Genomic DNA, 116,770 nt, shown 5'->3' with positions numbered 1-116,770 from the left:
TCAAACCCAGGTCCTTGCACATTGTAACATGTGTGCTCAACCAGATGCACTACCACCGGTCCCACCCAGATGGACTCCTATGCTTCTTGCTGATGTAATCTTTCTGTGGAATTACTTTGTTATAAACCTATAAGAAGGTGGACTGTTCTTTGTTAAGGCACACACTTCTTTGTCTCCTTCAGACAGAGGGGTGTTTACCACGCTGGCCTTTCTTAGAATAAACTTAAATCTTAATGTTTTTCCTTGTTTGAGTAACTTTGTTTGAGTTAGCTTGGGTAGAGAGTTCAGTCTCAAGGAGCAGTGGAGAGTGTTCCCGAAGTAAGGTATGCACTTCACTTGTGGAGATACCTCCTGGTCTGTGTTATTATTTTCATTATTATTTTTTTTACAGCTGTCTGAATGTGGCAGAGTGTTTTTTTAACTATATTCCTCTAATGAGTGTTTATATTGGTCAAGTAAAGCTACTGTGGCTGTCCACACTGCCATGTCTTATATATACAAGTACACTGGTAGGACTTTCCAGAAATGAGACTCACTATCATAACAAAGGTGAAACACGTTTGCCACTTAGAAAGCTATCACTCGTTAAGTGCACGTGGTGCAAAGTACAAGGACCAGTGTTAAGGATCTCAGTTCGAGCCCCCACCTGCAGGGGAGTCACTTCACAAGTGGTGAAGCAGGTCTACAGGTGTCTACCTTTCTCTCCCCCCTCTGTCTTCCCCTCCTCTCTCCATTTCTTTCTGTCCTAACAATGACAACACCAATAACAACAACAATAACTACAATAACAATAAAAAATAAAGGCAACAAAAGTGAAAATAAATAAAATAAATATATATATTTATATAAAAAAGAAGACTATCACTCAGTCATTGCATCTGGTCAAATGGCATTTTGTCCATCACTGAGAAGCATGAGTGCTCATCCCTGTAGTATAATCAGAAGATCTATTCGCACCAATTTGACAGGTACAAATCATACCCTTTCCTTTAAATTTTCATTTTGATTGTGAATGGAGTTGGCCAGGTTTTGCACGGCTAGTAGGCATTTGCGGTCCTGTTTCTGTGATCTCTCTAGTCAACACTGTTATATCCATTTTTCTCATTGATCTCTTTATATGCCTCAAAATTAGTCTGTTATCTCATCAGAAGAATTCCAAAAAGGTTTTGCCAACTTTGGGATGGGGTCTTGGTATTTCTTCCAATCAGAAGGGATTCTGTTTTCCTTTCTTTCTTTCTTTCTTTCTTCCTTTCTTTCTTTATTATTGGATAGAGACAGAAAGAAATTGAGAGGGGAGGGGTGAGAGGGAGGGAAAGAGAGAGACACCTGTAGCCCTGCTTCACCACTTGTGATGCTTTCTCCATGCAGGTAGGGACCAGGGGCTTGAGCCTGCATCCTTGCGCACTATGATGTGTACACTTAACCAGGTGTGCCACTGCCTGCCCCCCCCCACACTTCTTTTATTCTTTGTTAAGGTAAAAAAACTAAGTCATTGGGGAGATGAATGAGTGGCAGAGTGCACTACTTGCACGTGCTAAGTGCCAGGTTTGATTCCCAGCATTACATATGCCAGAGGACTGCTGTCGTCTCTCCTCCCCAGCAGCACCTTGCATTAAAATAAACACCTTTTTTAAAAAGAAAGCACAATCATCACAACCCTACTTCAGGTGGTAAAAAGAGACATTAATAAGTAAGGTGATGTGAAAATGAATCCAGGAAGACCCTGTTTAAATGATGGTGGGCAGCTGCAAAAGAGTCTGAGACACTCACAACTGGCAAACTGCAGGCCCAGTGTGCCTCCATCAAAAGGAAGAGACTTGGTTTCTCTGGTGGCAAAGAAAGCAAAAATGCTATGACAGAAATGAGACACAGTTTCACAGGACTCATCAATACATTGGCATCACCAAAGGAAAGAATTAGTAAGCTTGAGGATATGTTCATAGAAGTTTGCCCAACAGAAGTGAAAAGACCAAATAATGAGAAAACATACAAGAATATCTGGGAACTTTGAGAATTTAAAGACGTGACAAAGGAGTCACTGACAAACTAAGAGGAAGAGGGGGAGAGTGGCACAGAGGAAATACCAGAAATAATATGGTTAGGGACTTTCCACAGGGGCTGGGCAGTGGTGGATATGGCAGAGTGCATATGTTACTACAAGCATGTACCTAAGTCCAAGTCCCTGGCCTCTATCTACAGTTTCACTGGTGGTGGAGCAGTGATGCAGATGCCTCTTTCTCTCCTTCTCTACCTCCCCTTTCCCTCACAATTTGCCTCTGTGGAAAAGAAGAATAAGGAGGAGGAGGAAGATGAAGAGGAGGAGAAGAAGGAGAAGAAAGAAAAAAAGAGAGAAAAAGAAGAAAAGGGGGAAATGGCCACAAGGAGCTGTGGATTCATTATATAGTTGCTGCTGAGGTCCAGAAATAACCCTGGGGGCAATCAAAATAAATAACTTACCACAATTGATGGAAAGCAATACATCACAGATTCAAGAAGCTCAAAGAGCATCAAGGAGGAAAAACACAAATGAAAGAAAGCAACTGGGGATGGGTGGTGGTGCATCTGGTTGAGCACACACATAACAGTGCACAGGGACCCAGGTTCTAGCCCCGGGGCCCCACCTGCAGCGGGGAAAGCTTTGTGAGTGGTGAAGCAGGGCTGCAGGTATCTCTCTGTCTCTCCCTCTCTATCATCCCCATTGCCTCTCGATTACTGGCTGTGTCTATCCAATAAATAAATGAAGATAATAAAAAAATTTAAAAAGAAAACAAAAGAAAAAAATTTTTAATGCAACCTAGGCATATTCAAAGCATAGGAAATTAAAAACAAAAAGGACATATCTTGAAGATATCCAGAGGGAAAAAAAGAGTAGCAAGAATGGTAATTATGGTGAGTTGCACCTCAGAAGCTATGCAAGTGAAAGAAGGGAAGTACAATGCTTAAAGTGTTAAAAGGGAAAGTCCTGATGCAAAAATTCTATAGCCAGGTGACCTATTTTTCAAAAGCCACCTTGATACATTAAAATGGCAAATAAGTTCCGTTTTCCCATTATTTATTTCAACTTTTAAAACACCTTAACATGCTTAGGAATTGAGGTTCACATAGTAAATGCTCTCCATCAGGTCCAGAAGAAAATTTTCACACACACACACACACACACATATTTTTTTTCATGTGATAATAAGGCAATGACAAAACAAAATGACATAAATAGAAGCAAGAGAGCTGGAGGGAAATGTGATACCTTCAAGCATATAACAGAAAAGGAGGAAAGTATGACTGCCCATGATCCAATTTTCATCTCCAAAACTAAAAGAAACTAAAAACTAAAATTAAGATTATAAACCTAAATTCAACTCAAAACAATGGGTCTAAAACAAAACAAAACCCAAACCAAACAAGGTAGACACCAGAATGTGAAAAAGAAGAGCCACGAACTGTGTGTTTACGTTTGGGGGCGGGAGGGAGCGTCACTGGACCCAGGGGAGGGCGGTCTGTGGGGACAGAAGGTCATGTACCCAGAGGAGGGGTGCTGTGTGGGTGCTGACGGGCATGGGACCCCAGGGGAGGGAATGCTACCCCCCTCCCTCAGTCTGGAAGGCAACTGGGGACCCCCCCACACACACACACACACTGGGCCCTGGGCTGATGACCCTCCAGACCCCGCAGCCCTGCACTGCTCGACGCCGTGTTGCACCCACACAGTCTGGAACCTTCCCACGCACCCAGTACCTGCCGTGGCAGCGAGCCCTTTGGAGCCTTGCCTCCTCCCCGACCCCAGCTGCCCAGACCCTCAGATGCTTCCATATCGCACACACCCGCCTCCCCCCCAATCTTCTGGAACCTTCCGTGTCCCTGAGCGGCTGTCTCCACACCCGGTGCAGCACACCTGCACGCGTCTCCGCTGAGCACACAGACCTTCGGGAGGCTTCCTACGAGACGGGCCCTCTGAGGAGGCGCCGGAAGATCCGGCTGTGAGGTGGCGGCGGGGCCCAGCCTGCCGGAAGCTGCGCAGGGGCTGCCGGGAAGAGCCGCATGGCGCCCCCATCTGAGTCGCAACCCCATTGACCTCAGATCTGAGTAACCCCAGGGGCACCCCTCCGTCAGCTCGGAGGTGCTAACACCAGAGAAAATCCTTCCCCATCTCAGAGACCCCCCCCAACTCTGGAGGTGGGGCACCACTCCCTCAGTTCAGACAGCTTGTCCCGGGTCACCCCTTCCCCGGCTGAGCACCCTTTGCTGGGAGACCCCCACCTTCCTCACTGCTCTGGGTTCAGCTAAGTCTCTCCTCCATCTTAGAGATGAGGGTGGGAGAAGCCAGGAAAGACTAATTTTGAGTGACTGTGACAGAGAAGTAAGTCACGGACCATAAACACTTTTAAAAAAAAAAGTATTTATTTATTCATTTATTAATTTTGACCCATCTTGAACAGAGCGAGAAGGCATTGTGTTAAGTGAGCTAAGTCAGAAAGATAAAGATGAGTATAGGATGATTCCACTCATCAACAGAAGTTGAAAAAGAAGAACAGAAAGGGAAACTGAAAGCAGGATTTGACTAAATTGAGAGTAGGGCACCAAAGTAAAAACCCTGTGGTGAGGGGGAGGGGGGTGTTGGTGGGTGGGACGGGACAGTCTTTTGGTGATGGGAATGGTGTTTATATATACGCCTATTAAAGTGTCATATAAATCACTATTTAATTAATATGAGAGGAGAAAAATTTATTTTATGTCTCAAACTTTTTAAAACACAGACTGAGTCTTTTTTTTTAATACATAGGCTGAGTCTTTGATATGTTGACTCTCTTAAAAGCCTAGACCAGGGAGAACAGAAGCAACCAGTGGCACAGCTATATACAAATAATGTCAAAGGACATAAATTATGGTGATGTTGGGTATTATACAACAAATCCTAACAAAGGTATTTTTCAAAGTTAACCCAATTACCAAATAATGTGATGATAACAATAACTATCCATTGTCTTCTTAACCCTAAGACAGCAGGAACCTCACATTTCCACTATAGAGTCTATATTTCCCCCAGTCCTGGAACCTTAGGGTGGAGCCCACTTTCCTGCATGCTTCTCTCAATTCATACCAAATAATATTGCATCTGCCAACCGCAACCATATCAACGCAAGGAGTGCCACCTCAACATGCTTCACCTCAGACTGTGTCCAGAGACTTCAGGTGTGGAATGACAACCTTTCAGCTTCATTACTCGGGTGAGACCTTTCCTTTCATAGTACTTTCTAATTCCATTCCAGGTGTTTCACTTCCTAACAAAGTCCCAGAATCTAGATACAGATCAGTTTCCCTGAGACAGAGCATATGCTCACACGTATCCATAGATAGGGCAAAATACATGCCTGAAAGCAGAAGTACATGAGAATCTGTAGTGAGTACCCCCCAACACTCCATCTGCACTTATTCCAGCCTTTAGGTCCATAATTGTTCAACAATTTGTTTGGCTTTGTATGTTAACTCTCTTTTCAGCCACCAGGTTCCAGATGCCAGCATGATGCCGACCAGACTTCCTTGGACTGGTGAGCCCACCAATATGTCCTGGAGCTCCGCTTCCCCAGAGACTCACCCTACTAGGGACAGAGAGAGGCAGACTGGGAGTATGGACCGACCAGTCAATGTCCATATTCAGTGGGGAAGCAATTACAGAAGCCAGACCTTCTGCAACCCACAAGGACCCTGGGTCCATACTCCCAGAGGGATAGAGAATGGGAAAGCTATCAGGGGAGGGGATGGGATATGGAGATTGGGTGGTGGAAATTGTGTGGAGTTGTGCCCCTCCTATCCTACGATTTTGTCAATGTCTCCTTTCTTAAACTAAAAAAAAAAAAAAAAAGTATTTATTTATTCCCTAGGGGGCCAGGTGGTGGCACACTTGGTTAACTGCGCACATTACAGTCCACAAGGATCCAGGTTCAAGCCCCTGGTCCCACCTGCAGCGGGAAATCTTCATGAGTGGTGAAGCAGGGTTGCAGGTGTCTGTTTCTCGCCCTCTCTATCTTCTCCTCTCAATTTCTCTCTATATATACAATATTCAATAAAACATTAAAAAATTATTTATTCCCTTTTGTTGCCCTTGTTGTTTTATTGTAGTTATTATTGTTGTTGTTATTGGATAGGACAGAGAGAAATGGAGAGAGGAGGGGAAGACAGAGGGGGAGAGAAAGACAAACACCTGCAGACCTGCTTCACAGCTTGTGAAGCAACTCCCCTACAGGATATATATATATATATATGATTAAACAGTGAGAGATAGAAAGTGAAATGGGGAAAACGGAAGATTGGGAATAAGAGGGGAAGACAGAACAGCTGCGGATGGCGGGAGGCCTCCACTCGCGAGTCCCTATAAGCTGAGAGGGAACCGCCCCATCTGTGGCGACTTCCTCTTCCACTTTGCCATATCCTTGACTCCTCTCAGCTGGTTCCTGCTCTTTTGCTTCTATCCAATCATCTTGTACTAGGAATCCTGAACGCCACGCCCCCCTTTGCAAAGCCAATAAATAGCCTGAGCCAACTTCCTTCAACCTGCAGGTGTAGTAAAACATACTCCTTGCACTCCATGTGGTTCTCAGAATATTTTTTTGGCCCAAATGAGAAAAAGACGCATTAGCAACACTACTCCAGGGCTCTTGAGGCCTCTCCTCCTGCACTAAAATTCAACTATAGTCTCAAGACTCTACTGGTGTGTGTGTGTGGGTGCCCATGCATGTGCATATGTATTTGTGACAAAAGATTACAAATGTGCAAATGTTTATGAAAATACAAAGGACTAGGAATATAAATACAGAGGAACTAAGGCAACCTTGTGCAAGAAGTGAAAAAAGAAAAGAACTGGCATTCTTACACGAGATTATTTCTAAAAATTTTAGCAGTATTATTTCTATGATTTTATTAATACAGTGTGGAGTTGCTGCTATGACCCTAAACAGAACACAGAAAATAGAAATGAACTCAGGAAAGTACAAAAAATACAGTGAGGTGTTTGGGGGCAATGTTGATCCTTACTGTGCTGTAGGGAAAACACTTCGATACTATTTAGGGATGAATAAGTAAAATATATATATATATATATATATATATATATATATATATATTAACACTGGAAAATAAATCACTGTGTGTCATTTTTCTTCATGGAAATACTAAAAAACTAAACATTTTTATTAGTGATTTAATATTTATTTACAAAAATACAAGATAACAGAGGTACAACTCTGCACCATTCCCACCACCAGAGTTCTGAATCCCCACTCCCTACATTATAAGCTACAATAGCTCTCTTAAGATTGTAGACATAGGTTAACTGTTATTTCTATAACTATGTCTATATTTGCTCAATTTTTTAAAGTCCCATCTTCTCTTCCTTTCCAAGCTACACATACATCTATTACTGTATCCAAATGTCCCTCTCTTTTTCCTCTTCTCTCTCCAGGTCCTGCTGGAGTTGGAGTTCAGAGCCTTCCCCTATTACTTCTCCCCCACTGGCAGTATGGATCACATTTTTTAAATATTTATTTTTCCCTTTTGTTGCCCTAGTTTTTTGTTGTTGTTGTTGCAGTTATTATTGTTGTTATTGATGTCGTCATTGTTAGATAGGACAGAAAGAAATGGAGAGAGGAGGGGAAGACAGAGAGTGGGAGAGAAAGATAGACACCTGCTTCAGCACCTGTGAAACGACTCCTCAGCAGTTGGGGAGCTGGGGGCTCGAACCGGGATCCTTGAGCCGGTCCTTGCGCTTTGCACCACATACGCTTAACCCGCTGCGCTACCACCTGACTCCCAGATCAAAATTCTTATTTATTTCTTTATTGAGGAATTAATGTTTTACATTTGAAAGTAAATGCAATAGTTTGTACATGCATAACATTTCCCAGTTTTCCACATAACAATACAACCACCACTATGTCCTCTGTCATCTTTTTTGGACTTGTATACTCCCCCCACCCACCCCAGAAGTCTTACTTTGGTACAATATGCCAATTCCAGTTCAGGTTCTACTTGTGTTTTCTATTCTGATCTTGTTTTTCAACTTCTCCCTGAGAATGAGATCATCCCATATTCATCCTTCTGTTTCTGACTTATTTCACTTAACATGAATTTTTCAAGGTCCATCCAAGGTCAGGTGAAAATGGTGAAGTCACCATTTTTAATAGCTGAATAATATTCAATTGTGTATATACTTGCTCAGCCACTCATCTGTTGTTAGATACCTGGATTGCTTCCAGGTTTTGGCTATTACAAATTTTGCTGCTAAGAACATATGTGTACACAGATCTTTTTGGATGGGTGTGTTGGGTTCCTTAGGATATATCCCCAGAAGAGGAATTGCAGGATTATAGGGTAGGTCCATTTCTAGCCTCCAGATCAGAATTCTTTATGGGGTACAGAAAGTGGAAGTTCTGGCTTCTGTAATTGCTTTTCTGCTGGATATGGGTGTTGATTGGTTGATTCATACCCCCATCCTGTGGTTTCAGGTCATAGTGGTGAGGTCATCTGCCCAGTGAAGTCAGAATGGAATCATGATAATGTCTGCAACTTGGTGGCTGAAAGGCAGTATGATATAAAGTGGGACAAAACGATTAGTGAACAGGAAACAAAAAGTAGGAACAGAGCAGATGAGAATAAAGATCTTAGGGTGGAAAGAAGCTAGGAAGTCCGTTTTAGGCATGTTCTTAGGGGCCCATGACTATCATAGTTTTGGCTTTAGTCTGATAGCTAACATGAAGTTGGACAAAAATATTGTCTGAGAAGATAGTGTCAGAATAGAGAAAAGGACTAAAAAGCTGGATTAGGCCAGAGGGTAGCTCCAAATTTGAAAAAAAAAAAAAGTCTATGAATAAAATTAACTGTTTACCCAACACTAAAGATTTTTTTAATTAGTTTATGCTGTGGTTGAGAATGACTTATGCATGAACTTGACTGTTGAGCACTTCTTTATTTTTTTTATTTGTTATTGGATAGAGACAGAGAGAAACTGAGAGAGAAGGGGGAGATAGAGAGGAAGAGAGACAGAGAGACACCTGCAGACCTGCTTCACCACCTGTGAAGTGACTCCCCTGCAGATGGGGAGCCGGGGGCTCAAATCAGGTCCTAACCAGTACTTACTTGATCTTTGAGCCATGTGCTCTTAACCTCCTGCGCTACTGCCCGAGTCCCCTGACTGCTGAGCACTTCTATGGTCCAAATTTTCATTCTGAGAGAGACAGATGCCAATCCATCCATGAAGTCCTAATCTCTTTGTGACATTGTGGGCAGGGTGATGCATGAACCCCCCCAAAATTACTAAGAATGACATATATTATGTGTCTGACTGAGACCCTAAAGGTTTCCCTACAGAATGTCTACCCACTAAAGGAGGGTAACAAATAATGGAGCTCCCCTTCAGGGCCTTTTTATAGTAAGTTTCATAATACATCAAGATCTTCCTGGGCGGAAACCAGCTTGGGCAGGTGATAGGAAGATCTACCTGCGAACAAGCCCTGGCCCTCTCAACTTACATCGAAAATGGATTCCAGAAGAATTTAAAGACGGGTGCTGTCTTTGTTGATCTCACAGCAGCCTATGACACGGTCTGGCACCGTGGTCTCCTAGTCAAGATCTCAAGATGCCTGCCTCCATGGGTGGCCAACACTATATCGTTTCTTCTCCAAAACAGAAGATTCCGGGTGCATCTGGGTGACAAGTCTAGCAGATGGAGACGTGTCTCAAGTGGCCTCCCCCAGGGCTCTGTTCTGGCTCCTACGCTATTTAATATTTACATCAATGACCTCCCAGAAACTTCTTCAAGGAAGTTCATCTACGCCGATGACATCTGCTGTGCAACTCAGGCATCCAAGTTCGACATCCTCGAGGAAACACTCACGAAAGACATGTCTCTGATATCTGATTACTGTAAAAAATGGTGACTAATCCCTAGCACTGCAAAAACGGTATCATCTGTTTTCCATCTACACCATGCCTCGGCCTCGAGTGAGCTTAGTGTGCAGCTTGGCGGTACGAGAATCTGGCATGAAGCCCAGCCAGTCTATCTTGGCGTTACTCTCGATCGCACTCTGTCATTTCACAAACATCTCATAAAAACTGCAGCAAAGGTGGGCGTGAGGAATAACATCATTGCAAGACTGGCCAGCTCCTCATGGGGCGCGAGCGCTTCCACACTACGATCATCATCTCTGGCATTATGCTGTTCCACTGCAGAATACTGTGCCCCAGTATAGTTCCGTAGCCCCATGTCCACTTGGTCGATTCCAAATTATATTCCTCCATGAGGATCATTTCTGGAACCATCCGTTCCACCCCGGTTCCATGGCTGCCAGTTCTCAGCAACATCGCCCTGCCAGATATTCGCCGGGATGCGGCATCATCTAAGTTCATTTCCCACGTCTACACTCGACCGGACCTGCCAATATACGCGGATATCTTCGCCCACCCTGTCCAACGCTTCACGTCTCATCACCCAATCTGGTCCCCTACGCCTACACTGAACTTCTCTGTTCCAGTCTCTTGGAAACAGAGTTGGCAGTCAGCTGAGGTAAAGAACAAACACCTCATCACAGACCCCTGCAAGCGTCAACCCGGCTTTGACCTAGCACGTTATGATTGGGCCCTCCTCAATCGCTATCGAACAGGCCATGGCCGGTGCGCCGCTATGTTCCATCGCTGGGGAGCCAGAGACGACCCGAATTGCCCCTGCAGCTACAGACAGACTATGGCCCACATAGTCAACGACTGCCACCTCTCCAGATTCAAAGGAGGTCTCGAAACTTTACATCAGGCTCAACCTGACGCTGTTGACTGGCTACGGAAGAAAGGCAAACGCTAGAAGAAGAAGATAATACATCAAGAATTCCAGGTTATATATAGCTGTGCTACCAGTTGCTTCTGTTCTACCTGGTCTAGACTTTTGAGAGTCAGCATCGTCAAAGACTCAGCCTATGTATCAAAAAGACTCAGTCTGTGTTTTAAAAATTTCGAGACAATGAGTGCCACCCCAGCATGCTTCACTTCAGCCTGTGACCAGAGACTTCAGGTGTGGAATGACAACCCTCCAGCCTCATCACTCAGGTGAGACCTTTCCTTTCATAGTATTCTCTAATTTCATTCCAGGTGGTCCACTTCCTAATAAAGTCCCCAAACCTAGACATAGACCAGGTCCCCTGAGATAGACCATATGTTCACATGTGTCCATAAACCAGGGCAAAATATATACGTGAAAGCAGAAGTACACTAGAGTTTGCAGTGAGTACCCCCCTAACACTTCCTCTCCACTATTCCAACCATTGGGTCCATGTTTGCTCAACAATTTGTTTGGCTTTGTATGTTAACTCTCTTTTCATCCACCAGGTTCTGGATGCAAGCATGATGCCGACCAGACTTACCTGGACTGACCACCCCACCAATGTGTCCTGGAACCTCGCTTCCCCAGAGATGCATCCTACTAGGGACAGAGAGAGGCAGACTGGGAGTATGGATCGACCAGTCAATACCCATGTTCAGCGGGGAAGCAATTCCAGAAGCCAGACCTCCCACCTTCTGCACCCCACAAGGACCCTGAGTCCATACTCCCAGAGTGATAGAGAATGGGAAAGCTATCAGGGGAGGGGATGGGGTATGGAGATTGGGTGGTGGGAATTGTGTGGAGTTCTACCCCTCCTATCCTAAGGTTTTGTTAATTTCTCCTTTCTTAAATTAATTAATTAATTAAAAATTTAAAAAGAAATTTAAAAAATTCCATGTTCAAAGTGGCTGATTAAGCAGAAAGCAGAAAGGCATACATGGGTAATCAGCTTTAGGATATGTGAAGTCATAACTGAGTTTAGATATTTTCAATTTCAACTGAACATCAAAGGGACCACCTGCCCCAGTAAATTACTGCGTCTCCTTTAACATAATCAGAAGTTAGCTTTTTTAGGCGCTATTATTCTGTATTGGATACTTTAGCTATCTACTTCGATTTAAATCTGAGGCGCTTACAGGTAACTTTACTGGGCACAGAGTCCTCTAGGTGCTGGGTTAGGTATAAAGCAGAAATTAAGACCAAGTTCACAAAACAGCTAGCTGGAATGTCCTGCTACAACTATAGTCATCAGTGCAGGACACTGCACCATTCTACATGGTCTCTCTTTCTCTCTATCGCCCAGACGACCTCCACACAGAGAGAAGGCCGTAAGAATTGCAACACTGAATGATCCCAGCTCCATGGGTGCAGTACACCCCCCCATGCCTGGCAGAGCAATGGCCTGACCTTGCAGAACCTTCCATGCCACCAGTCTAGGACAGGTGCACACCTTCGAGGTCGGCCCACAGTGACCCATCCTGTGATGAACTCGGACCTTATGGAACCTTCCACGGGCTTCTCCCAGGGCACCCAGAACTCCTGGAATGGTTTTGCCACCTTGCTGTCTATAGCACAGGCAGGATTTGGGGTGCCTTTTTTGGGAGAGCTGACAGGGAGCGCTTCTGTGACCAGGAAGGCAGCCCCAAACTTCTGGAAGCTCAGCAGAGACTGCTGGAAGGACACAGGCGACAAGTCCAAAGTCGCCAGTCACCGAGGATCCTGTAGACATGAAGGTTTTACCCTGGCAGCCTCCTGTCTCAGAGAACAGCCCCGCGGGACCCCTCCCCAAGGTTGAGGCCAAACCCCTTATAAATCCCTCTCCCTCCTCAGAGACACCAGCCTTGGGACTCATCGTGCTCCAGCTCAGAGACGCCTGAGACCCCAGCTAACGTCTCCCCACCCCCAGGCACTTTAGGGGCCAGGCACAAGGCACCCTCCTGCAGAGCAGAGTGCAGGGGCGCCTTTCCAGGCTCTGCGCCACCAGGTCTGGGAGCCCCTGCCTGGCCCTTGTGCTGCCAACACCTCCCAGGCCCGAGGCCCACCGAGGGGGGGTGCGCATGCGCGGAGAAGGGGGCTTGCCTGGAGGGGTGATGACATCAGAGGGCGCAGCCTCAGAAGCGCCGGTGGGCGGAGCCGCCTGCTGGGCGACCCGCAGCTGCCCCTTGACGCCCCGAAGGCCGCAGGCCCGCAGCAGGGCGGCTTCCACGAGGTGGTGTCTCCCGGAGGGGACCCCAGAATGGCCCTCTGCCTCCGGCCTCGGGGTGGGGGTGGGGGACAGGAAGGCTCCAGAAAGTGCGCTCGCAGTGGAGGGAGTCAGGGAAGCTCGGAGAAGCGACTGTGTCACTTGGGGCGTCCAAGATGGCTCCTTCCCTCATATTGTGGGGGGCGGGCGGGGGGGAGGTTCCAGAAGCTTGTGCTGTTCATGGAGGAGAATCCAGGGCGTTGCCCTCCTAGAGAATCCGGGGAAGTTGCCAGAACGCTGGGCCCTGAGTGGAGGGAAAGTCGGGGGGTGGGGGGGCCAGAAAGCCCAGCTGCTAGTGGGGGGAGAGCAGGAGGCCCCCGAAAGCCGAGGCTCTGGGAAAGGGGTGGTCAGGGAAGGCTCCAGATGGAAGTGACCGCGATGGAAGGGAAATCACGGAAGTGTCTAGAAGCCAACGTCGTCCGTGCAGGGGAAGTCAGGACAGGTTGCATAATAGTATTAGTGGAAGAGAAGCCAGGGAGGGCCAGAAAGTTGTGACCTTAGTAGAGGACAAATCAGGGAGGGCCCAGAAGGTGATGTCCCGGGAGTAGAGGAGGACAGGAAGATCTCAGAAGGTTATGTTGTTAGTGGAGGAAAGTCGGGCAAGGTCCAGAGGGTTGTGTCCTTTGTGTAGGGAAAATCAGGGAAGGCTCCAGAAGGTGGTGTCCTTAGTGGTGGGGACGGCAAGGGAAGGATCCCGAAGGTTGTGTGTCTCATCCAAGGGGAAGCCAGCATGGTCTTTGGCCTTTGGCCTGGCTGTGTGATCCGGGGGAAGGGGGCTGAGAAAGGTCCTGAAGGTTGTGACCTAGTGGAGAGGAAGTAGGGAAGGTGCTAGAAGGGAGTGTGTCTCACCAACAGGGGACATGGGGTGGTTCCTCACCTCGTGTGTTGGGGGTGGGTCGGGTGGGAAGGTTCCAGAAGCTTGTACCCTTAAAGGAGGGGAAATGAGACAAGGTTTCAGAGTGTTGTGTCCTTAGTGGAAGGGAAGTCATGACAGGCTCTGGAAGGCTGTGTGTCTATGGGGGGGAAGCTAGAATATTTCCTCACCCCATGTAATGAAGGGCACAGAATATTCCAGAGTTGTGTGTCTTATGGAAGAGAAGCTAGGATGGTTCCTTGTCCCATGTGTTGAGGGAGTTGGGAAGGTTCCAGAAGTTTGTTCCCCTAGTGTTTATAGTGTTTTTTGTGTCATCTGTTGGAGTGGGGAGAAGGGAAGTTTTCAGAAGATGGTGCCTCTGTTGCAGGGGACACCAAAAAAGCCACCAATCAGTTTAGTATCTCGTGGAAGACGGAGCTTCTTGGTCTGTATGTTGGGGGTGGGGGTGTGGGATAAGGTCTAGGGGAAGGGAAATCAGGAAAGATTCCAGAAGTTGGTGCACCTCCTGGAGAATAGGTAGGGAAGTTTTCTGAAGGTTTGGGCAGCTTACACTAATGTCTCAGAGAAGTTTCCCAAAGCTTATGTGTGTCATGGACAATGGGGTGGGAGCAGGTAGGAGTCCAGAACAGCTGATACCTCATGGTGGGGGAATTGTACAGGTCTGTGTGTCCTGGTGGGTGTGTGGGTAGGATAGAAGGTTCCAAATATAGTGGGTGCACCATGGATGAGCTCAGCCTCAGAGCAGTGTTATAGGGTTTGGAGGTCAATTTTGCAGGCAGATTCTCAGTCATGGCTCTAGCAATGATTCCAGAAAAGCCATGGAAGATTCTAGAAGGTTATGTCCTTATTGGAGGGCAAGTCTTGGGAGGTTCCAGAAGGTTGTGTCCTTAGTGGAGGGGAATTCAGGAAAGGCTCCAGAAGGTTTGCCCTTAGTGGAGGCACACCAGGGAAGGTTCCAGATGGGGCAAGATTCTAGGTTGATTCCTTGGAGAAGAGAAGTCAGGCAAGGTTCCAGAATGTTATGCCATTAGTGGAGGGGAAGTGCAGGAAAGTTCCAGAAGATTGTGTGTCTAGTGGAGGGGGAAGCTTGCATGTTTCCTTGCCTCATATAATGGTGAGCACAGGATATTCCATAGGGTTGTGTATCTGACAGAAGGGGAAGCTAGGGGTGGTTCCTTGACTTATGTGCTAGGGTGATTGAGAAAGTTCCAGAAAGCTGTGCTTCTAGTGGAAAAGAAAGTTGGATGCTTCTTTGCCGCATGAGTTGGAGTGAGGAGCAGGGAAGTTTCCAGAAGACTGTGCCTCTGTTGGAGGGGAAGTCAAGGCAGGCACTGAAAGGTTGTGAATGCATGGAGGAAGAAGCAGCAGTAGCTCCTTGTCCTGTGTGCTGGGGTTGTGTAAGGTGGGGGTTAGCAGATGGCAAGTCAGGGAAGATTCCAGAAGTGTGTAGGGTTGTAGGGTGGGCCCATGGGTCTGTGAATGTCTATCCTCCAGTAGCATTCCTCCCACCAACTCCCTTGAATTCCCTTTCATGTCACTCCTTTTCTGCCCAGAAGCCCCTCATCTCTGGGGTTCTGTAATCTCCTTGTACCACTGTCCATTTGTTCCTTAAGGTTCTGTGGTCTCCTACTCCCACTTCATGGTCTCCTCTGGGGACTGTGCCCTCCCACACCCATGTAGCAACCTTTCCCTTGGGGTCCCATGATCCCCTTCTTAGTACCCTTCAAGTTGCCTGGTATTCTTGATCCAGACAGCACTCTCTGCTAGGGTCTGGCTCCCTCCTACAACCACATACTCTACTAGATATACAAAAGTTGTCATATCCAGAGTTAGTGGTGTCTAACTTATGACAACAGAAGGAAGCTCTTCATCACAGTTTGGCCATGGGTCAGGTCCTATATGATGAAGTAATCAGTAAAAGTCATATCCATTAAAGGAGAAATGTAGGCTTTCATAGAATAGAAGTTATGGTAAATAACACTGAAATTGTTGTACAATAGGATTTCTGTGATCACATTGGATTTCCTGGATATTGTTTAGTCACTAGTTTGGCAAGTGGAGGCTTTTAGATCTAAAAGATGTATAGAGTGTGGTGGGCATACCTCTTTGTTGAATGCAACCAAGGTAACAAACCTGAGAAGAACGTGAGTTCTTTGCAGCCTTTTTTCCCCCCTCATCTGTCACCTTCCTGTTTCTAGTGTATCTGGTTCTTGCCCTTTCAGCTTTCACCTGCTTTTCTATTTAGTTTGTTTCTGGTCAAGGATGGTGAATTTCGGTTTTAGGTTGTTTATCTTCTCAGAAGTTCATCTAAGAACAAGAATCCTTTTAAAATGGGAAGTTAGGGTCACCTAAATGGGAAAGTTGGATTGGTACCTTGTGTGGTCATGCTAGTGGAGTTAGAGGTATTCTTTGAGTTGATGTTTTAGGACATAATCATCAGGCTGCAGGTCATAATGCTTGGATTTATCTTTTAGGGACACATTGTGGTTGGACTCTCATACCAATTTAGAATTATGGGTAAATGTGTTCGTAAATATCTGGCAATAACAGAAAACACCAACTTGGAAGAGTTCTGGTTTATAATTTTCTTTACTTAAGTGCAAAGACCTTTCATTAATTTTTTTTTCAAAAAAATCCCGTTGATAGTTCCAAGATACAAAGATACTGTTTTTCATTGTTCCAATATTTTTACTTAGAATTATGTCAAAACAATTATTGCAGACATAATTCTAACATTAAGGTTCAAGTGCAACAACAATTCACACATGACAGTTCTTTTTGGACCTAAATCCAAGTATATGACTTTGAAAAGTAATCTTAATTCTATTATTTTTAGTACACTAATTAAAAACCCAAGGATGAGTATAGGATAATCTCACTTATAGATGAAGTTGTGAATTAAGGGCAATAGGGGAAACACAAAGCAGAACTTGGACTGGGTTTGAGGTATTGCAACAAAGTAAAGGACTCTAGACAGGCAGAGGGTTCTGGTCTTGGTGCATAATGTTGGAAGAGGACCTAGAAGGAGGGTGAGAGTGTTTTGCCAAAAACTGAGAAATTTTATACATGTACCAACAACTGTATTTACTATTGGATATAAACCATTAATCCCCCCAATTAAAAAAAATAAAAACCCGAAGTGACATCTTTTAAAAAAATAAATACAGCACTTATAATATTTTAGCAGCATAGTTTTAAATATCTCTCACTGTAACTGCTACCAAAGTTCCAGCACAGTTGCTCTAGAGAACCCTCCTCCTGCCCTCCTCCTCCCATCTTAGGTCTCAAAGTCTAAGAGTCAATTTTATTATTACTGCTTTTAATGCAAGTTTATGTGCTTTAAGTATTTTCACATATTAGTGGAACCATCTTTGGCTTCTTATTTCACTTAGCAAAGTCACACCCAGATCCATCCATTTTGACTAAAGTGGCACAATGCTATCTTATTAAATGGCAGAACAGAGGCATCACTGACTTTGCAGCCTTCAGCTTATTTACTCAGTCATCAGTTAATGGGTATTTTAGGTTGATCACATGCATTGGCTATTGTGACCAGTGAAGTTAGGAACATAGGTATGAACATAATATCCTTTTGAATTAGAGCTTCCATGCATGTCCTTTGGATATATGCCTAGGAATGCCATTCAGAATCATAAGGCATTTTACATTTTTAAAAACAATTTCCCCAGACTGTCTACTGTAGGAGATGTACCAATTTCTGTTCCAACCAGTAGTACCAGAGGTTCTTTTTCTCCACATCCTCAAAAACACTTGTTTCCAAGCATTTTGATATATGCCATTATCACCATTTTAGGTGATATCTCAACACTTTAGTGTGTGTATCCCTAGTAGTAATAGATGCTGAGTGGCATTTTACCCCCACATGTCTGTGGGCCATATTCTTTGTCCTGATCTATTGTCTACACTTTTACCAGCTTGCTTATTTTGTTGTTGTTGTTATTGAGTTACATGATTGGTTTATGCATTTTAGATATCAACCTCTAGTCAGAAATGTGATGTGAAAATGCCTTCTTGCATGTCCTAGACCTTTTTGTGGTTGCTTTCTTCAATGTAAAAGTTTTCTTTTAAATTTGATGGTCTCATTTGTTTATTCTTGCTGCCCCCTGCTGGTGTGGTTGAATCTACATGTTCATCTTTATGTAGTTCATCTGTTTTTTTCTATATATTTTGTGATATCTAATATTCAAGTTTTGAAAATATGTTTTCAGCCATATTTTTGTGTAAGGGGTTAAATGATGCCATAGCCTTATTTCTTTTTTATGTTTTTTATATTTATTTATTCCCTTTGTTGCCCTTGTTGTTTTATTATTGTAGTTATTATTGTTGTCATTATTGTTGGATAGGACAGAGAGAAATGGAGAGAGGAGGGGAAAACGGAGAGGGAGAGAGAAAGATAGACACCTGCAGACCTACTTCACCACCTGTGAAGCGACTCCCCTGCAGGTGGGGAGCCGGGAGCTCCAACTGGGATCCTTAAGCCGGTCCTTGCGCTTTGCCTACACTGAACTTCTCTGTTCCAGTCTCTTGGAAACAGAGTTGGCAGTCAACTGAGGTAAAGAACAAACACCTCATCACAGACCCCTGCAAGCGTCAACCCAGTTTTGACCTACCACGTTATGATTGGGCCCTCCTCAATCGCTATCGAACAGGCCATGGCCGGTGCGCCGCTATGTTCCATCGCTGGGGAGCCAGAGACGACCCGAATTGCCCCTGCGGCTCCAGACAGACTATGACCCACATAGTCAATGACTGCCACCTCTCCAGATTCAAAGGAGGTCTCGAAACTTTACATCAGGCTCAACCTGACGCTGTTGACTGGCTACGGAAGAAGGGCAAACGCTAGAAGAAAAAGAAGTAAGAGTGAACATTTTTCTCATATTTTATATCTTAGGAAAAATTATTTACCTAGTAAGTGAATAGGATGCTAACAGTAGACTTTCATATAATATATAATAAATCTATCCTTTATTATGGAGAAGCATTTTCCTTCTATTCCCAATTTATTATTTTTTCATAAATATATGCTAAGTCTTTTTGAATGTTTTTCAATATCTACTGATATGATCATGGGGTTTTTTTGCTTACTTTCTTATTGATTTGTGGTATATAATAATTTATTTGCATATTTTGAAACTTTTAAAAATATTTTTTGGGACCTTGGGCGAATTCAACTTGGTCCTTAATACACTCTAGAATTCTCTCTCATTTTTTTTTAAATCAGAGCACTGCTCAGCTCTGACCGATGGTGGTACAGGGGATTGAACCTGGGACTTTGGAGCCTCAAGCATGAGAGTCTCTTTGCATACCCATTATGTTATCTACCCTCTGCCCCATTCTGGAATTCTCTTTGCCAAGATGTTGGTGAGAATTTTCCATTAATATCTATTAGAAATATTGGTCTCCAGAAGGCTCTGAACTCCAGTTCCATCAGAACCCATAACTTCTTTCTCTTCTTTTTTTCTTAAATTTATATTTATTTATTATTAGACTGAGACAGAGAGAACTTGAGAGGAGGATAGTGGAGATAGAGCGGGAGAAAGAGACACCTGCAGCCCTGCCCCCCCCCCCCACAGATGGGGACCAGGGGCTTGAACCTGGGTCATTATGCACTATGATGTGTGTACTTAACCAGATTCAATACCACCTGCCCCCCCTCCTTTTTTGTCTCCTCCAACGTATGGAATTCTCACTGGTATACAGTGGAATCTCATTATTGTCTTCATTGTATTTTTTTCTGCTTAGGGGCGTCATGCTTCCTTATGGGTCATCTGGTTCTCTTCATCTGCAGGTTTAAGCCACAGTAAGAAATGGTGCTTCTCTTTGCCTTGCTCCTAGTCTAAGGACTTTCAATGGTGGAAACCCAGGATTTTCAGAATTGAAGTCACAATGAGCTTGCAAAATCACTCAATATAAGTGAGAGAAGATGTAAGTGTCCACCTCCCTCTTGTCCTGGAAGGGATAAGGATTATGAGAGCTGTGGCATCATTAGAAGGGTCTGAGAGCAATACTGATCACCCAGTTCATCAGCTGCTCCCAAAATCAGTGCAGCTGGTGCACACATGGTAGAATAGTGAGCTTCTGTGAGCAAAGGGAGCTTCATGAGATAAGAAGTCTTCCCCCAAGAGCAGCAAACCTAGAGCCTTGACTGGGCACCTGAGTGGCCATTCCTCATTAAGACAAGCAGGAAAAGTTAAATGCAGGGAGATCTGGAGGGTGCAAGCCTTTTTTTATTTTTATTTTTATTTTTTTGTATTTTTGCCTCTAGGGTTATTGCTGGGGCTCAGTGCCTTCACTATGAATCCACTGATCCTGGAAGCCATTTCCCCCCCTTTTGTTGCCCTTGTTGTAGCCTTGTTGTGGTTATTATTGTTGTTGTTGATGTCACTTGTTGGATAGAACAGAGAGAAATCAAAGAAGAAGGGGGAGACAAAGAGGGGAGGAGAGAAAGATAGACACCTGCAGGCCTGCTTCACCACCTGTGAAGCAATACCCCTGTAGGTGGGGAGCTGGGGGCTGACACCGGATCCTTACGACTGCCCTTGCGGTTTGCACCACCTGCGCTTGACCCACTGCGCTACCTCCTGACCCCCAGGTACTAGACTTCTGTGACTATCAGGCCTTCCCTGGAGAGGGTGGTAGAGGAGAGGACTCTCACCCTTGGCCACCTATGGGTGCTTTCTACACCCAGCCTCTGAACCAGGAAAAACTGCTGACAGGACCTGTCTCTGCCCCAAGAACCTGCCCACCCCAGGCTTGTGGGCTGAGCTGTGTAGGACCAGAAAGTCTTTGATGCAGAGCCAAGGGGGCTGCTGCTGGCTGGACAAGGAAGCAGGGGGCTGGGAACTGGGTGAATCTGGACCCTGACACCTTCTATCTCTTCCCTCAGAGACATATAGCCTGAAATGCCACGACTGCTGGGCCATTAACAACTTCAACTGTCCAAATGTTAGAGAATGTCCTTATGACATTAGGCATTGTCTGATAATCTCCATTCGTAAGTATCTGTTTGATTTTCTTCAATTCTGTGACTGAGTTACCCTACCTTAATGTTCAGAGACAGGCAACTCTGACATGGATTTAGCTTTGAAAACACTTACGTTGGTCTTGGCTATTGTGCAATGCTTGAGTTGACAGACACAGATTGAACTCAGGAGTTTTCACTCGGTTCTGTCTCCTGTGCTAGCTGCTGGCTTCCTGGTGATGTATACTTTATGCAAAGTCATCAGGTGATCACCTTAGGAGATGCCTTTCTCTGACATAGAAGAGAAGGAATAGTCTTCAGTGAATTTGAGTAACCACCTCTTTCTGGGATCATCAAGGAGAGATCCCAGAGCCACGAATGCCTAAATAAATTATAATAAGTTTAGAAGAAAGTAAATCATGGTAACAAAGTAAGGCTAAAGGGATGGGGGCATAACTTGTGAATCAGGGTGAGGAATCTAACTAAGCCAGAATTAGAGCTCAGGAGTTGTGGCCAGGTAGCCTTAATGTCTGAGCCATCAGAGAGCCCCAGCCACCCCCACTCTTCCCTACTGCACTAGTGAAGGTAATCCCAGGAGTCACGGGCTGTGCTTGGGATGGTACAACAAGAATTTTTTGGGAAACAAGTTGACATTAATGGGCATCAGTGGTCATATCATAATCCAGCAACCAAGAACTTCACAAAGGAGCCCTGGGAGGAATTGATCCTAGAGAGATGTGCCATTTGCTGAAAATCAGTCCAAGGCCTGAATTATAGAAGCATTGTCCTTGAAGGTCTGTGTTTGCTCTTTGGGACATAAAGGACATACGTTTCTTGCTCTTCATTTTATTTCTAGTGTCCTGAGGCTTTTATGACAGATAATCAACAGGACATTTCACATGTGTGCCTACTAGGCCAGGTGAAAGCCTGAGGTAGAGATGGATGAGGAGGAATTACACACATCTGCACAGTTGTTTCCAGAGTAGCTGGGCTCTTGAGTGGAGTTGGAGGTTCTCTTTCACTCAAGAATTCCAGGCATGAAGTGACATTTGGGATGTAGCAGTTGGGCTTGGAGCTAGTTATGGTGACTCTGAGATGGAACATGCTTACATATTTCAAGCAGAAGGTATAAAATCTTTTACTTTCACCTCTACCTTTGTTTCAGGCTTGAATAGCCATGAACTATTTATTTACAAGAATTGTACTCTCAACTGCACATTTTTATACCCAAGCCAAGTGCTTCCTGAAACCCCCAGAAAACTCTAAATTAATCACTTCTGTTTTGTTTGTCGCTGTGGTTGCATGATCTGCAATGAAGGGGGATTAACAAACTATGAGAGGGACATTGAGTCTGATGAGTCACTTGAGGAGGACACAGAAGGAGCTGGACAATTGGAGTGTACATTTCTCCTGACCCTTGCCTCCATTCTAGTCAGCAGTATGCTTATGTGGGAAGATCTCATTTGAACAGTCTGGTCAGCTACATTCTTCAACACATGTTCTTCTCTCCAAACTTGAAATATTGAGACATTAACTCACACAACCCCACTTGTTGAGTTCTGCATTTGTAGATTATTTTATGAGGATAATAAAGAATGTCTTATTTGTGTTGTTAGCATTCAATGATTACCATTTGGTTTAATGTTTCATTTATTCAATTTCCTTCTTTTCTTTTACTCAGACACTAGTTCACAATATTGCAAAAAAAAATTTTACTCAGACACTGGTTCACAATATTGCAAAAAAAAATTTTTTTTACCACTTGAGCACTGAGAGAATGAATGCTATAACTGAAGCTAAATAGTTACAAAGGTTAATCTAATTCTTAGCTGGAAAAGAGGTCACAGGCATAACTGGAAAACAAGCATCACTGGAGACTCCATCCTACAATTCTCAGTTGAAGGCAGAAGCAGAGAGCATGCTGGATGTTGAGGCGGCACATGGGCTAGCAGGATCTGACATTAGAAACTATATCTAGGAGTTGGGCGGTAGCTCTACAGGTTAAATGCAGGTAGTGCAAACCTCAAGGACCGGCGTAAGGATCCCGGTTCGAGCCCCGGCTCCCCACCTGCAGGGGAGTCGCTTCACAAATGGTGAAGTAGGTCTGCAGGTGTCTTATCTTTCTCTTCCCCTTATCTTTCTCTCCCCCTCTCTGTCTTGCCCTCCTCTCTCCATTTCTCTCTGTCCTATCCAACAATGATGACATCAATAATAACTACAACAGTAAAATAACAAGGGCAACAAAAGGGAATGAATATATATTAAAAAAAGAAAAAAGAAACTATCGAATGTGCTTGTAGGTGTCAGTCAGCCAGGTTCTGTAGCAATGGAGTTCTCACTCAGAATGATCTCTGGCTTCATATATTGTTGTTGCTTTTTGTTTGTTTGTATTAAATATTTATTTATTTCCTTTTGTTGCCCTTGTTATTTAATTGTAGTTGTTGTTGTTATTGATGTCATCATTGTTGGATAGAACAGAGAGAAATGGAGAGACGAGGGGAAGACAGAAAGGAGGATAGAAGAATAGACATCTGCAGACCTGCTTCACAGCTTGTGAAGTGACTCTCCTTCAGGTGGGGAGGTGGAGCTCAAACCAGGATGCTTTCACCTGTCTTTGTGCTTTATGCCACATGCGCTTAACCTGCTGCACTACTTCCCAACTCTCCATATATGGTTATTTTAAGGAATAAACTCCTACAGTGTCAGTGCTTGAAGCTCTGAATTGTGTAGGGAAGGCTGAAAGGCTAGAAATTCAGGTATAAGTTGATTGATGTTGCAGGCTGCGATCTACTTAAGGCAGTGTTCTGTTCAGTCATGCTGGGTGTCTATGTTGCTATCTGCCAAAAATTTCTCTTCAGAGTACCTCAGTCTTGACTCTGGAGGTTTCCCAGTTAATGGAAGAGACGCAACTACATTATAGAGGATGGTGTGCTTTATTCAAAGCCCCGTATTTGAAAAGTTCATCACATCTAAGCAAGTTGTTTAGGGAAACAACTAGAATGTTGTGAGACCAAAACAAAGGGTGGCCACTATTAGGAACAGCACAGGGACTGAAGTCTCTGAATCTAGTTCCATTGGGACCAAGAACTTTTGTGACAAGAATCCTCTGTTGTGCCCCTTCACTGTGAAGGAAAGAAATTTGGGGACACCTTAGGAAGTCAGGTTCTGTTGCCTTGTTTCCATTTCCAGAGAGGGAAACAAATGAATCACATGAAAGTTGTAATAGGCCTGTGTGTGGTTTAGAAAGGAAGTGAAGGGTCTAGGCAATGATGCACCTGGTTAAGCCCATATAGTGCTGTGTGAAAGGATCTGGGCACTCCCCCACCTGTATCCCAGGTCTCGGGTCTCAGGTGCCTGGCTCTGTCTTCTCTGCATGAATGTCACCCTGAGTGAGAGAGGATCTGGTCCCCAGGGAAGTTCAGGGTGTCAGAAGGGTGTCCTTGACTGAGGACCATGACCTGGGCCAGGTCTAAACCCTGCCCCCTGCCTCCTGCAGTCTACCTACAGCCTGCTGATGACCTTATTTGAGCTGGCTAGGAACCCCAAAGTGCAGCAGGCCCTGCGTCAGGAGATCCTGGAATATGAGACTGCGATCTCTGAAAAGCCCCAGAGGATAATCTCAGAGCTGCCCCTGCTGCAGGCAACCCTTAAGGAGATCTTGAGGTAAGTGGGGTTCCCCTCCCTTCATTGTCCCTCATGTCTGGAGGGCAGTGATCAGGGGGGTTTCAGACTGAGCCTGAGGCTGAGAAGCTGCACGGCCCAGGAAAGCATTCCCCACATTTTATGACCATGAGGGGAGAGCAGGGTAGCCCTCTCCTATCCCTACTTCAAAGTCCTGTTCACCAGGTTAGCATGACCTCCTTGGTCCAGGCTCTCAGACTGGCGGAGTTTTTTCAGGAGGTGGAAAGAAGTAGTTTCCCTCCACTAGTTCCCTGGTGCCAGAAGCATGTGGTGGGCCTTGGGGAGTTTCCCTGAGCAGGCATGCCCTGGGTGAGGAGGGGCCCTGCCACTGCTGAGACTGCTGGACGCTCTGTCATAGGCTGTACCCAGTAGGTGTCACTCTGGACAGAGTGTTGACATCAGACGTGGTTCTGCACAACTACCACATTCCAGCTGGGGTGAGTGAGGCCCCACAGCCCCTCCCACAGGTGACCTATGTTTGTACCATTCACCCCAACCTGAAGGGAAGCTCACTCTGCCTCTCTCCACCTGCCTGCCGACACTGGTCATGCTGTCTCTTTATTCCCTGGGTCGAAGTCCTACTACATTTACAAGACCTGAGCGCTATCACCCCCAACACTGGTTGGAAAGGAAGGAGCCCAGCTCCCGGCTATTCAGCTTGATGTTCAGCTTTGGCTTGTGCCAGTGTGTGGGCAGGCACCTGGCCAACACAGAGATCTTGCTCCTGTTCCTACTCCTCCTCCTGCTTTCCCACATATATGTGTCTCCTGGAGTGGGGGTGGGGAAGAGGTGGGAGCAGAGCCATACTTGATGCAGATTGGTCATTGCTTGCGGGTGTGAGTGCCCTGTGGTTGTGCATGTTGGGGCTTGGCCCACCTGATTGGGTACTCTAGTTTTCTCCTTTTCCTGCACCCTGTGATTTGAACTTAGCAAGGAAGGTGGGATCAATTCATCACCTTGGGATGACCCAGTGGTTTGCTAAATGGGTCCTTCTCCTCTGACCTAGTGCTGAAACCTTCCTGTTGGAGAAAATAATGCATATGAATCCTAAAATGGTATTCCACTTCATGTTAATGCCCTCCACCTTCCCTCTCCTGACCTTGAAGGCCATCAGTAATTCACATCCTGCACTGGCAGCCCAGCTAATCAGCGGGTCTTCATTGTGTCCTATAACAACACAGCATCTTCCTTGAACCCCACTTACTGGACCACATTTATGTCTACCAGGCATGTAGATGGTGAAGTAGCCCACTGATCTGGGCTTCCATGGTTATAAAGCAAAACCATGGGAAAAAATTAACCTGAGTCTTGATCACAGTGTAATTCCCAGCTCAATGCCTAGTCCCATCCATGCCTCACAGTTAACTTGTGTCATCTACAGTCTTTGCTGCCCTGTGGCCCACATCTGCTGTGGTCCTTTTTGTTCATCTAAGTCCTGTCCAACCTACTTATTCTCTGTAATGAATCTTTCCTCTGGGAAAGCTGCCTTATATGAATTCTTGTCCCAGATTTGACATCTGAAACACAGCTGTACTGTGACCTGTCCAGTTTTGTTTTTCTTGACAGCAGTATATATTTGTCCCTACTCACTCTCTACTGAGCCTTATTTATTCCTAGTAGGAGCTACAGCCTCTACAGCTTTGTGGCACACTCAGCCAAGGACTTGGATATAGGTCTTTCCAGATGTTTTATGACAGAACTGCTGCAACTAAGGAATAGACTTGGTGAGGGCCAGGAGGTGGCACACCCAGTTAAGTGCACATAGTACTAAGTGTAAGGACCTGTGCAAGGATCCGCGTTTGAGCCTCTGACTCCCCACCTGCTGCAGGGATGCTTCAGGGGCAGCAAAGCAGATCTACAGATGTCTCTGTCTCTCTATATATATATCTCTCTCTTTCTCTCCTTCCCTCCCTCCCTCCCTCCTCTTGCTCTCTCATTTTATCTCTGAACTATCCAATAAAATGGAAAAAATGGTCACCAGGAGCAGTGGATTTATAATGCTGGTACTGCATCCTAGTGATAACCCTACAGGAAAATAAATAAATATTTTTAAAGGAGTAGATTTGGCCATCTGACCAATAATACTCACTTGCAAACCAGAAGAAATGGTGAGCATAGTCTGGTGGTTGCAGGTGACCAACGGGGAGAATCTAGAAGAAGAAGGTACCCTAGCCAAGCACAATCTCATGATCAAATGAAGTCTTTGTTGAAGTGGTGGTTAGTCCCCTAAGAGGTAGGGTTGCTACTATCCTTGTTGATGGAAAATATAAACACCTGAGCATCCCTAAGATTCTGTGGGAGGGTTTAGTGTACCTCACACTTCCTGGCTCATGTGGCACCCCACAAATGATGGCATAGGCAGCAGGTAGTGGACCACTTCACCTTTGTCCTTCCTCCCATCTCCTCCAGTGGGACCAGGCATTTGGTTCACATGAAGTGATAAGGAGGTAAGTGGCCTGCTGCACCTGCTTAGTGGACTCCAACTTTCCCATGTCCTCTGCATCTTTATTTCTACTCTTCACTACTCACAACAGCCAGATTCTGGTCTTTGTCTTCTTGTATCAGCACTGGGGGAGGCAATTTGGAGAATCAGGTAGAAGAGGGATCTCTGATGCTGGACTCTTGGATTACCACATACACACAGACCTCCAGTCCTGTAAGCCTCTGTTTCTTCAAATTCAGGTTTTCCTCTTATATAATGGAATCCTATATATTACTTGTTCCATAGGGCCCTACTGATTGTATAACCAGATGGGTATTTACAAAGTGTCTCATTCATAGAAGCCACAGGGCCCAGGGACATGCTTAGGGAACCAGTTGGGGGAAGCATAGAACTGGTTATTATACATTAAGAGGAAAAAATGAAGTTCCAGGGACTAGAAATTCTTGGCAGATTCCATTATAGACACCAGTATGAGTTAATATACTGTTACCTTAAGTAATTGGAGTCCAGGCTACAGTATTAATCAGATTATACCTGAATTTCTAGGCTTTCAGCCTGCCTTACACAGTTCAGAACTGCCAGCAATGACACTGTGTGAGCTCATACTTCAAAACAATCATCTGTGAAGCCAGGGTCATTCTCAGTGAGAACTCCATTCCTACAGAACCCGCAAGCACGATGGGTACAGTTTCTAATGTCAGGTCCAGTTTACCCGTGCGCCACCTCAACATCCGGCATGCTCTCTGATTCTACCTTCATATAAGAATTGAAAGAATGGAGTCTCCTGTGATGTTTGTGTTCCAATCATACCATGAACCACTATTTCAGCTGAGAATTAGACTATGAGCTAAAAATGTTTTGCTTTGTATCATAATATTCAGTCTCTGATACAGATCCAGGAAGGATGACAGAGGACCTAGTGGGGGTTGTACTGTTAGGTGGAAAAAATGGGAAATGTTATGCATGTACAAACTATTGTATTTACTATCGAATGTAAAACATTAATTCCCCAATAAAAAAATTTTTAAATATTCAGTCTCTGCTTCTTAATGTGATAAGATACTATTTTGTAGTATTGTGAACCAGTGGATGAGGCAAAAATGAAATAATAAATGAAACACAGAAAAAAAAAGGTAAAAATTGAGTACCAACAATTCAAATGCAACATTTAATGTCTAAGAAAATATTTTCTAAATCAGAGACTCAGTAAATTGGGCTACATGGCTCAGTCTGTTTCATAAGTGAGGGGAGGAGAAGAACATGTGTTGAAGAATGTAGCTGACCAGATCCTTCAAACGAGACTTTCCCACATGAGTGTGCTGCTGACTAGAATGGAGGCAAGGGTCAGGAGAAATGTACACTCCAATTGTCCAGCTCCTTCTATGTCCTCCTCAATTGGCTCTTCAGGTATAATGTCCCTCTCATAGTTTGTTAACCCCCCTTCATTGCAGGTCATCCAACCACAGCAACGAATAAAATAGAAATGGTTCATTTTTATTTTTCTGGGGGCTTCAGGAGGCACTTGGCTTGGATATAAAAATGTGCAGTTGAAAGTACAGTTCTTGTAAATAAGTAGTTCACGACTATTCAAGCCTGAAACAAAGGCAGAGGTGAAAGAAAAAGATTTTATAACTTCTGCTTGAAATACGTAAGCATGTTCCACCTCAGAGTCACCATAACTAGCTCCAAGCCAAACTGCTACAGCCCAAATGTCAGTCCATACCTGGAATTCTTGAGTGAAAGAGAACTTCAACTCCCCTCAAGAGCCCAGCTACTCTGGAAACAACTGTGCAGATGTGTGTAATTCCTCCTCATCCAGCTCTACCCTCAGGATTTCCCTGAATAGAACTATGGCACCTTACCTAATAGGCACACATGTGAAATGTCCTATTGATTATCTGTCATAAAAGCCTCAGGACACTAGAAATAAAATAAAGAGCAAGAAATATATGTCCTTTATGTCCCAAAGAGCAAACACAGGCCTTCAAGGACAATGCTTCTATAATTCAGGCCTTGGACTGATTTTCAGCAAATGGCACATCTCTCTAGGATCAATTCCTCCCAGGGCTCTTTTGTGAAGTATTTGGTTGCTGGCTTATGATATGACCACTGATGCCCATTAATGTCAACTTGTTTCCCAAAAACAATTTTTGTTGTACCATCCCAAGCAGAGTCCATGGCTCCTGGGATTACATTCTGTAGGGCAATAAAGAAGAGGGGGCTCTCTGATGGCTCTGACAATAAGGTTCTACAAGATGGTGCCCACAGGCCTTCCCTGAAACTGAACCTAGTGCCAGGGAACATGCTTTCAGGATTAGGACAGTGTGAGCTTTGTGTAGACAAAGGAAAAAAAGAAAAACCACATTGGCCTCTCTGCCCAGAACTACTAAAGGTAGGGTAACTCAGTCACAGAATTGAAGAAAATCAAACAGATACTTACGAATGGAGATTATCAGACAACGCCTAATGTCATAAGGACATTCTCTAACATTTGGACAGTTGAAGTTGTTAATGGCCCAGCAGTCGTGGCATTTCAGGCTATATGTCCCTGAGGGAAGAGATAGAAGGTGTCAGGGTCCAGATTCACCCAGTTCCCAGCCCCCTACTCCCTAGTCCAGCCAGCAGCAGCCCCCTTGGCTCTGCATCAAAGACTTTCTGGTCCTACATAGCTCAGCCCACAAGCCTGGGGTGGGCAGGTTCTTGGGGCAGAGACAGGTCCTGTCAGCAGTTTTTCCTGGTTCAGAGGCTGGGTGTAGAAAGCACCCATAGGTGGCCAAGGGTGAGAGTCCTCTCCTCTACCACCCTCTCCAGGGAAGGCTTTATAGTCACAGAAGTCTAGTACCCTCCAGATCTCCCTGCATTCAACAGTTCCTGCTTGTCTTACTGAGGAATGCCCACAGAGGTGCCCAGTCAAGTCCCTAGGTTTGCTGCTCTTGGGGGAAGCCTTCCTTTCTTTAAATATTTACTTATTCCCTTTTGTTGCCCTTATTGTTTTATTGTTGTAATTATTATTGTTCCTGATGCCATCATTGTTGGATAGGACAGAGAGAAATGGAGAGAGGAGGGGAAGACAGAGAGGGGGAGAGAAAGACAGACACCTGCAGAGCTGCTTCACCACCTGTGAAGTGACTCTCCTGCAGGTGGAGAGCTGGGGGCTCGAACCGGAATGCTTACGTCGGTCCTTGCACATTGCGCCACCTACACTTAACCCACTGTCCTACCGCTCAACTTCCAAGGGAAGCCTTCTTGTCTCATGAAGCTCCCTTTGCTCACAGAAGCTCACTAATCTACCATGTGTGCACCAGCTGCACAGATGTTGGAAGCAGCTGATGAACTGGGTGATCAGAATTGCTCTTAGACCCTTCTAATGATGCCACAGCTCACATGATCCTTATCCCTTCCAGGGCAGCAAGAAAGATGGATACTTACATTTTCTCTCACTTATATTGAGTGACTTTGCAAGTTCATTATAACTTCCATTCTGAAAATCCTGGGTTTGCACCATCAACAGTCCTGAGACTAGGAGCAAGGCAAAGAGAAGCATCATTTCCTACTGTGGCTTAAACCTGCAGGTGAGGAGAATCAGGAGACCTATAAGGAGCCATGATTCCCCTGAGTAGGAGAAATGTGATGAAGAAAACAATGAGATTCCACTGTACACCAGTGAGAGTGCCATACATTAGAGGGGAAAAAAATAACAAACGTTAAAGAGGGTGTGGGGAAAAGGGCCACTTCTGCAGTGCTGGTGAGAGTGTAAGCTGGTCCAACCTTTGTGACAACAGTCTGGAGATTTTGCAGAACACTAGAAAGGAACCTACTTTATCACCCAGCAATTGCTTTCCTGCAGATTTACCAAAAGTAAACAAAAAACAGCTATCAGAAAAAGTGACTCTTGCCCAGTAGGTATGCCCCCCAAACTCTCCACACCCTTTAGATCTAAAAGCCCCCACTTGCCAAACTAGTGACTAAACAATATCCAGGAATTCCAATTGAGCACAGAAATCCTATCGTATAATCAGTTCAGTGTTATTTACCATAACTTCTATTCTATGAAAGCCTACATTTCTCCTCTACTGGACATGACCTTTACCCGTTACTTTATTATATAGGACCGGACTCACGGCCAAACTGTGATGAAGAGCTCCTCTTGTTGTCATGAGTTGGACACCACTAACTCTAGATATGACTAATTTTATATAGCAAGTAGAGTAAGTGGTTGTAGGAGGGAGCCAGACCCTAGCAGAGAGTGCTGTCTGGATCAAGAATACCAGGCAACTTGAAGGGTACTAAGAAGGGGATCATGGGACCCCAAGGGAAAGGTTGCTCATGGGTGTGGGAGGGCACAGTCCCCAGAGGAGACCATGAAGTGGGAGTAGGAGACCACAGAACCTTAGGGAACAAATGGACAGTGGTACAAGGAGATTACAGAACCCCAGAGATGAGGGGCTTCTGGGCAGAAAAGGAGTGACATGAAAGGGAATTCAAGGGAGCTGGTGGGAGGAATGCTACTGGAGGATAGACATTCACAGACCTATGGGCCCACCCTACAACCCTACACACTTCTGGAATCTTCCCTGACTTGCCATCTGCTAACCCCCACCTTACACAACCCAGGCACACAGGACAAGGAGTTACTGCTGCTTCTTCCTCCATGCATTCACAACCTTTCAGTGCCTGCCTTGACTTCCCCTCCAACAGAGGCACAGTCTTCTGGAAACTTCCCTGCTCCTCACTCCAACTCATGCGGCAAAGAAGCATCCAACTTTCTTTTCCACTAGAAGCACAGCTTTCTGGAACCTTCCCACTCACCCCAACACATAAGTCAAGGAACCACCCCTAGCTTCCCCTTCTGTCAGATACACAACTCTATGGAATATCCTGTGCTCACCATTATATGAGGCAAGGAAACATGCAAGCTTCCCCCTCCACTAGACACACAATCTTCTGGAACTTTCCTGCACTTCCCCTCCACTAATGGCATAACATTCTGGAACCTTGCCTGACTTCTCTTCTCCAAGGAATCAACCTAGAATCTTGCCCCATCTGGAACCTTCCCTGGTGTGCCTCCACTAAGGGCAAACCTTCTGGAGCCTTTCCTGAATTCCCCTCCACTAAGGACACAACCTTCTGGAACCTCCCAAGACTTGCCCTCCAATAAGGACATAACCTTCTAGAATCTTCCATGGCTTTTCTGGGATCATTGTTAGAGCCATGGCTGAGAATCTGCCTGCAAAATTGACCTCCAAACCCTACAACACTGCTCTGAGGCTGAGCTCATCCATGGTGCACCCACTATATTTGGAACCTTCTATCCTACCCACACACCCACCAGGACACACAGACCTGTACAATTCCCCCACCATGAGGTATCAGCTGTTCTGGACTCCTACCTGCTCCCACCCCATTGTCCATGACACACATAAGCTTTGGGAAACTTCTCTGAGACATTAGTGTAAGCTGCCCAAACCTTCAGGAAACTTCCCTACCTATTCTCCAGGAGGTGCACCAACTTCTGGAATCTTTCCTGATTTCCCTTCCCCTAGACCTTATCCCACACCCCCACCCCCAACATACAGACCAAGAAGCTCCGTCTTCCACGAGATACTAAACTGATTGGTGGCTCTTTTGGTGTCCCCTGCAACAGAGGCACCATCTTCTGAAAACTTCCCTTCTCCCCACCCCAACACATGACACAAAAAACACTAAACACTAGGGGAACAAACTTCTGGAACCTTCCCAACTCCCTCAACACATGGGACAAGGAACCAGCCTAGCTTCTCTTCCATAAGACACACAACTCTGGAATATTCTGTGCCCTTCATTACATGGGGTGAGGAAATATTCTAGCTTCCCCCCCATAGACACACAGCCTTCCAGAGCCTGTCATGACTTCCCTTCCACTAAGGACACAACACTCTGAAACCTTGTCTCATTTCCCCTCCTTTAAGGGTACAAGCTTCTGGAACCTTCCCACCCGACCCACCCCCAACACACGAGGTGAGGAACCACCCCATGTCCCCTGTTGGTGAGACACACTCCCTTCTAGCACCTTCCCTACTTCCTCTCCACTAGGTCACAACCTTCAGGACCTTTCTCAGCCCCCTTCCCCCGGATCACACAGCCAGGCCAAAGGCCAAAGACCATGCTGGCTTCCCCTTGGATGAGACACACAACCTTCGGGATCCTTCCCTTGCCGTCCCCACCACTAAGGACACCACCTTCTGGAGCCTTCCCTGATTTTCCCTACACAAAGGACACAACCCTCTGGACCTTGCCCGACTTTCCTCCACTAACAACATAACCTTCTGAGATCTTCCTGTCCTCCTCTACTCCCGGGACATCACCTTCTGGGCCCTCCCTGATTTGTCCTCTACTAAGGTCACAACTTTCTGGCCCTCCCTGGCTTCTCTTCCACTAATACTATTATGCAACCTGTCCTGACTTCCCCTGCACGGACGACGTTGGCTTCTAGACACTTCCGTGATTTCCCTTCCATCGCGGTCACTTCCATCTGGAGCCTTCCCTGACCACCCCTTTCCCAGAGCCTCGGCTTTCGGGGGCCTCCTGCTCTCCCCCCACTAGCAGCTGGGCTTTCTGGCCCCCCCACCCCCCGACTTTCCCTCCACTCAGGGCCCAGCGTTCTGGCAACTTCCCCGGATTCTCTAGGAGGGCAACGCCCTGGATTCTCCTCCATGAACAGCACAAGCTTCTGGAACCTCCCCCCCGCCCGCCCCCCACAATATGAGGGAAGGAGCCATCTTGGACGCCCCAAGTGACACAGTCGCTTCTCCGAGCTTCCCTGACTCCCTCCACTGCGAGCGCACTTTCTGGAGCCTTCCTGTCCCCCACCCCCACCCCGAGGCCGGAGGCAGAGGGCCATTCTGGGGTCCCCTCCGGGAGACACCACCTCGTGGAAGCCGCCCTGCTGCGGGCCTGCGGCCTTCGGGGCGTCAAGGGGCAGCTGCGGGTCGCCCAGCAGGCGGCTCCGCCCACCGGCGCTTCTGAGGCTGCGCCCTCTGATGTCATCACCCCTCCAGGCAAGCCCCCTTCTCCGCGCATGCGCACCCCCCCTCGGTGGGCCTCGGGCCTGGGAGGTGTTGGCAGCACAAGGGCCAGGCAGGGGCTCCCAGACCTGGTGGCGCAGAGCCTGGAAAGGCGCCCCTGCACTCTGCTCTGCAGGAGGGTGCCTTGTGCCTGGCCCCTAAAGTGCCTGGGGGTGGGGAGACGTTAGCTGGGGTCTCAGGCGTCTCTGAGCTGGAGCACGATGAGTCCCAAGGCTGGTGTCTCTGAGGAGGGAGAGGGACTTATAAGGGGTTTGGCCTCAACCTTGGGGAGGGGTCCCGCGGGGCTGTTCTCTGAGACAGGAGGCTGCCAGGGTAAAACCTTCATGTCTACAGGATCCTCGAAGGTGTGCACCTGTCCTAGACTGGTGGCATGGAAGGTTCTGCAAGGTCAGGCCATTGCTCTGCCAGGCATGGGGTTGTACTGCACCCATGGAGCTGGGATCATTCAGTGTTGCGGCTCTTGGGACCTTCTCTCTACAGGACACTCTGCTGTGAGAACAGTTACAACGATGACATTCTTTTGCCTTCCTGTGGCTAAAAGGAGCCACAGAGACATAGCCTTTATCTGAGTAGGTGGGGGAGGCCCACAATCCTGCCCTGTGCCCGCATGCTTCTGCTTGGCCAACTTGGGGTGCTCAAGGAAGCAGCATGCTGAGGAGCTAGTCCTTGATTGCTGAGCAGGATAACGGAGAATACAATTCCAGACTGGGCTCTGCCCAGGGTGTGCCATCATGCCCATGACTTGTTGCTGAAACACACCCCAAGGGCGCCGTGCTGAGTGCGCCACTCCCAAACACATTCCCTGGCCCATTCATTCCCCTTGGTGCCTGCTCTGGCTACAGATTTTCTTTTCTTTCTTTCTTTTTTTTTTTCCTATTGACTAAATTGCCTTTATTTTCCTGAATGAGAGTAAATTTATTAATATAAAATAAGTTGGTTTTATAATCCACAATTAATTATCAGTGCAGAGTGATTTATAAGGTTTTCTTGTGATAGTGTTTCCATTATAAATTTAATTCAGATTGGTTCTTTCTTGATTTACCAAGATTTGATAATCACATGCAGAATCCAAACAAATTTGCCACTTAGTTATTATTCACACTAATTTGCGTGGGGCATAATTTTTACAAATTGTCAAAATTCTATAGAAGTCAATTTAAACTTATTCAATAGTCATTATGCTACAATATAATATGAGAAGTCAAATACTGAGTAAAGCAGGTGTCTGTAGCTGTCTGTCTTCTACTTTAAAGTTGTATCAGTGGTGGGAGAGACAGTATAATGATTATACAAACAGGCTTCAGTGTCCCATGTTCAGTCCTCCAGGCAAACCATAAGACAGAGCCGAGCAGTGTTCTGGTAAAAAAAAAAATGGCAGAATAAAAATATAAATGTAAAACTATTGTATGATGTGCTATTAACCTAATTTATTTGGACAATTGCACTGCTCCCAATAGAAATTTAGTTTGGGGGTTGAAACCAGTTTTTCTCGTCATCTGAACCAAGATTTTTAAGAATATATCATTCAATAATACACAAACTGCTTTAGATATTTGCAGTAGAAAGTGAACTTTATAGGGAATTTGGTATTTTAAAATGTTGAAAAGACTACAGAATACATCAAAGACTGAAACTTACTTTTAGAATTATTGCAATAGTTCTGGTTCAGAGAGTAAGAAGACTCTGGTGCTGCCATGACAAGAAACCTTAAAGAAACTAGTGCTAATGGTCACTTTAATAAAGGATTTAGGGTAGGATGCTGCAGGAGTATAAAACCTCGTAACTGCCACAGCAAGCCACCAAATCAAAAGGAAGAATGATGTGGTGTCTTTGTGTTTTCAGAATCTCTTGGGAGATTCTGTAGAACATAAACTGAATACACAACCTTGTAGTGAGAGGAAGGTAAGAAACACAGATCTCAGATGACACTGTGAAGAGCAAAATAATAGATTCAAATAAACACTACTTTCCAAAGGAGTAGTCATTACACAGGGGATGTGGTGTTTACTTGTTGAAAGGCTTAAACTTGTAGGATATTTACCTACTTACTTTAGCACCCCTATTAAAAAGTGAATGACAAATCCATGATTTGTCTTTTTTTTTTTTTAACCTTAAACTACTTTGCTCTTTCCCATAATACCTAGAAATTTTTCATGGCTACAGAGTTTCTATTCACTCCTCCTGGCCCAGCTCTAGTATCCCGCCTCTGTAGAACTGCCTACAGGCCCACTCTTCAGGAGTCCCTATGCTATGCGGGGTGGGGGCACAGGTGGGCTGTCCCAGCTGCAGCCTGCAGGGTGTTGGCACCCATGACGCTCTTGTTTAGTTTGCCACTATCTCATTCCAGGGAAATGCCAGCTGCCTGTGCTCAAGAACAGGGGTCCTGCATCCTGATCCCCTGCTGCCCAAACAGGTCCAACTGGAGCAGCCGGTCCCATGGGAGGGGGTAGGAGGACTGCAGAGCAAGGGAGCCCCTCCTTCCCTACCATCTTCAATTCCCTTTCTGGAATGATCAGAAAAGCTCAAGGAGGGGCCAGCTGGGACACAGCTAGACATGTCCTGTGTGCACACAGAACACCCCGAGTCCCAAGATCGCTGTGCCCTGGAATGGAGCTAGAGCAAACAGCACTGCCCCTGCTACAAGGAAAAAGGGAGATGACCATACTCCAAGACCAGGGCCAAGCCCTGAGATGGATGGCAGGGATAGAAGAGGCCGGACTGGCTACAGGCAGAGAGGCCAGAAGAACTCAGAACACTGACTATCTGCTCAGGAACCTCAAAGTCCCACCAGCCCTTTCTTCCAGCTGCTGCCCAAGCCTTTGGGAGAATCTCACAGTTCTGAGACACAGCTTGTCTTTGCTTCTCCATGCTCTGGTCACATGTCCTAAGACTAGAACAGTTTCCAAACTAGAATCATATCCATGGTTTAATGTGTAGTCAGGGTTAGAGTTCAGTGTGTGACCAGAATCAGGTCTAAGTGTGACCAAGGTCAAGACTTGGTGTGTGACAAAGATCAGATGTCACTGTGTGGCAGGCAGGCTCAGGGCTCAGCCTGGAATCAGGTTAGGGTGCAGGGAAGTCCCTGATGCAGACAGGTGCATGAGCACCCCTTTTCCAGATCCTGCCAGACAGGGGAACTGGTTTCCCATCTGGGTTTCTGCCCCTTATCCCTCAACACAGGGGGGGAAATGGCTGGCAAGTGAGAAGCAGGGAGGGCAGTGGGGAGGAGGGAGGTAGACGGGAACAAGGCTGGCTGTCTGTTCTATGGAGGACGTGGGCTCTTAGTGAGCATCACTCTCACTTCCTGGGGAGTGGGACCAAGTTCTTTGGGCTGGCAGGGCCCCTTCTGGGTACACACACACACTCACACACACACACACTCACACACACACTCACACACACACACTCACACACACACTCACGCACACACACACACACACACTCACACACACACACACACACACACACACACACCATGGAGTGGGGCTACTTGACAGCTGGGATAGAAGGCGAGGAGAACCAGGTCTGAGTTCTGCAAGAGAAAAGTAGGGCACGACGTCAAAGCCTCCCACAATGGCCGCAGCAATCTGCATCTGCAGGGAGGACTCCACTTCCAGGAACTCGAGCAAGTCCTTTCCCGGGAAGCTACAAAATGAGTCAGTTCTGCAGAGCAACCATCTGACCTTTGTTCCTGGCCACTAACTTGGGTCTTGGGGCAACTCACTGCCCAGCAGTCCGGACATGTCAGCATTCTCATGATATTGGTCTGAGCTCCATCTGTGTGCTACTCATCACAGAGTGAACAGCTTTCTCCAGGTGTGCTGAGAATGGAGGTGACGTCTGCGGAGGCATCCAGACCTCACAGTTCATCCCTGTCCTAGTACAGTCCCAGGTAGGGCAAGGCTTGGGATACGGGAATCCAGGGGGCTACTGGGTAATGTCCCACTCACTGCCTAGGCCACAGAAGCTGTATGAGATCAGAGAGGTGGGCAAAATAGAGCAAGTATATAGAGGGCATGGAAAAATGGGCTAGGTGAAATCGAATGAAATAGTGTGGATGGAGTTGAATGGAATCTATATAGTATGAGGAAGGGATAGCATAAGTGAAGTTGTATGGAGCAGAGTGTGTGGGGTGGATAGGGTTGAGTGGAGTAAACTTGTGGATGGAGCAGAATGTCACAGCGGGGTATTGTGAATGGATTTAAATAGAGATTAGGGGTAGATGGAGTGGAATGGACAGAGTAGGTCGAGTGAAGTGGTTGGAGTTATGGAGTAGATTGGATAGGGTAGGTAGGCCACAGTGAATAGAGGGGAGTAGATGGAAGAGAACAGATGAAATGGAGTGGAGAGGATGGTATGGAAGCTGGGATTCCTCAGTTATTGTCCAGACCTTTTATTTATTTGTTTGTTTTATTTTGTTTTTTGCCTCCTGGGTTATTGCTGGGGCTTGGAGACTGCACTATGAATCACTGGTCCTGGTGGCCATTTTTTTCTCCATTTCTTTGGGTAGACAGAAATGAGAGGAAAGGGGAAAATAAAGAGGGAGAGAGAAAGATAGACAGCTGCTGACTTGCTTCACTGCTTTAGAAGTGAACCCCCTGTAGGTGGGAGCCAGGGGGCTTGAACCAGAATCCTGGCATAAGTATGTTCAGCCCTTGTCAATGGCCAGTATTTCACTAATTCCAAGGGATATAATCAGTATTTAGGTTTCTTGTTGGCATTATGGTGTCCCCTAAGTAGGTTCTGACATGGGTGGGCTAATCCTTATCAGTTAGATATCAGGGAAAACAGAAGCCCACACTCAATATAGTAAAGGGAGGGGGGAAGGGAAAACAGACTAGTAACTTCTCAAATAGTGGCCTTTCAGTAAAGTACACCATCGTCTATAATGTAGTTGGGCCTCTTCTACTAACTGGGAAACCTTCAGAGTTCAGAGGTTCTCTGAAGAAGGAATTCTTAGCAAATGTCAACATAGATACCCGGCATGACTGAACAGAATACTGCCTTAAATAGATCTGCAGGCTGCAACATCAATCAACTTATACCTGAATTTCTAGCCTTTCAGCCTGCCCTACACAATTCAGAGCTTCAAGCACTGACCCTGTAGGAGTTCATTCCTTAAAACAACCATATATGAAGCCAGGGATCATTTTGAGTGAGAACTCCATTCCTACAGAACCTGGCTGACTAACACCTACAAGCGCATTGGATACAGTTTCTAATGTCACGTCCTGCTTACCCATGTGCAACCTCAATATCCAGCATGCTCTCTGATTATGCCTTCAATTGAGAATTGTAGGATGGATTCTCCAGTGATGCTTGTTTTCCAATCATACCTGTGACCTCTTTTTCAGCTAAGAATTAGACTAAACTTTGTAACTGTCTTGCTTTGAATTATAGCATTCTTCTCAGTGCTTAAGTGGTAAAAAAAAAAAAATTTTTTTTTACATTATTATGAACCAGTGTCTGAGAAAAGAAAAAGAAAGAAAGAAATTGAATAAATGAAACATTAAACCAAATGGTAATCGTTGAATACTAACAACACAAATAAAACTTTCTTTATTATCCTCATAAAATAATCTACAAATGCAGAACTCAACAAGTGGGGTTGTGTGAGTTAATGTCTCAATATTTCAAGTTTGGAGAGAAGAACATGTGTTGAAGAATGTAGCTGACCAGACTGTTCAAACGAGATCTTCCCACATAAGCATACTGCTGACTAGAATGGAGGCAAGGGTCAGGAGAAATGTACACTCCAATTGTCCAGCTCCTTCTGTGTCCTCCTCAAGTGACTCATCAGATTCAATGTCCCTCTCATAGTTTGTTATCCCTCCTTCATTGCAGGTCATCGAACCACAGCAACGAACAAAATAGAAGTGATTAATTTTGAGTTTTCTTGGGGCTTCAGGAGGTACTTGGCTTGGGTATAAAAATGTGCAGTTGAGAGTACAGTTCTTGTAAATAAGTAGTTCACGACTATTCAAGCCTGAAACAAAGGTAGAGGTGAAAGTAAAAGATTTTATACCTTCTGCTTGAAATATGTAAGCATGTTCCACCTCAGAGTCACCATAACTAGCTTCAAGCCCAACTGCTACATCCTAAATGTCACTTCATGCCTGGAATTCTTGAGTGAAAGAGAACCTCCAACTCCACTCAAGAGCCCAGCTACTCTGGAAACAACTATGCAGATGTGTGTAATTCCTCCTCATCCATCTCTACCTCAGGCTTTCACCTGGCCTAGTAGGCACACATGTGAAATGTCCTGTTGATTATCTGTCATAAAAGCCTCAGGACACTAGAAATAAAATGAAGAGCAAGAAACGTATGTCCTTTATGTCCCAAAGAGCAAACACAGACCTTCAAGGACAATGCTTCTATAATTCAGGCCTTGGACTGATTTTCAGCAAATGGCACATCTCTCTAGGATCAATTCCTCCCAGGGCTCCTTTGTGAAGTTCTTGGTTGCTGGCTTATGACATGACCACTGATGCCCATTAATGTCAACTTGTTTCCCAAAAAATTCTTGTTGTACCATCCCAAGCACAGCCCGTGGCTCCTGGGATTACCTTCACTAGTGCAGTAGGGAAGAGTGGGGGTGGCTGGGGCTCTCTGATGGCTCAGACATTAAGGCTACCTGGCCACAACTCCTGAGCTCTAATTCTGGCTTAGATTCCTCACCCTGATTCACAAGTTATGCCCCCATCCCTTTAGCCTTACTTTGTTACCATGATTTACTTTCTCCTAAACTTATTATAATTTATTTAGGCATTCGTGGCTCTGGGATCTCTCCTTGATGATCCCAGAAAGAGGGGGTTACTCAAATTCACTGAAGACTATTCCTTCTCTTCTATGTCAGAGAAAGGTATCTCCTAAGGTGATCACCTGATGACTTTGCATAAAGTATACATCACCAGGAAGCCAGCAGCTAGCACAGGAGACAGAACTGAGTGAAAACTCCTGAGTTCAATCTCTCTCTGTCAACTCAAGCATTACACAACAACCAAGACCAATGTAAGTATCTGAAAGCTAAATCCATACAACAGAGTTGCCTATGAATGTTATAAAATCTTACACTGTTGTAAAGAATGGTCTATCCTGTGTAATTGGTTATGTTAATGTTATCCCTTCATTATTTACTCTCTGGCTTGATAATCTGTCCATGATTGTAAGTGGCTGCTAAAATCCATTTATAGCTTCAGTATTCATATTATTATAACTCTAGTTCTCTATAATTGATTTATATAATTTGATGCTTCATGACATACTGTGTATGTGTTTATTAATAAGTGTTATGTTTTCTTCTTGTAGTCTCTCACTTGCTTTAAGCTGCCCCTCTTATGTTTCTACTTCACCAATAAAGAACACACAAAATCCTATGTCTGCAACCTTGATCCCAATAAAAGTAGAAAACCAGGTCTCTGTTCACTTTCTTTACCTTAGGCATCACTAAATGCCCTTAGGCATATGTGCCTTTGCACTCTAGGTTCTATAACTAACAAGCCTAATCATTACAAAGTTTACTGGTCATATCAGCAGAAAAGTATCTTACATTCAGAGGAAGAAGCAAATAAAAATGGATTATGGTCACAGTAGGCATTGCACAAAAGGGGCCATGGATAAACAAGGCATTGTCCCTGAAGTGTAGTGGAACATATACCACCTAAGATATACCACAAGAAATGCACACTGACAGTTCTGATTCTAGAGCATGTGACTCTATGAGATGGTGCCCACAGGCCTTCCCTGAAACTGAGCCTAGTGCCAGGGAACATACTTTCAGGATTAGGATAGTGTGAGCTATGTATAGACAAAGGGAAAAAAAAGAAAAACCACATTGGCCTTTAGCCCAGAACTACTAAAGGTAGGGTAACTCAGTCACAGAATTGAAGAAAATCAAACAGATACTTACGAATGGAGATTATCAGACAACGCCTAATGTCATAAGGACATTCTCTAACATTTGGACAGTTGAAGTTGTTAATGGCCCAGCAGTCGTGGCATTTCAGGCTATATGTCCCTGAGAGAAGAGATAGAAGGTGTCAGGGTCCAGATTCACCCAGTTCCCAGCCCCCTGCTTCCTTGTCCAGCCAGCAGCAGCCCCCTTGGCTCTGCATCAAAGACTTTCTGGTCCTACACAGCTCAGCCCACAAGCCTGGGGTGGGCAGGTTCTTGGGGCAGAGACAGGTCCTGTCAGCAGTTTTTCCTGGTTCAGAGGCTGGGTGTAGAAAGCACCCATAGGTGGCCAAGGGTGAGAGTCCTCTCCTCTACCACCCTCTCCAGGGAAGGCCTGATAGTCACAAAAGGTTAGTACCCTCCAGATCTCCCTGCATTCAATGGTTCCTGCTTGTCTTGCAGAGGAACGCCCACAGAGGTGCCCAGTCAGGTTCTAGGTTTGCTGCTCTTGGGGGAAGCCTTCTTGTCTCATGAAGCTCCCGTCACTCGCAGAAGCTCACTATTCTACCATGTGTGCACCAGCTGCACTGATTTTGGGAGCAGCTGATGAACTGGGTGATCAAAACTGCACTTAGACACTTCTAATGATGCCACAGCTCACATGATCCTTATCCAATCCAGGACAGTAAAGACAGATGGACACTTACATCTTCTCTCACTTATGTTGGGTGATTTTGCAAGCTCATTATGACTTCCATTCTGAAAATCTTGGGTTTCTACCATCGACAGTCCTAAGACTAGGAGCAAGGCAAAGAGAAGCATCGTTTCTTATTATGGCTTTAAATCTGCAGGTGAGGAGAACCAGGAGACCTGTAAGGAAGCAGAAAATGTGATGAAGAAAACAATGAGATTCCACTGTACACCAGTGAGAGTGCCATACATTAGAGGCGAAAAAAATAATAAACGTTAAAGAGGGTGTGGGGAAAAGGGCCACTTCTGCAGTGCTGGTGAGAGTGTAAGCTGGTCCAACCTTTGTGACAACAGTCTGGAGATTTTGCAGAACACTAGAAAGGAACCTACTTTATGACCCAGCAATTGCTTTCCTGCAGATTTACCAAAAGTAAACAAAAACAGCTATCAGAAAAAGTGGCTCTTGCCCAGTAGGTATGCCCCCCAAACTTTCCACACCCTTTAGATCTAAAAGCCCCCACTTGCCAAACTAGTGACTAAACAATATCCAGGAATTCCAATTGAGCACAGAAATCGTATCGTATAATCATTTCAGTGTTATTTACCATAACTTCTATTCTATGAAAGCCTACATTTCTCCTCTACTGGACATGACCTTTACCCGTTACTTTATTATATAGGACCGGACCCACGGCCAAACTGTGATGAAGAGCTCCTCTTGTTGTCATGAGTTGGACACCACTAACTCTAGATATGACTAATTTTATATAGCAAGTAGAGTAAGTGGTTGTAGGAGGGAGCCAGACCCTAGCAGAGAGTGCTGACTGGATCAAGAATACCAGGCTACTTGAAGGGTACTAAGAAGGGGATCATGGGACCCCAAGGGAAAGGTTGCTCATGGGTGTGGGAGGGCACAGTCCCCAGAGGAGACCATGAAGTGGGAGTAGGAGACCACAGAACCTTAGGGAACAAATGGACAGTGGTACAAGGAGATTACAGAACCCCAGAGATGAGGGACTTCTGGGCAGAAAAGGAGTGACATGAAAGGGAATTCAAGGGAGCTGGTGGGAGGAATGCTACTGGAGGATAGACATTCACAGACCCATGGGCCCACCCTACAACCCTACACACTTCTGGAATCTTCCCCGACTTGCCATCTGCTAACCCCCACCTTACACAACCCCAGCACACAGGACAAGGAGCTACTGCTGCTTCTTCCTCCATGCATTCACAACCTTTCAGTGCCTGCCTTGACTTCCCCTCCAACAGAGGCACAGTCTTCTGGAAACTTCCCTGCTCCTCACTCCAACTCATGCGGCAAAGAAGCATCCAACTTTCTTTTCCACTAGAAGCACAGCTTTCTGGAACCTTCCCACTCACCCCAACACATAAGTCAAGGAACCACCCCTAGCTTCCCCTTCTGTCAGATACACAACCCTCTGGAATATCCTGTGCTCACCATTATATGAGGCAAGGAAACATTCAAGCTTCCCCCTCCACTAGACACACAATCTTCTAGAACTTTCCTGCACTTCCCCTCCACTAATGGCTTAACCTTCTGGAACCTTGCCTGACTTCTCTTCTCCAAGGAATCAACCTAGAATCTTGCCCCATCTGGAACCTTCCCTGGTGTGCCTCCACTAAGGGCAAACCTTCTGGAGCCTTTCCTGAATTCCCCTCCACTAAGGACACAACCTTCTGGAACCTCCCAAGACTTGCCCTCCAATAAGGACATAACCTTCTAGAATCTTCCATGGCTTTTCTGGGATCATTGCTAGAGCCATGGCTGAGAATTTGACTGCAAAATTGACCTCCAAACCCTACAACACTGCTCTGAGGCTGAGCTCATCCATGGTGCACCCACTGTATTTGGACCTTCTATCCTACCCACACACCCACCAGGACACACAGACCTGTACAATTCCCCCACCATGAGGTATCAGCTGTTCTGGACTCCTACCTGCTCCCACCCCATTGTCCATGACACACATAAGCTTTGGGAAACTTCTCTGAGACATTAGTGTAAGCTGCCCAAACCTTCAGGAAACTTCCCTACCTATTCTCCAGGAGGTGCACCAACTTCTGGAATCTTTCCTGATTTCCCTTCCCCTAGACCTTATCCCACACCCCCACCCCCAACATACAGACCAAGAAGCTCCGTCTTCCACGAGATACTAAACTGATTGGTGGCTCTTTTGGTGTCCCCTGCAACAGAGGCACCATCTTCTGAAAACTTCCCTTCTCCCCACCCCAACACATGACACAAAAAACACTAAACACTAGGGGAACAAACTTCTGGAACCTTCCCAACTCCCTCAACACATGGGACAAGGAACCAGCCTAGCTTCTCTTCCATAAGACACACAACTCTGGAATATTCTGTGCCCTTCATTACATGGGGTGAGGAAATATTCTAGCTTCCCCCCCATAGACACACAGCCTTCCAGAGCCTGTCATGACTTCCCTTCCACTAAGGACACAACACTCTGAAACCTTGTCTCATTTCCCCTCCTTTAAGGGTACAAGCTTCTGGAACCTTCCCACCCGACCCACCCCCAACACACGAGGTGAGGAACCACCCCATGTCCCCTGTTGGTGAGACACACTCCCTTCTAGCACCTTCCCTACTTCCTCTCCACTAGGTCACAACCTTCAGGACCTTTCTCAGCCCCCTTCCCCCGGATCACACAGCCAGGCCAAAGGCCAAAGACCATGCTGGCTTCCCCTTGGATGAGACACACAACCTTCGGGATCCTTCCCTTGCTGTCCCCACCACTAAGGACACCACCTTCTGGAGCCTTCCCTGATTTTCCCTACACAAAGGACACAACTCTCTGGACCTTGCCCGACTTTCCCTGCACTAACAACATAACCTTCTTCGACCTCCCCCCACTAGGAGCTGGGCCTTCTGGATCCTCCCCGACTTTCCCTCATCTCAGGGCCCAGCATTCTGGAAACTTCCCTGGATTCTCTATGAGGGCCGAGGCCCTCTGGACAACGCCCTGGATTCTCCTCCATGAAGAGCCCAAGCTTCTGGAACCTCCTTCCCCCACCCCCAACACTGGGAAGGAGCCATCTTAGACTCCCCAAGGCGCTCTTCCTGTCCTCCTCTACTCCCGGGACATCACCTTCTGGGCCCTCCCTGATTTGTCCTCTACTAAGGTCACAACTTTCTGGCCCTCCCTGGCTTCTCTTCCACTAATACTATTATGCAACCTGTCCTGACTTCCCCTGCACGGACGACGTTGGCTTCTAGACACTTCCGTGATTTCCCTTCCATCGCGGTCACTTCCATCTGGAGCCTTCCCTGACCACCCCTTTCCCAGAGCCTCGGCTTTCGGGGGCCTCCTGCTCTCCCCCCACTAGCAGCTGGGCTTTCTGGCCCCCCCACCCCCCGACTTTCCCTCCACTCAGGGCCCAGCGTTCTGGCAACTTCCCCGGATTCTCTAGGAGGGCAACGCCCTGGATTCTCCTCCATGAACAGCACAAGCTTCTGGAACCTCCCCCCCGCCCGCCCCCCACAATATGAGGGAAGGAGCCATCTTGGACGCCCCAAGTGACACAGTCGCTTCTCCGAGCTTCCCTGACTCCCTCCACTGCGAGCGCACTTTCTGGAGCCTTCCTGTCCCCCACCCCCACCCCGAGGCCGGAGGCAGAGGGCCATTCTGGGGTCCCCTCCGGGAGACACCACCTCGTGGAAGCCGCCCTGCTGCGGGCCTGCGGCCTTCGGGGCGTCAAGGGGCAGCTGCGGGTCGCCCAGCAGGCGGCTCCGCCCACCGGCGCTTCTGAGGCTGCGCCCTCTGATGTCATCACCCCCCCCCCCCCGTCCGTGCACGTGGCTCCCCTAGAAGGGGTGCAGAGTGTTGCGCGCATGTGGTCATCAAAAGGGCCAGACAGAGGCTCCCAGAACTGGTGGGGCCGAGCCTGGAAAGGTGCCCCTGCACTCTGCTCTACAGCAGGGCACTTTGTGCCTGGCCCCATAACTGACTAGGGACGGGGGGGGGGGGGGGGGCGGTTAGCGGGGGTTTCAGGGGTCTCTGAGCTGGAGCTGGAGCAGGAGCAGCATGAGTTCCAGGCCTGGTGTCTCTGAGGAGAGAAAGGGATTTACTGGGGTTTGTTCTCAGTACTGTGGAGAGTGTCCACAGTGATGTCCCTCTGGCAGAGGAAGCTGCCAGGGTCAAGCCATCATCCCCACAAGGTTGTCAGTGACTGGTGGGTTTGCATTTGTCGCCAGTGTCCTCCCAGCAGTCTCTACTCAGCTTCCAGAAGTTTGAGGCTGCCTTCCAGGTCACAGAAAGGCTCCCTGTCAGGTCTCTCCAAAATCCTGGCTGTGCTATAGATAGCAAGGTGGCAAAAACATTCCAGGAGTTCTAGGATAAGTGGGCAGAAGGTTCCATGAGGTCCAAGTTCATCACAGGATGGATGGGGTCACTGTAGGCTGACCTCAAAAGTGTTCACTTGTCATAGACTGATGTTACGGAAGGTTCTGCATGGTAAGGCCTACCACTGACAGGCATGGGGTATACTGCACTCGGAGTTGGGATCAGTTCAGTGTTGTAGTTATCGACACCTTTTCTCTGTGTGGAGGTGATCAGACGCCTGCCATCATTGGTTGTGTTTGTACCTGTGCCCACCCAGCCTTCCTGACAGAGACTGGACCTTGGATATGGCTCCTCTGGAATGTGTGTAGCCACCGAGCACCCCTCCACTGTGGTCCTACGGCAAGACTTTCCCATACCTGTATTGTCTTTGCACTTTGTGGGACAGAGTTGACTGTTGATGGAATTTCTGTGCTCTGTTCGTCTGTTTTTCACAGTACAGCATACCAAGGTCTCTAAGAAAGATAGTGTACTTCTACAAGTCTGTTCTTTGTTAATGTTGTGTTGACCACTCTAGGCCTTTCATGTGTCCACCTAAAATTTTCTGTGGATGAACCCCGGGCCTCATTTGTATATAATAGTGCTGAGCTAGCTGCCCAGTACAACTTTTATTCTACATCTGAGTGATATCAAGAGATAAATATAGTTGGATTAATATATACAGCACCAACTAGACACAAAGACCTCATTCTTTCGAACACCAGCTACCTATCTTCATTTTTTATGCTGTCTGCGGTGTTCCCATATGGTGCTGAGGCTTGAAGTCAGAGTGTTATTCTAGGAATGTGTATACTTTATTGTGTGGACTGTTTCCCTCTCTCTCCCCTCTCCCCCAGATCATTCTAAGAATGGATAATGTTTCTCTGTGCATATATCAATTTGTTTATCTGTTTATTGGTCCATAGATGACTGCCTGTGTCTGCCTTCTCAGTACTGTCAATAAAGCAGCTATAATATGGGTATAGCAAAGATCACTATAACACCTTGTTTTTAAACTTTATCTGTAAATAACCAGAACTAAAACTGTTGCATCATGTGGTGAACCTATACTGAGGTTTTTGGGGAGCCACACAATATTGTTTTTCACAGTGGAAAATTTTCACTTTTTGCTTTTGAAAGGCCTGAGTTTTACTGTGTTACCTCCCCAACAACAACATACTGAGATCCAATTACAGCATGCCCTTCATAACAACTGAATTTTCTATGGTAACTATTTTGATGTATTGTGGTGGGTGGGGATAGATAGCATAATGGTTTTGCAAAAAGATTCTCCTGACTAAAGCTTGAAAAGCCCCAGGTTCAATAATCCCCTGCACCATCATAAACCAGAGTTGATCAGTGCTCTGAAAAAAAGAAGAAGAAGAAGAAGAATGAATGAATGAATGAATGAATGAATGTATCGTGGTATCTCCTCCTCTTAGAGTTTGCATTTCACTAATAATTATTGCTATTGAAGATTTTTTATTTGGTCATTAGCCATTTGAATAAATTCTTTTTGTCCTTTCTTTTCTTATTATTTATTATTACCACCTGGATTACCGCTGAGGCTATGTGCCTGCACGATGTCTTCAGTATTCCCAGCATCAATTTACCCACCAAGCACTCTTATATTTTTTTGATGGCAGCAGAGGAAAATGGAGAGGATAGAAGGGGTAGAGAGAGGGAAACAGAGAGTACCCGTTAGTGTTGTCTCACTGTTTGTGAAGCTTCTCATCTGCAGGCTTTGAACCCTTTTCCTTGTAGATGGTAATGTGTGCACTCTACCTGTGTGCCACTGCCCAGCCCCCATTTGTATAAATTCTTTAAAAATGTCTGTTTAGTCATTTTCCTAGTTCTGAGTTGTTTATTTTTCTATTATTGAGTTTAAGGAGTTCAATACATATTCTGAATATCGATCCCTTTTCAGATATAATATATTTTCCCTTTGGGTGGTCTGCATTATTATTCTTTTAATGGTGGCCTTTTGATAGTGTCCTTTTTATCCTTTTAAAAGTTTTCATGTCATCTATTTTGTCTGTTTTAATTTTGTTATCAATGAGCTGGGTAGCATATTCAAGAAATCACTGCAACTACCACCATCATCCTTATATGCTTTCCACTAATAATATTAAGTTTTGTGGGGTTTTTATTCTTTTTTTTAAATAATTTATTTATTAGTGGGTAGAGACAAATTGAGAGAAGTGGAGGAGAAACAGAGAGGGAGATAGAGGAAAGAGATACACCTGCAGCACTGCTTCACCACTGTGAATCTTCCTCCTGCAGGTGGGAAACTGAGGCTTGAACCTGGGTCTTTGTGCACTGTAATGTGTGTGCTTAAACATAAGTTTGTGTCTTATATTTATATTTTTCTCCTTTTTCAGTTAGCTTTTGGATAAGCTGTTAGGTAAAGGTCCAGATTCATTTTTCTGCATGTAGATATCTAGTTTTCCTATCACAATCTATTCAAAAGACAGGCTTATCCCTTATTACATAGACTTGAGGATATCTCAGTTCTCAAATCTGTTCTGTTGGTACTATACATACACTTTATAGCAGGTAGACACTGCTTTAAAGACTACAACTTTGTAGAAAAATAATATTCAGAAAGCAGGAATCCTGAAGATTTGCTACTCCTTTCGAGATTATTTTGACTGTTTGTGGACCAATGCAGGAGGGCTTTTTTTTTTTTTTTCCTATTTCTGGAAAATTGTTTTAGGATCTTGGTGTGAAATATAGACTGTATTGGGCAGCTTTTATGCTTTGATTTTATTAATCATCTAATCAATGAACATAGATATATTTCCATTTATTATGCCTAATATCTTCCAGCTTATTATAGCATGGTTCTTATTGTATGTGTCTCAAATGCATTCAAAATGAAGAAGAGGCAGGGGAGAGATTATTAGGACCTTTCATTCAACTCTGGAGGACTCCCCACCAAGAGGAGAGATTTCAGGAGACATGTAGTGTAATAGAACCGGTGGTAAAGCAGGATGCAGAAGTCTAACTTGGAGGAACTGAAATGCCCTTCAGCTGTAATGAGACTCAAGTAATAATAATAATAATAATAATACATGCCAGGATGTGTGAACAGAGTCCTGCAGATAGGTACAGGAAGTACATGACTCTGGATGGGAAGAAAAGAGGAAGTCTGAAGGTCCTTGCCTGAATCAAAGCAGGGGGGAGCCAAGGGAGAAAAAGATTCACCTACCAATAGTACTTCTGCTGCAGAGGGTCTGGGGGGACTGGCCTGTCAGTTAGGGTCTGTGACCAAGTATTAGGCTGTAGGGCTAAGAAGACAGCTCACCATGGAAGGTGCTTTGCCATGCAAGTGTTCCAGGTTAGAGTTTGGCCTTCACTACATCAGTGTTGCAATAATTTCTTTCTCACTTTGCCTCCTAGTCTCTCTTTCTGTCTGAATAACCAGCGCGAATAAAAATTTGTGTTCCCTCTTCACCCCGGATCTCCTCTATCTCTCCTGCATGGCGCAGCCCGACACCAAAGTGTTGAAACACTAGTGACAACAACAACAAAACTCAAGTTTCAGTCCAGTGTCTTCCATGGCCTTCCTGGAAAACCAGGCAGTCCCAGACACCCTCAAGGGCTGGGCTGCTACACTGTTGAGGTGTTGGCTGGGCAGCACTGTGGCCCAGGAAGCAGGGTCCAGGACAAGATAGTAGGTGGTCAGGGGTAGGCTGATGCTGTGGCTTCTCTCACAATGCAGGATATATGACTACTTGATGGCCTTCAACGTCAGTGGGGGGAAGGTGGAGGGCTTTAATACGAAGTAGTGTTTCATCTTTATATCGTCTCGTGTTAAAATATCAAGTTGGAAATTTTTCAGCATCTAGGCAGGAAGCAAGGGTGCCCCTTGGTTATGATGCCATGGTGCTGTCCCAGTTACCCCCAACTTTCTAAGTACAAATCATATACTACAACAAAAGGAGAAACCTAGAGTACCTGATTAGGTGGACCAAGTCCCATCATGCACAACCACAGGACACTCACACCCGCAAGCAATGACCAGTCTGCACAGAGTCTGGCTCCACTCACACCCCCGCCCCCCAACAGGCACACTCACGTGGTACAGCAAGAGCAAGATCGATGTCTTGGCCAGGCGCCTGCCCACACACTGGCGCACACCAAAGCCAAACCCCCAGCTGGGTAACCGGGAGATGGAATCCTTCCTTTCCAACCATCGTTGGGGGTGATAGCACTCAGGTCTGGTGAATGTAGTAGGGTTTCGACCCAGGGAATAAAGAGACACCATGACCACTGTCTGCAGGCAGGTGGAGAGAGGCAGAGTGAGCTTCCCTTCAGGTTGGGGTGAATGGTACAAGCATAGGTCACTTGTGGGAGGGGCTGTGGGGCCTCACTCACCCCAGCTGGAATGTGGTAGTTCTGCAGAACCACGTCTGACGTCAACACTCTGTCCACAGTGACACCTACTGGGTACAGCCTATGACAGAGCGTCCAGCAGTCTCAGCAGCGGCAGGGTCCCTCCTCACCCAGGGCATGCCTGCTCAGGGAAACTCCCCAAGGCCCACCACATGCTTCTGGCACCAGGGAACTAGTGGAGGGAAACTACTTCTTTCCACCTCCTGAAAAAACTCCGCCAGTCTGAGAGCCTGGACCAAGGAGGTCATGCTAACCTGGTGAACAGGACTTTGAAGTGGGGATAGGAGAGGGCTACCCTGCTCACCCCTCATGGTCATAAAATGTGGGGAATGCTTTCCTGGGCCGTGCAGCTTCTCAGCCTCAGGCTCAGTCTGAAACCCCCCTGATCACTGCCCTCCAGACATGAGGGACAATGAAGGGAGGGGAACCCCACTTACCTCAAGGTCTCCTTAAGGGTTGCCTGCAGCAGGGGTAGCTCTGAGATTATCCTCTGGGGCTTTTCAGAGATCGCAGCCTCAGATTCCAGGATCTCCTGATGCAGGGCCTGCTGCACTTTGGGGTTCCTAGCCAGCTCAAATAAGGTCATCAGCAGGCTGTAGGAAGACTGCAGGAGGCAGGGGGCAGGGTTTAGACCTGGCTCAGGTCATGGTCCTCAGTCAAGGACACCCTTCTGACACCCTGAACTTCCCTGGGGACCAGGTCCTCTCTCACTCAGGGGAACATTCATGCAGAGAAGACAGAGCCAGACACCTGAGAACTGAGACCCTAAACCACCTGGCCTGATTTCCCTGAATCCTGGGGGTGAGGGGTGGTTCCTAGTCTAGATGAGGAGCAGGCTTCTCCAGCCCCATGAGTGCCTTCTTCATAGCACCTCTCTCGTCATCTAGAGGACTTCCATAAGAGCAGCTCCCACTGAGTTCTGAATTCTCTCTCCAGTGACTTTTCATCACAGGCATCCTGGTTAGCATAAACTGTGCACCTGTCTACCCTCTTCCTACACAGGAAGAATGGTGCATAGCTTAGCCTGAATGCTCAGGGCAAATCTGCCAAATGAAATTCCCATGATCGCAATCTCTGTATCATGATGGGTGGAAATAGCCTTTAAATGCCCTCCCAGAGCCTCCTTCCACCTGTCTGAGTCCCCTGCTGTTCTTCCACAAGCTGCTTACAATGTCTCTCCCCCAAAACCTTCCTAGTGTCTCCCATGTGCAAGGCCTCCCTGAGCTCTGTGCACAGGGATGAATCACAGCTTCTTTTAATAGGATTCCTCTACCACAAGTGGGCATCTTTTCTTAGAATCCTAAGTGGCCCTGAGCAGTTCCTAGGAGACTTTAGCATGTGAAGACTGGATGAGAGAGAAAGAGAGATGGAGAGAGAGAGACACACACAGAGAGAGAGAGAACTCAGGAATCTCTGCTCACACAAGGCCTTGCTCAGCCCACCCACCTCTGCTGCTAGCTGTTCTCTGTAGCAAATGTGAGCTGTCCTAGTGTCATCAGCCCTGTCACCTTCAGATGAGGTTTAATGGGAGATAAACATGATCCATCGGCCCACTGCCTGTGCCCCCAGTGCCGCCCTCCAGCTGCCTGTCTACCATCCTCCCTTTCCAACACCCAGGTCCTCCATGGACCTGCTTTCCCATGGACACCTCATTCTGCCTTCTGTGTGCAGCAGCATTTCCCAACAGTGATTGTGATCTCCTGTTTCTTGATGGACTTCCTCCCCTCTCCAAATAGAGCCTCCAGCACATCAGCTGCTGAGGTGAGAACTACAAGTTTAGGACTAAGGTTGAGGGTCTTTAGGACATTTTTATATGTGTGTGGAGCCAGGAAGGAGGGTTCCTTATTCTATGGACTGGCATGCTTCTGGCTGACCGTGTCCACGCTCCCAGCAGTGAAATCAACAGCATTGGTCCTGATGGCATCCAAAGATAAGTCTGCACGAATCAACATCTCAGCCATAATGCCGCTGTAGTGGTGTGGATGGCTGAGGGCCAGCTCCTGGTAGATTTTCTGCATACAGTTGTTAGCTGTGGACAAAGATGGGGCTCTGGGCTTGGTGCTGAGAAGTCCCCTACCTGTTAGCTCTCCAACACCCTCAGGTCACCCTACTCCAATTCCAGTTATTGAATCAGCTCAGCTCAGCTGCTGCTGCCCTCTGCCAACTCTCTCAGACACCAGATAGATGCTGTCAGCCCCTCAGGCAGCCTCAGTCCCCATGGCAGACTGAATTGAGTGCTAGCTTCGGGGTCCTTGGGCTCACCATGCTGGAAGATATAGTCCCAGGCCTCAAAGTGCTCCTTCCACACAGCCCTTTTTATCCATTGGGACAGACTTCTGGGCATGAACATGAGTTGCACAGTGGACTGGAACATGGTTTCTAGGGCAGCCAAAAATTTCAGGCTTGTAGGATTTGGGTCTTTTCCAAGGAGGCCCATCCGCTCTCCATAAAGGGCTACATTGCTGGCTAGAGAGAAAGAGAGAGGGATATCTCTAGCTTGAGGCAGCACCTGCTCTCCTGCCTGACTCCCTCAGGGCCGCATCACTGAGCAGTCAGTCATCTCCCCCAGGCACATGGTTCCTGACCTTCCATGATATAGTGGAAGATGCCTGGCCTTATGTCCAGGGTCAGACTGCCCCGGGCATTCTGTAGCACCTTGGCCTTCAAGATCTTGCAGAACTCCCTGGCAACCTCATCCACCATGGGGCTGTAATTCCACATGGCTGGAGGTGACAGTATATCTGGGTTCAGTTTCATTCGCTGTGAGCGCCACTCAGGCCCATTTCTGAGAACAGAAAGCAGAACTCTGGGCATCAGGGCAGCAGGGACCACCAGTCCTGCCCCCTACTGCCCCCCCCCCACAAGGGCAGGAGGCTAGTTAGCTGTCTGCGGTCTAGAAGGCAATGGGGTACATGCTCTGGGCCTTTCCCCAGACTCCCCCCTAGGCCAGGTGAGCTTCCCTAAACTCTAGGTCAGCTCAATGCTCTGCACAAGGGTTGCAGTAACTCTCTGGCTACCCAGCACACTGACACACACCCCTAACTCCTATTCCCCTTCTTGAGATTGTGCTTTCTGACCTGTGAGCGGTACAGCAACCTTGGGTGAAGTTTCAGACCTTGTGTGGCTTGGAGTCCATGGTAGCTGGACTCCTTCATGTCACTCTCCAGAATGGGCCTGCTCCTCTGCCTCCATGCCCTGCTCCTTGTCCCTGCCCCAGGGCACACATCACACACACACACACACACACACACACACACACACACACACACACACACAGAGACAGTGCTCATCACCATATGATGTCACTTTCTCACCCATCTAGAGAAAGGCTGGGCTGGATGCCTGAGTCTCCCCTGCTGGTCTCTGCTGGGCTGCCCAACAACACCCCTCCCTTTCCCCCGCAACCCCACTTGCCCTCACAGCAAGAACACTCCACATTTGAGCCCTCGATCCTGTCGATAGGCTATCCAGGGTTCCAGGGTGGGTCGTAGGGGTTGGAGACTGTCCGCCTGCTGCAGCGTCTGCAGATCCTCTGGCAGCATCACATACACTCTTTGCTTCCCTCCCTTATTAGTCCTGTGGGGACATACTCAAAGCCATGTTGTTGTGCTGCCCTGGCCCTTGGGCCCCACATAGACCCAATCCTGACTGTGTGCTCTCGGACCTCTCCCTCTCCCTTATGAAGGCTCACAACAGGCTGTCAGGTATCCTGTCCTCCACATTCTGAGGTCTGTCCCTTCAGCAGCAAGACTGAGCCATAGAATCTATCACCTAAATCACAGTGAGCTGCCCTCCTGGACTCCTCCCCTGTGATCTTCCTAAGGAGGCTGGATATTGGGACTGGCTGGAAAATGATGATGACTGATCACCCGGAAGGACCCCCAGCCAGTAGGGACACAAGCTTGGGGAGTTCTCCCTGCAGTGACCAAGAATGGCTTTACCTAAAAATGGGTCCCAGCTGCTGGAAGTTTTGATGCATCTCCAGATGGTAGTTTTCTATACCATTTTCCCTCCAGGCATGCAGCATCCCAATCCACTTGTTGCCAGGACTCTGGGGTATGGCTTCAAAGGGCAGCAGTTTCCCTGAAGCAGCTCTGATGCCCTGGGAATATGCCCTGCACAGGGACATCCAGGGCCCTGCCCAGCACACTGGTGCCTTTGCTCTGAGTGCCATTCTGCTATTCATCATCCCTTTCTTCCAGACTCTTTTATGTCTCCAAGAAGGCTTTAATTTACTGACTTGTCCACGTCATGGGAGATACTGTTCCTAACATAGGCCTTGAAACTTATCATGAGTCAGCACTAGAAAGTAAGGAAGAGGAGAAAAAGATGAACAGGAATCCAGGGCTTAAGGTCATTTGTTGTCCTGCCCACACTGGACTACTTTAGAGGACAGCTTCCGGTCTAAATTCAGGATGTTTGACTGTGTGGAACCTCCTTTCCCCCTAGTGCGTGCAAGAATTGATGGATGAGTTTATCATGGAGTCAAGATCAGGGCTGTCCTTGGATATTTTTTTTTAATTCTACAAGGCCTAGATAAAAAAGAGAATAGGGACTCTGTGTGTTAAAAGGACTCACAGATTCCTCTAGAAACTCCCTCATAGTTTGAACAGATGTCTTGTAGGAGCTAGAGTTCTGTTTTTCCGTTGTCATCACTCTGTCGAATGTAGGTTAGAACTGGTTATAACTGGCTATAGTTGGGCATTGGCCTTCTTCTAGGCAGTTCTGACTTTATAAACACCTAGCTGGAAAGGCTGCGATCAAACAGACTTTCCTGAGAATAGATGTTCTCTAGAACAACAGAGTTCAATGACTCTCTTTCTTTTCTTTTCTGGTGATTTTTGGGGGGTATTATCTTTGTTTATTTATTGGATAGAGACAGTCAGAAATTCACGGGGGGGGGTGAGAGAAAGAGAGATACCTGCAACACTGCTTTACCACTCACAAAGCTTTCCCCCTGCAGGTGGGGACTGGGGGCTCAAACTCTGGTCCTTGCACATTGTAACATGTTTGCTCAACCAGGAGCACCACTACCCAGCCCCTGCACTGGCTTTCTTTCTTTCGTTCTTTTCCTTTTTTATTTATAAAATGGAAATATTGACAAGACCATAGGATAAGAGGGGTACAATTCCACACAGTTACCACCACCAGAACTCTGTATCCCATCCCCTCCCTTAAAAACTTTCCTATTCTTTATCCCTCTGGGAGCATGGACCCAGGATCATTATGAGGCACAGAAGGTGGAAGGTCTGGCTTCTGTAATTGCTTCCCTGCTGAACATGGGTGTTGGCAGGTCGATCCCAGCCTGTCTCTTTCCCAAGTGGGGAAGGGCTCTGGGCAAGCAGCTCCAGGACACATTGATGGGGTCATCTGCCCAGGAAAGGTTGGCATCATGGTAGAATCTGGAACCTGGTGGCTGAAAAGGAGTTAACATATAAAGCAGAACAAATTTTTGACTTATCATGAACCTAAAGACAAGAATATTGCAGATGAATATTTGGAGTTTCCATTTTGGAAAGAGCTAGTAGGTCTATTTTAGGTCTATTTCAAGGGTTCCATAACTTCACTAGTTTTTGCCTGAGTCTGACGGTTAACATCCTCCACTGGCCTTCTTAACAGTGGTTCTTTTCTCCTCCACTTTGAAGTAAATTTTTTTTTTCTTCTAACATTTACTGTGGTGCTATTGACTATAGGTCAGATCCAAGGAGTGGAATCTATTTCCTATCGATCTATCTATCTATTTCTATCTCTCTCTTTCTCCTTCTCTTCCTTTCTTCTTCCTTTTTTTTTTTTTTAATGCCTCCATAGTTATTGCTGGGGCTCAATGCCTGCATCATGAATCCACTGCTCCTGGAGGTTATTTTCTTCCCCCTTTTGTTGCCTTTGTTTTTTTTTTTTTTTGTATTGTTGTTGTGATTATCTTTGTTGTTGTTGTCATTGATGTCATTGTTGGATAGGACAGATAGAAATGGTGAGACGAGACTTCCAGAGGTGGAGCTACGAGCAGCAGATCACTTTCTCTCCTCTCCTCTCCTCTTCTCTCCTGGATCAACTAGGAATACCAAAGGAGACCACCCGGGACCGAAACAAGACAGGACTAGAATGAACACAGGAACCCAGTAAATCACTGGTGAGTACAAACACGTGTGGCTGGTGACAGAGAGGAGAGAGGAGCCTAAGGAGAGATTAAGTGACTGCTAACAGTTTATCAGTGGAGACACCACCTCCAGTCTGCTCCACCAACAAGGGGACAAATGAAGGGAGGAAAGGACTCCCCAGAGACTCACCAAGTGCAACTCTGAGTCACCATTGCTACTACCCTCAGAATCTGGAGCAGTGACAGGGAGGGACACCAGGGGACAGAGATCTAACCAGGAAACTCAGGAGAAGACCTATACCTCGGTGGCATAGCTGAGGGGCTGTGAAAATCTCTTTGCATAACCACTGGATTATCTCTGCCACACCCTGCTTTATCTCTTGGTCAGGAGTCAGTGATTAAACTAAGAGGCCTATTGATAGTTTAAAAGCCCTTAGGCTCCCATAGACTACAGGGAAGAAAAAAAAAAAGAGGCTTTTAAACCACTGAGCTCCAACTCAAGGATTGAAATAACTGTTAATTTCCACCACTGTAAACCCTTTAATTAACTTACTTAGACACAAGTCAATCCAGGCAATAGTGATCAATAATTTGAAAAGTACTGATAAAGGAAACTCATAACATAATATATAAAATGGTTAAAACAACAAGAAAAAATATTGCAGAATCGAACCAGGACAAGAGTCAAGCTAAGAGTCCTCCAGAGGCTGAAGCACAAAATAATGAGTTCAACATCCAAACATTAGCTCAGGAAATAATAACAGGAGTGAGTAAAGCATTTGAAAAAATTGAAATCAGAAATACAGGAACAACAAATGAGAATATGGAAGAAAATACTAATTATCTCATGGTTATTAGAGAGCTGAAAGCTGAAATCGCTGAGCTAAGAATGCAACTAGCTGAACAAGCTAAAACAGTATCAGAACAGGGCAACATAATAGATGAATTCCAGAAAACAGTAGAGGGCAGAGAGACTAGAACAAATGAGGCTGAAGACAGAATTGGCAAGATTGAGGATGAATTAGAGACAACTAAAAAAGAAGTAAGAGATCTCAAAAAGAGATTAAGAGATGCTGAAAACAACAACAGAGTCCTATGGGATGACTTCAAAAGAAACAATATACATAATATTGGCATACCAGAGGAAGAAAGAGAAGAAAAGGAAGAAAGCATTTTCCAGGCCATAGTAGCTGAAAACTTCCCTAGTCTAGACAACATCAAAAACATAAAGATTCAAGAAGCCCAGAGGGTCCCAAACAGAATTAATCCAGACCTAAAGACACCAAGACATATCATACTTAGAATGGAAAGGAATAAGGATAAAGAAAGGATCCTGAAGGCTGCAAGAGAAAAACCAAGAGTCACCTACAAAGGAAAACCCATAAGATTAGCAGCAGACTTCTCCATACAAACACTACAGGCCAGAAGAGAATGGCAAGATATCTATCTAGTGCTCAATGAGAAAGGTTTTCAGCCAAGAATACTATATCATGCTAGACTGTCATTCAGACTATATGGAGGCATCAAAACCTTCTCAGACAGTTGAAGGAATCAACTATCATCAAGCCTGCCCTGAAAGAAGTTCTGAAAGGTCTCCTATAAACAATCAGATCACCACAAATAGGCCATATATCAAAACACTCTAAAACTCTACAAGAATGGCATTAAAATATCTTCAATCTTTGATATCAATAAATGTCAATGGTCTGAATTCACTAATTAAAAGACACAGAGTAGGAAGATGGATCAGAAAACACAACCCAACAATATGCTGTCTACAGGAAACCCACCTAACTCAACAAGACTAACACAGACTTAAAATGAAAGGATGGAAAACTATCATACAAGCCAATGGCCCACAAAAAAAGGGCAGGAGCAGCTATTCTCATATCTGACATGATAGACTTGAAAATAGATAACATTAAAAAAGATAGGAATGGACACCACTTAATGCTCAGAAGATCAGTCAATCAAGAGGACATAACAATTATTAACATCTATGCACCCAATGAGAAGCCATCTAAATACATCATACTTCTACTGAAAGAGCTACAGCAATATATTAACAGTAACACAATCATAGTAAGGGACTTCAACACCCCACTCTCTCAACTTGACAGATCATCCAGGAAGAAAATCAATAAAGACATAAGGGAGCTAAATGAAGAGATAGATAAACTACAACTATTGGACATTTTCAGACTCAATCATCCCAAGAAACTGGAATAGACATTTTACTCAAATCCACATGGGTCATTCTCAAGGACAGACCATATGTTAGGCCACAAAGACAGCATCAGCAAATTCAAGAGCATTGAAATCATCCCAAGCATCTTCTCAGACCACAGTGGAACTAAACTAACACTTAACACTCAACAAAAGATTAGTAACAGTGCCAAAATGTGGAAGCTCAACAGTACACTTCTTAACAACTTCTGGGTCAAAGAGGAAATCAAGGAAGAAATCAAAATGTTTCGAGAGTTCAATGAAAATGAAGACACAAGCTATCAAAATATCTGGGACACAGCTAAAGCAGTCCTAAGAGGGAAGTTCATAGCTATACAAGCACACATTAGGAAACAAGAAAAAGCACAAATAAACAGCCTGATTGCACATCTTAAAGACCTAGAAGAAGAACAACAAAGGAACCCTAAAGCAATGAGAAGGTCAGAAATCACTAAAGTTAAGGCAGAAATAAATAACATTGAGAATAGGAAAACCATACAAAAGATCAACGAAAGTAAATGTTGGTTCTTCGAAAGAGTAAACAAAATCGACAAACCTTTAGCCAGACTCACAAAACAAAAAAGGGAGAAGACCCAAATAAATCGGATAGTAAATGAAAGAGGAGACATCACAACAGACACCGCAGAAATTCAACATATCATGTGAGGCTTCTATGAACAACTATATGCCACCAAGCTAGAGAACCTGGAAGAAATGGACGATTTGCTAGATACCTACCAACTTCCAAAACTAAGTAAAAAGGAAGTGGATAACATGAACAGGCCCATCACAGCTAATGAAATTGAAACAGTTATCAAATATCTCCCCCAAAATAAAAGTCCTGGACCAGATGGTTTTACAAATGAATTCTACCAAACCTTCAAAGATGAACGAAAACCTCTACTTTTAAAAGTCTTCCAGAAGCTTGAAGACACTGGAATACTCCCTGCCAGCTTCTATGAAGCCAACATCACCCTGATACCAAAAGCAGATAGGGATACAACCAAAAAAGAAAACTACAGACCAATATCTCTGATGAACATAAATGTGAAAATATTGAACAAAATTCTAGCCAACCAGGTACAGCAGTATATCAAAAAGATTGTTCATCATGACCAAGTGGGGTTTATCCCAGGCATGCAAGGTTGGTTTAATATACGTAAATCAATCAATGTGATCCACCACATCAACAAAAGCAAGACCAAAAACCACATGGTCATATCAATAGATGCAGAGAAAGCTTTTGACAAAATACAACATCCCTTTATGATCAAAACACTACAAAAAATCAGGATAGAAAATTCCTGAAGATAGTGGAGTCTATATATAGCAAACCTACAGCCAACATCATAATCAATGGTGAAAAACTGGAAGCATTTCCACTCAGATCAGGTACTAGACAGGGATGCCCACTATCACCATTACTATTCAACATAGTGTTGGAAGTTCTTGCCATAGCAATCAGGCAGGAGCAAGGAATTAAAGGCATACAGATTGGAGGAGAAGAAGTCAAACTCTCCTTATTTGCAGATGACATGATAGTATACACGGAAAAACCTAAGGACTCCAGCAAGAAGCTTTTGGAAATCATCAGGCAATACAGTAAGGTGTCAGGCTACAACATTAACATTCAAAAATCAGTGGCATTCCTCTATGCAAACAATAAGTTAGAAGAAATTGAAATCCAGAAATCAATTCCTTTTACTATAGCAACAAAAACAATAAAATATCTAGGAGTAAATCTAACCAAGGAAGTGAAAGACTTGTATACTGAAAATTATGAGTCACTACTCAAAGAAATTGAAAAAGATACAAAGAAGTGGAAAGATATTCCATGTTCATGGGTTGGAAGAATTAACATCATCAAAATGAATATATTACCCAGAGCCATCTACAAATTTAATGCTATCCCCATCAAGATCCCTAGCACATTTTTTAGGAGAATAGAAAAAATGCTACAAATGTTTATCTGGAACCAGAAAAGACCTAGAATTGCCAAAACAATCTTGAGAAAAAAGAACAGAACCGGAGGCATCACACTCCCAGATTTCAAACTGTATTATAGGGCCATTGTCATCAAAACTGCTTGGTACTGGAACATGAATAGACACACTGACCAGTGGAATAGAATTGAGAGCCCAGAAATGAGGCCCCACACGTATGGACATCTAATCTTTGACAAGGGGGCCCAGACTATTACATGGGGAAAGCAGAGTCTCTTCAACAAGTGGTGTTGGAAACAATGGGTTGAAACATGCAGAAGAATGAAACTGAATCACTGTATTTCACCAAATACAAAAGTAAATTCCAAGTGGATCAAGGACTTGGATGTTAGACCACAAACTATCAAATACTTAGAGGAAAATATTGGCAGAACTCTTTTCCCCATAAATTTTAAAGACATTTTCAATGAAACAAATCCAATAACAAAGAAGACTAAAGCAAGCATAAACCTATGGGACTACATCAAATTAAAAAGCTTCTTCACAGCAAAAGAAACCACTACCCAAACCAAAAGACTCCTCACAGAATGGGAGAAGATCTTTACATGCCATACATCAGACAAGAGTTTAATAACCAACATATATAAAGAGCTTGCTAGACTCAACAACAAGACAACAAATAACCCCATCCAAAAATGGGGCGAGGACTTGGACAGAATATTTACCACAGAAGAGATCCAAAAGGCCGAGAAACACATGAAAAAATGCTCCAAGTCTCTGATTGTCAGAGAAATGCAAATCAAGACAACAATGAGATATCACTTCACTCCTGTGAGAATGTCATACATCAGAAAAGGTAACAGCAGCAAATGCTGGAGAGGGTGTGGGGTCAAAGGAACCCTCCTACACTGCTGGTGGGAATGTCAATTGGTCCAACTTCTGTGGAGAACAGTCTGGAGAACTCTCAGAAGGCTAGAAATGGACCTACCCTATGATCCTGCAATTCCTCTCCTGGGAAGGAACTCAACACATCCATCCAAAAAGATCTGTGTACACATATGTTCTTGGCAGCACAATTTGTAATAGCCAAAACCTGGAAGCAACCCAGGTGTCCAACAACAGATGAGTGGCTTGAGCAAGTTGTGGTATATATACACAGTGGAATACTACTCAGCTGTAAAAAATGGTGACTTCACCATTTTCAGCTGATCTTGGATGGAGCTTGAAAAATTCATGTTGAGTGAAATAAGTCAGAAACAGAAGGATGAATATGGGATGATCTCACTCTCAGGCAGAAGTTGAAAAACAAGATCAGAAACGAAAACACAAGTAGAACCTGAAATGGAATTGGTGTATTGCACCAAAGTAAAAGACTCTGGGATGGGTGGGTGGGGAGAATACAGGTCCAAGAAGGATGACAGAGGACCTAGTGGGGGTTGTATTGTTATATGGGAATCTGGGGAATGTTATGCATGTACAAACTATTGTATTTACTCTTGAATGTAAAACATTAATTCCCCAATAAAGAAATAATTTTTTTTTTAAATGGTGAGAAGAGGAAAAGTCAGACACCTGCAGACCTGCTTCACTGCTTGCAAAGCGGAAACCGGGATTCTTACACTGGTCCTTTCGCTTTACCGCTATTTGCGCTTAACCTGCTGCGCTACAGCCGGACCCCCCTTCTTTCCTTCCTCCTTCCTTCCTTCCTTCCTTCCTTCCTTCCTTCCTTCCTTCCTTCCTTCCTCCTTCCTTCCTTCCTTCCTTCCTTCCTTCCTTCCTTCCTTTCTTTCTTTCTCTCTCTCTTTCTCTCTCTTTCCTTCTCTTTCTTTCTTTCTTTCTTTCTTTCTTTCTTTCTTTCTTTTCTTCCTGTTTCTTCCTTTTCCTGCTTGTTTGCTTGCCTCCTTCCTTCCTCCCTTTCTCTCTTTCTTTCCTTCTTTCTTTATGCCAAGATTTCACAGTTACAAGTCAACTTTTTCAGACAGAGAGAGCGAGGGAAATATACCACAGCAATAAATCTTTCATTGTGGTGAGGGACAGCCAGACTTAAACCTGTAGCAAGGCAGGTATACTATCCAGTTGAAGTATCTTTTTTTTTTAAATATTTATTTATTCCCTTTTGTTGCCCTTGTTGTTTTATTGTTATATTTATTATCATTGTTGCTGTTGATGTCGTCGTTGTTGGGTAGGACAGAGAGAAATGGACAGAGGAAGGGAAAACAGAGAGGGGGAGAGAAAGACAGACACCTGCAGACCTGCTTCACCACCTGTGAAGTGACTCCCCTGCAGGTGGGGAGCTGGGGGCTCCAACCGGGATCCTTCCTCCGGTCCTTGTGCTTTGTGCCACCTGCGCTTAACCCGCTGTGCTACCGCCCGATTCCCCCCCAGCTGAAGTATCTTACCAGCCCTGGATTTTTTATTTTTACTTTATCAGTGGTAGTCAGCCATCATAGTATGCATAATCCCATTGCTCCCATGATGACTTTTTTCCATTTGAGAGAGATAGGAACTGACAGAGGGAAAGAAGGGACACAATACAACACAAGTCAAACCCTAAGCTCCCTGCATGGTAAGGTGGAAACTCTTATTTGACGAGTTACATCCTGGCCCTAGAAAGGAATTGTTCAAAGCCAAGATTTCTTACTTGCTCAAAGCTTTGAGCCCAGTCCTACCACAGTGAAGAAAGCTTGAGTACTGTGGTCTCTTTCACTCACTCCATCTGCCTCTCTACTTCTCTGTCTCTATTTTAAAAAAAACAAAGATAAAGAAAGAAAAGGAAGAATTCCTTATCATGGGTGAAGCTGACAGTCATGGCTGTGGAACGTAGATGCCTAACAGGAGAAGATAAGAAACTGCATGCATGTAACATCTCTCATGTAAATCACTATCTCCCCTCCCTACTCTGTAAAGTGATTTTTAAAAGGTAAGGATGTAGGGGAACAATGTTCAAAGACTACTTCCGGGAGTCAGGCGGTAGTGCAGCGGGTTAAGCGCAGGTGAGGCGAAGTGCAAGGAATGGTGTTAGGATCCTGGTTCGAGCCCCCAGCTCTCCACCTGCAGGGGAGTCCCTTCACAGGCAGTGAAGCAGGTCTGCAAGTGTCTCTCTTTCTCTCTCCCTCTCTGTCTCCCCCTCCTCTCTCCATTTCTCTCTGTCCTATCTAACAATGATGACATCAATAACAATAATAACAACAATAAAAAAACAAGGACAACAAAAAGGAAAATAAATAAGTAAAAATTAAAGAAAAAAAATTTAAAAGACTACTTTCCAGTTTAAGGAGACTTTTTGTTGTACTGAATTTCAGAAGTTGCTTTGGTTTGATGGCATCATCCAAGAATAGGGAAGAGCTTTACTGTGCCTACATAGTGTCTAATCATCTTTCATATTCTGCATGTTCAGAAAGTAGTCTTCTTAGCATATTTGATATTCTATTTTTTGAGATACAAAAAATGACTTAAAATTTATGGTTTGGGCCAGTGAAATAGTTCATGTATATAGTGTGCTCTGTGTGTGTGTGTGTGTGTGTGTGTGTGTGTGTGTGTGTGTGTGTGTTTGACCTAGATTCAAGCCCAACCCCCATGGCATTAAAAGAATGTGCTGTTGTCTCCGCCTCCTGCCCCCATTCTCTATTCTGTGCTTTTGTCTCTATCTTAAAAAGTTAATTTTCTGGTTTAATAAAAATTAGACATGTCTTGGGCCAGATGGTAGCACACCTGGCTAGGCACCCACGTGACAGTGAGCAAGGACCCAGGTTCAAGCCCTTGGTCCCTATGTGCCGGGGAGTGTTTCATGAGTGGTAAAGCTGTGCTGCAAGTGTCTTTCTGTCTCTCTCCTTTTCTATCTCCTCCTCCCCTCTAATTTCTCTCTCTCTCTAGCCAATAATAAATAAATAAAATTATACATATCTCTATCCAATAAATAAATGAAGATAATTGAAAGATTTAAAAGTAACGGTTCTTGTTTTTTCCCATATACTGGGGATACTTTAAATTGACAATTTAAAATTTTAGTTAATTTTTACAAAAGAGTCTTAAAATGGGTTTTAGGTCCCTGCAACTGATGAGCAGAAATGAGTTCCAGACATAAGATAGGGACAGTCTACTAGTCAGCAGAGGCTCAAGAAGGGTCAAGTGACCAGCAGGCACAGGAGAGTTGGTAATTAAACTTGATTGGTAGTAAGGCACATGACTAGAGTTCTGTTGGTGCTTAAGGGGGTGAAAAAAAAATTCCTAGAGCTGCTTCAATAAAGCACAAAGAACGTTAGATTTTTTAAAAGCTTCTGATTTTTTCCTACAAGAGAATGTGGATAAATGGGAGAAATCTGGAAGGATATTAGAAGTCGGGGGAAAAAAAATCGAAGAAGGACAATATCTCAGAATTTTGATACAGAAGTGGGGCTATTTACAAGAGCATCTGATGACTCAGAAGAGCGAGAGATGGACTCCAGAGAGGATGGAGGTATGTGCAGTTCATGTGCAAACCTTTTCTTTTGAGTAAGGTAAAAAAATGCAGTGCTTGGACAGTCCTTGAGCTACTATGACTGTAAGAATTAGCCAGTGTGCTTGTTTATCTCTTCAGAAATAACCATGAGGATATATTGTGATTTAAAAAGGGGAGTTATCAGACGGAAAGTGAAAATTACACCACACAGTGAGGCATCACAGCAAGACTGCAGGCAAAAGACACAAAGACATAGGCCTGGAACTCTGCTTTACTGGACTCAAAGGAGTGTTTTACAGATAAACAGAAAGAAAGATGCCTGGACTGACTCAGTGACAGCAGCTGCTGGTTAGAAGTACTAACTAGGCTTACTGGACTGTGCACCCAGATGACCCCCAATTCCAGTTCAAACCTGCACTGTAACAATATCTCTGTCACTTGGATGAACCAGTTTTGACAAGCAGTGTTAGCAGAACTTCTCTGTTTCTAACTTGATTTTTAGTTTTTCTTTATTTTTTTCTTACAATCTATTATTCATTTGAGATCCCTAGTGGTTTATGAGATTGTAAGATTACAAGGTATATAGTTCCACACGGCACCCCCCACCAAAGCTCTGCATCTCTACCCTCCCAGTGACAATCACCATAATTCCCACAAAGTCTATGGCTTAATACATATGCACAGTTCAAGCCTCTTGTCACTGCATGGGATCACCATGCAAATGGGGAGGCTTCCTAAACAGTAGGGGCAATGTTGTGATGTCTCTCCTCTCTCTGTTTCTCTTGGTGTCTCATCATCTACCTAGAAATGAAAAAAGGGGTGGAGGGTAGACAGCATAATGGTTATGCAAAGAGACTCATGCCTGAGGCTTCAAAGTCCCAGGTTCAATTCCCCGCACCACCATGAGCCAGAGCTGAGCAGTGCTCTGGTAAAAAAAAAAAAAAAATAGAAAAAAGAAAAGAAAAAAGGGTGTCATCTGACAGAAGATGTGTAGCCCAGTAGAATGGGGGTTGGGATGGGGGAGAGCGAGGGGCCAATAAGACCTGGCAGCAAAGAAAGGGAAGAACAAATAAGACTGATTCAAGGTCCAACCCTGTATATCCAATTATTTCACTCTCTAGTCCCTCCCCTGACCTGTATATTATCTATACAAAGAAACAGATTATGCACTGCCCTAATACAACTTTCTAGCCCTTTTCTCTACTCTGACACCATTTTGTCAGACAATATTTTTATCCAACTTCAAGCTGGGTATCATACTCAAGCAAAACTACTATCGTTGTGTGCCCCCAAGGAACCTAAAATGGACTTCCCAGCTTTCCTCTACCTTAAGATCCCTAATCTTATCTGCTCTGTTCTTACTTTTTGGTTCATGTTCACTAACCATTTTGTCTCACTTTATGGCCTGCCACCTTTCACACACCAAATTGAAGACACTACCATGATTGTACCATGACTTCTCTGGGCAGACAACTTCACTATTGTGTCCTGGTACTACTACCTACCCTATTAGAGAAAGATAGAAATAAGCTGGAAGTGTGTATCAACCTGCCAACGTTCATGTCCAGCAGATAAGCAATTACAGAAGCCAGAACTCCTACTTTCTGGACTCCAAAAGCAACTTTGATCCATACTCCCAGGAAGGGAAAAGTGATAGGAGGAAGAAGATAAGAGGGCTCTGAACTCCAACTACATAAGCACCCGGAGAGAGAGGAGGAAAAGGAGAGGGCCATTTGGAGGTAGTCATGAGTGGTTTGGAGGGGAAGAGAGGATCGGATCTGGAAGAAAAGGGGGGGGGGGGATTATGTACAAATGTAGACAGATTGTTGTAGAGATGATGGTCGGCCCATGTCTCCAACCTTAGGGGAACTGTGGTGGCTTGCAGTGGGGAGACTGAAGATTCAGAACTCTGGTGGTGGGAATGGTATGAAATTATACCCCTGTTGACATGTAATTTTGTAAATCAATATTAAATCACTAGTAAAATGTTTAAAACTAAAGAAAAGAAGGAAGGAAGGAAGGAAGGAAGGAAGGAAGGAAGGAAGGAAGGAAGGAATCAAGAAACAGGTTATGCAATGAGACTCTCATGTTTCAGGCTCCAAATGTCCCAAGTTTAATCCCCTGCACCACCATGAACCAGAACTGAGCACTGCTGTGGTAAAAAAAAAAAAAAAAAAAACTAACTAAAAAAAAGAAAAAAGAAACAGGAAGGTTGATTTGAGCAAGGTTCCATCCTTCCCGTCCTCTGTGTTTCTTTTCTTTCTTTCTCTCTTTCTTTCTTTCTTTTTTTCTGCCACCAGTGTTATTGCTAGAGCTCATTGACAGTGCTATGAATCCACTGCTCCTGGTGGCCATTTTTTCCATTTTATTGTATAGGACAGAAAATTTGAGGGAGAAGGAGGAGACAGAAAGGGAGAGAGAAAGATAGACACCTGCAGACCAGCTTCACTATTTGTGGGTGGGGAGCCAGGGGACTCTAGTCCAGATCCTTAGTACTCATCCTTGCACTTAGTACTCATCCCACACCTTCAGAGGTCAGTTTGCTCTTTTTTTGGCTTTCTGTAAAAATAGGCACCCTTGTTCAGCTTCACTGTCAGCAAACCAAGAGGCTGATGAACTTCCCTCAGCCTTCAGAGGCAGCGAATGGAGCTGCTGCATGCTCAAGGTCACCCACGTCTGAGCTGGAGAGCTGAAAGACCGATTCTGGAGGTTTGAATGACGTAGGCCAAGCTGGAAACGAACTGAGAAAAAAAACCCAGGGTACCACTGTCACAGGTCATAGGAAAAAAGAGAGTGAATGTTTATAGAACAGCAGCAACTTGACTCAAAGCTATTTTCTGCCATGAACTCTAGATCCTGAGTTCAGGGAGAACTAGATAAAAAAGATCCCAGAATGATGATAAGATGCAAGTAGAGGAAAGATAGACTATCCTTGTCTAGATCAAAGTGATTGAGCCCCAAATGAATATCTTACAGAGAAGTCTCAGCTTTCACATTCAGTTCTGAGATCTAATGAAATGTCTAACAGCCCGTTGCTTGACTTCTGAGCCCCTGCTTTGGGTTGTGGCTCCTTTTTGACTTCCTTTACCCCAAAATTTCCCACAAAGGGAGCTGGTGAGTGCAATAGCCTTTTTCTCTAGCATTGACGGGAATACTTAGAGAACTTTGTCAAGGCCTCCCTGGAGTTCCTGGTAGACCTACACACAGGTAGAGGCCCTCAGAGGCAGGAGATGCCTGGGCAGCTGGGGCTTGGAGGAGGGCCAATGCTGAAGAAGAAATGGCAGCACCAATAAGGAGACCATCATGGCAGCCATATAAGTCGGCCCAGCCCAAGCCCTGCTGTGCCCCAGGATGTCAGGGGCTGAAATAAAGGTTGTGTTCCTGATGGTGGCTCTTCTCTGCCTGGAGGGAGGTGAGAAAAGTGAGGACCCTCCCCCGGGGGGGGGGGGGCTCGGAAGGAAGATCCTTCTCACCCTCATTCCTTCTATCCCTTCATTATCTCTAATGCCCACCGTGGCTCTAATTTCTTCCTCCAGGGACACCCTCACCTCTGTGGTCATCCTAGCTTGCCCTTTGTCCAGAAGGTTTCTCCTGGCTTCTGGGTGCTGGGGGCAGGGGGTGAGTCCAGATTCCAATGTGAACTGAAGTCAGGACCTGATCCTGACCTCTGACCTGTGCTCCCGCACCAGCCTGAGCCTTAAAATGCCACAACTGCACCGAATTGTCTTTTTTTTTTTTCCTCTAGGGTTATCGCTGGGGCTCTGCCTGCATTATGAATCTACTGCTCCTGTGGCCATTTTTTCAATTTTTTTGCATAGGACAGAGAGAAATTGAGAGGGGTGGAGGAGATAGAGAGGAAGAGAGAAAGATAGATACTTGCAGACCTGCTTCACCACCTGTGAAACAACCCCCCTGCAGGTAGTCAGCCGAGGGCTTGAAACTACATCCTTGTGCTAGTCCTTGCACTTTATACTGTGTACGTTTACTGGGTGCACCACTGCCTGGCCCCCTTGCACTGAATTCTCTGACACATGCTGCAGACCAGTAGTATACCCCAGCTATTTACAAACCTGATATGGACTTTATGGGTTCTTGGGCAGGTACTTGAGCATCATACTAGGTGCACTTAACTGGGTACACCACTGCATGGCCCCCAGCATCTCTTTCCTACTTTTAGGCTTTTAGACTTAGTCTATTTTTTTCTTAGGTATTTTTGCATTTGAAACTTTCATGAAATTAGTTTCAAGAAACAAAAATTAAAACTTTTTCTCACAAGAAGTTTGGAGTAAATTTTATGTAATCGTTCCAGTGTTAAAAATATCACCTTAGGCAAGAGACTGGCATACTTTAATGACTCTTTAGTCACTATCAGGCCACCCCATCAGCTGGGGCCCTAGTTGAGGAGTCCTGAGATTCCCACATAAACACGATGAGCCTAGACCTCGAATAGATCTCTCTCTCCATTATCAATGGTCATTTCCATCAGGAACAACAAAATGTATCCTTTTGGGGACACCCATAGGACCTTGCCCTCAATGTGGATCAACAATGGTAGAGAATGTTCCATCCTCTGAAGGGAGGTTGGATAAATACTCTATCTACCACCTGAAAAAGATGAGTCCTGAAACTGATGCAACTCGGAATGTTCCTATTGATGACTACAGAATGCAAGTTCAGACCTAAAGGGATACAAAGGTTACATAGGCTCCTATACGGAAGATGGGCCCTAGATCAAATCATTGGGGTTTACAGTCAACAATATATATACACTTTTCCCATATTTGGGAGCTACTCTTTTCCCTGACCCAGCTTTATAGCCCTTTTCCCAGCCATGTCCTCATCTCCTCAGACAATAACATGGGTCCACTAGCATTTCAGATGTCAGGCAAAAACTAATAGTCATGGGCCCTTTGGAATACACCTAAAATAGACCTACTAGTTATTTCCAAAACGGACACCCCAAATCTTCATCTGCAATATTCCATCCTTTAAGTTCATGATTAGTCAACACTTTGTATGGTTTATATCTTAACTCTTTTTCAGCCACCAGGTTCCAGATGCTAGCATGATGCCAACCAGACTTCTCTGGACAGATGACCTCACCAATGTGTCCTGGAGCTCTGTTTCCTCAGAGCCCCCTGCCGCACTAGGGAAAGAGAGAGACAGGCTCAGAGTATGGATTGACCTGTTAACACCCATGTTCAGCGGGGAAGCAATTACAGAAGCCAGACCTTCCACCTTCTGCATCCCATAATGACCCAAGGGATAAAGAATAAAAAAGCTATCAGGGGAGGGGATGTGATACAGAGCTCTGGTGGTAAGAACTGTACCCCTCTTATCCTATGGTCTTGTCAGTGTTTCTATTTTATAAGTAAATAAATTAATTTTTTTTTAAAAATCCCTTTAAAGAACAACAATAACAACAACAATACACAACAAGGGCAACAAGAAGGAAAAATAGCCTCCAGGAGCAGTGGATTTGTAGTGCAGGCACCAAGCCCCAGCAATAACCCTGGAGGCAAATATATATATATCCCTTTAATTCTATACTATTTTAGCACACTTTTTCCTTATAAAAAATATTATAAAAATATAATTTATATCCAATGAATAGATGTGAAATAATTATTTTACTAACACTAAGCCTTTCAACAACAACAACAAAAATCATCTTAAATCTAACCTTTAAATCTTTAGCCAGTCTTAGTTTGTCAAGGATAAAGCCTAGATTATGTTCCTTGGGAATCTGTTGAATTAACTACTGTAACTATACAAAGTGAGACATACACATACGGGCATGGACAGGAATCTTATAACTTTCTTCTTAAGACTTTAACCAAATTGATTTCAAATAATATTAATTAATTAAGCAAGTAATTAATTTATTTATTATCAGAGCACTGCTCAGCGCTGGTTTATGGTGGTGCAAGGAATTGAACCTGGGACTTTTGAGCCTCAGGCATGGGAGTTTTTTTGCATAACCATTATGCTATCTACCCCCACCCTTCAAATAATCTTTAGTCTTAAAATGAGAAGCTTTTTCTAATTTTATTAAATGGTAATTTCCAAATTTAGCCAAAATAAATTCTTGTCTGTCTCCAGATCATTGCCGTCACAATTTTCATTGTAAATATATATATATATGAAATCTAAAAGATTTTGTTTAGTGATCATATCTCTTTAAATCCCAATATGTATGAAGGTTAAACTATTGAATATAGGAATTTGTCTTTTTTCTTTTTAGTTAGTGTCATAACCTTTTAGAAGTTTAGCAAGGTCAGCATATATTCCAGGGGTGTTTTGTTATTAAGTAAACACTTTTGTTTTTTAGATTATCTAGTTATTATTAAAACTTTAGAATAGTCTGCTTAATCCAACACAGTTAGGCCATATAAAACTGTCTTATGAAAATCTAAATTTAGGCCAGGAAGTTAATATTGATGATAATAATAATACTTGGCACATTAGAGCTCTCAGACTACATATTTCAGTGTTAACATGTGAAGTTAAAGAGCAATGACTTTTAATGGTTCAAAATACCTTTAAGAGATTAAAAATGACATTTAATTTATCTTTTCTTCTGCAGCTCAAGATTGGAGTCTATTGAATTAACACAAATTCATTTATTTAACCAAGGTGACAAACTTTTTAAAGTCATATATTAAAGCTCTAACATTATCGACAAAACCAAGCCACATTTAGGGTATCAGATACCTACTATAAATAATGAACATTTTATGTGACAGTGCTTCTCATAAACTTGAAGTTGTCAGATAAAGCCAAATGTATGCAAATTAATTCTTTTTTAAAATATTTTTTAAATTTACTAATGAGAAAGATAAGAGGAGAAAGAGAAAGAAGCAGACATCACTCTGGTACATGTGCTGCCGGGAACTGAACTCAGGACTTCAGGCTTAAGAGTCCAATGCTTCATCCATTGTATCATCTCCTGAACCACCGCAAATTAATTCTTCACAAAGAGAGTTCACAGAATATCTTTGGGCTTATAGAATATAGTAGGGCTGTTAATTAGATATATGTATTTTTTTTTACTTCTAAAATATTTGAAGTGGTGAAGAATTGTCATGTAATAAACATTTTAAATCACTTGACATTTACCCAGTGATTGTCCTTATTTTAACTGAGAAGACACTCATAGTTAAAGTAAAATTTAACAAAACAAGGATTTAGCCATTTTGTATTTGAACTATCATATGGGCACTGTTGTAGCATCTTATTCCCTGATAAAAGTTACTTGGATCAGATCAAATCAATGGGATTTACAGTTAACAATATTTATACACCTTTCCCATATTTGGGAGCTACTCTCTTCCCTGACCCGGCTTTCTGGTCCTTTTTCCAGCCATGACATCATCTCCCCAGACAATAACTTGGATCCACCTGCATATCAGATGTCAGGCTAAGAAAAAAAACTAGCGTAAGTCATGGACCTTTTGGAATATAATTAAAATAGGCCTACTAACTATCTACAAAATAGAGACCCCTCAACTCTTCATCTGCACTATTTCAGCCTTTAAGTTCATGTAATCATGACTAATTCAACAATTTTTCTGGCGTTATATGTTAACTATTTTTTCAGCCACCAGGTTCCAGATGCTAACATGATGCCAACCGGACTTCCCCAGACAGATGACCCCACCAATGTGTCCTGGAGCCCGACTTCCCCAGAGCCCCACCCCACTAGGGAAAGAGAGAAACAGGATGGGAGTATGGATTGACGTGTCAATGCCCATATTCATCGGGAAAGCAATTACAGAAGCCAGACCTTCCACCTTCTGCATCCCATAATGATGCTGGGTCCATACTCCCGGAGGGATAAAGATTAGGAAAACTATCAGGGGATGGGGATGGGATACAGAGTTCTGGTGGTGGGAATTGTGTGGAGTTGTACCCCTCTTATCTTATGTTTTTTTGTCATTGTTTCCTTTGTATAAATGAAAGTTAAAAAAAAAGTTGTGGGATGATCTCACTCTCAGGCAGAGGTTGAAAAACAAGATCAGAAGAGAAAACACAAGTAGAACCTGAACTGGAATTGGCATATTGCACCAAAGTAAAAGACTCTGGGGTGGGTGGGGGTGGGGAATACAGGTCCAAAAAGGATGACAGAGGACCTAGTGAGAGTTATATTATTATATGGAAAACTGAAAAATGTTATACATGTACTATTGTATTTACTCCTGAATGTAAAACATTAATTTCCCAATAAAGAAATTTTTTTAAAAGGTTACTTGGAATAGGAAGAGGGTCTCCTCCCCCCTGCAGCCTCTTGATGTGACCACCTGCAAGGAAAGCATGATATGAACTAGGCAAGTCACACCTCACCTCTCCAGAGCCCTACTCCACTAGGTAAAGATAGAAACAAACTGGGGGTACGAATTGACCTGTCAACACCCAGGTCTAGTGGAGAAGCAGTTATAGATACCAGACTCCTTCCTTCTGAATCCCATAAAGAATTTTGGTCAGCACCCCCAAGAGTGGGGAAATGTTAAGAGAAGATGACTAGAGGGCCCTGGACCCCAGTTCCAATGGGACCAGAAATATCTGTCACCAGAAATCTTTGTTTGTTTTTTCTTTTTAATTATTATAAAATTGTACCCCTCTTATCCTATGGCCTTGTTGGTGTTTCCATTTTGGAAACACCAACAAGGCCATAGGATAAGGGGTACAATTCCACACAACTCCCACCACCAGATCTCTGTATCCCATCCCCTCCTTTGGTAGCTTTCCTATTCTTTATCCCTCTGGGAGTATGGACCCAGGATCATTATGGGATGCAGAAGGTGGGAGGTCTGGTTTCTATAATTGCTTCCCAGCTGAAATCTTTGTTTTTATACCATAACTGAAAAGGAAATGAATTTGGAAAACACCAGAGGAAGTTAGGAACTGTTTCACTTATCTAGGAGAGAAGAGGGGAAACGGAAGGATACTCATAAGTAGTAATAGATGTAAGTATGACTTAGAAAGAAAGTGATGGCAGAACCTCAGAAAAAATGGGCAATATATATATATATATATATATATATATATATAGGCAGGTAGATATAGATATAAAGCCAACCCATATCTGTGACCTTGGAGAACTATTACAGTTTCTGCTGGATGGAGTTGGGGACATAGAACTCTGGTGGTGGGAATGGTGTGGAATTATATCCCTATTATCTTATAATTTTGTGAATAACTACTAAATCACTAATTTAAAAAATTAAAGAATAAATAGGAGAGAGTTCATGATTAGGAAAAGGTAGAGAGAGAGAAAGAGAGAGAAAGGTAAGGAACTCAGGTTCCCACATCTCGTGGAAGCAAAATGTAAAGCAGTGTTAAATTTAAAAAAAATGAAATAACAATTACAAATGTACTCTCCTTTACTTTCAATCACTCTCTTCCTTGATGAAATATAAAGTTTACAATCCCTTTAAAAACCTACACCAATTGATCAGATAATTTTGATTGTTTTGAGGTTTGCCTTTACTTCCACTCAATAAACGCAGGTACCTACTCAGTGACACTGTGTCCCCTGAAACTCTTTCCTGGTGTAGAGAGCGCAAGAACCTCTGCCCACCAGGAAGACCCAACCAGCGGCAGCACCCTTCCCATCCACAGAAGACAGTTTGACCATTATCCCTGCTTTCTACCTAGACCTTAACATTTGAACCCTAACAGCAAGGCAAAGTCAGAGAACATGCAAACTAGCTTTAAACCCTGGTCTGCAACAGGAAGCTCTGTGGACCCTTCAGCCCCCATCCTGAGGCCCACCAGGACATAGCCATGTCAGCCATTAAGGTCACATCAGCTGCATGCTTTCTGCCCTCTTCATTCTTGTGTTTTTTTTTTTTCCTTCCTAACCTTGAGGAATAAGTCTGCCATTTGTCTCTCATTTTCCCCTATGCCCCCCCACCCCTCCACACACACACACATCACCAAAGTTCATCTTTATTGTTATCAGATGAACTGGCCATGAGCAAATGGCCTTGTCTACATTTACAAATTCCTCTACAGAGAGAATTTGCAATGATGTTTGAATTAGTCGTCCTCTTATGACAGCTCATTTTACAAGCACTAAGGAGTTCAAGTAAATGCTAGAGTCCTAGTGTATATGTGCACGTAAGTCTGAGCAGCTGGTGGGGGAAGGGAGATCAATGTGCAGTAAACAGACATCAAGGTATGGAGCTTCAAGGAATATCTCTTTGACATTCAGATTAATGTAAACTGAAAATTCGGACCCTGGACTCCCAAGATGAAGTCATTCCTCTCTTGTAAATCTAATAGTCCAGTTACTTTGTCAAAAGGAAGCCACTACGATTCATCTTTATCCCTCTGTCACTTTCAGCTGCCTTCTCACTTCTCAAATACCCTGGAAACACAACCCCACTCCAACATAAACTATCACTCATTTCCCTGGTAAATCCAGTAACCTACATGTCTGATAAAGTGTGCTCTTTATCAGAAAACACTGGACATTTTTCTTAGCTGACCTATGTCATATTGCTTGAATTGTCTGTCCAGTTTGAAAAGAACCCTGAGGAGTGATATATTTTCCCCAGTGCCTCAACAGTTTGCTGAGCCAACCAGGAGAAATTGGAAAAACATACCTTAACTTCTAGAAGCCTCTGTGGAAATGGATCTGAGATACCTAACAAAAGCTGGCTAAGGGTGTCAGGTGATAGCAGTGGTTAAGTGCACGTGGCACAAAGCCAGGGACCAGCATAAGGATCCGGGTTAGAGCCCAGCTCCCTACCTGCAGGGGAGTCACTTCACAGGGGGTGAAGCAGGTCAGCAGGTGTCTATCTTTCTCCTCCCTCTCTGTCTACTGGGAGTCAGGCGGTAGCACAGCAGGTTAAGCACAGGTGGCACAAAGCACAAGGACCAGTGTAAGGATCCCGGTTCAAGCCCCCAGCTCTCCACCTGCATGGGGAGTCACTTCACAGGCGGTGAAGCAGATCTGCAGGTGTCTATCTTTCTCTCCTCCTCTCTGTCTTCCCCTCCTCTCTCCATTTCTCTCTGTTCTATCCAACAACAACAACATCAATAGCTACAACAATAAAATAACAAGGACAACAATAGGGAATAAATAAATATTAAAAAATGTTCCACTATTTTATCTTTTTAAAAATATTTTAATTATTTATTCATGAAGAAGATAGGAGGAGAGGGACAGAGAGAGAGAGGAAACCAGACATCACTCTGGCACATGTGCTGCCAAGGATTAAACTCAAGCCCTCATGCTTGAGAGCCTAATGCGTTATCCACTGTACTACCTCCCAGGCCATCCACTACTTTATCAAAAGGAAGCTGTTGTGGATTGTCCTCAACCCTCTGTCACTCTTTTTTTAAATTTTTTTTATTATTATCTTTATTTATTTACTGGAGAGCGACAGCCAGAAATGAAGAGGAGGGGAGATAGAGAGGGAGAGAGACAGAGAGACACCTGCAGCCCTGCTTCACCACTTGCAAAGCTTTCCCCTGCAGGTGGGGACCGGGGGCTCGAAACTGGGTCCCTGTGCACTGTAACACGTGCATTCAACCAAGTATGCCACCACCCGGCCCCCTGCACTCTTCACTATCCTCCCTGCTCCTATAATTCCTTGGAGGCAGAATCCCAAGCATAAACTACCCCTCTCTTTCCTGACAACCCTAGGAATCTACATTCCCCTATGTGCATGTTACTATTAAACTTTGGACTTTTCCCTTTGCTGACCTAATGTGACTTCTCATTTGAGAAGCACCCAGAAGGAAGGAGTATTTTCCCAAGCAACCTGAGAATAGGAAAGTGTGAAATTATATTTCCCAATTTCATCCTGCCTGCCGTCCATCACTGTGAACCTCTAACTACTAAAGCCTTCACATCAGGGATATGAAGTGGAAAGTCGCAGACTCGGCCTTGCCCCATTGGCAGAGTGGGGGGGGGGGGGTTGTGGAGGATGAGACACACAGGAACAATAGAGAAGTTAGAGTCAGCTGACATGGGTGGAAACAACCAGGGAGAGTGAGTCTGATGGTCAGGGTCTGAACAAAGTCAGAATGTACCCGTGAGACCAGAGACTTTGCTGTACAGACATGGAAATACATTTATAGCACTTTAAAAGACAGGAGTTGGGAGTCGGGCTGTAGTGCAGTGGGTTAAGCAGCACAAAGCACAAGGACAGGCTAAATGATCCAGGTTAGAGCCTCCGGCTCCCCACCTGTAGGGGAGTTGCTTCACAGGTCTGCAGGTGTCTTTATCTCCTCCTCTGTCTTCCCCTCCTCTCTCCTTTTCTCTCTGTCCTATCTAACAACCACGACATCAATAACAACAACAATCGTAACTACAGCAACAATAAAAAACAAGGGCAACAAAAGGGAAAATAAATATAATTAAAAAAAAAAAAAAGACAGGAGTTGTTGGGCTGGATGTGGTGGTGCACCTGCTTGAGCTAATGTTACAGTGCACAAGGGGCCAGGTTCAAGCCTCCAGTCCCCACCTTTAGGGGGAAAGCTTCACAAGTGAAGTAGTGCTGCAGATGTCTCTCTCCCTTTCTATGTCTTCCATCCCTCTTGATTTCTCTCTGTCTCTAACCAATAAATAAATACATAAATAAAATTAAGTAAAATAAAAAAAAAGATAAGGGTAGCTAACACAGAGTCTCCAAACTCTACTCTATGTGCAAATCTCAGGAATACGGGTAAAGTACAGATTCTGACCAGTGGGGGCAGACACATTCCTGTGTTTCTGACCTGCAGCTGTAGTTGCTGAGTCAGCCCAGGGACTTTGCTCCCTGACGCAATGTTTGGTTTAACTGCATAAAGAGCACAAGGGCTGCAAGCCTACACTGTAGTTGCTCTAACAACACAACACACTCCTAGATACAGACCACAGAGCTAGTGGCTTGGGAGATAGCATAATAGTTCTGCAAAAGACTCTCATGCCTGAAGTCCTGACGTCTGTGGTTCAATCCCCAGCACCAATATTGGCCAGAACTAAGTAGTTTTCTGGTCTCTCTCATCAAAGTAAAAACAAATAAAATATTAGTATGGTGGTGCACCTGATTAAGGGCACACATTACAGGATGCAAGGATTCAAGCCCCTGCCCCCACCTGCAACAGGAAAGCTTCATGAGTCGTGAAGAAGCAGTGTTTTACCTGTAGGTGTCTTGTCTCTTTCACTTTCTTTTTTAAAAATTGTTTTAAATATTTATTTATTCCCTTTTGTTGCACTTGTTGTTTTTTAACATTTATTTTATTTTACTTATTTATTTTCCCCTTTTTTTGCCCTTGCCCTTGTTTTTTATTGCTGTAGTTATTATAGTTGTTGTTTATTGTTGTTGTTGGATAAGAAAGAGAGAAATGGAGAGAGGAGGGGAAGACAGAGAGGGGGAGAGAAAGATAGACACTTGCGGACCTGCTTCACCGCCTATGAATTGACCCCCCTGCAGGTGGGGAGCTCGAAGCTCGAACCAGGATCCTTATGTGGGTCCTTGTGCTTTGTGCCATGTGTGTTTAACCCACTGCGCTACCACTTGACTCCCCCTCTTTCACTTCCTATCTCCCCCTATTCTTTCAATTTCTCTGTCTCCATCCAATAATAAATAAATAGATTAAATAAAAACAAAATAAACAACAACAACAACAAAAACTACAGAACTGGTCGGTTGGAGGACCCTCTTCCAGAGGCCCTAGTGACCAGTGCTGTGCTGGAGTCAGGGGACCAGAGAGAAAAGACAGTGGAATTTTCTAAGAATGACAACTTGACTCAATGCTTTATTTCTCTGCCAAGTTCTATTTTAGACTCCGACTTCAAGGTGAACTTGATAAACAGTTCTCATAATGAAGATACATTTCTAAGGGAAGATGTGCTACTTTTGGTCAAATCAAGGTTATTGATGCCAGCATGAGTTCTACACACACACACACACACACACACACACACACACACCACACCACACCACACCATTGGGATTATCAATGGAATTTGGTATCTGTATGGCTCTGTAACTCCTGGTGACCTTTTTTTTTCCTTCCTCCATATAGCAGGTGAGAGACAAGATAAAGAATGATGGAGAGAAGCCCCCCCACCCCACACACAGGCATTCCCGTGTGGTGACCCAGGGCTAAAACCCAGGTCCTTACATATAGTAGTGTGCACACTCTACCATGTGACCAACCGCAGGCTCTCTGATAGGAGTGTCTTGCAGAGAGACATCAACCTTCACATTCAGTTCTGAGATCTAATGAGATGTCTAACAGCCCATTGCCTGAGCCCCTGCTTTGGGTTGTGGCTCCTTTTTGACTTTCTTTACCGCGAAAGCAAAAAAAGCTGGAGAGCACATGCCTATTGCCTCTGCCACTGATGAGAATGCTTAAGACAGTTTGTCAAAGACTCCCTGGAGTTCCTGTTTCCTGGTGCATCTGAACACAGGTGGCAGGGACCAGGAGGGGACCAACACACTTGGTTGAGCATACACATGTGCATGGGGAACACTTCGAGTATGGTAAAACACGTCTGCAGCTCCCCCCACCCCTCCCCTGTCAAATCAAATAAAATAGAAAAAACAAAAACAAAAAAAAAAAGGAAAAAAATGGCCAGTGGGAGTGGTTTATTTGAGTTTTGCAGTTTATTTGTATTTTGCAGTGCTGGCAGTAACAACCAAGCCCCAGTAACAACTCTAGTGGCAATAAAATAAGAATAAAGATCACAGGTGAAGGGCCTCAGAAACAGTGGGCGTGCCTAACCTGGAAAACTCAGCAAGGAGGTTGGGGAGAGGGCCAGTGCTGAAGAGGAACAGAGGCAGCACCAATGAGGAGACCAGCATGGCAGCCATATAAGCCAAGCGGCCCAGCCCAAGCCCTACTGTGCCCCAGGATGGCAGGGGCGGGAATAAAGGCTGTGCTCCTGATAGTGGCTCTTCTCTGCCTGGAGGGAGGTGAGAAGCCCTCAGGAGTGGGGGGAGGACCCTTCTCACCCTCATTCCTCCTATCCCTTCACTGTCTCCAATGCCCACCTTGGCTCTCATTTCCTTCTCCAGGGACGCCCTCACTTCTCTGGTCATCCTAGCTTGCCCTTTGTCCAGGAGGTTTCTCCTGGCTTCTGGGTGCGAGGGGCGAAGGGGGGGGATGGGAATTCCAGAGCCCAGTGTGGACTGAGGTTAGGGCCTGATCCTGCCCTCTCACCTACACTTCCCCCACCAGCCTGGGCCTTAAAATGCCACAACTGCAGTGAATTCTCTGACACCTGCTCCAGACCAGTAGAATGTCCCAGAAGCAGCCAATACTGCACCGTAGAGAAACTGAGTAAGTCCCCCACCGCCACCTTTTTTTTTTCTTTCTCCCTCTTTCCCCTCCAAGGAACCAAGAGGGACACAGGGTGGGGGTGGCTTTCTTGCCTGGTTCTCTGAGGAAACCAAAGGGGGTGGTGGGGTTACCTGGGTACCCCTGCCTACATATGGCTTCATCCTGGAACACAGCTCCCCAACCGGTCAGTCCCAGAAGAGGTGATCTTCAGCTAGGTCTGGCACTGAATCAGGTGGAGACCAGACCCAGAGAGTGGGGGTGGTGTTCCAAGTTGCAGTCTCCAGTGTGGACTACCATTGGCAGGGAGGGAGGTCTGGGCATGGTGGCAGAGCCCACAGTGTGATGTTTCTCACTTGTGATAGACTATGAAGACTCAGGTGTGATCGTCAGTGCCGTGGACAAGCGGTGTGTGGATTCTTGCCTGTTGTTGGAGCAATCCAGAGTCTCCGGAATCCAGGACTTGTATTTCTACTGCTGCGCCACTGACCTGTGTAACAGCGCCAGGGGCTTGGGGCTGGATGCTGCAACCAGTGTACTGATACTTGTGCCTCCTGTCCTGGCCACCCTTTTGGGAGCCTCTCTGTGACCAAAGGTGTGAACAATGGGCAAACTCTGGGATGTCACAACTCTAAGTGCTGCCTCTCTCAGGCTGTGCCAGATACCTTCCCATCTTTGACCCTGCCTGTGTCTCTTCCAGGGTCCTTAGCCTTTGGGGCTGCTTGCCTCTCTCCTAGGAGACTGACTTTTCATCCCCTTGGTCCAGAAGTAAGCCAGAAGTAGAGCATGTTGGCCTGATGTGACTAACTCTGAAGCTCCCTGGGTCAGGTTCTGAGCCCCTGCCTGATCTCTCAGCTATGCTAGACCTTCAGGGACACCTCCAGAATAAAACTCATGCATGTGGGGTCTGTCTCGAGGACTGCTTGCAAAGAACCAAATCCATAACCTGGATCACATGGATGAGGCCGTACGAGCAGAGTTGTGTGTGTCCTCTCAGTTGAAAATCCCAATGTATTTCATGCTGTGGGAGTATTAAACAGATTCACTCTGTGTGTGTGTGTGTGTGTGTGTGTGTGTGTGTGTGTGTGTGTGTGTGTGTGTGTGTTGTAGAATTGGAGTCAGCAGATAAGTAGTAACAAGGTGTTACTGAAGAGATAGATCAGAAGTTAAGAAGGCAGATCAACAGGAGTTGGGCGGTGGCGCAGCGGGTTAAGTGCACATGGCACAAAGCACAAGGACAGGTGTAAGGATCCTGGTTTGAACCCCGGCTCCCCACCTGCAGGGGAGTCACTTCACAGGTGGTGAAGCAGGTCTGCAGGTGTCTATCTTTCTCTCCCCCTCTGTCTTCCCCTCCTCTCTCCATTTCTCTCTGTCCTATCCAACAACGAAGACATAAATAACAACAACAGCAATAACTACAACAATAAAACAACAAGGGCAACAAAAGGGGATAAATAAACAAGTATTTTATTTTTTAAAAAAAAGGCATATTAAGGGAAGGTCAGTAGTGCAGCGGGTTAAGTGCGCATGGTTCAAAGTGCAAGGATCCTGGTTTGAGCCCCTGGCTCCCTACCTACAGGGAGGTTGTTTCACAGGTGGTGAAGCAGGTCTGCAGGTGTCTATTTTTCTCTCCCCCTCTCTGTCTTCCCCTCCTCTCTTGATTTCTGTCTGTCCTATCCAACAACAATGACAGCAATAGCAACAACAAAGATAAACAACAAGGGCAACAAAAGGGGAAAAGCAGCCTCCAGAAACAGTGGATTTGTAGTGCAGGTACTGAACCCCACCAATAACCCTGGAGGCAAAAAAAAAAGAAGGAGGAGGAGGAGGCAGCTAATCAGTCAAGTGTGCAGCCTGGATTCAGCTCAGGAGGTGAGAACACAAATATGGGACTATTTCCTGGTGGTCTTGGGGGCAACCCTCATGGCTATGTCTATAGATTGTTTTCCCACAACCCTAGTGCCTGTGAAACTCCAGAATTCTGAGTCCCATGAGTTGTTTCTCACTGGTTTCGGTCACTCAGTCTGGAGACCCATTGTGTGAGCAGATGAATGCAAAGAGAACATTCAGTTCTGGTGCTCCAAGCTGGCACTGGCCTGTTGCTCTGGAAAAAAAAACAATCCAGTGGAAATTCCAGGGAAAGGGAGGGATTAAGACACAGCAAACAACCCAGCCTAAGACCCCACTTGTCATGGCATCCACCCCTCCCTGTCAAGTCTCCCCAAGTCATCCCTTGAACTTCACCTTCCTCAGCTGAGGGATCTACTTTCCAATGAAAGAGGGTGTCCGGATACTTTTTTGTTTGAGGAGAAGGGGTGAATGTGGGAATAGTCAGGCATGAAGTGCCCACACCTCCTCTTACCTGGCCCTGAGCTGAGGGTAGCCTTCAGCCTGGTACACATAGGGAGCCTGGTCAGTGGGGTCTGGAGTCAGGCAAATGCTGTTGTTATAGAAAACAGATGAACACAGGGTGCACACTCCCCTGATTGATCCCATGTGGATATTTTAATCAATGTGCTTGGTGGAGAACTGTCTTTCCTCTGTGATAAGGAGACATGTAGCCTAAGACTGCGTTTCCTTTGTGCTTGCTCTCCTGGCAATTAAAACAGTGGCTGCCGTTGCTACCCCGCCTCCCCTCCACCTTCCTAAGCTAATGGGCCCAGACAGGGGTGCTTAAAGGTAAAGATGACTAGGGAGGAATCCAGCTGTCTCTGGACTGATACGTATCAGGCACTAGGCCTCCCCTTCTCTGCCCATACAAAGGCCACAGATAAGAAGCATTTATAGCAGTTACATGAAAGATGGCCTTTGTCTGTTTCTGCCTACCAACCTGTTCCCTCCACCCCTTTGGGGAGGGGAATGGCAATAACACTGTGGGTGTTTCCAAGGTGCAGGGAGAACTTCCTGGAGTCTACTATACACAGGTGTAATAAACTCTCTCACCAAGAACCGGCTCTAGTCTTGTGCTTTGGGGATCATTTCTGCAACACTGTCTAGATGGGCCGCTCACACGTCCTCACACTTGACTTGTGCTCACTGCTCCCTATCATTGCTCATAACACTATCCTGAGATGGGAGCTGACTCTTGGGCTTCAGGGACCCCACAATCTGCTCACTGTGACCCAAGGGAGAAGGCAACATCAGTGGACAGTGACACTACAGACTGTGCCCTTCTGGGGACTGATTCATGTGAGGACAGAAGGGCAGGGGAGCTGGGACCTCCATGGAAATCCCTTGCTATTGTAACTGAGAAAGTGAAGTTAAACTGGGCAGATGACCCCACTAATGTGTCCTGGAGCCCCACCTCCTCAGAACCCTGATCCACTAGGGAAAGAGAGAGACAGGCTGGGAGTATGGATCTATCTGCCAACGCCCATGTTCAGCAGGGAAGCAATTACAGAAGCCAGACCTTCCACCTTCCGCACCCCATAATGATCCTGGGTTTATACTCCCAGAGGGATAAATAATAGGAAAGCTATCAGAGGAGGAGATGGGATATGGAGTTCTGGTGGTGGGAACTGTACCCCTCTTATCCTATGGTCTTGTCAATATTTCCATTTTATAAATTAAAATTTTTCAAAAAATAGTTGTTAAAAATTATATTTTGTATCTACTATTGTTAAGATAAAAACTTTGGTCTACATCTGCTACTGCTTATTAGTGTTAAGAAAGAAATTTTATTTACACCTATTAGTGGTGGGGGAAGAACTGTAGTCTAAACACTGTTATTAAGAAAGGATAAACTTTCTTTTTTAAAAATTTATTTAAGAAAAGAGACAGTAACAAAACCGTAGGATAGGAGGGGTACAATTCCACACAATTCCCACCACCCAATCTTTGTAGGGTCTTTGTGGGTTGCAGAAGGTGGAAGGTCTGGCTTCTGTAATTGCTTCCCTGCTGAACATGGGTGTTGACTGGTCGATCCATACTCCCAGCCTGCCTCTCTCTTTCCCTAGTAGGGTGGGTCTCTGGGGAGGCGGAGCTCCAGGACACATTGGTGGGCTTATCAGTCCAGGGAAGTCTGGTTGGCATCATGCTGGCATCTGGAACCTGGTGTCTGAAAACAGAGTTAACATACAAAGCCAAACAAATTGTTGAACAATCATGGACCTAAAGGCTGGAATAGTGCAGATGAAGTGTTGGGGGGTACTCACTGCAGACTCTTGTGTGTACTTCTGCTTTCAGGTATATATTTTCCCTTGGTTTATGGACACGTGTGAACATATGCTCTATCTCAGGGGACCTGGTCTATATCTAGGTTTGGGGACTTTATTGGGGAGTGGACCAACTGGAATGGAATTAGATTATACTATGAAAGGAAAGGCCTCACCCGAGTGATGAAGCTGAAAGGTTGTCATTCTACACCTGAAGTCTCTGGACAGTCTGAAGTGAAGCATGCTGGGGTGGCACTAGTTGCGTTGATTAGGTTGTGATTGACGGATGCAATATTATTTGATATGAATTAAGAGAAGCATGCAGGAAAGTGGGCCCCACCCTAAGGTTCCAGGACTGGGGGAAATATAGGCTCTATAGTGGAAATGTGAAGTTCCTGCTGTCTTAGGGTTCAAGAAGACAATGGATAGTTATTGTTATCATCACATTATTTGGTAATTGGGTAAAGTTTGAAAAGTCCCTTTGTTAGGGTTTGCTGTATAATATCCAGCATCTTGTATATAGCGGTGCCACCAGCTGCTTCTGTTCTACCTGGTCTAGGCTTCTGAAAGAGTCCACATATCAATGACTCAGCCTATGTATTAAAATGACTCAGTCTGTGTTTTAAAAAGTTCTAGACATATGATCAACTTTTCCCCTCTCATATTAATTGAATAGTGGTTTATATGACTACACTTTAATAGGAGTGTACATAAATGGCGTACATAAACACCATTCCCACCACCAAAAGACTGTGTCCTATACCACCCACCCACCCCCACCCCACCCCACCCTGGCCGCCCGAGGAAGCCAAATGTCCACCCTCCCCCTCACCACAGTGTTTTTACTTTGGTGCCCTACTCTCGATTTAATCAGATCCTGTTTTAGTTTCCCCTTCTGTTCTTCTTTCTCAACTTCTGTTGATGAGTGGGATCAACCCATACTCATCTTTGTCTTTCTGACTTAGCTCACTTAGCATAATTCCTTCTAGCTCTGTCCTAGATGGGTCAGAGAAGGTGGGTTCATTGTTCTTGATAGCTGCAAGGATAAATTACCAAGCACCTGGCTCCCCACCTGCAGGGGAATCGCTTCACAGATGGTGAAGCAGGTCTGCAGGTGTCTATCTTTCTCTCCCCCCTCTCTGTCTTCCCCCCTTCCATTTCTCTCTGTCCTATCTAACAATGATAACAACAACATCAATAACATCAATAACAACAACAATAATAACTACAACAACAATAAAAAACAACAAGGGCAACAAAAGGGGAAATAAATAAATAAATAAATATAAAATTTGTTTAAAAAGAAAATATAAACTAGGGCTCAGGAGACAGCATAAATGGCTATGCAAAAGACTTTCATGCCTGAGGCTCTGAGGTCCCAGAGTGAATCCCCAACATCACCATAAGCCAGAGCTAAACAGTGCTCTGGTCTTTCACTTTTCTTTCTGTATTTCTTTCTCATTAAAATAAAAATTTCTAATAAAGAAAAGAAAAACTGTAGTTTGAATATCTATTAGGGCTAGAATTCTAATGTACTGTCAAGAAAAAATTGTAGTTTAAAATATCTATTGGTACCGGGAAGAGAACAAGAGTTAACCATTAAACCAGTTCTCTTTATAAAAGGAATTTTGTTTAAGAAGAGAAATCTACTTTAATTCTGTTTACATATCCTACACTAAAAAGGAAAACCAAGCTTTGCAAATGGACCTTTTAACATTTGACTGAGTGGAGACTCCATTCTGACTCACAAGCAACTGAGAGAAGGTTTTTTTTTTTTTTTTTTTTTTTTTGAGAAGACCTTATTAATAAGTAAGAGAACACTGGAGAGGATTTGGATTTTAAAAATGATTTGAGTACCTAACCTCCATGGGGGGCTGAGGAGAGGCAGCAGCTAATTGGAGCCAATGTTTTTCTCCTTTTTTTCTTAAAATTTTTCTTAGGGTGGGGATAGATAGCATAATGGTTATGCACAGAGACTCTCAGAGGCTCCAAAGTCCCAGGTTCAATCCCCCGACCCACCATAAGCCAGAACTAATCAGTACTCTGATTTAAAAAAAAAAAGAAAAAAAAAGTTTTCTGATTTTTTTTTCCTTCCAGGGTGATCGCTGTGGCTCAGTGCCAGCATTATGAATCCACTGCTCCTGGAGGCCATTTTCTCCCCATTTTTGTTGCTCTTGCTGTGTTTATTATTGTTGCTATAGCTGTTATTGTTGTTGGATAGGACAAAGAGAAACAGAGAGAGGACGAGAAGACAGAGAGGAAGAAAGAAAGATGACATTTGCAGAAATGATTTACCGCTTGCAAAGGAATCCCTGCAGGTGGGGAGCTGGGGGCTCGAACTGGGATCCTTATGCCAGTCCTTGTACTTTGTGCCATGTGCGCTTAACCCGCTGTGCTACTGCCCAGCCCCCTGTATTACTGATTTTTTATTTTAAAAATATATTATTTTCTGACTCTTTTTCAGAAGTCCTTGCTATTAAGTGTATGTCCTCACTGAAATGGCTCTATAGCCCCTGCAGGCAGTGGGTGTGCCCTCAGCTCACATCTGGCCTACCTGGTCACTTGCCCAGGAGCAGAGTGCCTTGCAAGTGCCTGGAGACATACACTTGTTCAGCATACATGAATGATGAATGGAGGACACTTGAGCAATCTTAGATGCTACATCTACTCCCTCTCACCCAGGCAACCAGTCTTCAAAGGCAGAGAAATTACTGACTTTGTTTATTCAGTCAGAGGTTGGCTGCCAGAAACACTGTTTTGGAAGTCATTCCATCACAAGGACCTGCTGTTAGAGGGTCACCTGGGGCTGTTGAGAGGGTCAGCCCTCCTCACCCACAGCAGCACCCAGGACTGGGCCTCCCTGCCAGAGAGGGAGCTCTGGTTTGTTGAAAGTAGGCCCAAACAGTAAGACAGGACAATCCAGCTCTGGGCTTCCTCCTGAAGGAGAGGGAGAGCAGAGGCTGTGAAGCTCACTTTGGTGATGGTGGACACCATGAGTGTTCAGTTAGCTTGTTACAGAAAGATCTGTTTCAGCTCTCTAGTGTTTCAGCTCAAATGTAAGCAAAGAGAGAACAAGACCAAGTCTTTCTGAAGGGCAGGAAGTTACGTTTATTTCTCGTTAACAGGTCTCATTAATGGGTTTCCGGATGATGCCTACCAGACCTGAACAACTTTCTCCCTCAGCACCCAGTCTTTTATCTACTTTAAGCTGTACACAGCACAAGCTGATTGGTTACAAACAGCATCCACCAAGATGCTGACAATATCAACCGGTGAGAGCAATTTGGCTACAGTCAGAGTCCGGCCAAGGTTTCCACTCAGATACTGGAGTGCAGAAGTGAGAGTCCACCGCTCACAGTGGTTTTCTCTCTTTCATTCTTTTGTCTGTGGATTTTTCATTTCAGTCTGCACTGTTCATGTACTTATCTTCAGGGCTCCTTTGGGAAGCACTTCAGGTACTATTCCAGGAGAGTTCAGATCTCTGAGAGCTGCAGTATTTACATCGTCAATTAGAAGAAAGAAACTGGTGATTTTTAATATATATATATATATATATTTATGAGAAAGAATTCAGGGATCAAACTTGGGGTCTCATGCTTAAGAGTCCAGTGCTCTATCCCACCTGCCAGGCTGCCTTTGATAATATTAATAAATACATATGCATATATCTTAGAGCATTGAGGAAAAAAAGAGGAGAGGAGGGGAGATGAGATGGCAACCTCTCACCTACTAACTGCCAACTAACTGTGTCAGTGCATTAGCCCTGTTGGCCAGCAGGTGGCCAACTCCTTGGGTAGCACTATGTGCGCAGCACCATGGACAGTGCCGGCGGTGCCTAGAGCCTGTGTTCCAATCTTTCACAGTCCTGCATTCCTGGAATTCTTGGATTCTTTTGAGTGAAAGGTTGTCCTTCCTGAGATCACACAGCATGTCTGTCGCTGGTGGCGCAACTCCAATCTCCTGACATCATTGTGCCAGACTTGATCTTTGTGGAGATTACCCTGCAGCTACCTGTTGAGGTAGGCGACCCACATGCTGAGGACCAGCAGCCCCCAGCTGGCTCCATGCTGGGCCACACTATTGCAGAGGTCTGTGTTGCAGCAGAAGGCCCTGGAAGAAGCCAGGCTTTCCTGGACACCAGGGCAAGTGTAGGCACATGATTTTATGATTCTTGTCACCAGTCCTGGGGGACCTGGAAAACACAGAGAAGAGGGTTATTCACTGATATCCTTGAAGTCCAGTACTCTGGCTCTGCCTACTGAGCAGGCTTAGTCTTCCGGCGTCCTGTCCGGACCTTCTTCATCGTCCCATCTACAAAGGACAAGAGGTAAAAGGGGTCAGGGCTAAGTGTGTGAGGTCTGCTGTGTGGCCAAGGTCAGGATCCAGAGTGTAAATAGGGTCAAAGTTGTATTTAGGGTCAGGGCTCAAAGTGTGAGCTGGGTCAGCAATGACCAGAATCAAGGCTCAGAGTGGGATTAAGATTAGGGTCAGCATACACCAGGGTCACAGTTCAGAGTGTGGCTGTATTCCCTGTCCCACTTTTCCTCTGTGTTTCTGAGTGGCTAGTATCCTTTGTTCATAAGAGAACCAATATAATTCACTATAGAGCTATCTGGAGGACCATCTCATTCACAGGCTCAGCACCTTAGAATGGCAGCCATGGCTATCTCTCCTCTCCTCTCCTCTCCCGGATCAACTAGGAATACCTAAGGAGACCACCCGGGACTGAAACAAGACAGGACTAGAATGACCACAGGAACTCAGTAAATCACTGGTGAGTACAAACACGTGTGGCTGGTGACAGAGAGGAGAGAGGAGCCTAAGGAGAGATTAAGTGACTGCTAACAGTTCAGCAGTTTATCAGTTGAGACACCACCTCCAGTTTGCTCCACCAACAAGGGGACAGCTTAAGGGAGGAGAGGACTCCCCAGAGACTCACCAAGTGCAACTCTGAGTCTCCATTGCTACTACCCTCAGAATCTGGAGCAGCGACAGGGAGGGACACCAGGGGACAGAGATCTAACCAGGAAACTCAGGAGAAGACCTATACCTCGGTGGCATAGCTGAAGGGCTCTTTGCATAACCACTGGATTATCTTTGCCACACCCTGCTTTATCTCTTGGTCAGGAGTCAGTGATTAAGCTAAGAAGCCTATTGATAGTTTAAAAGCCCTCAGGCTCCTATAGCCTACAGGGAAGAAAAAAAAAAAGAGGCTTTTAAACCACTGAGAACCAACTCAGGGATTGAAACAACTGTTAACTTCCACCACTGTAAATCCTTTAATTAACTTACTTAGAACTAACAAGTCAATCCAGGCAATAGTAATCAAAAATTTGAAAAGTTCCTATAAAGGGAACTCATAACATAATATATAAAATGGTTAAAACAACAAGAAAAAATATTGGACAATTGAACCAGGACAAGAGACCAGCTAAAAGTCCTCCAGAGGGTGAAGCACAAAATAACGAGTTCAACATCCAAACATTAGCTAAGGAAATAATAACAGGAGTGAGTAAAGCATTTGAAAAAATTGTAATCAGAAATACAGGAACAACAAATGAGGATATGGAAGAAAATACTAATTATCTCATGGTTATTAGAGAGCTGAAAGCTGAAATCGCTGAGCTAAGAATGCAACTAGTTTAACAAGCTAAAACAGTATCAGAGCAGGGCAACAAAATAGATGAATTCCAGAAAACAGTAGAGGGCAGAGAGAATAGAATCTATGAGGCTGAAGACAGAATTAGCAAGATTGAGGATGAATAAGAGACAACTAAAAAAGAAGTAAGAGATCTCAAAAAGAGATTAAGAGATGCTGAAAACAACAACAGAGTCTTATGGGATGACTTCAAAAGAAACAATATACGCATTATTGGCATACCAGAGTAAGAAAGAGAGGAGGAAGAAAGCATTTTTCAGGCCATAATAGCTGAAAACTTCTCTAGTCTAGACAACATCAAAGACATAAAGATTTAAGAAGCCCAGAGGGGGCGGAGCTACGAGCAGCAGATCGCTTTCTCTCCTCTCCTCTCCTCTCCCGGATCAACTAGGAATACCAAAGGAGACCACCCGGACCGAAACAAGACAGGACTAGAATGACCACAGAAACCCAGTAAATCACCCGTGAGTACAAACACGCATGGCTGGTGACAGAGAGGAGAGAGGGGCCTAAGGAGAGATTAAGTGACTGCTAACAGTTCGACAGTTTGTCAGTGGAGACACCACCTCCAGTCTGCTCCACCAACAAGGGGACAGCTGAAGGGAGGAAAGGACTCCCCAGAGACTCACCAAGTACAACTCTGAGTCTCCATTGCTACTACCCTCAGAATCTGGAGCAGCAACAGGGAGGGACACCAGGGCACAGAGATCTAACCGGGAAACTCGGGAGAAGACCTATACCTCGGTGGCATAGCTGAAGGGCTGTGAAAGTCTCTTTGCATAACCACTGGATTATCTCTGCCACACCCTGCTTTATCTCTTGGTCAGGAGTCATTGATTAAGCCAAGAAGCCTATTGATAGTTTAAAAGCCCTCAGGCTCCCATAGCCTACAGGGGGAAAAAAAAAAGGCTTTTACACCACTGAACTCCAACTCAGGGATTGAAAAAACTGTTAACTTATATAAAATGGTTAAAACAACAAGAAAAAATAATGGAGACTCGAACCAGGACAAGAGTCCAGCTAAAAGTCCTCCAGAGGGCGAAGCACAAAACAACGAGTTCAACATCCAAACATTAGCTAAGGAAATAATAACAGGAGTGAGTAAAGAATTTGAAAAAATTGTAATCAGAACTGCAGGAACAACAAATGAGAATATGGAAGAAAATTCTAATAATCGCATGGTTATTAGAGAGCTGAAAGCTGAAATTGCTGAGCTAAGAAGGCAACTAGCTGAACAAGCTAAAACAGTATCAGAGCAGGGCAACAAAATAGATGAACTCCAGAAAGCAGTAGAGGGCAGAGAGAATAGAATCTATGAGGCTGAAGACAGAATCAGCAAGATTGAGGATGAATTAGGGACAACTAAAAAAGAAGTAAGAGATCTCAAAAAGAGATTAAGAGATGCTGAAAACAACAACAGAGTCCTATGGGATGACTTCAAAAGAAACAATATACGCATTGTTGGCTTACCAGAGGAAGAAAGAGAAGGGGAGGAAGAAAGCGTTCTACAGGCCATAATAGCTGAAAATTTCTCTAGTCTAGACAACACCAAAGACATAAAGATTCAAGAAGCACAGAGGGTCCCAAAGAGAATTAACCCAGACCTAAAGACACCAAGACATGTCATACTTAGATTGGAAAGGAATAAGGATAAAGAAAGGATCCTCAAGGCTGCAAGAGAAAAAAAAAGAGTCACATACAAAAGAAAACCCATAAGATTAGCAGCGGACTTCTCCATACAAACACTACAGGCCAGAAGAGAATGGCAAGATATCTATCGAGTGCTCAATGAGAAAGGCTTTCAGCCAAGAATACTATATCCTGCTAGATTGTCATTCAGACTAGATGGAAGCATCAAAACCTTCTCAGACAAGCAACAGTTGAAGGAAGCAACCATCACCAAGCCTGCCTTGAAAGAAGTTCTGAAAGGTTTCCTATAAACAACCAGACCACCACAAATAGGCCATATATCAAAACACTCTAAAACTCTACAAGAATGGCATTAAAATATCTTCAATCTTTGATATCAATAAATGTCAATGGCCTGAATTCACCTATTAAAAGACACAGAGTAGGAAGATGGATCAGAAAACACAACCCAACAATATGTTGTCTACAGGAAACTCACCTAACGCAACAGGACAAACACAGACTTAAAGTGAAAGGATGGAAAACTATCATATAGGCCAATGGCCCACAAAAAAGGGCAGGAACAGCTATTCTCATATCTGACATGATAGACTTTAAAATAGATAAGATTTAAAAAGATAGCAATGGACACTACTTAATGCTCAGAGGATCAGTCAATCAAGAGGACTTAACAATTATTAATATCTATGCACCCAATGAGAAGCCATCTAAATACATCAAACTTCTACTGAAAGAACTACAGCAATATATTAACAGTAACACAATCATAGTAGGGGACTTCAACACCCCACTCTCTCAACTTGACAGATCATCCAGGAAGAAAATCAGTAAAGACATAAGGGAGCTAAATGAAGAGATAGATAAACTACAACTATTGGACATTTTCAGAGTCATTCATCCCAAGAAACTGGAATACACATTTTACTCAAATCCACATGGGTCATTCTCAAGGATAGACCATATGTTAGGCCACAAAGACAGCATCAGCCTATTCAAGAGCACTGAAATCATCCCAAGCATCTTCTCAGACCACAGTGGAATTAAACTAACACTTAACAATCAACAAAAGATTAGTAACAGTGCCAAAATGTGGAAGCTAAACAGTACACTTCTTAACAACTTCTGGGTCAAAGAGGAAATCAAGGAAGAAATCAAAATGTTTCGAGAGTTCAATGAAAATGAAGACACAAGCTATCAAAATATTTGGGACACAGCTAAAGCAGTCCTAAGAGGGAAGTTCATAGCTATACAAGCACACATTAGGAAACAAGAAAAGGCACAAATAAACAGCCTGATTGCACATCTTAAAGACTTAGAAGAACAACAAAGGAACCCTAAAGCAACCAGAAGGACAGAAATTACTAAAGTTAGGGCAGAAATAAATAACATTGAGAATAGGAAAACCATACAAAAGATCAATGAAAGTAAATGTTGGTTCTTCGAAAGAGTAAACAAAATCGACAAACCTTTAGCCAGACTCACAAAACAAAAAAGGGAGAAGACCCAAATAAATCGGATAGTAAATGAAAGAGGAGATATCACAACAGACACTGCAGAAATTCAACATATCATGCGAGGCTTCTATGAACAACTACATGCCACCAAGTTAGAGAACCTGGAAGAAATGAATGATTTCCTAGATACCTACCAACTTCCAAAACTAAGTCAAGAGGAAGTGGATAACATGAACAGGCCCATCACAGCTAATGAAATTGAAACAGTTATCAAAAATCTTCCCAAAAATAAAAGTCCTGGACCAGATGGTTTTACAAATGAATTCTACAAAACCTTCAAAGATGAACTAATACCTCTACTTTTAAAAGTCTTCCAGAAGATTGAAGACACTGGAATACTCCCTGCCAGCTTCTATGAAGCCAACATCACCCTGATACCAAAAGCAGACAGGGACACAACCAAAAAAGAAAACTACAGACCAATATCTCTGATGAACATAGATGTGAAAATATTGAACAAAATTCTAGCCAACCGGATACAGCAGTATATCAAAAAGATGGTTCATCATGACCAAGTGGGGTTTATCCCAGGCATGCAAGGTTGGTTTAATATACGTAAGTCAATCAATGTGATCCACCACATCAACAAAAGCAAGACCAAAAACCACATGGTCATATCAATAGATGCAGAGAAAGCCTTTGACAAAATACAACATCCCTTTATGATCAAAACACTACAAAAAATCGGAATAGATGGAAAATTCCTGAAGATAGTGGAGTCTATATATAGCAAACCTACAGCCAACATCATACTCAATGGTGAAAAACTGGAAGCATTTCCCCTCAGATCAGGTACTAGACAGGGATGCCAACTATCACCATTACTATTCAACATAGTGTTGGAAGTTCTTGCCATAGCAATCAGGCAGGAGCAAGGAATTAAAGGAATACAGATTGGAAGAGAAGAAGTCAAACTCTCCTTATTTGCAGATGACATGATAGTATACATGAAAAAACCTAAAGAATCCAGCAAGAAGCTTTTGGAAATCATCAGGCAATACAGTAATGTGTCAGGCTATAAAATTAACATTCAAAAGTCAGTGGCATTCCTCTATGCAAACACTAAGTTAGAAGAAATTGAAATCCAGAAATCAGTTCCTTTTTCTATAGCAACAAAAACAATAAAATATCTAGGAATAAACCTAACCAAAGAAGTGAAAGACTTGTATACTGAAAATTATGAGTCACTACTCAAAGAAATTGAAAAAGACACAAAGAAGTGGAAAGATATTCCATGTTCATGGGTTGGAAGAATTAACATCATCAAAATGAATATATTACCCAGAGCCATCTACAAATCTAATACTATCCCCATCAAGATCCCAAGCACATTTTTTAGGAGAATAGAACAAATGATACAAATGTTTATCTGGAACCAGAAAAGACCTAGAATTGCCAAAACAATCTTGAGAAAAAAGAACAGAACCGGAGGCATCACACTCCCAGATCTCAAACTATATTATAGGGCCATTGTCAGCAAAACTGCTTGGTACTGGAACATGAACAGACACACTGACCAGTGGAATAGAATTGAGAGCCCAGAAATGAGGCCCCACACCAATGGACATCTAATCTTTGACAAAGGGGCCCAGACTATTACATGGGGAAAGCAGAGTCTCTTCAACAAATGGTGTTGGAAACAATGGGTTGAAACATGCAGAAGAATGAAGCTGAATCACTGTATTTCACCAAATACAAAAGTAAATTCCAAGTGGATCAAGGACTTAGATGTTAGACCAGAAACTATCAGATACTTAGAGGAAAATATTGGCAGAACTTTTTTCCGCATAAATTTTAAAGACATTTTCAATGAAACGAATCCAATTACAAGGAAGACTAAGGCAACTATAAACCTATGGGACTACATCAAATTAAAAAGCTTCTTCACAGCAAAAGAAACCACTACCCAAATCAAGAGACCCCTCACATAATGGGAGAAGATCTTTACATGCCATACATCAGATAAGAGTTTAATAACCAACATATATAAAGAGCTTGCTAGACTCAACAACAAGACAACAAATAACCCCATCCAAAAATGGGGGGAGGAATTGGACAGAATATTCACCACAGAAGAGATCCAAAAGGCCGAGAAACACATGAAAAAATGCTCCAAGTCTCTGATTGTCAGAGAAATGCAAATCAAGACAACAATGAGATATCACTTCACTCCTGTGAGAATGTCACACATCAGAAAAGGTAACAGCAGCAAATGCTGGAGAGGATGTGGGGTCAAAGGAACCCTCCTGCACTGCTGGTGGGAATGTCAATTGGTCCAACCTCTGTGGAGAATTATCTGGAGAACTCTCAGAAGGCTAGAAATGTACCTACACTATGACCCTGCAATTCCCCTCCTGGGGATATATCCTAAGGAACCCAACACATCCATCCAAAAAGATCTGTGTACACATATGTTCTTGGCAGCACAATTTGTAATAGCCAAAACCTGGAAGCAACCCAGGTGTCCAACAACAGATGAGTGGCTGAGCAAGTTGTGGTATATATACACAATGGAATACTACTCAGCTGTAAAAAATGGTGACTTCACCGTTTTCAGCTGATCTTGGATGGACCTTGAAAAAATCATGTTGAGTGAAATAAGTCAGAAACAGAAGGATGAATATGGGATGATCTCACTCTCAGGCCGAAGTTGAAAAACAAGATTAGAAAAGAAAACACAAGTCGAACCTGAAATGGAATTGGAGTATTACACCAAAGTAAAAGACTCTGGGGTGGGTGGGTGGGTGGGGAGAATACAGGCCCATGAAAAATGATGAATGAAATAGTGGGGGTTGTATTGCTAAATGGGAATCTGGGGAATGTTATGCATGTAAAAAAAAAAAAAGAAGAAGTAGAAACGCAAAGCAGAAATTGACTGAGTTTGGAGTATGGCACCAAAGTAAGAAAGCAGAAGTATACTAGAGTTTGCAGTGAATACCTCCCTAATACTTCCTCTCCACTTTTCCAAGCTTTGGGTTCATGATTGCTCAACAATTTGTTTGGCTTTGTATGTTAACTCTCTTTTCAGTCACCAGGTTCCAGGTGTCATCAGGATGCCGGCCAGACTTCCCTGGATTGAAGACACCACCAATGTGTCCTGGAGCTCAGCTTCCCCAAGACCCATCCTACTAGGGAAAGAGAGAGGCAGACTGGGAGTATGGAACAACCAGTCAACGCCCATGTTCAGCGAGGAAGCAATTACAGAAGCCAGACCTTCTACCTTCTGCAACCCTCAATGACCCTGGGTCCATGCTCTCAGAGGGATAGAGAATGGGAAAGCTATCGGGGGAGGGGGTGGGTTATGGAGATTGGGCGGTGGGACTTGTGTGGAGTTGTACCCCTCCTACCCTATGGTTTTGTTAATTAATCCTTTCTTAAATTAAAAAAAAAAAAAAAAGAAGCCCAGAGGGTCCCAAACAGAATTAACCCAGACCTAAAGACACCAAGACATATCATACTTAGAGTGGAAAGGAATAAGGATAAAGAAAGGATCCTCAAGGCTGCAAGAGAAAAACAAAGAGTCACCTACAAAGGAAAACCCATAAGATTAGCAGCAGACTTCTCCATACAAACACTACAGGCCAGAAGAGAATGGCAAGATATCTATCAATTGCTCAATGAGAAAGGCTTTCAGCCAAGAATACTATATACTACTAGACTGTCATTCAGACTAGATGGAAGCATCAAAACCTTCTCAGACAAGCAACAGTTGAAGGAAGCAACCATCACCAAGCCTGCCCTGAAAGAAGTTCTGAATGGTCTCCTATAAACAACCAGACCAACACAAATAGGCCATATATCAAAACACTCTAAAACTCTACAAGAATGGCATTAAAATATCTTCAATCTTTGATATCAATAAATGTCAATGGCCTGAATTCACCTATTAAGAGACACAGAGTAGGAAGATGGATCAGAAAACACAACCCAACAACATGCTGTCTACAGGAAACCCACCTAACTCAACAAGACAAACACAGACTTAAAGTGAATGGATGGAAAACTATTATATAGGCCAATGGCCCACAAAAAAGGGCAGGAACAGCTTTTCTCATATCTGACATGATAGACTTTAAAATAGATAAGATTAAAAAAGATAGCAATGGACACTACTTAACGCTCAGAGGATCAGTCAATCAAGAGGACTTAATAATTATTAACATCTATGCACCCAATGAGAAGCCATCTAAATACATCAAACTTCTACTGAAAGAGCTAAAGCAATATACTAACAGTAACACAGTCATAGGAGGGGACTTCAACAACCCACTCTCTCAACTTGACAGATCATCCAGGCAGAAAATCAATAAAGACATAAGGGAGCTAAATGAAGAGATAGATAAACTACAACTATTGGACATTTTCAGAGTCATTCATCCCAAGAAACTGGAATACACATTTTACTCAAATCCACATGGGTCATTCTCAAGGATAGACCATATGTTAGGCCACAAAGACAGCATCAGCAAATTCAAAAGCATTGAAATCATCCCAAGCATCTTCTCAGACCACAGTGGAATTAAACTAACACTTAACACTCAACAAAAGATTAGTAACAGTCCCAAAATGTGGAAGCTCAACAGTACACTTCTTAACAACTTCTGGGTCAAAGAGGAAATCAAGGAAGAAATCAAAATGTTTCGAGAGTTCAATGAAAATGAAGACACAAGCTATCAAAATATCTGGGACACAGCTAAAGCAGTCCTAAGAGGGAAGTTCATAGCTATACAAGCACACATTAGGAAACAAGAAAAAGCACAAATAAACAGCCTGATTGCACATCTTAAAGACCTAGAAGAAGAACAACAAAGGAACCCTAAAGCAATGAGAAGGTCAGAAATCACTAAAGTTAAGGCAGAAATAAATAACATTGAGAATAGGAAAACCATACAAAAGATCAATGAAAGTAAATGTTGGTTCTTCGAAAGAGTAAACAAAATCAACAAACCTTTAGCCAGACTCACAAAAAAAAAAAAAAAGGAAGAAGACCCAAATAAATCAGAAAGTAAATGAAAGAGAAGACATCACAACAGACACCGTAGAAATTCAACATATTATGTGAGGCTTCTATGAACAACTATATGCCACCAAGCTAGAGATCCTGGAAGAAATGGACGATTTCCTAGATACCTACCAACTTCCAAAACTAAGTAAAGAGGAAGTGGATAACATGAACAGGCCCATCACAGCTAATGAAATTGAAACAATTATCAAAAATTTCCCCCAAATTGGAGTATTACACCAAAGTAAAAGACTCTGGGGTGGGTGGGTGGGTGGGGAGAATACAGGTTCATGAAAGATGATGAATGACATAGTGGGGGTTGTATTGTTAAATGGGAATCTGGGGAATGTTATGCATGTACAAACTATTGTATTTACTGTTGAATGTAAAGCATTAATTCCCCAATAAAGAAATAAATTATTTTAAATAATAATAATAAAATAAAATAAAATAAAAATCTCCCTCAAAATAAAAGTCCTGGACCAGATGGTTTTACAAATGAATTCTACAAAACCTTCAAAGATGAACTAATACCTCTACTTTTAAAAGTCTTCCAGAAGATTGAAGACACTGGAATACTCCCTGCCAGCTTCTATGAAGCCAACATCACCCTGATACCAAAAGCAGACAGGGACACAACCAAAAAAGAAAACTACAGACCAATATCTCTGATGAACATAGATGCAAAAGTATTGAACAAAATTCTAGCCAACCGGATACAGCAGTATATCAAAAAGATTGTTCATTATGACCAAGTGGGGTTTATCCCAGGCATGCAAGGTTGGTTTAATATACGTAAGTCAATCAATGTGATCCACCACATCAACAAAAGCAAGACCAAAAACCACATGGTCATATCAATAGATGCAGAGAAAGCCTTTGACAAAATACAACATCCCTTTATAATCAAAACACTACAAAAAATCGGAATAGATGGAAAATTCCTGAAGATAGTGGAGTCTATATATAGCAAACCTACAGCCAACATCATACTCAATGGTGAAAAACTGGAAGCATTTCCACTCAGATCAGGTACTAGACAGGGATGCCCTCTATCACCATTACTATTCAACATAGTGTTGGAAGTTCTTGCCATAGCAATCTGGCAGGAGCAAGGAATTAAAGGCATACAGATTGGAAGAGAAGAAGTCAAACTCTCCTTATTTGCAGATGACATGATAGTATACATGGAAAAACCTAACGACTCCAGCAAGAAGCTTTTGGAAATCATCAGGCAATACAGTAAGGTGTCAGGCTACAACATTAACATTCAAAAGTCAGTGGCATTCCTCTATGCAAACACTAAGTTAGAAGAAATTGAAATCCAGAAATCAATTCCTTTTACTATAGCAACAAAAACAATAAAATATCTAGGAGTAAATCTAACCAAGGAAGTGAAAGACTTGTATACTGAAAATTATAAGTCACTACTCAAAGAAATTGAAAAAGACACAAAGAAGTGGAAAGATATTCCATGTTCATGGGTTGGAAGAATTAACATAATCAAAATGAATATATTACCCAGAGCCATCTACAAATCTAATGCTATCCCCATCAAGATCCCAAGCATATTTTTTAGGAGAATAGAAAAAATGCTACAAATGTTTATCTGGAACCAGAAAAGACCTAGAATTGCCAAAACAATCTTGAGAAAAAAGAACAGAACCAGAGGCATCACACTCCCAGATTTCAAACTGTATTATAGGGCCATTGTCATCAAAACTGCTTGGTACTGGAACATGAACAGACACACTGACCAGTGGAATAGAATTGAGAGCCCAGAAATGAGGCCCCACACCTATGGACATCTAATCTTTGACAAAGGGGCCCAGACTACTACATGGGGAAAGCAGAGTCTCTTCAACAAATGGTGTTGGAAACAATGGGTTGAAACATGCAGAAGAATGAAACTGAATCACTGTATTTCACCAAATACAAAAGTAAATTCCAAGTGGATCAAGGACTTGGATGTTAGACCACAAACTATCAAATACTTAGAGGAAAATATTGGCAGAACTCTTTTCCGCATAAATTTTAAAGACATTTTCAATGAAACAAATCCAATTACAAAGAAGACTAAGGCAAGTATAAACCTATGGGACTACATCAAATTAAAAAGCTTCTTCACAGCAAAAGAAACCACTACCCAAACCAAGAGACCCCTCACAGAATATGAGAAGATCTTTACATGCCATATATCAGATAAGAGTTTAATAACCAACATATATAAAGAGCTTGCTAGACTCAACAACAAGACAACAAATAACCCCATCCAAAAATGGGGGGAGGACTTGGACAGAATATTCACCACAGGAGATCCAAAAGGCCGAGAAACACATGAAAAAATGCTCCAAGTCTCTGATTGTCAGAGAAATGCAAATCAAGACAACAATGAGATATCACTTCACCTCTGTGAGAATGTCACACATCAGAAAAGGTAACAGCAGCAAATGCTGGAGAGGGTGTGGGGTCAAAGGAACCCTCCTGCACTGCTGGTGGGAATGTCAATTGGTCCAACCTCTGTGGAGAACAGTCTGGAGAACTCTCAGAAGGCTAGAAATGGACCTACCCTATGACCCTGCAATTCCTCTCCTGGGGATATATACTAAGGAACCCAACACATCCATCCAAAAAGATCTGTGTACACATATGTTTTTGGCAGCACAATTTGTAATAGCCAAAACCTGGAAGCAACCCAGGTGTCCAACAACAGATGAGTGGCTGAGCAAGTTGTGGTATATATACACAATGGAATACTACTCAACTGTAAAAAATGGTGACTTCACCGTTTTCAGCCGATCTTGGATGGACCTTGAAAAATTCATGTTATGTGAAATAAGTCAGAAACAGAAGGATGAATATGGGATGATCTCACTCTCAGGCAGAAGTTGAAAAACAGGATCAGAAATGAAAACACAAGTAGAACCTGAAATGGAATTGGCATATTGCATCAAAGTAAAAGACTCTGGGGTGGGTGGGTGGTGAGAATACAGGTCCATGAAGGATGATAAATGACATAGTAGGGGTTGTATTGTTAAATGGGAAACTGGGGAATGTTTTGCATGTACAAACTATTGTATTTACTGTTGAATGTAAAACATTAATTCCCCAATAAAGAAATAAATTTAAAAAAAAAAAAAAAAAACAAAGAATGGCAGCCACATTGTGGGTCCCATCTGGAGGGAGGAAACCAAGGATGAGGTGGTTACAGCATTTTCTCCTTGCCTGCCTCAAGGAGTGGAGAGGAGACCCTGAAAGCCACTCCCTGCCCTCCCACTAAAGTGTCCAGTCTTGTCCCACCCCATGTCAGGAGGGAGTACTCACTGTTCCATGTAGTCAGGCAATAGCGGGCAGTAGCCTGACAAGTTGTGGGCTTGAGGCAAGTTCCCTTGTCAGAGGTGCACTCATGACACTTCAGTGCCTGGGCTAAGGGGAAAGAGTTAACGATCAGAGGCCAAGTGGGAATTTCTGCCAGGTTCTCACACACACACACAGAGCTATGCCAGATCAGGCAGAGGGCCCATACAATCTTCCCAGTTAGCCTTTGAGAAGTATCAGTTTGCTAAGTTCCCTAGCCCAAGACTGGGAGTCTGAATCCTGCAAACACTTGCCCCCACCCCCATATCCCTAGGGAGCACACACCACTCACACAGTGCCAATGTCAGTTTTCTAAGGGGAGGGGAGAAAGTTATTGTCATCGTCAGCCTTGGGGCCCAGGAATCCTCTCTTTGGAAGTTCACCAGTCAGTCCATGGAGAGAAACTCTGAGGGTACTGGCACTGAGTTAGGGAAAGGCTTGTAGCTTACAGAACAGAACATTACTCTAGTCACAACTAGGCAGCAAGTCTTGCCCTCTCTGTGCCCTGTTTTTCCCTCTAAGAAGTGAGGTGCCTCTGGATGCCCACCTGAAGGACTGCAGGCTGTGGGGAGGGAGGCTTTTGGGTTGCCCTTCAGCTCACCTGTACAGGCCAGCAGGAGCAGAGGCAGAAGCAAGAACAGGTAGGGTCTCATGGCCATAGTGGAACAGACACAAGTTAGTGTTCTGTCTAGGTGTCTGTCTTTCTGTGCTGTCCAGGTTACTGTGTGGGCTGGGACACTGGTCCTTATAATGGTGACGGTAGGGTGGTTACATTCTCAGTCACGTCACTCCTTCTGTTTCAGTGTGCGTCACCCATGGGGTGTGGCCAGAGCAGTAAATATCTCTAGGATTTGTGTTCATCAGAGTATAGCAAGGTGGTAGCCAGCTTCACAGGGGAGGAATGATGGGGTGTAAATACCACAAAGGAGAGGCTCAAAGAACAAAAGAAGATTGTCTCACTGTTCTGAAACCTAGAGCCTGAGGTAAAGGTATGGACAGAGTTCCTTCTTCTGAAATTTCTCACATGCTCACAGCATCAGTCCCGTGTGTCTGTATCCAGGTCTCCCTTCTTACCAGGACACCAGTCACCTGGCATTAGGGGGGCCCCAACAAGGCCATTCCCCCTTTAATCACTCCTTTCTTTTCTATTTATTTACTTTACTAGAGACAGAAAAGGGGGAATTACATAATAGTTATATAAGGAAATTCTCATACCTGAGGCTCCCAAGCACCAGGTTCAACCCCCCACACACCACCACTATAAACCAGAGCTGAGTAGTGCTCTGGTAAGAGAGAGAGAAAATTGAAAGGGGTAGGGGAGATATAAAGTGAAGAGAGAGAGAGAGAGAGAGAGACTTGCAACACTGCTTCACTACTCATGAAGATGGGGCACCAGGGGCTTGAACCTGCTTCTTTCTTTGACCATTGTAACATACACACTTTACTAAGCAAGTGTGTTGCCACCAAGCCCCTAATCACTTCTTTCAAGATCCTCTCTCCAAATACCATCACATTCTAAATTTGAGAGAGGTTAGGCTCTGAGATGGGGAGAGAAACACAATTCAAGTCACATAACAGGCAGAGATGACAGTGGGTCCTTTTTATGTGCATAGAGCAGGGGCTTTGTCTTTAGATTTAAACTCTGGGGGGGGAGGGGGCAGATGTGTCTGTCTTACTTGTCCCTGATGCCTGGGACACCTCCCCCCTCCAGTGCTGAACAGGCTAGAAATATGATGGGAGGAGGTGAAGCAGGAGGTAGAGGAAGTTTTAGCAGCATGTGAGGAGGTGTGGTTGTATTTCACCAACCATGAAATGCCGTGGAGCACAGGATGCCATCAAGAAGCACCACAGATCAGATGAAGATCCAAGCAGCTTGTCAAGTCCATCCCAATGTCCAAACTGGGAAAGCGTGGACTCGATAGATGCCAGACCTTTCTAGAAAAACACAATAGGGAAAGAGCACAGGGGAGTGTGAAGAGGTTCAGCCCAACTGAGCAAAAAGGAGCAGTACCCTCTGTGGTGCGTCTGTCAGTGGGGAGGAGTCTTTCAGTGAGTGTGAGGGAGTATGAGATAAAAGATGTCTCCCCTCAAGGGGCGACTGGAGAGCTCACAGATCAAGCACAGAGTGGGCTAAGTGACAGAGCCCTGGACTTCGGTGACCTGGTGGCCTCTTCTTTGATTCTCAGCAATGACCAAGAGCCTCTACCCAGGGGATCCCAGGTGACTACGGGGTGTACAGGGATTTGCCACAAGGAAGTTGGCTGATTCTGCCCCATTCCTGTGGTCCTTGCCCCAGGGCTGCTTCCCTTTCCACACATAGTAGGGACTCAACAGCAAATTAATTACAGGGTACTGCTGCAAACTTCTGTGTGACTTGAGCAAAGCCCCATGCCTCCTCACTTGCTGAAGCACAGACTTCTAGGTCCTTCTGGGTCCTCATGAGTATAAACACATCCCAGCTCCTGATCTAGAACAGGACAGACACCTTTTTGGTTTCTACCCTGCCTTATTCACAGCTTCAACAACCCCAGGACCTTCAACCCTGTCCCCTTGTTTGGTGACACATGCTGATTTGAAGCAAAAAAAAAAAAACCAATTAACAAATAATGTGATGATAACATTAACTATCGATTGTCTTTTTGAACCCTAAGACAGCAGGAACCTCACATCTCCACTATAGAGCCCCTACTTCCCCCAGTCCTGGAACCCTTGAATAGGGCCCACTTTCCCGTATGCCTCTCCCAATCCAAACCAAATAATATTGCATCCGCCGATGACAACCTAACCAACGCAACGATTGCCACCTCAACATGCTTCACCTCAGACTGTGTCCAGAGACTTCACGTGTGGAATGACAACCCTTCAGCTTCATTACTCGGGTGAGACCTTTCCTTTTATAGTACACTCTAATTTCATCTCAGGTAGTTCACTTTCTAACAAAGTCCCATAACCTAGATATACACCAGTTTCTGTGAGAGAGAGCTTATGTGCACACGTATCCATAAACTACTGCAAAATATATACCTGAAAGCAGAAGTACACTAGAGTTTGCAGTGAGTACCTCCCTAACACTTCCTCTCCACTATTCCAAGCTTGGGATCCATGATTGCTCAACAATTTGTTTGGCTTCGTATGTTAACTCTCTTTTCAATCACCAGGTTCCAGATGCCACCAGGATGCTGGCCAGGCTTCCCTGGATTGAAGACCCCACCAGTGTGTCCTGGAGCTCAGCTTCCCCAGAGACACACCTTACTAGGGAAAGAGAGAGGCAGACTGGGAGTATGGACCGACCAGTCAACGCCCATGTTCAGCGGGGAAGCAATTACAGAAGCCAAACCTTCTACCTTCTGCAACCCACAATGACCCTGGGTCCATGCTCCCAGAGGGCTAGAGAATGGGAAAGCTATCATGGGTGGGGGTGGGTTATGGAGATTGGGTGGTGGGAATTGTGTGGAGTTGTACCCCTCCTACCTTATGTTTTTGTTCATTAATCCTTTCTTAAATAAAAAATTAAAATTAAAAAAAAATCTCTGCTATCTCTGTTCAAGGTCCCACAGCTAGAGAAAGGTGAGTGACTTTAAACCTATGTCTCTCTTTGTTTAAAAAAAAAAAAAAAAAAAACTTCCTTTTTTGTCTCTAGGGTTATCATGCCTGCACTAGGTTATCGCCACTGCTTCTGGCGACCTTTTTTTTTTCCATTTTATTGAACAGGGCAGTGAGAAACTGAGAGAGGAGGCGAAGATAGAGAAGGAAAAAGAAAGTTAAGCATGTACAGGTCTGCTTCACTGCTCTTGAAGCTACCCCTCTCCACAGTTGTGGAGCTGGGGAGCTTAAACTAGAATCCTTGCCCAGGTCCTTGAGCTTCATACTTACTATGTGCACTTAACCTGGTGTGCCACCACCGAGCCCTCCAAACCCATGTCTTTATGCCCACCTGTCCTTCAACAGTTCCGGCAAAGTTGATGAGCCCATCTCCCCTGTACCCTCTGTAGAGACAATCTGGGGACATGGAAAGAGAAAGTAAGCCCCAGTGCTGGTGATCACATGGGTGGCCTCGCAACTGAGGTAGCCACTGGCTTTCCTGTCACCGATTCTAGTGATCATGTGATACAGAAAGAAACGCCAGGAAAAATTCAGGTATGAACTTCCAATTTATTCAGAGAAAGACAAAGCTTATATAGCAAGGTAGAACAAAGAACATTTTTCACATATGTCAGTAATCATAGGTTTTCAAAAGGTCAGTACCCCTATGGTGAGGAGGGCTAAGGAATGACGAGAATTGATGCGATACCAAAAGGTCAAGGCAGTTAGTTTCCATGAAGCAAGAGATATTAATTATCTAAAGGTATTAAGAAAAACATGGTGGTTAAACCAGCAGAGTGAGATAAAGCAGAGAAGGGCAGAGTTTGATGTAAATCATGGTGATCAAAGAATCCAGGAAGTGAGGTGTGGGGGTCTCACTGTTACGTTACTGGCAAGGCAGTGATGGAGTATATGCTTTGCATGTGATCAGAAGGTGGTGAACTTAAACTGAACATAGTGAACTTCAAGTGAACTTTCAAGCAGGCAACCATTTGGTTTGCAGCAGGGGAATGAGTTAAGTGTGATAGGTTGCAGGCCTCTGTGAAGCCTGGGAGATTGACAAGGGGAAACTGAGTCAAAAAAGTGTTTCCCTCCAAGCTCTATCCTCGAAAGGGAGAGACTGACAGGTGGGGTGTCTTTTCAGAGCCCCATCTCAAGGATGGGGGAGTTCCCCTATGCTCTACCATGCTTTCACATAATCCTACACCCCAAGGCTTATGTGTCCCCCCCCCCTCACACCCAGAAGGTTCTGCAGGCACTGGCTGTTGGGGGGCAAGGGGGCTTCAGGACGGGTCTTGGTCTCAGCTGACAGAAATCTGGACTTGTAAGACTCCTTCCCGGAACCATATCACTATGTGAGAGAACAAAGTACTGGTACTTGACATTTCCATCTGGCTGCCAGGGCTTCAGGTGTAAGCTATTGCCCACCCCCACCCCCATAATGAAAAATGAAATTGAAATGAGTGGGGAAATGAAAAGTCAAGTCATTCAAGTCTTCACAGGTGTGGGCACCTGTACCAAGTTGGACCATGTCAGTGAGAGACAACTTTCATGCCAGATGTGATCCAGGAAGTCCATGAGACACCAGGATGCTGGCAGACATAGAGAACCCTTTGTTCCCTGCACTGATGACAAAGAAATCCAGGGACAGAAGACCAGCCTGTGTTCTAAACAAGACCTCACACTTCTTCTCCACCCCTTACCAATGCCACCCCCGCCCTCTGAACTTGGTAATAGAAGTGTTTGCTAGGATTGAGATTAAAACCATGTTTGTGTTTCCTTCCCTAGGAGAGCAGGGGGAGGAGGCTAGTGACTGGCAGCAGTCATCTGCATCCATAATAAAGAAGTCATCACAGTCATATATCATCACGGCCAGTCCCTAGGGACACATGTTTATGTAAACTTTCTCTGTCCAGGCAACCTAACCCAGAGGGGCAGAATACACTGAAGTGTGGTCAGCAGAATACTAGCTTCCAAATGTCCATGTCTTAGTTCAGGGAGACGTGGCTGTGCTGCTGCTTTGGCAACTTGGACTTCCTGCAGGGAAAAACCGGGTATGGGGTTGGGGCAATGAGACAAGAGTCCCTGGGAAGGTGCCTGCTGTATCTTTACACAACACACATTTGAGACCAGTCCCCATTACACTAGGGGAAGCTTCAGTGTTTTGCTCGCTCTCTCTCTCACTCTCTCTCTCTCTCTCTCCAGCTCTCCAGGGTTATCACTTAGAGACTGGTGGCCATTTTTTTTTTTCCTACTTTGTTTTTATAGAGAAGAAATCAAGAGGGGAAGGGAGATAGAGTAAGAAAGAGAAACACCTACAAACTTGTTTCACCACTCATGAAGTATCCTCCCTGCAGATGGGAAGCAGGGGCTTGAATTCAGATCCTTGCACATGGTGATATATGTACGTTTAACCAAATGTACACCACTTCTCTCCTCTCTCTCTCTCTTTCTCTCTCTCTCTCTCTCCCCCTTGTCCAAAAAAAAAAAAAAAAAAAAACCTGACCCAGAGCAGTAGAGTCTCAGCAGTGATTAAATAAATACAGGAATAATAAACAGGCATGGGGGAGGTTGAGCAAAGAATTACCAGCAACTGCCATGGAAAAGTGGAGTGTGTTAGAGAAGAAGCAGATGGCACTGGTGACCTGGGAAAGACTTTCCTGGAGGCAGTGGCAGCAGAAACAGACGCTGCGACTCTGGGGGTGGCAAAACTTTGGGAGCTGGTGAACTAGGGGAGGTATTCAAGCATGCTGGGCTGAGATATCTGGCTTGGTGAGGGGCTCTTGCCTTTTACATAATGTGGGGACATAGCTTGGCTGAGAACAGTCTAGGGCCAAAGAAGGCAGCTGAATAGCCAAGCCTGTAGGTCATGGGGGTGGGGTAAGCAAGAATAAGTAACCATTGGGAAAAGCCACTGAGGTGAGCATGGTATGTGGCGGGGGGAGGGGGTAGAGGTGGGTCAGGCAGTGTATAGTTAAAGGCAGAGCCAAGAAAATCAGTGTCAAGGACCCAATGCCCTAAGGTGGTGGGGGGTGAAATTACTCTCAACTTATGGGACCCCAGGCAAGGTTATAAAGAGAGAAAAGAGATTCAATCCTCCCCCACCCGCGGACCATCCCATTCCAGATGAAGGCTAAAGAAAGAGTGGCAAACAAGTGGAGTATGGCAAAGTCACCAGAGCCTGGATGAGAAATGAGTGGAATTCTGAAAAGGACAGAGCCAGCAGGCATGGAGGCTTGATACAGGGTCCATGGATTCACAGATTCTGGCTAAAGTGTTCATGCCTTTCAGGGATGTTATCTCTTTTAATTTCCACAAAACACCTTCCATGAGTCTTAGGAGTCTCACTCTACTGAGAGGTGTGTAAAACACACTGAGATGACTAAGGTGGCTACTGTCAAGCCGTGAGTAAGAGCTACACCGAGATTCCAGCACAGGTGGAGTCTGACTGCTGAGTCTTAACTACCATTTGCTACTGACTCATGCCAGGAAAAGCTGACCCCCCCCCCCACTCCACCTGCTACACTGCCACTGCTGCTCCTAAAATAAGTACCATCACCACCACATCGTCATGGTCACCTCTGGCACTGGAAACAAGAATCTTCACACAGATCATGGCCTGTTATCAGGAGTAGATGAGTTCATCCACATAAGACACTACCCTCCAACAATAATACCCTAATTCTCACAGTCTTAGAGACAATTTTCTTACTTCCGTTTTTTTGTTTCTTTGTTTTGCAAGTACACGCGATGTATTACTCTAGATTCCACATATGAGTGAAACCACCCAGAGGTCTTTCACTTCTTATTTTGTGAAACATAATCACTTCTAGTTTCATCTATTTTGTCCCAAAGGACATTTTTTTGATAGCAGAGTAGTATTCTGTTGTGGCCCCAACAGGAATTTGGGACTATTAGCATACAAATGACTGACCCTGAGGAAGTGCTTCAGAGAAGGCAATGTATAAAAGCAAGGGACTTGGAGCAGGTCGGGCTCTTTGCCTTTGCTTCTTCTCCTGGTCAGAATCATCTTGATGGAGATGCTCCAGGATACACCATGGCTACTTCTCCTGGGAACTGAACACATGTGCTAGCCAGTAAACTTTTAAACCCCTCTATAGCCATGAGCAACCTTTACTAATTGTTAATAATAATTGTTTACTAATTGTTAATAATTGTTTATCTTATGGGACTAAACTTTTGATAACTATATTCAGGCTTTATAGACCTTTTTTTTTTTTTTTGCCTTTTACGTGTTTCACTCTAATAAATCTTGTATTGTTTAAACCAGTTCCCAGCTCCCTGCTGTGAATCCTTTTACATGCCCCAGCAGCCACCAACCTAACCTCTTTTTAAGTTAATTTACAACAGTATTCCATGGAATATACATCTTATAACTTCTCTAGCCAGTCATCTGTTGGTGGGCATGTAGGCTGCTTCCACTCTTTGGCTATTGTGAATAATGCAGCCATGAACATGGGGGTGCATATGTCCCTTCAAAATAATGGATGAATGCTTATGGGTGGTATTGCTGGACCATAAAGTAATTCCATTTTTATTTGTTGAAGAACTCTCTATACAGTCTTCCAAAGGGTTGTATCTGTTCACAGTGCAAGCTTTTTTTAATGAGCAGTAAAATACAATATTATATTCCCTGTGTGATTATATTCTGGGACCTCCATCCACACACCCAGAAAATCCAGGAGACACCTGATCTAAATCCTGTTTGCCAAGTGTTTGAAGGTTTTTGTTTCTTTGTTCTGAAGTTAGGAGGTAAAACCCCTACACTGAATACCACTTCTAAGTCCATATCTGACATTTGCTGGCTAGCTGTGTGACCTGGGCAAGCTATTTGATTTCCTGTGCCTTGACTTCCACATAGGACCTATTTATTTATTTGTTTGTTTGTTTGTTTATTTGCCTCCATGGTTATCCCTGTGGCTCAGTGCCTGCACTACGAACCCACTGCTTCTGGCAGCCATTTTTTTCCATTTTGTTGTTGTTGTTTGCTATTGTTGTTGTTATTGTTATTAGATAGGACAGAGAGAAATCAAAAAAGGAGGGGAGAAGAGAGAGGGAACAGAAAGATAGACACCTGTAGACCTGTTTCACCACTTGTGAAGTGATCCCCCTGCAGGTGGGAAGCCAGAGGCTCAAACCGGGATCTTTACAGCTGTCCTTGCGCTTCGTGCCATGTGTACGTAACACGGTGTACCACCTCCTCTTTTTTTTTTTTTTTACTATTTCATTTAGTTAATTATTAGATAGAAATTGGGAGAGAAGGGGAGATAGAGTAAGAGAGAGAAAGAGATACCTGTAGCACTGCTTCACCACTCATGAAGCTCCCCTTTGCAGGTGGGGACCAGGGCCTTGAACCTGGGTCCTTGTGCATTGTACCATGTGCACTCAACTGGGTGCTCTACCACCCGGCCCTTCATACATGACTCCTAATAGCTGTCTTTATAAAATGGGAGGGAGGGTACTAAGTGAGTTGAAAGCCCTCAAATATCTCTCTCTCTCTCTCTCTCTCACACACACACACACACACATTCTCTGTCTCTTAGTCACTTTAGAGAAAGTATTGATTTACAAGGTTGCTGTGGTCACACAGACACAATTCCACATCAGCCCAAGATAAGTGTGAACATACCTTAGGGCACTTTGTCCCCAACACCCCCTTTAAACTCCTCCCCTCAACACTCCATACCCCCTAAGTCTCCAAAGGAGTGATTGGTCCCTTGCCACCCATAGATGAGCTGTTGCTGGTGTTGCCATGACAACTCACTTAGAGCTCTCTAACCACAAGTGACAAAGGTCTGATTCCCTTGAGCATGGGAACAGCTCCTCTGTCCCCTCCCTGTGCTGGGGCAGAGCACTGTTCTGCCATGTCTCCCAGCCTGGATTCAGAACACTAAAGAACAGAGACGTGACGGGTCTGCCTCCCTCCTGAGCCTGACTCCCCTGCCCAGCCCAGTGCCCTGTGAAAGTTCTTAGCATGATGCACTGGGAAGGTGGGTGGAGCGATGTGAGATAAGGGTTTCTCTGGAGCTGATCGAACAGCTTTCTCTGGTGACGAACAGCTTTGGACTCTGAATCATGTAGGGGGGTCTGTGAGTCAGGGATTCCCTCCTCACCAGACCAGCTCTGACCCTGTCCCTGGTGGACCAATCAGGACTCTGGAGAAATCGTGCTATTTCTCTGACTCCTTGCTTCTCCCTTCTAATGTGAGTATCCGCCCCAAGGACTCTGGACCCTGGGATCGCCACCAAGATAGGACAAGAATGATGGAGAAATGGACTGCTGACCCCAGATGCAGGTGGGTTTCTGGGACTGGGAGAGTAGTTGCCTGCCTTGCAATAGCATATCCCAGCTACCTTCACACAGCGTCTCCTGACAGAGCTGTTCCTCCGAGCCACCATCACTGGGCAGCCCCAGGGTTCTCACTACGGGAAGTGGAAGTACAATGAAGAGACCAGAAATGAGGATTCTAGGAGCAAGTAGTGCATAAACCCTGAGAACAGGGGTAGACAACTGCAACTTCATCTTGACGGACTCAGGTGAAGAATAATAAAAAGCTATTTCCAACTATCTTAGAACAGTTCCTGGCTGTGTGGGTGCTATGTTTCATGTCCACTAAGATTACTACTGTTATTTTACTCTTTCCTAAGCCCCCAGTGGCAGAGAGCTCCCTCTGGCCAATCTTAGCTTCTCCCACCAGCCTGCTGCTCTACCTCCCTGTCCCCTCTCCCAACCTGGACTGGGTTTGGCCACCACTCAGCAAGAATCCCCTGTCCCAACCCTACTGCTCTTTGCCATCTGTCTTTCCCCAGGCCCAGTTTCCTTCCTGTCCAAGCTGAGTCCAAGGATCATTACTTCTTGTTGTGACCCGAGACCATTAGTCACATCATCCTGAAGTCTCCCCTGCTCATTCTTCATCCGTGTTCTTCATCTGCAGAGAGCGCCCCTGCTAACCTAGCTGCCAGCCAAGGCTGTGTCTGGGTACAGCTGAATGCACTCTATACAGGGGGACTGCAAATGCCCACGTTGACTTCTTTCACCAGGTAGAAAGCAGGTTCTATATTGGACTTGCTGAGAATGTCAGCATGCAGTGATATGTTGTCACACATGTAGCCTCTTCGCTCAGTGCATTTCAGGGGCTTGCCCACTAGTTTCCTCCCCCCCCCCCGTTCTTTCTCCCTCTCCTTCTTTCCTTTATTTCTAAAATTTTTTAAGTTTTTTGTAAAAAAAAAAATTGTTATTATTTCATTTGTTTGAGAGGAACAGCCTAATACTAAGAAAGAAGGAGGAGACAGAGAAGCAAAGAAACAAGAGACACAACTGCAGCCCTACTTCACCACTCCTGAAGCCTTCTCCCTGCTGGCAGGGACCGGGGGCTTGAACCTGGGTCCTTGCACATTGCAACATGTGTGCTCAACCATGTGTGCTCCCACCCAGCCCCTTTTCCTTTCTTTTTAATGCTTACTTAGGATTGGGTTTTTTGGTTTTGTTTTAATCCATCTAAGTAGACACAGGGTTCATGAAAATTTTTAGAAATAACATATTGGAGCCTTACACATTAGTTCCTCTTATCAACTGGTTAAAGCAATAAAAAAATCACCTAAAACTTGACCAAATTACAACCGGGACTTCCGAATACACTCACTTAGCTGCAGGTGGATGCGGTATGATCTAGATATAGTTGAAAACAGTTATTTTTACTTTTTTAAAAATATATGTATACGTTTTTATTTTGTTTATTTATTATTGTATACAGACAGAGAGAAATTGATAGAGGAGAAAGAGAGGGAAAGAGACAGAGAGACACCTGCGGACCTGCTTCACCACGTGTGAATTCCCCCTACCTCCAAAGATGGGGACCAGGGGCTTGGACCTGGGTCCTTGTACCCTATGATGTGAGCACCACCACTTGACCACCCCCCAATTTTTTTTTATGCTACAGGGAAAAATGAGAGAGGAAGCAGGGACCAAGAGACCAGCTTATCCTTGTTAGAAGATGATTCCATGGATTGAACCTGTGACCTTTGGGGCCTCAAGCATTAAATTGTGCGCTCTACCAGAGCGGACTGCTTCCCTTTCTTTTCTCTTTCCCTTCCTCTCTCTCTCTCTCTCTCTCTTCCATTCTTTCTACCAAGGATATTGCTGTAGATTCAAGCCTGCATAATCCCACTGTTCCCAGAAAATTCTTCTTTTTTATTACATGGAGGATGAGAGACAGGAGAGAAAGAGAAACACCACAGAACTGTTTCATCACTTGTGAAACCCCCCTTCCCCCACTTGTGGGCGCTCTTTTATGGAGGTTGGGGGCTGCAGTTGCCTAGAACATGGTAAAGTATGTAATCCACCAGGTGAGCTACATCCTAACCCCCTTTATCCAAGCCAACTTTTTCAGATAGGAAGACAGAAAGACAGAGAGTGAAACATCAGGGACCAGGCAGTGGTGCACCTGGTTGAGCACACACATTACAGTGCACAAAGGCTGGGGTTCAAGCCCCTGGTCCCCACCTGCAGGAGGAAAGCTTCACAAGTGGTGAAGCAGGTCTGCAGTTGTCTCTCTGTCTCTTTTCCTTTCTATCTTCCCCTCTCAATTTCTCTCTCTCTTTCTCTCTCTCTCTCTATATATATATAATATTTTTAATCAATAATTAAAAATTAAAAGAAAATAAATAACTTTTTTTTAAGTGTAAAAACATCTCCACAGAGTACTGGGACTGAACCCAGGCTTTGCATGGCAGAGCATGCACGCTGCTGGATGGGCTATCTCTCCAGCCCCCATCCAGTGGATCTGCACTAGGGATGGCAGGTAAGTAGACCATATGCTACTGAGCTTTTCTCAGAGCCTCTTACATGAAGAGACTTACAATTCTCTTTGAGAATATTCATTTCTCTTTCATCTGGCTATATGTCCAGGCATGGGATTGCTGGGACCTAGGAAGAGGTTTAACTTCAGCAGATATACCTGTGCAGATCTCCCAAACTCCCACCAACACACCACGTCACTCCCAATGCAAAATGGGAGGGAGCAGAACATACACTCCAAAGATGCTTCTTTAACACAATAATTATTTTTCAAATAATTTTTATTTTATTTCCTCTTTTTACTGGATAGAGGGTGAGAAGCAGAGAGAGAGACAGAGAAGAGGGGGGAAGAAGAGAGTAGGAGGGGCCAGGTGACGCCACATGTGGTTAAGTGCACGCATTACAGTGCGTGAGGACCTGCATTCAAGCCTCTGGTCCCCACCTGCAGGGGGAAGCTTCATGAGAAGTGAAGCAGGGCTGCAGGTATCTTTCTTCCTCTCTTCCTCTCTATCCCCCTTTCCCCTCTCAATTTCTCTCTGTTTCTATCCAGTAATAAATAAATAAATATAAAAATTTTAAATATTAAAAACAAAGAAGAAAGAGATACCTGCAGCACTGCTCCACCATTCATGAAGCTTTCCCCCCTCCAGGTGAAGCCCTGGGGCTTGAACCCAGGTCCTAGATCATGATAATATGTGTGTTCATCCAACTGCACAACCCCTACCCCCCCCACACACACAGAAGGATTATCCTGAGCTGGTTATTTTCAAAAACAAGAGGTACAGGGACATCTCTAAAGTTGACCTTTTCTGAGGGACATTTACATTCACTACAGAGATATCTCCATCTGTAAGGGTGTGTCTCTCTCTCTTTTTAAAAGATAGTTGTTTGTTTATTTGTTTTTGCCTCTAGGGTTATGCTGGGGCTTGGTGCCTGCACTACGGATCCACTGCTCCAGGAGGCCATTTTTTCCTTTTGTTGCCCTTGTTGTTTATTGTTGTTGTTGTTGTCATTATTGTTGGATAGGACAGAGAGAAATCGAGAGAGGAGGAGAAGACAAAGAGGGGTAGAGACAGACACCTGAAGACCTGCTTTAGCGCCTGTGAATCGACCCCCCCCCTACAGGTGGGGAGCCCGGGGCTAGAACCGGGATTCTTAAGTGCGTCCTTGCGCTTTGCGCCACTCGCGCTGAACCCACTGCACTACTGTTCAGCCGCCAGGTGTCTCTTTCTATAGCAAGAAGAAAAGGAGGACCAAGTCTCTAGTACTCTTCCTTAGTAAGGAAGGCACTAACTGGAGTCTTTATTGCACCCTTCCTCACCCTTGTCTCCTGGCCACCTCTATACTACACCTCCCTGCCCCCACTTTTCTTTTGTCTTTAGCTTAAGATGTTATTTAAAGTGAAATTTTGTGCTATTTGGGACAGTCTTCAGTTTTCCTGAGTCTCTTCCATGTGCACTGAAGGTAAGAGTGTTAGTAGACTTTGTTTTTCTTCTATTAATCTACTTTTTATTACCAAGGCCTCAGTCAAGAACCTAGAAGGTATAGAATCAACACAGAGGGGAG

At 44.5% G+C, this 116,770-nt stretch overlaps 6 protein-coding genes across 7 annotated transcripts; 2 read left to right on the top strand and 4 right to left on the bottom strand.

Moving 5' to 3' along the window:
- The first annotated feature begins 13,478 nt into the window (after positions 1-13,478).
- LOC132539841 (cytochrome P450 11B1, mitochondrial-like) lies at positions 13,479-26,835 on the top strand. The gene is made up of 6 exons (XM_060195772.1): positions 13,479-13,542; positions 24,424-24,619; positions 24,996-25,073; positions 25,175-25,363; positions 25,644-25,750; positions 26,738-26,835. The coding sequence occupies exons 1-6, from the start codon at positions 13,479-13,481 to the stop codon at positions 26,833-26,835; spliced, it is 732 nt and encodes a 243-aa protein (XP_060051755.1).
- A 1,399-nt stretch (positions 26,836-28,234) lies between these two features.
- LOC132539758 (glycosyl-phosphatidylinositol-anchored molecule-like protein) lies at positions 28,235-30,873 on the bottom strand. Its single transcript, XM_060195694.1, has 3 exons — positions 30,510-30,873; positions 29,521-29,628; positions 28,235-28,673 (listed from the first exon to the last, which is right to left on the bottom strand). The coding sequence occupies exons 1-3, from the start codon at positions 30,625-30,627 to the stop codon at positions 28,372-28,374; spliced, it is 528 nt and encodes a 175-aa protein (XP_060051677.1). The 5' UTR covers positions 30,628-30,873; the 3' UTR covers positions 28,235-28,371.
- An 8,844-nt stretch (positions 30,874-39,717) lies between these two features.
- On the bottom strand, positions 39,718-46,499 carry LOC107523236 (glycosyl-phosphatidylinositol-anchored molecule-like protein). Of its 2 annotated transcripts, XM_060195693.1 has the most exons (4): positions 46,419-46,499; positions 42,745-42,907; positions 42,054-42,161; positions 39,718-40,130 (listed from the first exon to the last, which is right to left on the bottom strand). In XM_060195693.1, exons 2-4 carry the CDS (start codon positions 42,857-42,859, stop codon positions 39,829-39,831), a joined length of 525 nt encoding a protein of 174 aa, XP_060051676.1. In that variant the 5' UTR covers positions 42,860-42,907; positions 46,419-46,499; the 3' UTR covers positions 39,718-39,828. The 2 variants fall into 2 exon arrangements, with proteins under 2 accessions (XP_060051676.1, XP_016048742.2); XM_016193256.2 differs by lacking the exon at positions 46,419-46,499 and having other exon boundaries at positions 42,745-43,180.
- A 4,319-nt stretch (positions 46,500-50,818) lies between these two features.
- LOC103124327 (cytochrome P450 11B1, mitochondrial-like) lies at positions 50,819-55,657 on the bottom strand. The gene is made up of 9 exons (XM_007535052.1): positions 55,425-55,657; positions 54,904-55,059; positions 54,069-54,268; positions 53,746-53,949; positions 53,358-53,512; positions 51,921-52,087; positions 51,466-51,544; positions 51,167-51,364; positions 50,819-50,932 (listed from the first exon to the last, which is right to left on the bottom strand). Exons 1-9 carry the CDS (start codon positions 55,655-55,657, stop codon positions 50,819-50,821), a joined length of 1,506 nt encoding a protein of 501 aa, XP_007535114.1.
- Positions 55,658-80,680: 25,023 nt separating this feature from the next.
- LOC107523245 (ly-6/neurotoxin-like protein 1) lies at positions 80,681-82,519 on the top strand. Its single transcript, XM_060195889.1, has 3 exons — positions 80,681-81,105; positions 81,371-81,472; positions 81,835-82,519. The coding sequence occupies exons 1-3, from the start codon at positions 80,979-80,981 to the stop codon at positions 82,056-82,058; spliced, it is 453 nt and encodes a 150-aa protein (XP_060051872.1). The 5' UTR covers positions 80,681-80,978; the 3' UTR covers positions 82,059-82,519.
- A 7,090-nt stretch (positions 82,520-89,609) lies between these two features.
- On the bottom strand, positions 89,610-103,491 carry LOC103124692 (lymphocyte antigen 6D-like). The gene is made up of 5 exons (XM_007535433.2): positions 103,407-103,491; positions 102,773-102,874; positions 102,658-102,673; positions 89,918-89,934; positions 89,610-89,815 (listed from the first exon to the last, which is right to left on the bottom strand). Exons 1-5 carry the CDS (start codon positions 103,462-103,464, stop codon positions 89,631-89,633), a joined length of 378 nt encoding a protein of 125 aa, XP_007535495.2. The 5' UTR covers positions 103,465-103,491; the 3' UTR covers positions 89,610-89,630.
- Positions 103,492-116,770: the final 13,279 nt, after the last annotated feature.

Source organism: Erinaceus europaeus, chromosome 8 (assembly GCF_950295315.1).
Source record: "Erinaceus europaeus chromosome 8, mEriEur2.1, whole genome shotgun sequence".
Classification (NCBI taxonomy): domain Eukaryota; kingdom Metazoa; phylum Chordata; class Mammalia; order Eulipotyphla; family Erinaceidae; genus Erinaceus; species Erinaceus europaeus.
Note: the sequence above shows the minus strand (reverse complement) of the source record. Positions and strands in the feature narration are given on the sequence as shown.

Bases quoted from the DNA above. Each gene is read 5' to 3' on its own strand.
- LOC107523245 (XM_060195889.1), top strand. From the start codon at position 80,979: ATGAGGAGACCAGCATGGCAGCCATATAAGCCAAGCGGCCCAGCCCAA. The intron at 81,106-81,370 runs GTGAGAAGCCCT...TTCCCCCACCAG, and splicing joins TCTTCTCTGCCTGGAGGGAG to CCTGGGCCTTAAAATGCCAC. The intron at 81,473-81,834 runs GTAAGTCCCCCA...CACTTGTGATAG, and splicing joins CTGCACCGTAGAGAAACTGA to ACTATGAAGACTCAGGTGTG.
- LOC132539758 (XM_060195694.1), bottom strand. From the start codon at position 30,627: ATGATGCTTCTCTTTGCCTTGCTCCTAGTCTCAGGACTGTTGATGGTG. The intron at 29,629-30,509 runs GTAAGTATCCAT...CTCTTCCCTCAG, and splicing joins CAATATAAGTGAGAGAAAAT to GGACATATAGCCTGAAATGC. The intron at 28,674-29,520 runs GTAAGTATCTGT...CCTTTGTTTCAG, and splicing joins TTGTCTGATAATCTCCATTC to GCTTGAATAGTCGTGAACTA.
- LOC132539841 (XM_060195772.1), top strand. From the start codon at position 13,479: ATGGAAGGGAAATCACGGAAGTGTCTAGAAGCCAACGTCGTCCGTGCA. The intron at 24,620-24,995 runs GTAAGTGGGGTT...GCTCTGTCATAG, and splicing joins ACCCTTAAGGAGATCTTGAG to GCTGTACCCAGTAGGTGTCA. The intron at 25,751-26,737 runs GTAATTCACATC...CTTGCAAACCAG, and splicing joins CCTGACCTTGAAGGCCATCA to AAGAAATGGTGAGCATAGTC.
- LOC103124327 (XM_007535052.1), bottom strand. From the start codon at position 55,657: ATGGCACTCAGAGCAAAGGCACCAGTGTGCTGGGCAGGGCCCTGGATG. The intron at 53,513-53,745 runs GTGAGCCCAAGG...CTTTGTCCACAG, and splicing joins GGACTATATCTTCCAGCATG to CTAACAACTGTATGCAGAAA. The intron at 52,088-53,357 runs GTCAGCCAGAAG...TGCCTCCTGCAG, and splicing joins CTGCTGGGAGCGTGGACACG to TCTTCCTACAGCCTGCTGAT.
- LOC107523236 (XM_060195693.1), bottom strand. From the start codon at position 42,859: ATGCTTCTCTTTGCCTTGCTCCTAGTCTTAGGACTGTCGATGGTAGAA. The intron at 42,162-42,744 runs GTAAGTGTCCAT...CTCTTCTCTCAG, and splicing joins CAACATAAGTGAGAGAAGAT to GGACATATAGCCTGAAATGC. The intron at 40,131-42,053 runs GTAAGTATCTGT...CCTTTGTTTCAG, and splicing joins TTGTCTGATAATCTCCATTC to GCTTGAATAGTCGTGAACTA.
- LOC103124692 (XM_007535433.2), bottom strand. From the start codon at position 103,464: ATGGCCATGAGACCCTACCTGTTCTTGCTTCTGCCTCTGCTCCTGCTG. The intron at 102,875-103,406 runs GTGAGCTGAAGG...CTTTCCCCTTAG, and splicing joins GCTCCTGCTGGCCTGTACAG to CCCAGGCACTGAAGTGTCAT.